The following is a 144,179-nucleotide window of genomic DNA, read 5'->3' on the forward strand; positions in this document are numbered from 1 at the left end:
TTAAAGCTAATGCTGCTAATATGTGTTTAGAGTCAAACTTTAAATGCTGTGTTCCAATCTGTCCATGTCCTTTGGAATTTCTTCTCTCTTTTATGTAATTTATTTTTCTTATAGCTGCTCTTATCATTCATTTTATATCACTGTGTACTCTGTCCAACAGAGCAGAATATTTCCATCCCTATTATTTTCTCAAACCTTTGTAAATGTAATCTTTAGTAGATTAAATGTCCCTTAAAGGAATGACACCCTTACGTATAAAAGTCTGAACAAACACAGAACAAATCCAACCACCTGTGTAATTGTTTTAATTAGATAAAATCCTTTAAGGATTACTCGAACTTCACATTTATCTGAAGTTAAAGTTTTTAGCAAACCTAAACTTACCTTCATAAGACGGTTAATTCCTGCAGAATGTTCTGGTCTCTCCATCGGGTAACAGCGTTTACCAGGTTCTTATGGTTTATATGGACAAAAGAATGTTAAACTTAAGGTCATTTATTCGTGTTTTATGTGCAGTAGGTTTATGGGACATCAGTATTAATCATATTTAGGATGCAGGATAGGTATGGACAAAACCTATTAGATATATATATATATAATGTATATTTGCAAGTGTTTTTACTCTTTTATATTCATCAGTGGGCATCAACATTATATATCTATACATTTACATGAATATATTGTCTTCTCTACTGCTGTTGTAGGACCCCCTGTTCCATAACAATGACTCTAATATGGGTCTCCGGTTGTGTTTGATGTTACATTGCTGACATTTGGTGCCTCCACTTTATCCTAATCTGCATATGGGGTCTCATGATTGTTTATATTGAAAAATAAATATCTCTTGTCACTTTAGTTTTGTTTTTTATTCTTTCTCAATGAAATATTTCTGAACGGTATTCTTAAAAGGACACAACCTGTTTAAAAATTAAAAGCTCCTTTCAAATGATAACTTGATGCATTAGGAGAGAAAAGGTTCTAAATCTACTGGGTGGTTTATGAGAAAGCAACTTTCCCCCTCCACCAATGATAGTAGCAACAGCTTCCATCAAGCATGGTGGGATAATTATGGGCCAATCTTTGCAGCAATGGTAAGTTTTTGATAATTAAGTTTAACTAGAGCGCATAAAAACAAAAATATAAGGGAATTAATTTTAAATTCTGTAACTCAATGCTATTTTTCTCAACCTCTTGATATTTTTAGATTCAGCAGAACTAAATCTACAATTTCTTTGGGCAAATACAACGATAACAAAAACAGGTCATTAGAGTTTAATTTAGGAGCTGATATTTAGCCTCTTTCCATGTTTCTTTCTTGATAATGACCTAAATAGGTCCTTGCGTAAATAGCCACTGCATTGTTCTACAAACTGTTAGTTTGAGTTAGAATTCGGAGATTGCCCAGACCTGTTTAACATGCTTGTTTCTAATTTTCTTTCTAACTCCTGAGACAACTCTTTTCTTTGCTTCCTCTGGTCCATGTTGAGTGTGGTACACACCATCTAACCAAACAGCAGAGAGACTACATGTGGCCCTCTATAGTATAGGCCCACCAACTGTGTAGGATAAATTTTATTTATTTCTCTGTATCTCTGTCCATCAGGGGTTGCATTTCTTTTTGTGCATTTATTATGTTGGAATGGAAGGCGGTTATTTAAGGTTAAGTGTCATTCTGTTCAGGTGCTGCTAAATGAGAAGGAGCATTTTGCTTAGTTTGAAGTTATGGTGGTTTATTTTCTACTAAATTGAAATTTTAAGACAGCGGAACTCAGAAATAAATAGCTTTAGGAATAAGTCCAAATGAAGACCTGCATGGCAATTCTTGATTGAGGCACCTAAGACCAAAGCTAAACAGGAGCATTAGAAACCTGTACCATGAAATATAGATTTTAGCCGCTAAAGACTGATTGCAATATGTAAAGACCAGAGACACTAATTATTAGAGACACTGTGATTTAATATGTCCCTTTAGTCACTTTATTTTCAGCCTTTTCAAGGGATAACAATGTTTTTGTACAGGCCTGTTTATGTCCAAGTTACTGACAGTGTCTATCCTCAGCAGTTAATGGGTGACATACATGGTAAATGGTAAATTACCTGTATTTATAAAGCCCCTTTTTTCAAGTTAGGGGACTTTCAAATGCTCTTTTCATTCGCCCATTCACGCAAAAACAAACGGTGGAGCTAAATAAGAGCCACTGCTTCACTGACAGATGTGAGGCAGTATACTGCTGTACACAAGCACTGTGAGCCCTCTGACCATCAATCAGCAATGCCGATGAAGTGTCTTGCTGAAGGACACGCCAACGGAGATGGAGTTTGCTGAGATTTGAATTGGCAATCAGTTGGTTGCAGGATGAACTCCTATATCCCACGTCAACCTGGAGAATTCACAAATCTATTGCAATGCAACACAAAGACAACCATACTGTACAAGCCAGAACACCTGGAGAGACCATGAATGCAGGGAGATCACATCCAAACTCCAGGCATGCAGAAAGGCCCTGGGATGGAAGTCGATACCTTCTTGATACAAGAGAACAGTGGTTAAAAACTATCACCTGGCAGTCTTCTGGCAAGCATGCTTAGAATCAGGATCTCCCAATCTCTCTTTGATTGAGGAACTGTTAGAATAGAATAGAATAGAATAGAATAGAATAGAATAGAACAGAAAATCCCTTATTTTCCTACAAAGGGGAGATTTTGGTGTTTACAGCATCAAAAAGATTATAGAAAAAAATGGTAACACCTTAGAAAAATGTGTAAGAATAAGATACTAGTGAAGAGTTAGAAGATGAACAATAAAATTGTAAAATGTCAGCTGACATAATATATATTTAATAGGTTTTGTCCATACCTGTCCTACATCCTAAACATGATTGTTAAAACTGTACTCTAAAGTGTTTTAACAATATAAATTTCCACTATGTTATGAACACTATGAGTGTGATTAAAAGTAAAGTCCAAATTCAGTTTATTTTCAAAAAAAACTATTTACCACTGTGCAATTTAAAGTATATTGGATTTGATTTGATCTCCTTTAGCTCTGCAATTAAAAGTTTAGATGCTCCAATTGTTTTCTATATGTTTTACTAATGAGTTACTTTAACTGTCTGTATACTTAGACTGTTATATGGATCATGTCGTGCCTTTTCAAACTTAGCTCCAAGTGAGTCTGACAGCTGTGGTTGAAAGACAGTCAGAATGAAAGCCAATGGTGGACAGATCAAGATAAAAAGGACTTAAAGTCTCTAAGTAGACAGCAAATCATTCATGGAAAATGACAAAAGCTTAACCAAAACTTCTTCATGCTGCAGATTAACTGTAGACATAAAAAGCAAATCAGTATAGAAAATCTCTTTTTCGTATCTAATATAAAAAGAACTAGAACTTGTGGTTCATCATTCCCTCAATCAGATTCATGTCAGCTGACATTTGATGGAGAAACTGTAAATCCAGACTTCAGCCAAGAAGACGACTCATGTGGAGGAAGCTCACTTTAACAGTTAAAGTAATATACTGTGGACCCATATCTGGTTTTATACAGTTATCATATTTAAATTATTTCTTATGGTCTTTATTAGGGTTATACAACAGTGCCCTGAATGGCATGAAGAGCCGTTTTACATTCCATGAGAGAAATTCTACATGAGTGCTTACAAGAAATTGAAAAGAGGTTACACAACTGCATTATCAAAAATGGAGGATTTGCTATATTTAAGCCTAATCCAACCAAACATCTAAAAGTAACAATAACCCAGATTCTATGGCTTAATAATCTCTCGATGTGCGTACATCCATATCAGTATGAAGATGCAAGCTTGCTTGGTGTGAGGGATTGCCTTTGAGTCAATGAGCAGTCAGCGGGTTTTCCTTTGAAGCAATCTGAACATGATAATGATCTGGGTGAATGGTCTCTGTAAAGTGCCTTGAGATGACATGTGTTGTGAATTGATGCTATATAAATAAACTGAGCTGAATTGAATTGAGGGTAACGGACGGCTTTCTTCTCTCTTTTTTTTTATAACCGTCACAACATCTTGCAAACGTGGAGGGTGAGGTTGCTTGAGAACCCAAATGCAGAGATGAGTTCTTGTAGGTTTAATGAAAAACTGAGGCAAACATCCAAAAACGCAAAAATACTAATAACCAAGAAAACATTATACATCAGGGAAAACCCACATGGGGAGCCAGAAGCAAGGAAGCAACTAACAACAAGAACCCAGCACTGAAGAACTGCACAGGGAGAGTATATATGGGAGACGGAACAAAGACTGGAGTAATCAGCTGATATGGAGCAGGCGTGGATGGAAGTGACTGCAGGGGGAAACAGAGAGTAACTAAAGTTAGACTGCAACTGCTTCTACAGGTGCTGGTCATAAAATTAGAATATCATGAAAAAGTAGATTGATTTCAGTAATTCCATTTAAAAAGTGAAACTTGTATATTATATTCATACATTACATACAAACTCATATATTTCAGATGTTTATTTTGTTTAATTTTGATGATTACAAATGACAACAAATGAAAATCTCAAATTTATCATATCAGAAAATTAGAATATTACTGAAGACCAATAAAAACAAAGGATTTATAGAAATGTTGGCCAACTGAAAAGTATGAACATGAAAAGTTTGAGCATGTACAGCACTCAGTATTTAGTTGGGCCTCCTTTGGCCTGTATTACTGCAGCAATGCGGCGTGGCATGGAGTCGATCAGTCTGTGGCACTGCTCAGGTGTTATGATAGCCCAGGTTGCTCTAATAGTGGCTTTTAGCTCTTCTGAATTGTTGGGTCTGGTGTATTGCATCTTCTTCTTCACAATACCCCATAGATTTTCTATGGGGTTAAGGTCAGGAGAGTTTGCTGGCCAATTAAGAACAGGGATACCATGGTCCTTCAACCAGGTACTGGTAGCTTTGGCACTGTGTGCAGGTGCCAAGTCCTGTTGGAAAATGAAATCTGCATCTCCAAAAAGTTGGTCAGCTGCAGGAAGCATGAAGTGCTCTAAAACTTCCTGGTATGTGGCTGCGTTGACCCTGGACCTCAGAAAACACAATGGACCAACACCAGCAGATGACATGGCACCCCAAACCATCACTGACTGTGGAAACTTTACACTGGACTTCAAGCAACGTGGATGAAGTGCCTCTCTTCTTTTCCTCCAGACTCTGGGACCTTGATTTCCAAAGGAAATGCAAAATTTACTTTCATCAGAGAACATGACTTTGGACCACTCACCAGCAGTCCAGTCCTGTTTCTCTTTAGCCCAGGCAAGACGCTTCTGACGCTGTCTGTGGTTCAAGAGTGGCTTGACACAAGGAATGCGACAGCAGAAACCCATGTCTTTCATACGTCTGTGTGTGGTGGTTCTTGAAGCACTCACTCCAGCTGCAGTCCACTCTTTGTGAATCTCCCCCACATTTTTGAAGGGGTTTTGTTTCACAATCCTCTCCAGGGTGCGGTTATCTCTCTTGCTTGTACACTTTTTTCGACCACATCTTTTCCTTCCCTTCGCCTCTCTATTAATGTGCTTGGACACTGAGCTCTGTGAACAGCCAGCCTCTTTAGCGATGACCTTTTGTGTCTTGCCCTCCTTGTGCAAGGTGTCGATGGTCGTCTTTTGGACAACTGTCAAGTCAGCAGTCTTCCCCATGATTGTGTAGCCTATAGAACTAGACTGAAAGACCATTTAAAGGCTTTTGCAGGTGGTTTGAGTTAATTAGCTGATTAGAGTGTGGCACCAGGGGCCATCAATTTTGAACCTTTTCACAATATTCTAATTTTCTGATATGATGAATTTGAGATTTTCATTTGTTGTCATTTGTAATCATCAAAATTAAACAAAATAAACATCTGAAATATATGAGTTTGTATGTAATGTATGAATATAATATACAAGTTTCACTTTTTAAATGGAATTACTGAAATCAATCTACTTTTTCATGATATTCTAATTTTATGACCAGCACCTGTATTTTAAATATAACACAAAATGGAAAATAAACCACAGATCAAGAAAACAATTACTTAGATACTGCAAACTGAAAACTAGAAACTCAAAGTCCTATGTGCTCCCATGTCATCCTCTGACCTGGGAGCTGGCTCGGAGCTCGTCTGCCTGGCTGTGTGTTTCCTGGACGGGGCCGCCTGTGGAGCTGGTTGACAGTTGCCTTTTGTATCTATGCTTCTTTTTCTATGTCTGCTTCTGCTTCTTGAACCCCAGTGGGCCTCAGCAGATGGCCGCTCACACTGAGCCTGGTTCTGCTGGAGATTTCTTCCTGTTCAAAGGGAGTTTTTCCTCTCCACTGTCGCTACAAGCATGCTTAGTGTGAGGGATTGCTGAAGAGTCAATGAGTCGATGCAATCAGCTGGTTGTCCTTAGATAGAAAACTTTGAATCAATCTGACTGGATGATCTGGTGAACTGGAAAGTGACCTGAGATGGTTTTGAATTTGTGATATAGAAATAAAATGAATAGAATTTTAAGGAAGAATGGACTTGTGTTCTTATCATCCATCCATCAATTTTCTGACTCGCTTAATCCCAAGTGGGGTCATGAGGGGTGCTGGTGCCTATCTCCAGCTGTCTATGGGCGAGAGGCGGGGTCCACCCTGGACAGGTCCCCAGTCCATCGCATGGCAACACAGAGACAAACAACAAACCAACCATTCACTCACACCTAAGTAGAATGTAGAGAAGTTAATTAAACTAACAGTCATGCTTTTGGACTGTGGGAGGAAGCCGGAGTACCCGGAGAGAACCCACGCATGCTCAGGGAGAACATGCAGACTCCATGCAGAAAGAACCCGGGACGGAAATCGAACCCAGAACCTTCTTGCTGCAAGGCAGCAGTGCTACTCACTGTGCAACCTGTCACGAGAGCTGCTGGCTCCTATCTCCAGCTGTTGTTCTTATACATAATAATGCATGAATTTTATTAATATGCATTAGTAATGCATCTTATCATAATGCATTAAGATGAGGTCTAATTAATTAACAATAAGGTCATTTGTGTTGCTGTAGATTTCTTTGCTTATCTGGGATTTTTTTATTTTATTTTTGTCTTGCAAGCTATATTACATAAAAGATTAAAACTATAACTGAAACTACCTAAACTAACTAAATTGAAATAAAAAAGTATTTTATTTTTTTTATTAAAAAAATAAAAATTAGACTAGCTAACAACTACTATAAGCGAAATTAAAAAAAAACAAAATACAAAACCAATGAATTTTTCAAAACTATTTAAACCTTGATCTCAAGAGGCTGAATGTGGTGGAATATTTTCAATAATGTTTCATTTCCTTTTATTTTTTTTTATAAGAAAGCAAAAGTGACAGCTATTTTGAAAGAGATTTGCAAAAAAAATAAAAAATAAAACCGTAGGTCTAAAAATAAACAGTTAAATTTTGAAGCAGTTAATTTCTCTACAACCGATCTACAGGCCATTTCCACCCTTTCCTCAGTATTAAGACTCCTTACTGTCTTGTGTTTAGTGCTGGATTCTTCTAATATAGCCGTGCAAGTCCCGAGTCTAGTTCTATTCATGCCATGTATATTATTGTTATTAACATTAGCTTATTTTTTTAAATTGCATTCCGGTTTTATTTTGTTTTCAAAGCACAATAACAAAAACAAGACATATGGGTGTAAACTATAAATTCACTTTATTTGCAGTTTTTTTCTGAAAGGGTCAAACATAAATAGATAAATATTTCATATGGTACAAAAAATCATGTTTTTCTGTAACACAAATAAATGCTTGTTTACTTCAGACATTTGACTGGGAAATTATAAAGGCAAAAAATACAACCATGCTAAGATAACAAAACAGAAATAATAGAAAAGTATAAAATTATATGCAAATTTACAATTTTACAAACCTTACAGCAAAGGAAAGAAGCAGAGATTGTTTAGTTGTTAATGAAAATTTTTTTCAAACTGTAGCTGAATTGTTTTTTAACCTCTTTGATTCAGATCAGCATCAAATGGAGGTTTAGAGCAGAGCATCTTTATGTATGTAGGCATCAAAGGAAGAGAGACACATATTTTACCTCTAATGAATGGTTGTATGTCTTAGTTTTTGTTTTGTTTTTCTTGTGCGATCTAAAAGGGAACTGATGCAGTATCCAGTCCAAAAGGTGCTTCCAAACAAGTTTTAATGGTTTGTTTTGAATCCTGGTCGGCCAAATCCCATCCGATGTACAGATCAGGTGATGTCATCATCTCTAATATGACTTTTCTCCTGAGGTGTGGGTTCACCTGCAGGTAATGGAGAGATGACCTACAGTAGTTCTGGTCCTCTGTTACTGTAGTTCATCCTTTAATCAGTTATTCTTTTCTCCTTTAATGACTTCCTCATCAGTCATTCCAAAAAAGGTTCAAAAACAATCCACTGGACTTTGTTTCCAAGTTTGAAGATGTTTTGCTCCCTATCCAGTAAGCTTTTTCAAAGTAAAATGTCAGGAATAACGTTGAGTTTTGTTTTGGAATCATGGTAATTAAAACAGACAAACAGCGTGTTTTCAAAACAAAAACAAGGTTCGGATGGGCTACTGTATAAAACCTCAAACTCAACGCTATTTATGAAATTTTGAATTGAAAAAACTTCCGGGATGGAAAGCAAAACTTTTTTTTTTGGAATGACTATGACCTGGATGACTGAGAATCTTCATCAGCATATTCCTCATCAGTCATTCTCATCCCTTTTTCTTCCTGTCTCTCTCTTGTCTCGGGTCCAGGACTTGGCGGCAGCAGCTCCACATCCTTGGAACTGCTCACGCTGGCAGCTCTGGCAATCCTGGTGAGGGTCTGCTCATAGGGCGAGGGCAGGTACACCATGAAGAACACCCCATCGGATGCATCCTGCTCAGAGCTGACACTGGGAAGCTGCCCCCTGCTGCGGCGGATGGAGGAGAGCAGCTCGCAGTTCCTCTCTGGGTCCTGCAGGTCTTCCAGGGCGATCACGTTGGCCAAGTCCAGTTTCCCATCCAGGTGAAAGCCCCGCCGACGTCGACAAATCAGGAAGCCAAGGATGCAGGCAAATAGGAGGAGGAAGGAGGCGGTTGCTACGGCGATGTAGGTGCTGGATCCAGAGCTGCCTATGGCCTCACCTGAACCTTTGGCCTAAGAGTCAGACACAGTTAAGACCATGAATGAATCGCATTTCACTCACACACGTATAAATGTCTATGCATTCACACCTATGCTTTTACCTGACATGCAATTAGTACTGAACTCTGACACTCAGTGAAAATTTGATTCGTATTTTTTTTTGGATTGAACCAACAAGTTTGCTTCTGACAGGAACTGAGACGGTTTATATAATATCTATACATGTCTTTATATTTTTTTCTTTATCTCTCTTTACTATATTTAAATAATCTTTCTAAGTTGATGTTTTTGGGGGATTTTGGGGCGTTGCAGTGCCGATCTACAAAGATGTAATTGTGCATTTTAGCCTGATGTGTTATTGTAGGTATTTATATGTTCACTTACATCTATGTATGGAGATGTATATATTTACAAATATATATATATGTTATTTTTTTGTGTGTATGTGCATATTGGGTGTGAATATTGGAAAAAAAAATGTTTACCAGGAAGATTTCTCTAAGTTAATTTAAGTGCAATTAGAGGGTGAGGGGGTATAAAAAATAAGCTTTACTTCTTCATACCCCTTTCCAGACAATTTCCATAAATCAATGTCATTTCTCCAGCTGTATATACCAACAGGTTTATGTGGTGGAGGTTAGGGTTTCTGTTTATGTTCAGTTGAATTCAGTGAATTCTGTCTTCATTAAAACCACTAAGCAGACAGTCAACATTGGGGATGCTGTAAGTAAAACTGGAGTAAATGAAAGCACCGCAGTGTTCTATGTGATTCACTCATTGATGCAAACTCTAATAATGTCTTAATAAAAGCTGATGTTCAGTAAAAAAAAAAAAAACTTTTTTAAATTAGTTTAATATTTAATTTAATAAAATTTAATTGTAAAGTGCCTTGAGATTACATGTGTTGTGAATTGGTGCTATATAAATATACTGAATTGAGTTGAATTTGAGTTAAACTAAATTAAACAGTGTGTAAAATACATGGTAAAATCATTTGCTAAAATTGTGTTGAAATTGAATAAATTTTAGATAAACGTACAAATCAACATGTTTTGTTTTAATTTATCTGGTGTAGCAATGGAGTCGATTAGAGACACTTAAATATAAAACTAAAATAGATATAATAGATATTTATATCCTAGCGTAATGTACACTCGAAACATTATGAGGCACTTCTAAATGTGTTTGAGTTTGACATGTTATGTGTAAATATGAATAAAACAAGTTTGGTTGAAATATTTGATGCCTTTGCTTTTTTAAACAAGAACCAAACAGCTCAGTAATTTATCTTTGACTTCCTCATCACTTCAATTGTTCTTTAGGATCCTAAATGGAACCTAAAAAAGGTCATGATCTTTTTTATCAGCAGCATCCATAAGAAGTAATACTAACACTTTGGATTTAATAAGGAGAATATTTTGTACTCCTAATTTAACCTGACAAGCTTATCCAGGAAAGTTTATGTTTAATTTACAGATTTTTTTTTTCTTTGTCATTAAAATAATAGTGCATCTTTGAAAATGCCTGGACTTACCGCAGCCTGTCTGTCAGTGGAAGGCAGCGGTGATGGAACCGTGGACCAGTCCAGAGAGTCCCAACCAGCAGGTCCAAACCTCATCCAGCTGCCCTCCAGCAGAGATCGCATGGTGGACTGGAGGAAGAGCCAAAGTCCTGGGAAAACCTGGAGCCACAGAGGCTGAAAACTCTCACAAAGCGACGAGGAGGAGGTGTCAGCTCAGCGCCGTTAGGGTTTCAATGACAGCAGAGCTGAAGAGATCAGGCTGAAATAACAGCTGAGAGAGGAGGAGGTGGGAGAAATGAGGATGAGCATCCAGCAGAGGAGAGAAACACAGACGTCACTGGCTCTGATGGGCAGATTATCAGCAGAACATCACAGATGGGTATGAGGAGCCCTGCATCAGGACTCACATGTGTCTCAGTTTAATATCTGCAAACAGTTTTACCAGTTTTTCTAATTGATAAATTGAAATGGTCCTGTCCAAAAACTGGTGCTTTATTCAAGTTCTGAAAGTGATGAATAAATAATGCCCTGATAAAATAAAGCTCAAAAACTTCCGAACCTGTAAACAGAACTAGTTCTGAGAATGATCTGGAAAAACTGTTTGATCCTATTTATTTAGCTAAAAAGTAGGCAAAGAGAAAATAAAATGAATAAAGATGTTCTTCTTAAAGAGATGCTGTTCTTCTGCTGCTCTGAGTTCAGAGGAGTTGAAGTACTTTGATCTCTTTTTTTTATTACAGTTCATGAAGAACCACTAAAATTATTTTCAGGTGACACATAAATAGATGTGGGAAAATGAAGTAATTCAAGGTTAGGACTCTTTCAGTGATATAAAAACTACTGGGCCTACTGGTAGGTAGGAGGCCCAATCTGAAGCCAGTCTATGGGACTGATAGCCGCTAATAACGAGCATTTATTGGAATGATCCGGAGGAGGAACTCATGACATGATGAACAGGTTCTATCTATTGGAACGTTTTTAGTTTCATCTTCAACTGCTGCCAAATTATGTCACCTAAATAATTGCATTATATTTATTTCATTGCTCTGATCTTCCATATCAATACGCTTTTTTTGCACCGTGTTTTTTTCTCCCACACTGTTTACATTTGATCACTGATGCACTTTAAAATGGAAATGCCATGAAAGCTGTACAAAACAAAATTTCATTTTATGTACACCCTGTGTTCACAAAATGACAATAAAAGTTGTCTAAGTTTAAGTCTAAGTCTAATAGATAAATTGATCCACTACTATTCAAGAAATAAACCCGTAAAGTTATCATTGCCACAACAACCTATGGCAAGCCATTTTGATATGTTATAGTTTGACTGAATATGAGTTGATTAAACTCACAACAGCTTTTATAAAACTGAAAACTCAGAGTTTCCAAAGTCAGGGTAGATCAATTCAGAGTTCTGCTCTTTAAAATGAACCTCAGGTCTTTCCTGGGAAAGAAGCTAAACTATCTTCTCCATTCTGCTTCATTTTTTCCAACCCTTACCCTTGGTCATCAGATATGCATCATCACTAACAGAAAATATCCTGCATATACAGTAAGCTGTTAAAATGATGTTCTTAGAAGAAGAAAGCTGTGGTAGTTAATCAAGATTATGTCTTTATTAAGATACTTTTAAAGAAAGAAGGAACCAGAGCTCAGAAGAACATATATGAGGAGCCATTTACTCCTTCCAACGCAGAGGGGAGCATTTTGAAATCCTCCAGGAGAAGGGAGTGTCGCTGGAGAAGGAAAAAAACATCCAGAGTTTCTCTCCTGGACATGTCGTCTCTGTGACCTGAATTAATTTGCAGCCAGTTGGATTATAAAATATTTTCCAACCTTCACTCTTACAGTAGGTGATTTCAAAGAATCTTGTTTAAATATCTCAACTTATGTTTGATCATGCAAAGTAAAATGAAGACGGAAAATTCTCAATGCTTTCCGTACCTCATAAATCTTTTTATTTACAGTTCTGCACACACCTCTAAAAGTGTGGCTATGATCTGTAAGAGTAAAGAAGATAAATCTACTTTCACCTGTGTCTGTGCTGGGTGTTACTAATAAAACCAAGTATCTTGGGCACATCATCTGAGAATTTGTCAGATGATGATACTGATAGACAATGTAAAATGTTGTATGCACAAGCTAATATCCCTGCTCGTCATGATCTGCGGCTACTTTTGAAATGGCAAAGATGGACGAGTGCGAGTGAGATGTTTGAAAAAGCAAAAGTCAATACCTTACATGCTGTTTTAATTTAATTCAATTCAATTCAGTTTATTTATATAGTGCATATTCACAAATGTTTTCAAAACCAAAACAAGGCTTTGTTTGGCTACTGTATAAAACCTCAAACTCAACATTATTCCTGACATTTTGAATATAAAAAGCTTCTTGGATGGAAAGTGAAACATCTGCAAACTTGGAAACAAAGTCCAGTGGATTGTTGTTTTTTTAAAACCTTTTTTGGAATCTGGCAATGATATTATTTTGTCATTTACTGACAACAAACAATCGATTTCAGTCTCAGTTGTGGAGATATTGGCATTCCTATCTCCTTAAGTCTCCTATTTAATTATAACATGTACGTGTATTGTACTTTTCTACCTGTATTGTTGGACCATGTATCTATCTATCTATCTATCTATCTATCTATCTATCTATCTATCTATCTATCTATCTATCTATCTATCTATCTATCTATCTATCTATCTATCTATCTATCTATCTATCTATCCAGTTTTAAATAATTTTGTATCTTTTTACTTTTAATACAAGCTTGAAAAATTACAAACATACTTTATATTAGAAAAAATAAACATTATTTTTGATTGTTAATGTTATTTGACCCGTCTGTACCGAAACTGTCCACTTCAGAAACTGTGCCACATGTCTGGGTCACTTAATACTTTCTGTGGCCATGTCAGATACCAGGTCAGCTCGGTCAAAGCTTTTTTTTTTTTTTTTCCACAGCTCAGCACATTGAATGATAGACACACAGCTTCCCTTTGTGCAATCAGAACTGTCATTAATCCAGTCAACAACAAAGACCACCAGGAAACAGTCAGTCAGCTCTCATCCAGCCTGTCTGTGTGTGCACACTTACGCACATGCTGAAAATCTGTCTGATCTCCAGCAAGCGAAAGACTTGGACATGTTTTTTTAGCTCCCCAATAATCCTTTACTGAAGATAAAAACTATTGATTGCTCGCTTTATTATAGAACAATTAGAATGAGGCTTTGCAGAAGAGCAGCAGAATCAAAAGGTCTTTCAAGGCAGAATTTTACAAAGAAAGAATCAAAAAAGAACAGAGGTCTTTAATCTTCAGCATTCCCATGATCTTAGGACAAAAATATCCAGTTAAATGTGTTTTTGGAAATAATAGGACTCAAGACCAATGGACCTAAAACTGGGATTATATCTGGAGAAGACAAACTTTGAACATCATATTCAGACTGATAAAAATCAGGGAAATCAGAGTGAAAGAGGAAAAAGTAGAACAGTTTGTGGTGAATGCTAGCATGACAGTGACACATTAGTTAACAGCTTTTTTTAGTCATAGACTTAACACCAACTAAATCCTTTCTGTTCGCAGCTGATCACACTGATGGCTGACAACATCTGTCCACTCGATGCTCACCCTCAAACGGCTAGAATTAGGACAAGTCAGGGACACTGGGAGGGGTCTGAGGACACGGCACAGATAAAATGAGACAGAAGAGCAGGGAAAAACATTAGACTGATAACATCCTGCTGTCTGCCATCAGCCAGAGAGTCTATATTCACCACTAAAGAAAGAGAAAATCTTTAAGTTGGATTTTCTGGATAAAATACGGGACGTTACATCCTTTGTGTCCAGAAAGACAGAAGGCTCATTGGTTCAACCAGTCAGTAATTTATGTATTTATTTATGTACAAATATCGATTTCTGAGAGCTAATTTTGCATTTACTTACTTCATAAACATGTTCTCTCAAGTCTGTGCACCTGTAAGGCCACACAGTGTCTGAGAGGAGTTGTTTATTTACTATTAGGGATTTTTTTGGGGGAAAGTATAATTTCAGTAGCAACCCAGACTCTTTCTCAAGGTTTGTTCATAATATTTGATTATTTCCTCACTGTCTGTAAGTTGTTTTTATGAACCGTATGTCAGAATCAGAATCAGACATACTTTAATAATCCCAGAGGGAAATTACTTAAATATGTGTACTTAAGTATGTGGTAACCTTCACAGTTTTTCCACAGTCTCTAAGTTAGTAGACTAGTCAGCATGAAGCATCAGGCCGTGTGTTATGATCTTTCTTTTCTGTCATTAATAAAGTGCAGAATGAATTAATTACCATCCACTTGTTTTATTTATCTGGATTGCATAGTTGAATACTTTTTTCCTACAACACAGCCTTTAATTATCAGTTTTTCAAACAGTCTGCAGGAAAGTGACTTTACTTCTTCACTGATGTATTCTATTGGGTACAAAGACACGAAATGTAAAAGTTTCCAGCTGCAGAATGCATGATTTTGTGTAAAACAAGTTAACAATGCAATATTAACTAACATTGTAGATCCGAATTTCAAGTTTGTGAACAGAAACCCCACAGTCTAGTGCACTTAAATTTAAGTGTAAGTTTTATTGAAAGAGTTTGATAAACATTTGAACTGATCTGATCTCTTCGTCACAACATCAAACATGGTGGGTAGTTTCAGTGCAGTGAAGCTTCATTTAATTTAAAATAACTTGTAGCTTAACTCACTAATTTTTATAAGTAGCTTGCCCAACACTGGCCTTTAGATATCTGGGGTCTCTGGTCTCCTCTGTGTCAGGCCTGGGCTCTACAGTTTGGGTCTGGGGCCACTCACGCCTAGTATTGAGCATATTCTCCTTCTGAAGAAGACTCATTAACCCTTTAAACACAAGCAAATGCATGCATACACCTTTCATAGGTTTCCATTAAGCTACTGATAAACATTTGTACTAAAGCCATTCTGTATGTATATATATATATATATATATATATATATATATATATATACATATATATATATATATACATACCTCCTTTTTTGTGGTAAGTTGTGTTTTGGTTTGGTTCTCATCTCAATTCTGAAAAATTGAATACTGTACATAAGTGATGTTAGACGCCAGGGCTGTGAGATTCTGAAAGTCTACCAAGGACTTTTACAACAGGACTAATACCAAATGTTTCTCACTGTTGGGTGAAGCAAATTTAACATTGTTTCTGGTGTTCTTCGTCTTGCAGTCATTTCAATGAACACTATTATAATTTGATATTACTCTTAAAGCACCATCAGAAGATAACTTTTGGCCTTCAATGCAAGTCTAAATTCTGACATATAGAGGTTTATTGTTTAAGATAGGTATCTAATGAAAACATAAGTGATATTAGTTTAAGAGACTACATGTATCTGTTTTTAATTTTATAAATCTGTGTTGTAGATTTGACCTCAAACTAAGAATGACGAAGCGAGACGGTACCTTTCACTTAGTCGAACTTTAGTGAATAACAGAAGGAAACATACAGCATTTGCCTGTTTGGCTAGGTTCCACCATGTTACATCAGTCATGTAACAAGCTAACATTTTTTTCTCTTGCTCCCAGAGCATCATGGGCAATGAAGTCCACATCAATATAGCCCCAAATCAAATATATTGCTGTCTCACATTTAACCATGTTTAACATATGAACTGTGTTAGCAATATTTATTTTAACCTACATTTTAACTCAATATCTTTTAATTTGTTATGAAACAAAAAAAATCTCAACAATCTGTTGCAGTTCAGATATTAAAAGGAGTCAAAATCAAAGGCAGACTGAAACATTTTGTTTAATCTGGATTTTGAGACTTGTCAACTGCAATGAAACATAACGCCTTATACCATTTGAGTCTGAGTCTTGTCAGAGAAATCTAGCATGAAAGGAATGAATGTAGCTGCAGTAAAGAATTAGACAATACTGAGTGGAAACAAATGGGATCAATTGTCAACTGATAAAGTGGGTGAGGAGTAAATCTTCTGAGGAGATTCGGAAACTGACCGACCTTCCTGTCCTCAATATTGTCCAAGCTGTCCATACAAGCCAACACTCCAGTCTCATAATCCACCACAAAGTGGACTCTGGTGTTAATGGAGGTCAGAGCAGCTTTAGCAAATAGCCGTTTTCTTTGTAGTATTATTTTTTTAAACTGTTCTGTACATGCTGTTGGAATGATTTGATGCAAATAAGTTAAGATCACAATTCAATTTGGGTTATTTACATCTCACCAATGTATGTCATCTCAACGCACTTCACAGAGACAATACAGTCAGATTGGTTAAAAGTTCCTCTTAAAGAAACCCAGCTGACTGCATCAGGTCTTTGACTTGCAAGACATGCTCCTCCTGTGTGACCTTGCACCATGATTTTTCACTTGCATTTTGTCATTGACTTATCAGCAATTCCCCACACAAAGCACAGATGCAGCCACAGTGGAGATAGAGGGAAAAAATCCTTTTAAGAGGAAGAAATAACTGTTTCGGATGAGGTATAAGAAAGTTATGAGAAAGGCAGAGCTACAGTTTTTCCTTTTATGCCAGCTTGTTTTCTTGTGCCAGAGTAGAGGGTACACTACAAAAGGTCCAGTAAACAAACAGTTTTGTTGCTGAATGTCTCAAATGGCAACTGAGTTGGCCTAGTGGTTAATAGCATTGCGCTTGTGCTCTAAGAAGGTTGCAAGTACCTGGTTTGATCCCCACAGCCTCCACTCTGGGTTCCTGAGCAAAACCCTTAACCTCACACTGCTCCCCGGGTGGCACATGATGGCAGCCCACTGCTTTCCAAACCATCCCAAAGGGATGGTTTAAATGCAGAGAATGAACTTCCTCATTGTGGGACGATAAAGGGGTTTCACATACATGTTGGTAAGAACCTTTCAAACTGTATTAAAATCTGTCATCTCATTGTGGTGGGATCACAGCAAGTTTGCAAAATTTTATTATCCTGTAAATGCACTGAACGCTGCAGCGGTCTTCACTATTCACCAAATTGTGCACTGCTTTGTTCTCATCCTAACCACTGGTTCACGCCTGGTACCCTTTATTTAATAAAGAAACACCCAAAATGGTCACAGAATTCAATTCAATTCAATTCAGTTTATTTATATAGCGCTAAATTCACAACACATGTCATCTCAAGGCACTTTACAGTTCAACCAGATCATACAGTCAAATTGATACAAAGTTTTTGTATCACAGAAAAAATTTCAATCTGACAAATAGTGAGAGGGGAGAGACAGGTCTTCTTTTGAGCAAGTATTTTTGCATTGGTTATAGCTGACAACATTTTGCATAAGACAGGCTTCTCAGTGGTGTAGTGGAAAGCACTGCTGCCTTACAGCAAGAAGGTTCCACGTTCAATTCCCAGTCCCAGGTCTTTCTTTATGGAGTTTGCATGTTCTCCCTGAGCATGTGTGGGTTCTCTCTGGGTACTCTGGCTTCCTCCCACAGTCCAAAACCATTACCTGTTAGGTTAATTGGGGTCTCTAGATTCTCCTTAGGTGCTAATGAATGATTGTTTTTCCTCTCACCTGTAGACAGCTGGAGATGGGCACCAGCACCCCTCGCTACCCCAGCAGGTATAAGCGTGAAAAGCACAACCTTTGGTGCCTTCCTTGGTACTTGGTTACCTCGATACACACCGACTGAGGCACGTGGGAGGAACGCTGGTGATGGGTAAAATAATTTGGATAAAGTGGCATATATAATATATCACAGAAGAAGAAAATGAGCTTATTGCAATCTTAAAATGGAATTATCACTTCTTTATGTTTTGGAAGATCTTTTATTTATATTCTAAATTTGTTTAAGTATTTTGCTATGTACATGTTAAAACATTGAGGCCTGAAGTTAAAAAACGTGGATTCACGACACTGTGATTTTGGTACAAAATGGATTTTAAATTTAGCACCGGTGTTCTGTTAGATGAGCATACCCGGTCAGACCAGCATACCCATAGTAAATACCCACTTATCCCTTTAATTTTGTATGAAAAATAAACTTTAAACTACCTCAAGTCATGTACAAAAAAACTATTTATTACATACTTTTGGGTGTTTTTGAAGCATATGGCGATCTGACCCTAAATACAGGTGCTGGTCATAAAATTAGAATATCATGAAAAAGTAGATTGATTTCAGTAATTCCATTTAAAAAGTGAAACTTGTATATTATATTCATACATTACATACAAACTCATATATTTCAGATGTTTATTTTGTTTAATTTTGATGATTACAAATGACAACAAATGAAAATCTCAAATTCATCATATCAGAAAATTAGAATATTGTGAAAAGGTTCAAAATTGATGGCCCCTGGTGCCACACTCTAATCAGCTAATTAACTCAAACCACCTGCAAAAGCCTTTAAATGGTCTTTCAGTCTAGTTCTATAGGCTACACAATCATGGGGAAGACTGCTGACTTGACAGTTGTCCAAAAGACGACCATCGACACCTTGCACAAGGAGGGCAAGACACAAAAGGTCATCGCTAAAGAGGCTGGCTGTTCACAGAGCTCAGTGTCCAAGCACATTAATAGAGAGGCGAAGGGAAGGAAAAGATGTGGTCGAAAAAAGTGTACAAGCAAGAGAGATAACCGCACCCTGGAGAGGATTGTGAAACAAAACCCATTCAAAAATGTGGGGGAGATTCACAAAGAGTGGACTGCAGCTGGAGTGAGTGCTTCAAGAACCACCACACACAGACGTATGAAAGACATGGGTTTCTGCTGTCGCATTCCTTGTGTCAAGCCACTCTTGAACCACAGACAGCGTCAGAAGCGTCTTGCCTGGGCTAAAGAGAAACAGGACTGGACTGCTGGTGAGTGGTCCAAAGTCATGTTCTCTGATGAAAGTAAATTTTGCATTTCCTTTGGAAATCAAGGTCCCAGAGTCTGGAGGAAAAGAAGAGAGGCACTTCATCCACGTTGCTTGAAGTCCAGTGTAAAGTTTCCACAGTCAGTGATGGTTTGGGGTGCCATGTCATCTGCTGGTGTTGGTCCATTGTGTTTTCTGAGGTCCAGGGTCAACGCAGCCACATACCAGGAAGTTTTAGAGCACTTCATGCTTCCTGCAGCTGACCAACTTTTTGGAGATGCAGATTTCATTTTCCAACAGGACTTGGCACCTGCACACAGTGCCAAAGCTACCAGTACCTGGTTGAAGGACCATGGTATCCCTGTTCTTAATTGGCCAGCAAACTCTCCTGACCTTAACCCCATAGAAAATCTATGGGGTATTGTGAAGAAGAAGATGCAATACACCAGACCCAACAATTCAGAAGAGCTAAAAGCCACTATTAGAGCAACCTGGGCTATCATAACACCTGAGCAGTGCCACAGACTGATCGACTCCATGCCACGCCGCATTGCTGCAGTAATACAGGCCAAAGGAGGCCCAACTAAATACTGAGTGCTGTACATGCTCATACTTTTCATGTTCATACTTTTCAGTTGGCCAACATTTCTATAAATCCTTTGTTTTTATTGGTCTTCAGTAATATTCTAATTTTCTGATATGATGAATTTGAGATTTTCATTTGTTGTCATTTGTAATCATCAAAATTAAACAAAATAAACATCTGAAATATATGAGTTTGTATGTAATGTATGAATATAATATACAAGTTTCACTTTTTAAATGGAATTACTGAAATCAATCTACTTTTTCATGATATTCTAATTTTATGACCAGCACCTGTATTTTTGTACATGCCTAAAGGGATACACGCCTGTCAAGGTAGTTTAAAGTCTATTTTTCGTACAAAACTAAAGGGATAAACACAAATCTGACGTCTTGCGCATGCGTGGCTATGGGTATGCTGATCCGACAGATTATCAGTTTTGTTCTTTTTGTCTTGAGAATTTCTGCAGAATAAGACTATTGATCTATAGATCAACACATATATATGTTTAAAATACTAACCATGTTTTCGTTGCATATTTGTATGGCATCAAAAGGAGAACCAGAATGTATTTTTTTTACTTAAACACGATATTTTAAAAAAACTGATGAGCCTCTGCTTCTAACCGTTCCTTCACTTTTCTAATATTCTGAAGACCTTGTCTGTAAAATGTCACATCTTATTATGGTCTTCCAGAACAACCAACCCATGGTGCAATTTGGAAGTTCAGACATGAGTTTTGTTGTTGGAGTCCAATTCCAGCAGAGAGTTCCTCACATAACAGAGAATGTCTTGGGATCATTAGAAGGAACATCTGCTTTTAATGAACCTTATCTGAAAATAGCCCCAGCAGAAATCCAACTTAGACATTTAAATGTGCACAGAATGGTGTGCTATTCAGGTCAGTACAGAGTCAGTTACAAGCTAACTTATGCTTATTCCAAACTCTTGAAGATAAACAATTCTCAAAATCAATCCCGAACTGTGATATCATTGCATTTTTTATTGATCATGGTTTTGAACCATTTTTCATTTCTTCTAAATTTTGTACATATTAGTTCAGTTTATTTGTTGTGTTAAATCACAGTTAGTCGGGCGTGTGTCCACGGAGCAATAAATGACATTACCGATCCCTTGATATCAAGGAATTTTCAGGACTCTGGCCTCCTATGTGTCTGCCCTGGGCTGTTTGGGGTGGGTCTGGGCCCCCCCACACCTGCAATTGAACACATATTAGTCTTTTAAACCTTAAATTATAACCCACAGTTATGCAAATACGCCCCAGTTGTTTGGATCATAGTGTCCAGGGATACACAGTTACACTGCAAAAAATGGAAATCTAAATAACAAATTTTTTTTTTTAAATAAGTCATTTGTTCTTGAATGCAGGAGGTAAAGTGAGGCACTTTTCAAATGGAACAAGATAATTTACATAAAAAAAAATTGCATTGTTTGTTTTATTTCAAGTGCATATTATCTAATCTTTTTTAGAGTAAAAATAGTAATTCCAACAGCAAATCATCTTATATACCTGCTCAAATTAAGGGGAGATTTAACTTGAAATGTTTACTTATTTCTAGATTTTTTTTGCAGTGTATGTTTAATATTTAGCTGTAGCCTGAACAATATATAACTCTGAAGGCCAGGGTGTAATTTTCTTCATAGGTCTTGCTTATTTTTTTTTTACACATGTATTTATTGGAAAAATCCTTCCTTCATAGTATTTGGTGTGTTTTCTTCCTCTTTTCCTACTTTTTTTTCTGGTGAGGAAACAGACTTTAGGATTCATTCTGTACCTTCTGTTTTAGATCCTTCTTTTTTTTCTTCTCTCTCCTTTACCCTCTCACTCTTCCCTCAATTCTTATAACCTTTTTCTTCTGTCTCCTCTATTTCCATCTCTATGTCCATTGCATATATTTTGGTATTTTTTTTTTTCATTTTTCCCAAAAGCCATCTATTATGAGATGAAATACAAGTGGAACTTTATGAAAACCACAATAATGGTCTGTTATCAGGCACTGGGAAATCAATTGTCAGTGCTATATTTGTGTTTATAGAACAAATGTGGTGTTTCCCATTAAAATTAGCTAAATCTGAATCTGTCAGCTGAATGCCACATACTTAACCATTTCATAAAGAAGGGAGGAACCCAATTGGATCGTCCAGCTGTATTTTGGTTCTATTTTAAATAAAGAGATTCAGTAACAGAAGGCAGACATGTTTTTAAGAGCTTGCATAAACCTGAAGCTCTCTTTCAGTGTCCAGACTGGATGAAATTAACACAGAGGAGTCCAACTATGCAGATACAGATGAAGCATCAGTAAAACATTCATGAATCAAACAGAGACAGCAGTAACACAATCAGCAGGTCCATGTTTCTCAAAGATCAAACTGAAAGCAAGAGAAGATGCATAAAAACATCACAGCAGGAAGAAGCCATAGAAATCCAGATACATGTTCTATGTTTTTGGTTAAAATAAATATCTCATAGCCAAATTCAGTGATACAGAGAAACAAGAAGAGGCTGCAGGAGATAAAAAAAAAAAAGCTAAAGCTAGAAAAGAGAAATTATGGCATCATTGAATTGAATCCACGTGTTTGATTATCCAGAAGTTAAGTGTTTGTGCTCCAAAAAGTAAAAGACCGTGATGACTAAGAATCTTCAGCATATATCCAAAACAAACTATGTCAGGATCATAGCTCTTTCAAAGTTTCTGATAACTGTGGAGAAGAAAAAAGTATCAGATAATAAGCATCACTTTATTCAACCCTCCCTAAAGGCACCCTGTGGAAATGTAACTATTTTTTTTAGCAAATTAGCATTTTTCTGTTTGTGTTACAAACTGAGCAGCAAAAGCGCGATGCACATGCACAAGGGCAATAAAATACACACTTCTGTTGACTGTAGGAGCTTTAAAGAAAACTATTGAGGACACAAGAAAGGTGGGAAAAGTCTTATTTCATTCTTAACACAGAGGGATGCACGATGCACAAAAAAACCCATAATGTACCAATAAATATGAAATAATTGCACTGCAACGCAACACAGACACAACCAGAATGAGAAAAAATAATTCATCAGCCAAAACAGAACGAATCTGATCATTGTGAGATGAACAAGAGTAATTCAGAATATCTGCTTTTGGCTGTATGACTGGGCTCCACAGATAAGAATGTTTAAATCAGGAGTCAAAGCATAAATGGCACATTTATCTTCAAACGCTTGGTTGATTTGTTTAATCGGCTGCTCATTCACTCTAAAGTCTGTCTCTGAGCGCCGCATTAGATCATAGTTAGTAGAAGAACTTCATTCAGTCAGTCTTCACCCGCTGTTCCGATGTGATGTCACATGATGATGTCATAGAGTCTGCCGACCCGGCCGAGCCAGTCGCGCAGTGACTGCCGGACCCGTGCATCTGTCACGTGACAGGAGAGCTGGCTGAGGCAGGGGTAGAGCGCCGGCTGAAGAGCCAGGAAGGTGGAGTCTGAGAGCAGGAGGACCTGATTGAGGACAGTTAAGACCATGTTGGTCCACGCCTGCAGAGGGAGAAGGTTTCAAGGTCAGAACAGGATCTAAATCTAACAACACGACTTCTGGCAAAGAGCTGAAGAAAACAAACATCCATCTGGGAAACATATAAGCCTTTAGGAGGAAATATTGTTTGGCAACAACAATGAGATCTATGAACATAACTTTCAATTTCTGATCAAGAACATTTGAAATAGATAAAATAACTTTAGCTGGATCCCAAATATTTGCTCCATCCTCTCTTATCCTGAAGATGATCCAACTATTCATTTCCTAATATACCTCAAGTAGAAATATATTAATGATTTCATTAAGCTGGACTTTAAGCTAATGCTTAATGAATAAAAAATAAAATTTGTAAGTTACTGTAGAAGCAGTTTTATTGTCTTATATCAGATCAGAATCAGAATATATCCTTAGACGTGGCCCTATACTTACTTAGCAAAAAACAGTACATGCTGAAGGTCAAGTATGAGTCTTAGCAATAATAAAGTCCCTAATGCCTTATTCATACGCAATTAGATGATGTATGAGAAGGTTTGGCATAAACAGAGAACATCTGTATAAATATTCCTCCGAGTGTCAAATTGACCGCTGGCGTCGACCAGCATACGTGAATTCCAGTAAGCTTTCGACATGATATTCCTGTACATGTGCAATTACGTAATGCAATGTGGAAACTATAAATGCCGCCTAGAATGGACTGAAGGTTAGGGGATAACAGAATTGTGACAATGCAGTGCTGAATGTATGAAGTGTTTTAAGACAGCTGTATGAATTCGGTTTGTAATTAAATGTGTCCTCCTCCGGATGATAAAATGGTGTGAATCGTGGCCTTCTTTCTGTCATAAGGGAATTCTACCAATGAGCTTCCATATTACCAAATGTGCATTTTAGTTTTTCCATTTCAAGGACTAAGTATTCAGAGATCAAAGAGGGGGGAGTTATGTAGGAAGTTTGATGTCACAGAGAATAAAGATGAGTTCGCTTCTGCTTAGTAGCTCAGAGGAGATTTTTTTAGAGCAAACAAATTAAATATTCTTCAATGGCTGATCTCATCCCTAAAGCCGATAGAGTTAGAGTGGCTCAGGTTATCCTGAGCTATCTCTATAGTTCTGCTGCTATAGGCTTAGACTGCTGGAGGACATAGGGACCCCTTTTTCATCATTCTGCTTCATTCTCTCTCTATTCTCCCACTCTGCAGAATCTGTTAGTTCAATCTCTAACGTTCTGCTCTCTCTGCTTTTTCTCATAGTAGCTTCATCTGGTCTGTTCCTGTTTGGCTGTGACTCCATCCTGGAGAGAAATATCAGCTGTGCTGCTGCCATCAACACCTTTGTTTCTAGATGTTGGAGCTTGGCCTGTTTTCCAGTGTAGTCCTGTTTCTCTGACTGTGACTAACTGGATGTGCTCTCTTCATCCTCTGACATGGGAGCTGGCTCAGAGCTCGTCTGCCTGGCTGTGTGTTTCCTGGACGGGGCCGCCTGTGGAGCTGGTTGACAGTTGCCTTTTGTATCTATGCTTCTCTTTCTATGTCTGCTTCTGTCTCCTTGAACCCCAGTTGGCCTCAGCAGATGGCCGCTCACACTGAGCCTGGTTCTGCTGGAGGTTTCTTCCTGTTCAAAGGGAGTTTTTCCTCTCCACTGTCGCTACAAGCATGCTTAGTGTGAGGGATTGCTGAAGAGTCAATGAGTCGATGCAATCAGCTGGTTTTCCTTAGATAGAAAACTTTGAATCAATCTGACTGGATGATCTGGTGAACTGGAAAGTGACCTGAGATGACATGATGTGAAGTGGAGCTATAGAAATAAACCAAATAGAATATTTAGTGTTGGTCTTCATTCACCTCACATGCTCCATTATGAACCACTTTAGTAAGAAAGACACAAAACAAGCATCAACTGAGGACAGCTGCAGTAAAAGCCCAAAGTCCATGAGCTCCAGACTTCAGGCTTTCATTGTCTGCAAATGATTCTCAGCAGAATATTGCAAAGTAACATTTTACTTGGGATCATGTTTATTTCTTTGTTCACTTTTGAGTCCCTGAAACAAGGAGTATTTATATAAAAATAGCTATAATTCTGGCCTGTTTAATATAAATATATATAGCTATATTTTTTTAACCCCTTTAATTAACAGCTTGCTCTGTAATTCCATTGTAGTTGTTTCATCTTAAATGCATTGCAGAGGCACACAGAGCTTATATCATGACCCTTGCATTACTTTCCAAATGCTTAAGGGCTTAACTGCATGTTCAGCATTGATTTATGCCACACTGTTGAAGGAGTCAATTAAAACTCTGATAAAAGCAATGCAATATTAAACAGAACATTTGGATAATTGGTATTTTAGTTTTTATACATCCGGCTGATATTAGACATGAAGGGGCATAAAACCCAGAAAGCAGACTGACTTTGTTATCATCTAATGATCTATCATCTAATGATCTATCATCTAATGATCTGCATTAAAACTCTGTAATAAATTCATCCTAATGAAAGTCTGTATGAAGGTAAATATCAGGCCAGTGGATCATTTCTTTATATAATTACTGTAGTTTTTAAGGGCCGTCTTTCCTTCCCACCTCTTCCCGTCAAAAGGGAGTTTTTGCTCTCCACTGTCGCTACAAGCATGCTTACGTCTTTCCTCCCCACCTGTATCTGGGCCTCGGAGTCCCTCAGGGAGATGCTGTGGGAGCTGATGGTGGATCCTGAACGAGGTCTCTTCTCCTGCCTTAGCACTTCGGGCCCTGCACTGACAGAGTGCCTGAGCGGGGGCCCCTGCTGGTCAACCAGCTGCTGGGGTCTCTGCAGCTCCACCGGGCCTCTCCTGTCTCCTCCCGCAGCTCCTCCCGTTGCCGCTCGGCTCTGCTCCTTCATGAACAGGTTGATGTGGGTTTGCTGCACCTGCTGCTGCGGCTGCTTCCTGCGTTTGTACTCCATCATGAGTTTGTTGATGGTTTTGTCTGTTGCGATGGTGTACAGTTTGTTTCCTGCATTTTCCCACCATTCCTTCCTCCTACCAGGCGCGGTGCTGCTGGGAATTCCTCCTACGGAGCTTCCTGTGATGCCAGAGTCTCTCCTTTCTGCTGCGGTCTGGAAGTGGTGCGGCAGGCTGCCTGTGAAGCTGTGAGAAGCAGAGATAACTGAGAGTTTGAATGATAGCTAGTCTGAAGAAGGATCAACGATCTTTGTCATTAAGGCAGAATAAAGAACAGACCTGAATCTGGGACTGGGTGTTGGCGTTTCTCCAGGTGAAGCTGCACTGGGATCTACTCCCTGACACCGAACACTCCCCTCCTCTGAGGGCGTCCCCCTGGCTGAGAACCCCCCAGCTGACGTCGGTGTGGAGGTCTCCGATTGGAACAGAGGCAGGAAGAAAACATGGTCGCCTCCTCCTGCTCCTCTCAGCAGGGGTGTTTCCTCCAGTGTGCTCTCCAGGTCCCGGTGCATCTGGATGTAACTGTTGCAAAGATCCATGCAAACTTTGTAGAGACGTCGAACCAGCCAGGCCCAGTCGGCTCCCCCTACAGGCTGGATGCTGAGTGACGGGACGGGAGCCTGCCACTGGTGGCGCTTCTCACGGCCGCGAGGCGGACTCACCTGCCAGAAATAATACAACAGCTCCAAATAAACATTTTTTTTAGGTTTTGCACATGTGGCGACAGCTGTCAATGTTTTTTTTTTTTTTGCTTGTCAAACCCTGGATTCTAACGTTTTAGTTTAACTTCGATGTCCCTAACAAGACAGGCATTGTTTGTGACCTCCCTGTGTGTGAACTGGTGAATTGCAAATCACAGTAATCATGTTGGCGTGCAATGCAATGCCTGGAACATCATCATTTCAGGAGGTTTGGCTTGTTAAGTGTGGTGTTCAAAGGATCTCTAAAATCATCATCATTATTGTTATCATCATCTTTATTTGTATAATTCTAAAGTAAAGTGCTGAACGTAGCTAGAAAATAATACAAATAAAATATGGCATTAAAATATGAAATAAGGCAATAATATGAATTTGTTTAAGCTAAATAAACTAAATAAGCTTTCCCATCTGCTACCGGCCTTATCAACAAGGCCAAGACACTGGACAATGTTTCTCTCCCCCATTCAGGATTTCTGTGTTACATTAACGCACAGTCTACTGTGTGTATATAGCTTCTGTGTATATATATATATATATATATATATATATATATATATATATATATATATATATATATATATATATATATATATATATATATATATATATATATATATACGACTCTGTTTCCATGTATGGTTAATAAAACTATTCCTTATTTGTGCACATTAATTATGTTTCTGATAAAAATCCTTTCTTTAAAATGCCATCAGAACGCTGATAATATTAAGTGTGTCTCAGCCCCCCCCTTCAGTGTCCACCATATTGGATCAGTCCATTTGCTGCACATGTTCAGAAAGGTCCAAACAGACAGCAGCAAACCATTTGAAAACAAACCATGCAAAGAGCAGTGTTGCCAACTTAGCGCTTTAGTCGCTATATTTAGCCACTTTTCAGACCCCTCTAGCACTTTGATTTCTAAAAAGCTCCTAGCGCCAAATCTAGAGACTTTTTTCTGCTACTGGAGACTTTGCAACAATAAACGGGTCCTTCTCAAAATATTAGCACATTGCGATAAAGTTCATTATTTTCCATAATGTAGTGATAAAACATTAACATTCATATATTTTAGATTCATTGCACACTAACTGAAATATTTCAGGTCTTAATATGGATCATTCTGGCATACAGCTCATGAAAACCCAAGATTCCTGTCTGACAAATTTAGCATATTTCATCCAACCAATAAAAGAAAATTGTTCTTAATACAAAAAAGTCCCCCTCAAATAATTATGTACAGTTATGCACTCAATACTTGATAGGAAATTTGGGTTTGCATGATTGTTAATCCTGATATAAAAAGACATAAAAAGAAAAGGTTCACTCAAATTTAATGCCAGACAGTAAAGAAAAAGTTTAGAAAGATAAGGTTTTAGAGTTCTGCTAAAGAGGCTCCAGATTTTCTACTTATTCTGCCTCTATTATTTTCCCACATTTGTGAAATAATGTTATCCAAACCCTTCATCCACTCATTCATCCTTTTTAATTTGTTTAATATCCCTGCCTGCACGAAATGTCTGATCTTTCATAACTATAGCATTTCATATACGAACACATTAGGAGCAGATTTTATTCATTTTATCCTACAGTAGCAGCCGTTCAGCTGAATCCCCTCCAACTTCCAGCCACAAGCCCTCTCCTGTGCCTGTATTTTTTTTTTACTTTGACTCCACTGAATTACAGGGTCTGACCAAGAGAAGCTGCTTCTCTTTAGACCTAAATGTCCACAAATCAACACAGAAAGACTATTTTAGATGTTTAAAAAGGAAAGTGGGGAAATTTCCAATGGCTACAACTTTTAATCGAAATGTTCATAATGACTGAAACATTTTTGATCATTTATATCAAAGTGAGCACATTTGTTTTTTATGTTAAACATCGATGTGGAACATCTAAAATTATGTGAGGCGCCCATTTGAACTACATTTGAACTTCTCTTAATGAGTCAGAAACTTTAAAAAGTTGAAGAAACTACAGCAGGGATGGGATGAAAAAAGGCTGCAGGTCATTAAGAGCAAACTGGACCCACTGAATGATCAATATTGGAAAATGGCAGCAGTGTTTAAGGGGGGTTTTCTTCTCCATTGTCGCTACAAGCATGCTTAGTGTGAGGGATTGCTGAAGAGTCAATGAAATTTGAAACAATTTAACTGGATGATCTGGTGAACTGGAAAGTGCCCTGAGATGACTTGTGTTGCTAATTGGCGCTATAGAAATAAACTGAGTTTAATCTAATTTAAGGCAGCAATCAGTGGATGATCTAATTAAGCCAGGGGAGCCAATCAGGATTCATGTCTGCATCACCTGTGCTGTTTCTTCAAAGATATCTTCATCCTCTGAGGAAGCAGATCCAGGGTGGGAGGAGTCAGAGCTGCCCTCCTCTTCTTCATACAGAATCCTCTTCACCTGGAAATCAAACATTTTTTTAAGTACAATATTAAATTTTTGTTTTCTTTTTTATTACATCCTTGTTAGTAGATGTTTAGGATAAAAACTAGAGTTAAACATCAATAGGAAGTTATTATGGTGTTAATATGTGACGTAGAAATGAACACAAAGCTGTTTGGATTATTAATATCTTAATGTATTTGTGTTAATCTGTTATTTTACCATCCAAACAAAGGAAATACCTTCATGTCTTTCATTAAACCTACCAAACACAAGGAGAAACATCTGTCATACTGCTGATCAATAAATATATCTGTGTGGTTTATTATTTAAAATCTGCAGGAAAAATATGCGCTTATAGAAAGAAATGCATGAAAAACGTGGAGAACATTGTTATTTTCTATTCTTTAATGAAAGAAAAAGTCACAATGACCACAGAAATAACTTAAATCTGATGATATCTGATAGTTTTTATTTATTATTATTTTTTTTTAGTTATTGCTGTGAAACTTGTGGGTTTTCCTTTCATCAAAAGAGGGTCCCAACAATTTTGTCCACATGATTTTAACATTTTACCCAAACAATGCATTCATATGGTCTATAAAACATTAAGTAAATATGATCACTGAACCATCTTCTAAATAGAGGAATGGTGAGAATTCAACAAATCAAAGTTGCCACTCATCAGATTACTTCCCCACATTGACAGAAATGACTCCAATAGTCCAAATCCTTTGGTTACATAACATTATAAGGTGAATGTCTGCCATGTGGCTCATTAGGCTGAGCTGCAGTATGTTCCTATAATCTGCAGTAAAGAGCCATAGATCTCTAAAAGACCTTTCTAGAATAAACACTTATTCTAAACACAGGAAGTATGATGATGGACCAATTTATTACATCATTTTATTCAGTCTCAAAAAACAATGTGTACAAAAATCTAGCCAAAAGAAAAAAATTAAATAATATTTTTATCCATCCATCCATTTTCCGCAACGCTTTATCCCTGCTGGGGTTGGGAGGGGTGCTGGTGTCTGTCTCCAGCTGTCTATGGACGAGAGGCGGGACACCTGGACATGTCTCCAGTCCATCACAGGGCAACACAGAGACAAACAGGACAAACAACTATTCACCAACATACTCACACCTGACAAGAATTTAGAGAAGCCAATTAACCCAACAGTCATGTTTTTGGACTGTGGGGAAGAGGCTGGAGTACCCGGAGAGAACCCATGCATGCTCAGGGAGAACATGCAAACTCCATGCAGAAAGACCCCTGACCGGGAATCGAACCTGAAACTTTATTGCTGCAAGACAGCAGCAGTGCTACCCACTTCTCCACTGTGCAACACATTATATAACATTTTTAATTGTCTTTATTTCAGTTTGATTTGACTTGCATCACAATTAATTACAGGGTTTATACATGAATGAGTAACTGTTATTTAATGCTTTTTAATGCTCTTAGAAATAATCTTAATCTCATCAAGAAATACCCATGACTTATGTATATATATATCTCTATACACACATCTTCACCATGGACAGGCTGTTCCTCATTTTCCTGCCACTTTGGTTCAAATTAGCATTTCCCCCCCAATTCTATGGCCTTTTCTCCTCCTCAAGCTTCTTTTCCGGAGCATTTTAATGCCACGATTATCAAATTTAATGAATTTTAATGCCAATTAAGGCCTTAATTTTAAAAATAATAATTTAATGACTTTTAATTATTTATAATGACCCACAGAAACCCTGAATTAATGAAGAGTTTAATTCAGTTTACAGTTGTTGTTTTTTTTTGTCTTGACTATTTAGAACACAAAATATTAAAACCCACCTAGCTGACCTGGTCAGGCTCAAACCTGTAGTGCTGGTGGGATTAAAATCTTTAAATTTACTACAAATTAATAAAAGAATAAATAAATAAAAGGCAGAAAACGTCTTAATAACAGCTATTTTCCAATAGCGGCTTCAGCTAAGCAGGGACCATAAAACAGATTACACTAAAATATTAGACCAAATGTTAAAATGAAACAGTTATCATCGGCGTATTGGTGTGGATACATTTCCAAATAAATCAACGCTGAGACCGCGGGCTGATTTCGCTGACTGGTTCCCACCTGCTGCGGCGTCATGGTCTCCGCTTGGCTCAGTGTGGCGCACAGCAGAGCCTGGAAGTACAAGTTAAAGCTCATCGCTGACTGACGGTAAAGGTTTGCTGCTCCACAAACACCCGACACCTTCATCAGCAGGTACTTCAGCCCCGGCCGGGTGTCAAAGTCCCGAGAAGTCCTGTGAAACGGACATTAAGACACATTAAGCAGATGCTGTCACAGAACGGCAGGATACTTTCTGCCTGACGGACCTGTAAGAGTCCAGCAGCAGGTCCAGGATGATGGCTAAATTCGTCATGGAAATGTAGCGCAGGAAGCCAGCGGTGGGTCTGCTGGGGTCGGAGGTCACAGGTGTCACCCGCTCGTTGCCTTCGGGCTGCTTGACGAACTCCTCAAGCAGGATGTCGTAGAGGTTCTGGAGCAGGACCTGGTGGGAAAGGAGGCTCACCACGATGGTCCGAAACGGGATCCTAGATGTGGCGAGATACATTTGCATTACAAGCATTATTTTAAGTATGACAAATATGCTAATGAAGATTCTCAGTCCTCCAGGTCATAGTCAAAAAAGTCCAAAAATAGTAGTGTTGCACCGATACTGATACCAGTATCGGGAGGGGCCCCGATCCAGCACTAAAATGGGGTTATCGGTATCGAGGAGTACCAACAAATAGGGCATTGTTACCATTCTGAGAGCCAAAGGTTTCTTCAACTATTGTCACCCATTCCAGGTAGGCAATAAAAAGTTCTACTGGATTCACTTTGTTTTAGTCTTTTTCCTGCTTCACAAAGGAAGGCAGCAGCTTGACATGAAGCCATGATGGCGATTATTTTACATCCAGGTAAGATGCAGTTCTTCATATATACACACACATCAATTTCAAACAGATGGTATCGATATGGTTCAGTATCGGCCAATAATGCACAGCCAGGTATCAGGCCAAAAATTGGCATTGGCGCAACAGTAAAAAAATAGTCCAAAAAATATTTGCATCCGCAACCCCTTTACAGGGGAAAAGCCAGGCCAACAATTCCCTTTAATGACCCCCCCACTTTCAGATGCATAGACAGTTATTGGGCATTGCAGGCTAACTTTCCAAAGGGGTGCACAAGTTCGGCCGTTTCAATTTGCATGTTTTTGAAACATAAAATAAGACTTTGTTGGGCTATAAAGCAACTCAATGCTTTTTCTGGCATTTTTTTATTTAAAAAGCTTGCTGGATGGAAAGTGAAACGTCTTCAAACTATGAAACAAATCCATTGGATTGTGTTTTTTTTACTTTCTTTGGAAAACTATGAAGTACACATTTTTCATACCGTCCCATGACACAGACGCATCTAATCTATTGAAGCCTGTTGGATTTCTAAGCGTTGTGCAGCTTTATTGGTGACGGACGGAGTGTCATTGTGAACGTGCTACAGATGGCTGCTACATGTGAACATCTGTCACTCTAATAAATCTGACAGATAGAGAGACAGAGATGTCAGAAAACAGACTTACCCAATTTTCCTGCAGCACGGCGGCAGAAACAGAAGCATAAAGTTCATGAGATTCATTTAGCAACACAGCCTGGAAAATACTGGGATTTGGATTTAAGAAGAGAAACTCGGAGAGAAAGTCTGAGTCAGAGAGAATCTTAGTGAGGAGCAGAAAAGAACTTGAGTTTGGAGATTAAAAACATGCATCTGTCAGTGTGTTTGTGGTCCACCTCTTCTGTGCATGTCCGTTAGACTGCTGGTCAGCCGGCAGCTCGATGATGAGCACACAGGACTGAGCGTGCTCGAAGCCGTCCTTGTTGTTGGGCGTCTTTGGAGAGCACTGAGTGTCTAACATGAAGACCTGCAGCAAACAGAGAGCACTGAGTGCCTAACATGAAGACCTGCAGCAAACGGAGAGCACTGAGTGTCTAACATGAAGACCTGCAGCAAACGGAGAGCACTGAGTGTCTAACATGAAGACCTGCAGCAAACAGAGAGCACTGAGTGTCTAACATGAAGACCTGCAGCAAACAGAGAGCACTGAGTGTCTAACATGAAGACCTGCAGCAAACAGAGAGAACTGAGTGCCTAACATGAAGACCTGCAGCAAACAGAGAGCACTGAGTGTCTAACATGAAGACCTGCAGCAAACAGAGAGAACTGAGTGCCTAACATGAAGACCTGCAGCAAACAGAGAGAACTGAGTGCCTAACATGAAGACCTGCAGCAAACAGAGAGCACTGAGTGTCTAACATGAAGACCTGCAGCAAACAGAGAGAACTGAGTGCCTAACATGAAGACCTGCAGCAAACAGAGAGAACTGAGTGTCTAACATGAAGACCTGCAGCAAACAGAGAGCACTGAGTGTCTAACATGAAGACCTGCAGCAAACAGAGAGCATTGAGTGTCTAACATGAAGACCTGCAGCAAACAGAGAGCACTGAGTGTCTAACATGAAGACCTGCAGCAAACAGAGAGCACTGAGTGTCTAACATGAAGACCTGCAGCAAACAGAGAGCACTGAGTGTCTAACATGAAGACCTGCAGCAAACAGAGATAACTGAGTGTCTAACATGAAGACCTGCAGCAAACAGAGAGAACTGAGTGTCTAACATGAAGACCTGCAGCAAACAGAGAGCACTGAGTGTCTAACATGAAGACCTGCAGCAAACAGAGAGCACTGAGTGCCTAACATGAAGACCTGCAGCAAACGGAGAGCACTGAGTGCCTAACATGAAGACCTGCAGCAAACAGAGAGCACTGAGTGTCTAACATGAAGACCTGCAGCAAGCAGAGAGCACTGAGTGCCTAACATGAAGACCTGCAGCAAACAGAGAGCACTGAGTGTCTAACATGAAGACCTGCAGCAAGCAGAGAGCACTGAGTGCCTAACATGAAGACCTGCAGCAAACAGAGAGCACTGAGTGTCTAACATGAAGACCTGCAGCAAACAGAGAGCACTGAGTGTCTAACATGAAGACCTGCAGCAAACGGAGAGCACTGAGTGTCTAACATGAAGACCTGCAGCAAACAGAGAGCACTGAGTGTCTAACATGAAGACCTGCAGCAAACAGAGAGCACTGAGTGTCTAACATGAAGACCTGCAGCAAACAGAGAGCACTGAGTGCCTAACATGAAGACCTGCAGCAAGCAGAGAGCACTGAGTGCCTAACATGAAGACCTGCAGCAAACAGAGAGCACTGAGTGTCTAACATGAAGACCTGCAGCAAACAGAGAGCACTGAGTGTCTAACATGAAGACCTGCAGCAAACGGAGAGCACTGAGTGTCTAACATGAAGACCTGCAGCAAACAGAGAGCACTGAGTGTCTAACATGAAGACCTGCAGCAAACAGAGAGCACTGAGTGCCTAACATGAAGACCTGCAGCAAACGGAGAGCACTGAGTGTCTAACATGAAGACCTGCAGCAAACAGAGAGCACTGAGTGTCTAACATGAAGACCTGCAGCAAACAGAGAGCACTGAGTGTCTAACATGAAGACCTGCAGCAAACAGAGAGCACTGAGTGTCTAACATGAAGACCTGCAGCAAACAGAGAGCACTGAGTGCCTAACATGAAGACCTGCAGCAAACAGAGAGCACTGAGTGTCTAACATGAAGACCTGCAGCAAACGGAGGAAACTCACTGATCTACAGTGACGATAAAGGCCGCACTAATCTCTATAATAGAGACTGATGTTACAGTAGCAGCCATTCAAAATGGCTTTTCCCAGTCAAACACCAGCCAAATAACAGCCCACTTCCCTGCAACTCCACCCTTTTACTGGATTACAGGTTCTGACCAGCATAGGGCCAGCCAAGGGCCAACTAAGGGCCAGCCAAGGGCCAACTAAGGGCCGATCAGAGAAAGTGGAAAATTTGGAATGGCTACTACTGTATTCCAGCTTCTATTTCGGCTTATTTCGTGTTATATTTAAGGATTTCAGTCCCTTAAATATAAGAATTCTTTAACCGACCTGCTGAGCCATAGCTTTGATCCTCCAGTACTCGGCCTCGGCTGATGGAGAGTGAGACGGAGCCGCGACCTTCACCTCGCAGGCGTCTCCAGAGAAGCTGTCCGAGCCGCTATGAAAGCATGCTAGAAGGTTCTACAGGGAGGGAGAAAAACAGAGCTATCCTGGTCAGATATCTGCTAAAGTCACACATTTAGGGTCTGCAGATGAGCTGAACTATGAATAATGATTTATATGAATAAAAATATCTTACATCTCTTTAATTCATGGTTGCCCGGTCGCATTTAATAATAAGTAATTGAACTTTATTGATCTCTCATTGGAGAAATTTACCTCAGCATTGAACCAGAGGCATTGCTGAAATTGGATAGGCGTCAGAACCTCAGGGTCAATCTCCACTGTTCCAACAGGAAAATGAACGAGGAAAACATCCATATTTTCTAAATAAAGACAAACTATCCTTTCCTACATCCTATGGTAACAAATAGATGCATATATTGAAACATCTGTGCTTTCTAGATAAAAGGTATAATAAATACAATTCTTTCAGGTTTGAGTTCTGGGCTGAACATCTTTTCCATTGTCATTACTTACCTACTTTTTTCAATAATCATTCTACATATAAGTTTTTATTAAAATAGTTATTTATCTATGAATTCACTAGAATTCATAGATAAATTCATAGATTCATAGATACTAGATGAATTGCAAAGACACATAATTTTCTCTTTACCCAATAAAACACAAAATCTAGTTCTGAAAAGAGCAGGAATTCAGTACTTGTCATCTTTAATGTTAGCATATTAATGTGCAGAATTAACTACAGTGTGTTTGTTGTAATTTTTAATGTATGAAAAATGTAAATGTTTTGAATTTTCCACTTATTACTGCTGCCACAATCTGTAATAGAGGGAAAAAATGGCAGGGGTGGCCACAAGTGTGGCCAATGATTGGCTAATGGTAGCCATGGCCACCTCTGCCCCCCTATTTAGCTCCGCCCCTACAGTTAGCCCATCCCCTTGGGGAGCAGTGGGCTACCATTTTGCGGCGCCTGGGGAGCAATCAGGGGTTAAGGGTCTTGCTCAGGAACCCAGAGTGGAGGCAGCGGGATTTGAACCAGTTACTTGCAACCTTCTCAGAGCACAAGCACTCTGCCATTACCACTAGACCAACACCCCCCATACATAGTATACTTTAGCCCTTCATATACCTGTGAAAAACATCTTGGGACCCCTAATGCTGTGTCCCGTACCTCGCTGGGGGGTCCTGACCCCCATTTTGTGAATGCCCTGTTCTACATCAATCTCAGCAGGCACCTTTCAGTGCAGCGGAGCAGCAGCTCTACTCTGAGCTGCCCGGGATCTCAGCTACCAGCCTCCCTGCAGGGGGAGCTCCTCTCAGCTGATTGCATCCAGGATCAACATCTTTTAAATCATTATCAATACCACACAACCGTATGTTAGGGATGGAAATCAGATCATTAAATCAAGAGATTCACTAAAAAGATTTGCTCCTTCAACATGACTGACGGACTAGTTAAAAAAAATCTATCCCATTTAAGGGGAATTAGGTTTAGTAGGTAAGAATTCCAGCAGGGCTCCCTGTGGAACTCCAGGCTGTTCCCTATCCTGGTGAGGAACATATATTCCATTTATTGTGCATCATAAATGATTTAAAGGAATTGTTTCTAGACATTCAGTGCATCGATCAGCCAGCAGACCCAGACAGCTTTAGTGAGCCGCACCCAGGATTGTAGATAAATGTTGAACCGTGGATCAAATGTGACCTGAATGTTTCGGAGACAAAAGCAGCTTTTCCATAAGCCTCATCAAATGTCACATGTTCAGATGTCTGAAGCTACTTATTAGAGATTTAAGCTGCTGGTGAAGCAGAAATCGAAGAGTTTTTTTTTTGTTTTTTTGTCGGGTTTTTTGTTTAAAGGAGTAAGAAGTGATTAAACATGATGAACGGGATTAAGAACTTGCTCTTTAGCATCATGGGACCGATATATATTGCTGGTCAATGAATCCTCCGTTTATGAACTCAATTTCCCATTATTTGTTTTCTAAATGATCTTTAGAAACCTAGAAATATACTGTATAATTATTATTTCACATAACCCCAATGGGTTAGTTTGCAGCAAATAAAAAAACACAAGATTTGGGCCAAAAATGGTCAACAAAAAGGATGCAGTGATCCACAGACCAACAGTGGCAGAGCATTATCAGTTATCATCATCATTATTAATGACACAACTTCCATGTAGGGTTGGAAAAAATAATATCCATCTCAACTGGTGCACTTTAGCAAAGTCTCCCTACTCTTAAACATTTCCACATGGAGTAAAATCACAGCCAGACATTTTTAATTACCTTTTTTTATTAGATAAAATAAACTGACACCAAGCAGAACACTTTGGCTAAGTTACTAAAACAATATTCCAAGCAGTGGCCAGTAGTGGGCGCAGCACCGCTTACACAACGACCTTGATTAAGAAATAAAAAACGAATAAAAATTTATTATGAAATTAAAATATTTCCAAAAACATCAATTTAACTTTTAATGTGCATTATAAATGTTTAATCTTTAAGGACAGGTAAATCTGTTTCCCTTGCTAAAGGTTGTACATGTGCAGTAGCTCCTCTGCAATGCAACAGGATAGGGCCATCCGGGGCCCCAACCACTCGCCGTAGAAAGAGCTCACTCACTCTTGCTTGGCAGCTGTTAACATATAAATGAGGAGCAGAGCGCGCCACATTTTAAACAGACGAGGAAGTTCTTTATCACAACGGATCGCAGCTGAGTGTGTTAATCGGTTCATCTGGTTTGAATTGGGCTCATCATTGTGATAAGTGTTTGCTTCATGCCCAGGTTAATAGAAAAATATGTTTTTTTTTTACTAAAGATGAGGAACAGAAATATAACATAAACCAAGCTACTCAACAAAAAGTAGGTCTATTGGCTGCAGCTCAAAGAGGAAATAGACTCAGATAAATTAAACAGAATGATTGAAAACTCCTTATAAGGAGCTAATCTGGTTGAGTGGTTCTCCAGGGATCAAAAAGGGTTCATCTAAAGATGGTTTTAGAACTGATTGGTGACCTTTACTTACAATAACTAACTATCTAAAGATAAAAACTAGAGTTATAAGTTTATCTTCTGTTTAATTATTGTGATTTGAGCTTCCAGGCTTAGGTCTACTTTTCTACCACTCAGTTTGGATATATGAATGATCCTCATTATAAATAATGAGAGGCAGGAAAAGGAAAACTGAATGAGACAAGATCTGCATGATCTGAGAATGATGGAGGAAGAGATAACCGCCTGTTTAATGTTCATTTATTAGCTTGTTTTTACTTGCGGCTCCAAATATTGTGGTGATCAGTCTTTTTAGTAATTAATCAGGTGAGAAAACAACAATAACAATAATAATATTAATCACCATATCATAATAATTATAACATGCATGAGATTATGTGTGTTTGGGAGGGATTTTGATTGTATTTTGTGTCTGTTTTAGATTAGTTTAAGATTGATGGAAGAGGCGAGGAAGAAGATTAGAAGACTGATAGAAGGAAGCAGAGGATGACATTTTCACAAAACTCAAAACCCCAATAAAGATCAAGTTTAAAGTCCAGTTTCTATAAGAAAATTACATAAACATTACATGACTGATGGATACATGTCGTTTTCAGACCATCCCAGCTGCTTGATATGGATGATAAAATCAATAAGATCTCCTATTATATGGCAGATAATCCATTTTTAAATAATTTCATTTTCCTGATTAGTTTATTAGTTTCATATCTTTTATCTTTTTACAAAGATTTTAATAATCGAGTTTATTAGTTTCTTGTCCTGTTGAAAATCCTGAAAATAAAGAAATAGTTTTCTCTCTGCAGGCGTCCAATCGTTGGTTATCAACGTCTACATTTCTCAACCTCACACACAAATGAATAAATACTGGAGGTTTAATCAGCAAAGCTGCTTAGCTGCAGTCAGGCAGACTGCTGCCTCTGAGCTGCAGGAATATTCTGGAGTCGGCTTCCCGATGAGCTCCCGTCCATGTTAGCTGGAGCCAGGGATGAGAGGCTGAAATGGATCAGCAGGGGTTTAAGTCACACTGAGGATGTTCTCTGCAAATCCACAGAGACACACAGCAGGTGCCGTCATCAACAAATTAACACAAGTCCTCACAAAGCAGATCCTGCTGGGATTTAATCAAATGAAACAGGCACGAGGGTCCGGCACCGTCACAAGTCTCAGTTCTGGGTCATATGAAGCCTTTCTAACATGTTTATCAGAGGAAATCAAAGCGGCCGATAGTTTTAGGCTAAGATCACAGATTTCTAAGGTAAAGAAAGAGGAAAATGATTGGCTGTGGACAAACAAAAGGGTCCTTTAGTTTAAAATGGAAATAACTCATGCATGATAGTATGTAATACTGATGTTTGCATGAAACAGAATAATATTGGTGGATGTGGAAGTTTGGAGTCTTATAAATAAACCTGAACTTTAAAAAAAAACATGTTACAACATGCAGGTTGTAGAGCGCAGCAAACAGGCTAGATTTATGGATGGATGGATGGATGGATGGATGGATGGATGGATGGATGGATGGATGGATGGATGGATGGATGGATGGATGGATGGATGGATGGATGGATGGATGGATGGATGGATGGATGGTTGTTTACACTTCAGTTCAGTTTATTTCTATAGCACCAATTCAATGAGCATTTTATTTTTAGTCATTTAAAAGCTTTACAGAGATAATTCAACCAGATCATCCAGTCAGATTGGTTCAAAGTTTTCTATCTAACCAAAAGCAGCTCTGTTCACACAGAGTAGGGAGTGATAAGACGTTCCTGGTATTTCCTTCGTTGATCTTTATTCCTTTTTTTTTCTTTTTTTTTTTTACAAATGACCATTTTAAATCCACAAACCTGCAATAAAAAAGTAAATAACCATTCAGTCTATGTGCTAAGATTTTTCACATCAGTGGGGTTTCAGCTCCATGCAGCTAAATCTCCTATTTGATGATGAGGTCCATGGTGTAAACACGGCATCTGAAATGCAGAGCGGTGAACTACCTGCGGAAATCACCGCGGGCGCCGCCTTCGGTCTGAACGCACCATAAAACTGAATGTTTTAGTCTCTGACTTTAATCTGCTAAAATAAAAGTGGAGAAACTAAAGATTGTTTAAAAAAGAGCCTCAGGACTCAGAATGTTTGTGTGAGGGAGAGTGTAGCTTCAGAGAAAGATTTTAGATTAATTCTGCTCACCTCCAGGGCAAATTTCAGGGCATTCAGATCACCCCTAGATTTTTTTCCCCCTAACTTTAAAATCCTATTTTATCCAGTTGTTGCTTTTTTAAATCTGATCTTTGGCAGGGGATGATCTGTGTGAGTTGTCGTACCTTTACAGGCTCTAATGTTGCAGAAAAAGCGTCCTGCAGGGCGCAGCAGGCCAGCCTCCACATTTCCTCCGTAAACACCGGACCCACCGTCACCAACACGTACCTGCAGAGTCAAACAGATACGGAGCAAACAAGCAGGAGTTTATTTCTAACACTTTCCTTAGCCATCATCCCAGCAATAAAAAATACTTATTTATAAGAACTTATTTTAAATAAACCTGTGCAGCCTAAAATCCAGAACCTGGATGGTTTTTGCAGGTTAATATGAGGAAAGCAGTGAGCAAAGACACACAGAGAAGCTCTGCAGAGATTTGAGAAGCATCAGTTTAACGTGGTTTTTAGGTTTTAACAGGTCATGCAGTAAAACTATAAAGTGAATCATATCAACTTGGTCGTTTCTCCATATGTGTACTTGTGCGTTCTAATATGCTCGTGTACTCGTGAAACGTCATCAGCATCAGCCCTAGTACTGTACTTCTCGGCCCTCCCTCTTTACCCAGCATGCATCAGAGCAGACTTGTCAATTTTTGAGATTGACAGCTTTCCCAGCATGCACTACAACAGCAGCTTCCAGCTTAGCGCTCACAGAGCTCATAGTATTAAGTTAAAAGTTCTCGTTTCTGTTTCTATTGTTCAATAAAAGTACGTTTTAAGATCATTTGAGGTGAGAACATTTTACTTTTAAGCATCAATTTATGGTCCATTTACCTATTTCATGCATAATGTAAAAAAAAATGTCCAAAGTTGAGAGGACCGCGGCAACCAGCAGAGCTCCGAGGGTAACATGTCTATATTGGAAAAAAAAATAATTTTCCTGCATTCTGAGTTGTAAATGCTATAAACAGGTTTTGAGGGGTTATCAAAGGTCAAGATTTGAAAACATTTTTTTGTAATTAGAACCATATAAATAGTTCTACAGCTGCTATAGCTTCTAATCTAACAAGTGGAACATGTTGGTGTTTGATTCAAACTGTGTTACGGGTAAAGATGAGGTGACCTGATGCAGGAGCAGCCCACTCTGGAGATGGTCTCTGCAGGTTCAGACACGCACGCCACCAGCAGCTTGAACAGATCCTTCAGCATCAGGTTGATCAGAGACTCGTAACCAATGTCTACAGGAAGGGAGGGGCCAAAACACACAAACAAGCTGTAAACATGCTGAGACACTGCAGAGGACAACATGGCATCAGTCATGCTCCAATTCTTCCTGAACACATCATGCACGAGGCGATCAGTAAGCCTTAATCAGATCTGTGACGGCAGACGATCCGTTTGATGGCAACACACCTGCAGCGAGGAAATCATTCAGGCAGATAAAAACCTGCCCTGCAGCTTTCTGAGAGAGCCGCTGCAGACATAGCTCACCTGAGTGGATGAAGCTGTTGACGTGCTCCACAACCAGCTCGCATGACAGGCCGATGGCGTGCTTGAAATTCGCCGCCGCCACGTCCCAGTAAGAGTGGTCTCCATGGCTACGCTGCAGCCACAGCGACATCACAGGAAGGAGCAGCTGAATGACGGCGAAGATGGCGAAGCCTGGGCCTGCGGCATGGAGAATGTTCAGATTATTGATTAATTAGTTGGTCTGTATGTTCAGGATCAAATAGAAATGTTGGTGCCGCGTTTTAAAGCATCTTTCTGAAACTATGCCTCCCAGGAGGTTGTTACTGTTCAACCTTTTTCCACTTTTTAGGCTGCTTTTTTTTCTCTGCTTTGCATGTTTTTACAAACACAGTTCACGCAGCGTTGTCGTGGTCAGGTAAAAACGGGACAAAGGGCCCTGCTGCAGGTGTCCCTGTACATCACCTGGTACAGCTGTGACCTCTCTGAGCAAGGTGAAGAGCAGCTCCAGGGTGGGAGGCTGATGCTGTCGGGGGCAGTTGGACACGGCTGCTGTGAGCTGCTCTAACAGTAAGATCCACACCTGGATTAAACCTGGAAAGAGAGATTCAACTTTATAAATAACCTTATATAAGGATCCTACTATTAAACAAAAGCTGTCATATGTGAACGCACTATATAAACCGTATATATCCCATGAAACTTTACACGTTTTGACTATTTGAGCTGATGTAACGAGTGAATTTATCCAGTGTTAGATCGATAATGTCAATTAATTAATACTGTAAAAACAATCTGGAAATAAGTAAACATTTCTTTACCCTTAATTTGAATAGTTTAATAAGATCTGCCAATAGAATTTGTATTTTTACTCTTAAAATAAGATAATTAGATCATTTGCACTAGAAATAAAACAATGCAGTTGTTTTTTCTTATTTTAAAGGTAAATCGTCTTGTTCCATTGGTAAAGTGTTTCACTTACCTCCTCAATTCAAGAAAAAAGCACTTATTTTAAGAAAAAATGACTTTTTTAGATTTAGATTTTATGCAGAGCAGCTGGATCCCAATAGGGAAAAGATCAGCTCTGACATAAAAAAAAAAAGTCTGTTTCCTTCACCTGTGTCATCATCGAACTCCTGGAGGACACAGTCCATCCCGTCCTCACTGCTGATGGAACGCTCCTGCGATCTCATCGGCAGGCCGGCAAGCCGAGCTCCCAGAAACACCGGCTTGGACGGCATCTTATAGATCTTCGCCAGCAGCTGGAACCGTAAAACCCAACAAAGCATGTGAGAATCTTCCAACGCTGGAAAACAGGTGATCCTATACAGATGACCTCTGACCTGTGAACATTTGTGCAGGTAGTCAAGAGCAGGAACGCAGAGTTCGGTGGAGCTGAACCCGGAAGCATGAACGCAGTCTCCAATCTCTTTGTAGTCCACCTCTCCTGCAGACCAATAACCATAAAAAACATAAATACAACAATAACACCTAAAGAAAAGCGACGACATTCAAGTTCTTAGAAGCTGAGACACAGAACAAGGTTTATTTGCATCCCATGTGTGATTTATTCTAAAAGCGACATTCTTCGAGAAAAAAATCCTCCAAGGCTGGAAAAAAAAATGTATAAACAGGGCTGAAACAATCAATCGGATTAATCGTGATTAATCCATTATTGAAATAACCGTCAACTAATTTAGTAACCGATTAATCAGTAACTGGAGTATAGAGACTCTAAAACAAACCTTCGGCTGACAGAATAACCAGCTTAGAGCAGCAATTATACCAAGATTTTGCACTTAAGAAAAAAAGTTTTCATCTGTCAGTATGATCTATCCAGAAGCCATCAAGTGAAAAAAAAACTGGTTAAATTTCATTAAAAAATCTTCTTTAAGGCTATCCGATTATTAATCGATTATTTAGCAAATCAATTAATCTGTAGATTATTATTTTTTACGATTAATCGTTAGTTACAGCCCTAATATAAAGTAATTATATATTGCAGAAAAGGCCTTAAATGGCCAAGCTCCATCTGATATCAGAGATCTGATTGTTCCTTATGTTCCTAACAGAGCACTTCGCTCTCAATCTGCAGGTTTACTAGTGGTTCCTAGAATTTCTAAAAGTAGAATGGGAGGCAGATCTTTTAGTTATCAGGCTCCTCTCCTGTGGAACCAACTACCAGTTTTAGTCCGTGAGGCAGACACCCTGTCTACTTTTAAGGCTAGGCTTAAAACTTTCCTTTTTGATAAAGCTTCTAGTTAGAGTGGCTCAGGTTATCCTGATCTATCTCTATAGTTCTGCTGCTATAGGCTTAGACTGCTGGAGGACATAGGGACCCCTATTTCATCATTCTGCTTCAGTCTATCTCTATAGTTCTGCTGCTATAGGCTTAGACTGCTGAGGACATAGGGACCCCTATTTCATCATTCTGCTTCAGTCTATCTCTATAGTTCTGCTGCTATAGGCTTAGACTGCTGGAGGACATAGGGACCCCTTTTTCATCATTCTGCTTCATTCTATCTCTATTCTCCCGCTCTGCAGAATCTGTTAGTTCAATCTCTAACGTTCTGCTCTCTCTGCTTTTTCTCATAGTAGCTTCATCTGGTCTGTTCCTGTTTGGCTGTGACTCCATCCTGGAGAGAAATATCAGCTGTGCTGCTGCCATCAACACCTTTGTTTCTAGATGTTGGAGCTTGGCCTGTTTTCCAGTGTAGTCCTGTTTCTCTGACTGTGACTAACTGGATGTGCTCTCTTCATCCTCTGACATGGGAGCTGGCTCGGAGCTCGTCTGCCTGGCTGTGTGTTTCCTGGACGGGGCCGCCTGTGGAGCTGGTTGACAGTTGCCTTTTGTATCTATGCTTCTTTTTCTATGTCTGCTTCTGTCTCCTTGAACCCCAGTGGGCCTCAGCAGATGGCCGCTCACACTGAGCCTGGTTCTGCTGGAGGTTTCTTCCTCTTAAAAGGGAGTTTTTCCTCTCCACTGTCGCTAAATCTTGCTCGGCGTGAGGGACTACCTTCAAGTCAATGAGTCGATGCAATCAACTAGTTAGATAAAATTAGATAAAATACTATGAATCAATTTGACTGGGTGATCTGGTTGACTTGTCTCTGTAAAGAGCCTTGAGATGACGTGTTTTGTGAATTGGCGCAATAGAAATAAACTAAATTGAATAGAACTGCAGAAGTGACACCCACCCAGCCCTTTTACAAACTTCATGAGGCACATGATGTAGTCTGTGGCGGCGTTAGCGAAGACCTGGATGTTGTCTGTGTTGATGAAAGCCTCAAACACATCGAACACTGGAGCATGGGACTTGCCTACATGGAGACAGAAAGTCATGGAAACGCTTTATTAAACTATCAGCTGACACCGATTCTGTCCGACGAACAGAAGCTTCTATTTACCCATGGAGTATTCTCCCAGCAGGTAGTCTTTGGTGTCGGCCTTGCTGCTGTGAACAGTCCTCAGAGCGCTGAACAGAGGCCTCCACCCGGACAGGATCTGAGGGGAACACATCTCCACCAGCTCTCCGATGGATGTCACCACCTGAGGGGAGAGCACCTGGTTGGTGCTGGCAGGTAGAAGCTTTGCTGCGCCGCAGCAGACCGGCCCTCACCTGGTCCTGCACGTCCTCGTCGCAGAGCTCAAGCTGCATGATGTGCTCAAACGGTCTGAAGAGCGCCTCATTGAAGTGGAAGTGTGGAAGCTCCGCCCAGCTCGTCAGCACCTCGGTCAGAACGTCATGGATGAAGGACACAGCCTTCTGGGAGACGTGGCGCTCCTTGTGGCAAGCCGCCTGGGATAAATGCGACAGAGTGATTTAGGGGAAACCTGACAGAGCAGTCGGTGAACCTGTCTGTCTGCAGGTCCCTACCTCCACCAGATGGGGCGCCACCACGCTCCAGGCCCTCATCATGTGCAGCAGTGGCCGGTTCTTGTTCCTGACGACCCTAAGCATAGCTTCTCCTAGGCGGAAAAGATGCAGAGCGCTGCGACGCTCCAGCGTGGATTTGGCTTCTCCTGAAAACAATTGGGAAAAAAATTTGCTGCACTCGCTTTCATTGATTAGGATCATGTCATTCACAATTATTTTATGGAAAAAGACAATCTCTACATCAAATACTGTCTTTTTTGTCTTAAATATTTTGTTGCAGAAGCTTTTCCAGATGTAAATCATTATTATTAGAGAAGACACTTTCTCCTTCTTCCCTGCTTGATCTGCTGCCTTAACATGGAGGAGGCATTTCAGGGTGTTTGCTTTGTTTAGGGGGCTTCAATTAGGTTCTCCCAAGCAAATTTGGCTGATGGGTCAAACAAAGAGTGCTTCTAAAAACCTTATGAAGACTTTAAAGTCTGGCCTTTTGATGTAACCTGGTACGGTGGAACCACGACCCCACCCTGAAGCCAGGCCTGGGGTTGGGGTTAGTCGGCAAGTGCCTGGGGGGTCAGGTTCCTCCTTACCATACCCATCTGGGCCTAGTCCGAAGGAGTGACACAAGGCCACTCCCCATTGGGCCCACCACCTGCAGGAGAAACCATGAGGGACGATGCTAGGAGGATTGGGTAGCAGTCAGAGGTGGAGGTCTTGATGACCCGATCCATGGATGCTAAAACTACCTCTTAGCTGTGTTTGTAACGCCTGATTTAACTGCAGTGGGGGCAATCCCCATATTGGTGGTGAAGACCACCAGCAGTAAGAGACGTTGTCAAGTTTACGAAAGGACTCCTATGGAGCCTGGCAGGCTTGTGGGACTCCTGAAGCGTGGCAGTGTCTGGCAGAGACAAAAAAACTCAGGCCTGGGAGGAGATTGGAGAGACCATAGAGAAAGACGATTGGTTGGACTCAAAGGGATGCTGGCAAACCGACCGGTACATCCTTAGTTAGCTTTGCCAACAATACTTTCAGTGGAGTGAGGATCTGTTGACCCGGAATGAGGACATCATTGGACGGTGGAGGAAAACTCTGAGCATCTCCTTAATGCGCCTTACGTGGTGGAAGAAGACGTGGGGGTGCTCCAGGCTGGATTCATTCACCACTCAGCCTGAAGGCCCTGAGGTGGTCATAAAAACTCGCTGCAGGTGTGGAGGTCAGGGACAGTTCCCTTGGATTAGCAGACTGGGGTGGTGGTTCCCCTACATAAGAAGGGGGGACCAGAGGGTGTTTTCCAACTATAGGGGTTTACTATTCTCAGCACAAGCCAGGGTTCTGGAGAGGAGTGTGCGGCTGATTGTGGAACCTCGGCTTCAGGAGAAGTGTGGTTTTCCTCCCGGCCGTAGAACATCAAACCATCTCTACACTTTCTGCGGGAGTTTGCCCAACCGGTTCACATGTTTGACCTGGAAAAGTAATTTCTCATGTCCCTCTAACTGACCTCGTTTCAAGAATTTATCCAACTTATAACAAGTTAAACACAAAAAAAAAACAACTGCTCAATAAAGACAACAGGACAGGAATCTCACGGCTGCCCCCTTCTGGTCATTACCTCTTAATGCTTGCAGCTGCATATGATGGAGACTTCTTAGAGCAGCGGTCCCCAACCACCGGGTCGGTCATTTGGTACCGGGCCGCACAGAAAAAATATATATGTCTATATAGTTTATCGACGATCAGAGTCTAAGTGATGTTTTATTTTGAAAAATATAAAAAGTTGGGTATTCCCTCCCAATTACGTCACTCGGTGCATCTGTGTCTCTTGACACAGGTTAATTCAGGTCAAAACGCATCCTATCTATAACATCTTATCTTTGTGAAGCGGGATTTTCTGCGGTTACAGCGACCAAAACAAAGCTATGGAGCAGACTGGACATCAGGAGCACACTTCATGTCTCATAGTCTCCGATTACGCCACGATGGGACCGGCTTGTTTCAGAGAAACAAGCTCAGAGCTCCCACTAATTCAACATAATGGAGAGTTTTATTTGTATGCTGTTTTTATTTAGTCGTATCATTTTATTTGATCGTATTTACCCCCCTACTCTTTAAAGGCCGGTCCGTGAAAATATTTTCTGACATATAGCCGGTCCGTGGCGCAAAAAAGGTTGGGGACGGCTGTCTTAGAGGACCTCTGGGGCTCCACCCACATATATACCTTTATAGGTTTAACCCTTTATAGGGCACTCAGTTAAATACTTTGAAATTAAGAATTTCAACCTGTAAGTGTTATTGGAATCCAGGACAAGACCTTATTACCTTTGTAACGTTCAAAAAATACGGATATTTTGATGGCAAAAATTAATGTCAATTTAATAACGCCAACTTGACGAATATATTAAGAAAAATAACAAAAGTGCTTCAATAAGAAATACATGAAAAACACTGAGAGTGAAAGAAACACATTTTCTTGGTCCAAACCTTTGAGGCATTAATGCTGATACTGGCACACCTAAATATAATTGTTAAACTAGGCTTATTAACTTTTTTACTTTTCAATTAGCTTTTTACCTTTTTTTTTTAACTTGTTAACTTTTTTTTTTCCAGTAGTAGTGCCCTGTGAGGGGTATGGGGCTGGGGCCCTTTACTAGGGGCCTTCCAGTCTATGTACTAGCGGAGTGTGGTCTGCATCATGCGTGTGCCTACCTGGCATTGCCAGGGAATAATCTCCAGTCTCTGTAACCGAGTTGAAGAGCTGAGACTGAGAAGCTTTCCTGAGCTGCTGCAGAAAACCAACCAGACCAACCAGGTTCAGCTTGGTAGCTGCTTCTTCAAACAACCTGGAACACATAGAAACAGAAGCACACCATTACCAGCTAAAATATGTTTGATTCAAAATGAAATAAAAAAAACTAATTATTAAATGTACCAGAAAGTTCTTAAACTTCTTACAAAAATATACATAAAAAAAACAAATTTTTAGCTCATTTAAGCTTTAATTCATTCACTTCGATATATATTTTTTTACATTTACTCAGAAATGTATTTTTAGGTAGGTTTTATTGAATTACTTCAAGATGTTTTATTCCATTTTATGAAATATCTATTTCAAGATTTATTTATTTAATTGATTCCACATTTAAAGCTGGAACAACCGACTCCTCTGCAGGTTTTTCATTAAAATAAACTGGAAATTAGAATCTGAATATTACTGAATAAAGAAATGCAAAGTGATGAAAACAGGAGGTAAATAAAGTTTAAACAAAAATGTTCTAATTTTCCCTGAGAACAAACAGAAGAAATGTTCCCGGGTGTCAATGAAGCGGGGTAATTAGAGACAGGTCTGTGGACTGTTCCCCATTGTTTGGCAGCACCTTTTAGATCCTAAACATGTTCCGTCCATCTGGTCCAAAAGATCAGGAGGAATATTCTTTATTCCCTCCAAAAGCAGCTTGGATAAATGTTTACATAAGAGATTATCCTTGAGCAGAAACAAACACATGCAGAGCTTGTTTTCACTTCTCTGTGTGTGCGTGTTGCATGTTCACGCATATTAAGAACAATATTTCTATTTGAACATGTGACTGAAGGACTTTACTGGCTCAAATCTTGACTCTATTTCTCAGAAAGCTTAGAGAGGAATGAAATGTCCCTCTAACTGACCTCATTTCAAGAATTTATCCAACTATTAATAAGTTAAACACACAAAAAAAACAACTGTTCAATAAAGACAACCAGGCAGTAATCTCACTGCTGCCTCCTTCTGGTCATTACCTCTTAATGCTTGCAGCTGCTTATGATGGACACTTCTTAAAGGACCACTGGGGCTCCACCCTGGTAAATACCTTTATAGGTCATCATCCTACAAACTCTACATCCACTTAGATTCCATTTTATTAGTTAACCTATTACATTGATTTTCTAACACGAATAATATAACCCCAAATTGTTGGCTGTAAGCAGCCAATTGCAGGGCAGCAGCGGAGACGTAATTAAGAAAACTCAATGACATTCAAACCAAGCAGCAAGAAAAGGACGAAAAGCATTGATGTGACTTTAATATCTCATGGTTGTTAAGGACACATGGGCTGGTAAAGGTTTTCAGAACCTGCTGACGATTTGACCAGAAATTTGGACCCAAAACCTTCGTTGAGGTGGACAACGAGGATGCCCTAAACAAGAGAAAATGTCCAGGGAGGGGCAGCTTTATGGATGAGGATGACTAATTTCAGAGGCCAAAGGGGAACAAGCAGTCTGTGTCATGATCTGGCCTGTTTGCTCCTCCTTAATTAGTAATTCCTTTCAGCTGTCGTTTTCCCTCCCTGCCTCAATTATAAATTATTCCTGTCACCTGTTTCTTCTGGGTTAAATTCTGTTCAGCCTGAGCATTTGGGGCCAGATCATTATGTGTTTTCAGTTAGTCGTTCTGTTCAGTCTGTTTTATTACAAGGTTCATGTCCTGGATCCTGGCGGCCAGTGGAAAGAGGGTTTTTGTGTTTGTCTCGTCTCCTGATCGTCCACGGTTCCTCCCCCACAGAGTCCTCTGGGTTTTTGGCTCTATATGTGGGGAGGTTCAGTTTTTATCTCCGTAAGCCCGGCTCTAGGTAAGAGACCAGTTTAAAGTCCTGCATCAAGTTCTGGTTCCACGTCCTGTCTTGGTTACCCTCTTCCACTGGGCCTGCTCATCTGCACCTGATGAGGTTATGTATGGAAACATACATAACCTAATTAATATAGTCTATTAACCTAAAGCAGTATGCATGGTATGGTAGTTACATGTCAGGTACGCCGGTCATTGACCTCGACCGAGGCACCTTACAGTAGAACTTCAGTCAGTCCCTGGACTGGCATGGCTATCACTGCCCCTACATAGTTAGCATGGCTATCACTGCTCCTACATAGTTAGCATGGCTATCACTGCCCCTACATAGTTAGCATGGCTATCACTGCCCCTGCATAGTTAGCATGGCTATCACTGCCCCTACATGGTTAGCATGGCTATCACTGCCCCTACATAGTTAGCATGGCTATCACTGCCCCTACATAGTTAGCATGGCTATCACTGCCCCTGCATAGTTAGCATGGCTATCACTGCCCCTACATGGTTAGCATGGCTATCACTGCCCCTACATAGTTAGCATGGCTATCACTGCCCCTACATAGTTAGCATGGCTATCACTGCTCCTACATAGTTAGCATGGCTATCACTGCCCCTACATAGTTAGCATGGCTATCACTGCCCCTACATAGTTAGCATGGCTATCACTTCCCCTGCATGGTTAGCATGGCTATCACTGCCCCTACATGGTTAGCATGGCTATCACTGCCCCTACATAGTTAGCATGGCTATCACTGTCCCTACATAGTTAGCATGGCTATCACTGCCCCTACATAGTTAGCATGGCTATCACTGTCCCTACATAGTTAGCATGGCTATCACTGCCCCTACATAGTTAGCATGGCTATCACTGTCCCTACATAGTTAGCATGGCTATCACTGTCCCTACATAGTTAGCATGGCTATCACTGCCCCTACATAGTTAGCATGGCTATCACTGCCCCTGCATAGTTAGCATGGCTATCACTGCCCCTGCATAGTTAGCATGGCTATCACTGCCCCTGCATAGTTAGCATGGCTATCACTGTCCCTGCATAGTTAGCATGGCTATCACTGTCCCTACATAGTTAGCATGGCTATCACTGTCCCTACATAGTTAGCATGGCTATCACTGCCCCTACATAGTTAGCATGGCTATCACTGCCCCTACATAGTTAGCATGGCTATCACTGTCCCTACATAGTTAGCATGGCTATCACTGCCCCTACAGAGTTAGCATGGCTATCACTGCCCCTACATAGTTAGCATGGCTATCACTGCCCCTGCATAGTTAGCATGGCTATCACTGCCCCTGCATAGTTAGCATGGCTATCACTGTCCCTGCATAGTTAGCATGGCTATCACTGTCCCTACATAGTTAGCATGGCTATCACTGTCCCTACATAGTTAGCATGGCTATCACTGCCCCTACATAGTTAGCATGGCTATCACTGCCCCTACATAGTTAGCATGGCTATCACTGCCCCTGCATAGTTAGCATGGCTATCACTGCCCCTGCATAGTTAGCATGGCTATCACTGTCCCTACATAGTTAGCATGGCTATCACTGCCCCTACATAGTTAGCATGGCTATCACTGTCCCTACATAGTTAGCATGGCTATCACTGCCTCTACATAGTTAGCATGGCTATCACTGTCCCTACATAGTTAGCATGGCTATCACTGTCCCTACATAGTTAGCATGGCTATCACTGCCCCTACATAGTTAGCATGGCTATCACTGCCCCTGCATAGTTAGCATGGCTATCACTGCCCCTGCATAGTTAGCATGGCTATCACTGTCCCTGCATAGTTAGCATGGCTATCACTGTCCCTACATAGTTAGCATTGCTATCACTGTCCCTACATAGTTAGCATGGCTATCACTGCCCCTACATAGTTAGCATGGCTATCACTGCCCCTACATAGTTAGCATGGCTATCACTTTTATGTGGTCCTGATTTGCTTATTGTGACGTAACTGAGAGGAAAAATTCTCAGATCTGAAGCAAACATGGAAGCATAGGGTTAATAAATGATGGCACGTGTCCTACCTGTCAGCCTGAGTGGACAGAATGCAGACAGCCTTGGCAGCGCCGATCCCGGTCAACAGGCTGCCGCTCCTCAGGTCCAGGCCCCGCCCTCCTCTGCTGCTCTCTTTCAGCAGCTCCTGGATGGACAGCGGCTGGATGACCGGCTGGCTCAGACTCAGCTCTGTAGCCTCCGGGCTGGGCTCACAGCTCAGCTCCAGACCCAGGTCCACGCCGGACGGCTGCTGGTTCTGCTGGGTGATGGTGGTAAGGGTGGATGGCTGTAAGGAGCCGTCGCTGAAGTGGGTGTGCTCTAGAGAGCTGATGTACTCCGTCACTCTGAGACAGAATTAAAAGTAGGGGGTTTTAAAGGCCATTTGACTATTTTATTCCCACAGATGAGGCAGATGTGGCTCTTTATACCTGAAAACATGCGGCCAGCAGTCATGGTTGTGGCTGCCCATCTCTAACCCCACGTTCAGGATGGCATCCATACACAACACATGAGCCGTGTGGAGCCGGACTCCCTGAGGACGGCCCATCTGCTCCAGACGCTGCTCAACACGCTGCTTCACTACCAAAAGACAAGATCAGCAGAGTTTGAGCAATGGGGCAAAGCAGGGGGCTGCAGAGAGCAAAGAAGCAGACCTCTCATAAGTTCCTGGCACCTGGGGCAAACTTTTAACCACATCACTATTTTAGCTGATGACAAAACAAAAAAACACCAGGATGGAGGCTCTGTGGCCTGTAAAGAGGGGCAGTCATTCATTGGGGACCTTTGATATCAGCTACAGATTTGGTCTTCAAGGCTCTTGGCCTGCTGACATGATGTTAATAAGATGATTGTTGTCAGTATTATTTTTAAAATATGACTTTCATTATGCATCCCTGCACCATTATATTACGAATAAAACAAAATTTTAAATAATTAATTACTCATCCCTTTTTTTCCTCTATGGACATTTTTCCTTTCAAATAATCATCTAGCAATTAAATAAATAAATATACACGTATATATATATATATATATATATATATATATATATATATATATATATATATATATATATACATACACACACATACATAAATACACACAGAGTATTTATATTGTAAAAACACTGTACAGTACAATTCTCTATTTGTTTTATTTTACTATAACCTTTGCTGCTGTAATACAACAATTTCCCTATTGTGGGACAATAAAGGGATTTTCTATTCTATCTATCTATCTATCTATCTATCTATCTATCTATCTATCTATCTATCTAGGGAGTCAGTCATTCTGTTTACTTTAAAGGATAGACTAAAAACTTTCTTTTTTTGATAAATATTATAGTTAAGAGATCCTGTAGGTAATTCTGAGCTATCACTATAGTCGTGCTTCTATTCTTCTATTGGCCACATTTATTAGTCCTCCAAAACCCTGACCACCCAGGGTGCAGACCAGGAAGCAGAGTTGTAGTTTAACACACATCTCTGCAGCTTCTCTACTGTTACCCACTCTTTACTCCATCCAGACAGTGTCTTGCCCACGACCAAAATCTAATAAATTAGCAAAGATTCCCAAAGGAGTAAATCATGATAATCTAATTAAAATCAAAATAACTCCAATTGGGGAAAAAGTTAAAACAATTAAATGCGGTCTGTTTAACATAAGATCGCTTTCCTCTAAAAGTCTGCTAGTTAATGACTTGATTTGTGATCATCACATTGACTTGTTTTGCCTTACAGAAACCTGGCTGCAGCAAGAGGATTATGTGAGCATAAATGAGGCGACTCCTTCAAGCTATTTAAATTTTCACATCCCCAGAAGTTCTGGGCGAGGAGGAGGAGTAGCAACAATCTTCCAGTCTGACTTACTGATTACTCCCAAAACAGTTAATACCTACAACTCTTTTGAACATTTAACCCTTAATTTCCCTGATCCAAATTTCAAGGCAAGAAAACCTCTTCTTTTTGTAACTTTGTATCGTCCACCAGGTCCTTACTCTGAATTTTTAGATGAGTTTTCAGAGTTCCTTTCTGATTTGGTATTAAATACTGACAGGGTCATCATAGTGGGAGATTTTAACATCCATGCTGACATTGAAGGCGATAGCTTAAGAGCAGCCTTTAATGCTGTCTTAGACACTATTGGCTTTGTTCAAAATGTGAATAGTCCCACGCATTCTCATCTTCATACTTTGGTTCTTGTGCTGACATACGGCATAGAATGTGAAGAAATAACAGTATTTCCTCACAACCCTGTCCTCTCTGACCACTTTCTAATAACCTTCAGGATTACTTTAACAGAGTTCTCCTCCCCCAAAAGAAGGTTCAATTTTAGTAGATCTTTATCAGATAGTGCAGTTATAAATTTTAAAGAATCTGCTTCACTTTCTCTCTCATCTGTGTCACTGAGCAGTGCTGCAGAGTGCAAAAGCTTAGCTTATTCCCCTTCACAGGTTGATGATTTTGTTGATGGGGTTGCTAGTTCTCTGCGTATTGCCTTAGACAACGCAGCTCCTTTGAAAATGAAAACCGTTAAAAATAGAAAGCTTGCTCCTTGGTTTAATGCAGAGCTGCGTACTTTGAAGCAAAATGCTAGGAAACTGGAGAGAAAATATCGCTCCACAGGCCTGCGAGAGTCCTTCCTAGTCTGGAAAAATGGTTTACTGCTGTATAAGAGGACCCTTTGTAAAGCAAGAGCAGCATACTTCTCCTCATTAATAGAGGAGAATAAGAATAATCCTAGATTTCTTTTTAATACAGTTGCCAAACTCACCCAGAGCCATAGCTCTGTTGAACTGTCCATTCCACCTGCTCTTAGCAGCAATGATTTTATGGGATTCTTTATAAATAAGATTGATCTTATTAAAAATAAGATCATAAGCACTCCTCTATCCGCGATTGTACCTGAGGTAGTCATGGAATCTGAACCGGGTTTAGACTGCTTTGATCCAGTTGAACTCTCTGAATTAGCAAAATTATTGTCTTCATCTAAGCCTTCAACTTGTATGTTAGATCCAGTTCCAACCAGGTTATTTAAGGAGGTATTCCCTTTGATCTCCTCCTCCATTTTAGATGTGATTAATCTATCTCTGTTACAGGGATATGTACCTAAAGCTTTTAAGATTGCTGTAATTAAACCTCTGCTTAAAGCTACAGTGTGTAATTTTCAGCGACATCTAACGTCCAGACTGCAGACCGCAGCAACATGAACATCTCCCCCCCACCGCTTCTCCCCCCCAACAGTACGGCGAGCGTTACGGGACAAAATGTCTTCCACGACGTCGGAATCACCTACCTTCTCAAGTGATAAGGTTTGTTTACATAGATAATTTTACAGATAGTATTTCATTAGTCTGTGTAGGGTATAGATTTCAGGTAGACTTTAGATAATAAATATACCCGTTATTTTTTCTACGTCGTTGTGACGTTTTGGTGAGCTGCTTTGCATGGTGATATAAACAGACGAAGGAATTGTAGTCATTAGTTTAACAGCGAGATTGTGTTCGCTAGAAGAATATATATTCCCCGTTTACAGAGTCCAAGTCTTGTTTGTGGCACGGGGGTTACAAGGCGAGGAAGAGGGAGAGGAAGAGGGCGAGGGCGTGCAGCTAGGGCCAGGCGAGAGAGGGGAGCAAGCGGGGTGACTAGAGCAGAGGAGGAAAGGCTTGAAGATCTCCAAAGGAGCCGGAGAGAAGTAACCGAGGTATATATCCAGAAAATTATTTTACAGAAAATTACTGAATCATTACCTGTGAAACGTCAGGGACGTTGCTGAATAAGTATACTGGAGAGTAACAGCATCATCACGCAGCATGTTATTGTTTTAGACAGGTCTGAGCATCCTGTACTCCAAAAACTGCAGTGATATTAGACAATTGTGTGTGTAGGATTAATTACCTGTCCAAGAGAAAACTGGCAACTTGAGCGTCACTTTGAAAACCTTTTTCCTCCATCAGTGACTTCCATCGTGGAAATGCCGTGCCAATGTTGATCCGTGTTTTTTGCCGTTTCTTGTCACGCTTGAGTTTATTCTCGTCGTGTTTCCGCTTCTTAGATGACGGGGGTTCGGTGTCCGCCGCTTTTCGTTGTGATACAGAGTAGGCATGATCCTCCATTCGTCTGATGTTTGGCCACACAGTGCCAAACAGTTTGCCAAGTCACTCACGCCTGCCGCCTTGTTCACCTTTGTTGTTACTGAAGCGCCGTATACCTGCTTCTTCTTCTTCTTTGGTTTCAGGCAGACTAAACGCTTCTCAGGCATAATACTGCCATCTACTGTTCAGTACCATCTCAGTTCATCTCTCTCAACTTGCCGTAGTTATTTACGAGCGTAATGGGAGATCTCGCAATCGCTAGTTTATTGCCTCTGCGCTTGCCGTAGCGCAAAGATGTCAGCCCCCATGGCTGCGCGACCCGCTCCTATGAAATTATAAATAACGAATTCTAAGGCAACGCAAATATTATGGTTAAAAGGCTGAGCTCAAAGGTGATGATAAATAACATAGTTATGTATAATATATTACATTTCTGACTTTATATTCCTGTAAAAATTACACACTGTAGCTTTAAGAAACCGTCTCTTGACCCAGATGACTTGGTCAATTATAGACCTATATCCAATCTTCCCTTCTTATCCAAAATTCTTGAGAAAGTAGTTGCCAAACAAGTTTGCGATCACTTCCACCATAATGAACTTTTTGAAGAGTTTCAGTCTGGCTTTAGAGCTCATCATAGCACTGAAACAGCTCTGGTGAAAGTCACTAATGATATTCTCATGGCCTCAGATAATGGACTTGTATCTGTGCTCATCCTGTTGGATCTTAGTGCTGCATTTGATACAGTTGACCATAATATTCTTTTAGAAAGACTTGAATATTTTGTTGGAATTAAAGGAACAGCACTAGACTGGTTTAAATCTTATCTATCTGATCGAATTCAGTTTGTTCATGTTAATGATAGATCTTCAACACGCTCAAAGGTTACCTGTGGAGTACCACAGGGATCAGTGCTAGGACCAATTCTCTTTACTTTATACATGCTCCCAATTGGTAGAATTATTAGACAGCATGGGATTAATTTCCACTGTTATGCTGATGATACCCAGCTATATCTGTCTATAAATCCAGATGAAGCTAACCCATTACATAGATTACAGGCATGTCTTGAAGACATAAAAACCTGGATGACTCTTAACTTTCTGCTTCTGAATGCAGACAAAACAGAAGTTATAGTCTTTGGACCAGAGTCTCTGAAAAAGAAACTGATTAGCCAGTCACTTCATTTGGATGGGATTAAACTGATTTCAGATAATAAAGTAAAAAATCTTGGTGTTATTTTTGATCAGGACCTGTCATTTAAATCCCATATCAAAGAGGTTTCTAGAATTTCCTTCTTTCATCTGAGGAACATTGCAAAAATTAGAAATATCCTGTCCAGGGGTGATGCTGAGAAACTAGTCCATGCATTTGTTACTTCAAGGCTGGACTATTGTAATTCTTTACTATCAGGAAGTCCACAAACTGTAGTTAAAAGCCTTCAGCTGATCCAAAATGCTGCAGCCAGAGTTCTAATGAAAATGAAAAAGAGAGATCATATCTCTCCTATCCTGGCTTCTCTTCATTGGCTTCCTGTTAAATCAAGAATAGAATTTAAAATCCTCCTTCTCACATATAAAGCCTTAAATGGCCAAGCTCCATCTGATATCAGAGATCTGATTGTTCCTGATGTTCCTAACAGAGCACTTCGCTCTCAATCTGCAGGTTTACTAGTGGTTCCTAGAATTTCTAAAAGTAGAATGGGAGGCAGATCTTTTAGTTATCAGGCTCCTCTCCTGTGGAACCAACTACCAGTTTTAGTCCGTGAGGCAGACACCCTGTCTACTTTTAAGGCTAGGCTTAAAACTTTCATTTTTGATAAAGCTTATAGTTAGGGTGGCTCAGGTTATCCTGAGCTATCTCTATAGTTATGCTGCTATAGGCTTAGACTGCTGGAGGACATAGGGACCCCCATTTCATCATTCTGCTTCATTCTCTCTCTGTTCTCCTATTCTGCAGAATCTGTTAGTTCAATCTCTAACCTTCTGCTCTCTCTGCTTTTCCTCAGAGTAGCTTTGCCTCGTCTGTTCCTGTTTGGCTGTGACGTCATCCTGGAAAAAAACATCAGCTGTGCTGCTTCTATCAACACCCTTGTTAATAGATGTTGGAGATCGGCCTGTTTTCCAGTGTGGTCCTGTTTCTCTGACCGTGACTGAGTGGATGTGCTCTCTTCGTCCTCTGGCATGGGAGCTGCCTTGGAGCTCGTCTGCCTGGCTGTGTGTTTCCTGGACGGGGCCGCCTTTTACAGCTGCTTTTTGTATCTCTGCTTCTGTCTCCTTGAACCCCAGTCGGCCTCGGCAGATGGCCGCTCACACTGAGCCTGGTTCTGCTGGAGGTTTCTTCCTGTTAAAAGGGAGTTTTTCCTCTCCACTGTCGCTACAAGCATGCTTAGTGTGGGGGATTGTATTTGAGTCAATGAGTCAATGCAATCAACTGGTTTTCCTTAGATAGAAAACTTTGTATCAATTTGACTGTATGATCTGGTTGATCTGTAAAGTGCCTTGAGATGACATGTGTTGTGAATTTGGCGCTATATAAATAAACTGAATTGAAAATTGAATTGAATTCTATAGGCTTAGGCTGCTGGAGGACATTTCCTTCACCCTGCTACTATTCTTAGATTTTCTAATATTTGCTTTTATTTCAGTTTTTTTTATTTATACTCTCAGCCTTTTTCTTTGTAGCTGAATCTGACCTGGGGGTGTGTTTTGCTGTAGAACCATCCTGGAAGACAATACAAGATGACCTGCTGCTTCTAATGATTTCAATTTCTCATATAAATTATAGACCTGACTCTGTTTTACAGTGGTTACTCTGTCTGTCTCCTGGACAGCTTTTACTGCCACAAATTGAACGTGCTTTCTTTCCTGTTCTAGAACTAGCTTGGCGTTTATCTGTTTAGCTGTGTTTCCTGCCTAGATAAGGCCACCAAAGAAGCTACTAATGAGAATATTTTCCTAATTTTCTCTTCCAAAGGAAGCATTCCTTTATCAGCCTACTTGCTTGTTCCTTTCGTGTTTTTATCTGGTCGTTCCAGGTCTTTCAAATGGTACCTGGAGCTTGTACTACTTTAGGATTGCTTTTTAAGCTAATTTTTTCTTGTTTCCCAGAGGGATTGCTGGGTAGTCAACCACACAATGAACACAGCAGTCAACTGTAACTGCATGCATCCAGGATGAGGGATTACTGTAGAGTCAAGAATCTATGCAATCAGAAGGGTCGCCTTAGACAAATTACACTTTAACCAATCTGCCGCTTCTCGCTTGATGTGTGAAGTGAATTAATTAAGGATAAATATATAGATAAACTTTACTAGGATTAGCATTCCATTGTAGTGTTTGTAAATTAGGTATTTCTGTCTTAGATATTAGTGCAAAGATGACACAATGACTGCAGTCTGTGCACAGATGTAGGTCTAGTTGGATCTGTTGAGCTCTCAGTACCTTGTGTTATAGCGTCTCCCATCTCTGCGTCCTCCTTCTCCTCTTGCACACAGGAAGCTGCAGCCATTTGGGCTAGAGCCGATGCACAGTTAGCCGCCACACCTAAAGGATAGCAGGAAACAGCAAACAAACATGATCAGATCAACTCCTGATCAATTTTAGAAGAGGCAAAGAACAACAACACATTTTCTAAACTTCAAATTCTTTCTATGACTGCAAGAACCATGAGGGGAAAAAGGAATGACAGATTAAAACAGCTGAGGTTTGGCGCTATGCGTTCATTCACATTCATTAGTCCATGTTAATAATCAGTGCAGAGTTCAGGCCAGGACTAAACTCTGCACTGATTATAGTTTACTTTTCATCAAAATACTCAATGAAATTTATTGTTTTTTAAGAACCCATCCTTGTTTCTAATGGTTTAACCTCTTAAAATTTGAAAGCAGATTATTCTGGACGGAGGTAAGTTAGATTTAAATGGCAGAAAAAAAAAAACTATTGATGTCTACATGCAAATCTTCTTATTTATCCTGTAACAAAATAAATACAATAAAATGTAACTACAGAATCTTGGTTCCCATAGACCTGCCACCTCCAGAAGTTCTCTGACATCTCTGCCATAGTTGGCCTCATCACAGGTGGAGACGACGCAGAGTTCAGACAGTGGACCCAGAACTTTGTGTTGAGTGGTGCCAGCAGAACCACCTTCTGATTAATGCAGGGAACGGCGAGGAGCTTGGTTTGGACTTTTGCAGAAGCAGATCCACCCCACTGACACAGACGAACATCCAGGGGACGGACAGTGAGATAGTCGACTCTTATAAGTACCTTGGAATTCACCGGAACAACAAACTGGACTGGACTCCCAACACTCAGGCTCTCTACAAGAAAGGTCAGAGCAAGGTCAGACTCTTCCTGCTGAGGAGACTGAGGTCTTTTCGAATGTAGGGGGTCCTCCTAAAGACCTTCTATGACTCTGCTGTGGCATCAGCCATCTTCTATGGAGCTGTCTGTTGGAGCAGTGGCTCATCTGTAGCTGAGAGGAAGCGGATGGATCAGCTGATCAGGAAGGCCAGCTCTGATTGGATGCCCTCTGGACTCAGTGCAGGAGGTGGAAAACAAAACGATCCTCACTAAATGAACATCTGTTGGATAATATCTCCCACCACATGCATGAAGCTGGTGCTGAACTGGACAGCTCCTTCAGTGACAGACTGCTGCTCCTTAAATGCACCAGGGAGCGTTATCACAGATCCTTCCTCCCAACGACCTCAACCAGTTCTTCCATTCATGCCCATTTTGCACAGTTTCTACCTTAGTCAGTTAAATAACCTGCTGCTGTCATTTTGTACATCTCTGATGTTGCTGCTCAGTGGCGGTTCTAGACCAAATGTACCAGGGGGCCAGGAGGGGGCCAGAAGGGGGCCCTGCATGTTTTCATGGGGGCACAGAAAAGCATGAAATAAAAAACAAGGCAATGAGTTTAAATATATTAAGGAAGCTGCATGAAGTGAAATGTCTTTTCAAATAGGTTTAATTAAAATTATATTTCTTATTAGGTCAATATCCTTTCATAATTTATTAATTTTACATATTTTTGACTTAATTTAAGTTAAAATGACCGTTGTCTATAAGATCAGAATAAGAAATCTGTCAAACTCACCCATCAAAGTTAGGGGGCGGGGTTAACGCGAATCGAGTCTCTGTAATCGATTTGCTTCGCCTTAATGTGCAGGGTGACCAATCAGGTGTTAGAGAACCGCCCCCTAACTTTGATGGGTGAGTTTGACAGATTTTTACAATGGTTTCGCTGCACTGCGACACAGGACCATGAAATAATTAAATCCACATTGAAATAATTATATATATTTTTTTAATAAAATGAAGACGTATTTTATTAAATTAATGACATATTTATATATTTAATTCCTTATTTATTTAATGAATTACACATTTAATTAATTGTTTATCACTGCATTTATTTATTTAATTGTGGCACTTTATATTAGTGACGTGGTTTTAATTAATGAATGACACATTTATTTATTTAATTCCACATTTAATTAATTATTGACACATTTAATTATTTATTTAATGCTGTATTTATTTATTTAATTTTGGCACTTTTATCCTCCATATAAAAATTTCCACAGCTGTTTGTTAATTAATTACGCTGCAGCTACACAGTATTTATATTTTACAACACTGTAAACTATTCTATTTGTTTATTCTCTTAACAATGTTACTTATTGAGTTATTTTAATACACTTTTCTAAGGTCCACATTTATGTGAACATGTTTGTTATAATCTTTTTGCAGCTGTGACACAACAATTTCCCCATTATGGGACAATAATGGGATTTTCTATCCTATGTTATTCTATTGGTTACATATGTAGCAACATTGCCGTCCATTCAACAGGCAACTGAGATGTTATAGATGCTTTGGTAAACTCCTTCTGGGCCATTATTGACACAATATCTGAAATTTAGAATTTTCTTCTTGAAAATTCAAATTTTTAATGCCATTATATATTATGAAAAGACAATTTTCATCCCAAATTATTTTTTTTAATCAGTCTTTACAGTAACTACAACCTATATATGTATATATTATATATATGCTTCATGGTTGTTTTAGCGCCGTAATACAGAGAGAATAAGTAACTTTTAGCTAAATAACAACAAATCGGTTAATATTGTCCAGAAACTGACAATTTTTTGATAAAAGCAGATTTGATTTGTGTGTCATGTGTTACGGTTGCTAGGCGACGGGTGATGAAAGCCGAAGGCGGCTAGACCTGTTTGAATCCATAGCCAAACTCTTCCAGCCTCCTTATTTTAACAGACCTTGAACGACCCAGTCCAGGTAGACCGGGTCCTTGGAGGACTGCATCATTCAGCGCTGCTACCTGTGTTGTTGAAACGAGGCCCTCCAAAACACAAACGTGGTCATATATTACATTTTGGCAATCTGAGCACTTTTGGACACGGTGTGGGAGCCATTAGAATGAACTAAATAGTCTTGTAGATGAGTTTCAGATTAAGATCTAAACATATGATAAGCGGGTGTCAGTCTTAAAGTTAGTGAGTTACAATCTTAATATCATAAAAGCTGCAGCACTGTGAAAGGCAAATGCTGAGAGAGAGAAGCCAAAATAATCAAAATGTTTAGGCTTTACATCGTCTGAAAGTTTATCAGCATTTATTGGGTTAAAATGGCGCCTGAAGCTTTTCCTTGAGAAGTTAAACCTCCCTTAGTTAATCCCTTCTGACTTATTATCCCTCTGCCCGGATGGAAGACATGCTTGGAAACTCCCATTAGTGACACCAATGAAAACTGTCTCCAGAGGACATACACTATATTGCCAAAAGTATTTGCTCACCTGCCTTGACTCACATATGAGCTTAAGTGACATCCCGTTCCTAATCCATAGGGTTCAATATGACGTCGGTCCACCCTTTGCAGCTAGAACAGCTTCAACTCTTCTGGGAAGGCTGTCCACAAGGTTTAGGAGTGTGTTTATGGGAATTTTTGACCATTCTTCCAGAAGCGCATTTGTGAGGTCGCACACTGATGTTGGACGAGAAGGCCTGGCTCTCAGTCTCCGCTCTAATTCATCCCAAAGGTGTTCTATCGGGTTGAGGTCAGGACTCTGTGCAGGCCAGTCAAGTTCATCCACACCAGACTCTGTCATCCATGTCTTTATGGACCTTGCTTTGTGCACTGGTGCACAGTCATGTTGGAAGAGGAAGGGGCCAGCTCCAAACTGTTCCCACAAAGTTGGGAGCATGGAATTGTCCAAAATGTCTTGGTATGCTGAAGCATTCAGAGTTCCTTTCCTTGGAACTAAGGGGCCAAGCCCAGCTCCTGAAAAACAACCCCACACCATAATCCCCCCTCCACCAAACTTTACACTTGGCACAATGCAGTCAGACAAGTACCGTTCTCCTGGCAACCGCCAAACCCAGACCCGTCCATCAGATTGCCAGATGGAGAAGCGCGATTCGTCACTCCAGAGAACGCGTCTCCACTGCTCTAGAGTCCAGTGGCGGCGTGCTTTACACCACCGCATCCGACGCTTTGCATTGCACTTGGTGATGTATGGCTTGGATGCAGCTGCTCGACCATGGAAACCCATTCCATGAAGCTCTCTGCGCACTGTTCTTGAGCTAATCTGAAGGCCACATGAAGTTTGGAGGTCTGTAGTGATTGACTCTGCAGAAAGTTGGTGACCTCTTCGCACTATGCGCTTCAGCATCCGCTGACCCCGCTCCGTCAGTTTACGTGGCCTACCACTTCGTGGCTGAGTTGCTGTCGTTCCCAAACACTTCCATTTTCTTATAATACAGCTGACAGTTGACTGTGGAATATTTAGGAGCGAGGATATTTCACGACTGGATTTGTTGCACAGGTGGCATCCTATCACAGTTCCACGCTGGAATTCACTGAGCTCCTGAGAGCGACCCATTCTTTCACAAATGTTTGTAAAAACAGTCTGCATGCCTAGGTGCTTGAATTTATACACCTGTGGCCATGGAAGTGATTGGAACACCTGATTCCAATAATTTGGATGGGTGAGCAAATACTTTTGGCAATATAGTGTAACTGCTCTTGCATGAATGAGACCAATTTACTGCAGATATTCCAAATAAAAACCTGTTAAAATGTAAAAGCTGCTGCTCTATAAATCCATTCATAATATTATTATATTATAATATTATATCTAATAACTGCTGCAGATGGATGATAATTATCGATAATAATAGAAAAGCAGTGGATGTAAATATTCTAAAAGGATGGATGAAATAAATTGGTGTTTTTGACGGATCAAACAATAATGAAAACGTTTTCGAGTGTGATCAAAACCTCTAAAACCCACTGCCACATTAAATCCTTCACATCCATCACAGAATCCTCCATCTTTGGTGTTTTTCTATGAGACCTCTCTCTGTTTCATTAGTCTCTGCCCTCTGGCCTGCAGAGTTTCCCCTGACAGAACTGTCCCCTTCGTTCTGCTCACTGCTTCGCCATTTCTATGGTTTTCTTCTAACATGATGCATTACATCTATCTGTGCTTGGGTTGAAAGACGGGACACAGGTCAAAGGTTTCACCTACCGAGGGAGCAGCTGAGCGCAGCAGCCTTTCGAAGGCCGTCCAAACTCAGACAGATGGCATCTCTCTCCCGCTGGCTCTGCTCTTTGAGCCCCTCGGCCCCCAGGATAAAGGCGAGGCCCTTGGAGCTGCCCGCCATGCGTCCCGTCAGGGGAGCGGACAGCACGTCAATCAGGTTCTTCCACACGCCGGTGAGAATGAATCGGGAGAACACAGCACCTGATCAAAAAGACAGGAGGGTTCTGATCTCGAAGAGGGAAAATGTTGACGTCATCAGGTGATACTCGGCTGCAGCTCTCCTGGTTTATGTGATAAAGGCTTCTTTCTACAGTGGATAGCAGAGAAACTCAGGTGGTCACTCCTTCCTTCCAGATCAGTTCTCCTCTACATCTCTATCATTTCCCTTTATCCTTTCTTCTTCTTTTGTTTTTTGTTTTCTTTAACTGTGAAGATTCTCAGTCATCCACATAATGGTCAAGCTTGAAAAGTTCATTTTAGGCAACTGGACATGAAGTTTTCTTAAAACGTTTCTCTTTTCATCTAAGATGCTTTTTCAGTTCGACAGCAGCAGCCATTCAAAATGGCCCTTCCCATTCAAACGCCAGCCGAATGGCAGACCACTTCCCTGCAACTCCCAGCAAAATTACCTCCAACTTCCAGCCACTGGCCTTCTGGGCGTGCATTTTCTTTACTCTGACTCCACCCTTTCACTGAATTACAGGGTCTGACCAGGAGATGGCGCTTCTCATTAGGTCTTAATATCCACAAATCAAGACAGAAAGAATATTTTAGTACAAAGATTGATGTTTGTAGAGGACCAGCCATAGAAAGTGGGCATTTTGAATGGCTACTACTGTAAGTCGAGGTGAGGAGCACTGAGATTAATATACTGTAGGTGGAAGAAAATGTGGCTATGATCCCTCCTACTGGATTGGCCATGGAGCTCACCTGGGGGGTGTTTATGGTCATTGGGGGGGGGCTCGTGGGTCATTACCTCCCTCGTCAGAGTGGTCTCATGCCTCATTGACATTCAATTCTATTCAGTTTATTTCTATAGCTCCAATTCACATAATGTCATCTCAGGTCACTTTCCAGTTCACCAGATCATCCAGTCAGATTGATTCAAAGTTTTCTATGTAAGGAAACCAGCTGATTGCATCAACTCATTGACTCTTCAAGCAATCCCTCACACTAAGCATGCTTGTAGCGACAGTGGAGAGGAAAAACTCCCTTTGAACAGGAAGAAACCTCCAGCAGAACCAGGCTCAGTGTGAGCGGCCATCTGCTGAGGCCCACTGGGGTTCAAGGAGACAGAAGCAGACATAGAAAAAGAAGCATAGATACAAAAGGCAACTGTCAACCAGCTCCACAGGCGGCCCCGTCCAGGGAACACACAGCCAGGCAGACGAGCTCCGAGCCAGCTCCCATGTCAGAGGATGAAGAGACCACATCCAGTTAGTCACAGTCAGAGAAACAGGACTACACTGGAAAACAGGCCAAGCTCCAGCATCTAGAAACAAAGGTGTTGATGGCAGCAGCACAGCTGATATTTCTCTCCAGGATGGAGTCACAGCCAAACAGGAACAGACCAGATGAAGCTACTATGAGAAAAAGCAGAGAGAGCAGAACGTTGAGTGTGATTCAGATGAGGGCAGGTGAGACCTCAATCTTCTGGGTATCGTCCTAAAAGTGCTTCGTAAGTTGGTGAAAAGTCTAAAACCACATCCTCTGATGAGAGATGCCTTTTCCAGGTTAAGAAAGATGGCTGCCTTAACCCCTCTTTTAAAACGATCATTCTTCCTAGGCCAGAATATGGACGTTGTTGTCCTTAAGCAAGTGTCCTGTAGCCTTCAGGTGTAGGTGACCCCCCAGGTGACCCCCATGTCCATCCAGTAGGAGGGATCAGATCCACCTTTGGTTCCCCCTAATTCTTTGTTCCACCTACAGTATATTAAAATCAGTGCTTCCCCACCACTAGTTAGAATTGAAGAAGCCTCTTTGATAAGATGAGACACGTCTTTCTCACAGTCCTGGTTCTGTTAAGTTTTCTGTGAGTTTTCAGTTTCACGTGTATCAATGTTTTTCTTTGTTTTCTATCTTTATTGGTGTTTTCTGGATGGATTTGAGTTCTTAGGTTTTTCTTTGCTTGCCCTCTGTCGCCATCTTGTGTTGGTCTCCTTTTCCCTAGTTCCTTCTAGAAGCCTCTGTTCACACCTGCTCCCAATCAGCTCATTAGTCCTGTCTTTGTTCAGTCAGTAAATACTCTCCCTGTGCAGTTCCTCAGCTGGTCACTCGTCTTTCCCCCTCCTTCCTTCGCTGCTCATGCATGTTTTCCCTGATGACTCCACGGTACAACGTGAACTAAAAAAAAAAAAAAAAAAACACCCATCCATCGTTTGGCGATGTGTAAAACCGACCTGCAGTCACCGTGTCGATACCAGCCTTTTCAGAGGCCAGCGCTGATTGGCTGGAAGGCCTCCGCACCATTTGTCCTCCAATCGCACTGCTGCCCAGGCCATCTATATCTGAGAGGAAAAAAATAAATAACAAGGAAGTATGACTAGAGATTGAATGTCCATTTTATATTTATTGAAACAATGAAGGAATTTAAGGTTTAAGGCAATTGATTCACATTCTATGAACCTAAAGATTAAATGTAAAAGCTGTGTAAGTGTTTTTAGTCAAAAGTTTGACTCTTTAAGTACTGAAAGTTATATAAAACTCAGAGCAGGGATTCCATCATTTGGAGGCACGACTGAATCCTGTCTCAATCCAGCAGGATGTCTGGAGGCCGAAGAGTTGGGAAAATATCCTAAAATCGTTGCTTTCATTTACTTTTTTGCAGAAAATAACCGGCTTAATTTCTTCTATTCATTTCAGCTTAATTATTTATTTCCCCAGAGTGGCAGTCCGTGGAAGTGGGGCTTGAACTCAGAACCTCAGGATTCCAAGGTCGTCCTCATCAAAGCAGCCATTAGATGGAGGGTATTGCCTTAAGACCCACACTGGAAGCTTGTTCCCCCCAGCTGGGATATAAACCCAGGCTTTCAGTTAGCAGGACGGGTGGGCTGCCACTGTGCGGCGCCTGGGCAGCAATCAGGGGTTAAGGGTCTTAATCAGAGAGTCAGCGTGGCAGTTTGTGGGAGTGGCGCCTGAACTCATGACCTCAGGATTCCAAGCCCTATGCCCTGACCGCTAGGCTACCACTGCCATCTTATTTACCCGCTCAAATTAAGGATAAATACATTTTATTATATAATACATATTATAATCATATATTTATTTAGTGGATGTATGTTTAGATCCAGGACTCTGGCACATCTTTACCTTTAAAACTCACCTCTGTGATTGACTTTGGTTTTATATTTGTTTTAGTGTCGCAGCTTTTTGTTTTAGATTTTCTTCGCTTTGAGAAGCACTTTGGATAATAATAAGATCTACATTGGAAAAGTCTACGTTCAATAACCACCTGTCAGCATGGTGATCAGCGGCAAAATGCGGTCTTCTGCTGAGCCCCAGTAGCCAGCATCAGCCAGCAGGTTGCGCTCTAACACCTGGTGGTGAAGCTCCTCGATCCAGGGCTGAGACAGAACCACCAGGACTCCGCTGCTCTGGATCAGACGGACAAACTCCTTCTGCAGAACAGGAAGAGAAACACTGAGCGCTGCTGAGACTCCACAGAGGATCCCGCCGTGACTCTGCTCACCAGGCTGAGGGCGGGGGGGAGCTCCCTCCGTCTGTAGTAGTCGCAGCAGCAGAGTTTGAGGTTGAGCAGCAGAGCGTAGTACGACACTAGGTAGAGGCCGTCGGCGTTCATCAGAGCCTGGCAGCTCAGAGAGTCGCCAGCTTCAAAGCCTGGAGAGTGAATTCCACCTGGAGAAACATCAACATACGACTTCAAGAAACTCCTAAAACAGTCACACTTTGGGCTAAATGTGATATTCCTGATCCGTCTCAGAGGATTCAGACTTCCTGCAGAATTAAGTGAGGAAGTAAACTAGAGAGCTTTACCTGAAACCGAAAACACTAGGAAGGTGCTTAGGGCCCCAAGTTCCTGGGGGCCCCATAAAACTCTGTTTACATGTATGGTTAATACAACTATTCCTTAAGTTTGCAAAAATGCCGTCAAAAGGCTTATAAGTGTGTCTCAGCCCCCCCCCCCCCCCCTTCAGTGTCCACCATATTGGATCAGTCCATCTGCTGCACATGTTCAGAAAGGTCCAAACAGACAGCAGCAAACCATTTGAAAACAAACCATGCAAAGAGCAGTGTTGCCAACTTAGCGCTTTAGTCGCTATATTTAGCCACTTTTCAGACCCCTCTAGCACTTTGATTTCTAAAAAGCTCCTAGCGCCAAATCTAGAGACTTTTTTCTGCTACTGGAGACTTTGGAGACAACATCTAAAAGCAGCGAACTCTGCTCTCCAGAGCGAGTAGATTGGTAACCCCGCCTCCTGCTCTCCTCTATCTTGTCTGCTGTCATGATTCATGCAGCTATTATTTCATCCAAATGAAAAATGGAGAACAGATAAGCAGATCATGGCTTGTCTACAGTGAAAAGAAGGACTGGGTTATTTACTTTGGCCTTTTTGGAAACACAGGAAGGAGCAATCAGCTAAGTGAGCTTAGTGCTTGGAGAAAATCTTTCATTCCTTTAGAGACAGCATGAAAAGTCAGCTGAGTACAAAACATAGAGAGGAAAACAAGAAGAAAAGGGACAAGAAGAGAGGGACACAACCTAGAACAGATAATGGATGTCTATTCTATTAACATTTCTCTATCTGGAGAATGGGACTGTTTGATGTGTTTTCTAGATTCAGAGTCTTTGCCTAGGGCCGGCCAGGTCGGAGATTCTGGTTCTCTTTCATATAAAATGACTAAAATAAGCTGACATACATTTAATCTAATTAAGGCTTTCTGAAGATTTCTAAAGGTTTTATTTTAGGAGAGTCAACAGGTTGATGAAGGATTGGGGGGGACTAAGCAGTGAGGACACTTCTTGAACTTTGAGTAACAGAACTTTTATAGTTTCTTTGGGCGATTCAATAGTTTCGAAGAACTGCTGTTGTGTGTCTGGCATCATTGGGAAGCACACTGGAAAATCATCCGTCTCCATGTTTAAACACATACAGGTTTCGATTACAGGGAAATCCTAAAATTGAAAGATTTTTTTCACAGCCTCAGTCATCATCATATTCCGGCCAAAAATATCTTGGAATAAACATTGTTAAACTTAAATTGTCACTGGTGGAAAAAAAAAAACTTAAAAAGTTTAAAAAATGAGAAAGAAAACTCCGGAATATCAGAGTGTCTGAGGGAAGCAGTGCACTGCAAAAACGATCCAGAAATAAGTAAAAACTCCTTAGATCAAGTGTACTTACCCTTAATTTGAGTAGGTGAATAATCTTATTTGCCAATGGAATGAGTATTTTTAACCTCAAAATAAGATAATATGCACTTGAAATAAATAAGACAATGCAGTTGCTTTTTTCTTATTTTAAAGGTCAATTGTCTTGTTCCATTGGGAAAGTTTTTCACCTCCTCAATTCAAGAAAAAATGCACTTATTTTAAGAAAAAATGATTGAGATTTACATTTTTTGCAGTGTGGAAGCACAAAAAGCTCCCTTCACCAAAAACATTTGTTACCAAACAAAAAGAGTCGGATCTGTTCCAGCCTTCAAACACAAACTCACTCATCAACCCTGATTTCCTCCTGATCTCCCTTCCTTCGCCTTACCGGCCTGCAGTCCGGAGCAAAAGGTGGAGGAGAAGTTCTGCAGCGACAGGTCAACCTCCTTGGCACCGGCCAGGCCCAGCAGGCGGGGCAGCAGCGCAGCTAGCGATTGGACGAACAGCCTGGCGCTCTGCTGATCGGCCTCCTGGTGACGCAGCAGCTTCAGGGACAGGGCAGCGGTCCGCAGGGAGCGGTGGCCCGGACAGTCCCGAGGCGTCTGCTGCTCCTCATCCACCAGAGACACGTTGTCGGAACCGATGTCGGACACGTCAGAGCGCCCCGAGTCTTTCTCCGCCGCCATGGAGTACTGATCGCAGGAGTCAAACTCAGTCCGAGACAAGTCCTGCTCTTCCATGCTGGAGGACAACAGGAGGCAGGATCAAAAACAGCAATAATATCTACATGTTTGCCCACTGCCCCCCAAGGGGACGATTAAAGGAGAAGTCCGGTCAGCAAGGAATGATCAATGGATCATTATTTATAACTAAGACTAATTCATTTGCTGTGATTTAATTAATTTATCAGTAAAATAATAAAAACAAATTTCGTCGCCATCACCAAGTCTGGGAGCGGCCATTTTTGCCCAGATATAGAAGCCCCTCCCTCCTGCCATCTTCCAGCAGTGACGTCACGGTGCGGTAAGCCTAGCGCCATTCTCCCCGCTTTCCAAGCTAAATCAATGGGAACTACTAGACACATCTGCAATCAACAACAATTATTGAAGATTTCCAGAGGACTTCACCATTGAAATTCACCAGAGCTATAGTGAAACTGACAATGCCCACGTGCATGGCAGCTGGATGCTGGAATACATCGGGTAAAAGTGGAAAAAACCCGTAATATGTAGCCAACATTTGGAAGAAGAATGTTTTCAAGATGACTTGGATAATAGCGCGTTGTGACAAACGAAAGTTACTACCGTAACTACGGTTCTATGAATCCCGGATGACCGCCAGAGGAGGTGCTTCAAGCACTGAATGATCATTCATGCGCATGCGCAGGTCGAGTATTAATGACAACAAAGTCAGCTGTGACTTGCCGGGGACCCACGTGACTCTATATAGTCACGTGGCACCCGGCAATCAATCCCTCAATCTTCTCGCGAAAGCAGAGATTCCGAGGGACCAAGCACTCTGGCGGTCATCCGGGATTCATAGAACCGTAGTTACGGTAGTAACTTTCGTTGTATTTCATCCCTACTGACCGCCAGAGGAGGTGCTTCAAGCACTGGATGACTCATATCAACAAGGTCACGAGGAATCAGCAACATTCAAGGAACAACGACTACACCACCCACCTAATGTGATGTAGAGGCATGCTGCTCGAGGATTCCCTGAAGCGGATGGGGCGCAGCCACATTCACCCTGTAGAACCGAGTAAAGGTACTAGGTGATTTCCAGGAGGCCGCACGGCATTTAACATCCAATGGCACCCCAGTCATAGCAGCAAACGATGTCGACATGCCCCTTGTAGAGTGGCATTTCACTCCCGCCGGCAGTGGCCGGTCCTGCAAGGCATAAGCCTTGGAGATCAAATCCACAACCCAGTGTGCAAGTCGCTGCTTAGAAAGTGCCTGACCCTTCCGTGAGCCAGCGTAGCAAACAAAAAGGCTATTTGTCTTTCGGAAGGATGCCGTGGCATTGATGTATGTCTCAAGGGCACGAACAGGACACAGTGGTTCAGAGGGACTTCCGGAGTCAAACCGGGCAAGATGGAGAGGCTGGGTGCTGCCTGCTGGCAGTGATACCTTAGGAATAAATGCTACGTCAGCCCACAGTGTAACGCCTGAGCCATCAGGATTCCACCGGCAGCAGGGTTCGGCTATCGAGAGAGCCTGTAACTCCCCTACACGTTTTGCGGAAACCATAGCTAAAAGGAACGCAGTCTTCAGTGAGAGCCATTTGAGGTCCGCCGACGCCAGGGGCTCAAATGGGAGGGACCGAAGAGCCTCAAGCACAAGAGAAAGGTCCCACGCCGGTGCCACAGGGCGGTTGGGTGGGTGCAAACGCCGAGCACCTCTTAAAAACAGTACAACATCCTTGTCTCGGCCCACAGAACAACCATTCAGCCCAACATGCCAACAGGAAATGGCAGCCACATACACCTTTAAGGTAGATGGAGACCGTCCTTGATTCAGCAATGCCTGCAGGAAGGTCAGTATGTCAGAAACTGAACACTGCACCGGGTCCTGCCCTCTATCACGGCACCAGGTGGCAAAGACCGTCCACTTGTTGGCATAGACAGCTCGCATGGACGGCGCGCATGCATTAGCCATTGTATGCCCTATGGACCCAGTGTATCTTGAGAAGGTGGACCCCGGCCTTGCAGGGGCCAAATCCAGAGCTGGTGCCGGTCCGGTTCGGGGTGCAAGATCTGACCCCCCATCTGGGAAAGAAGATCTCTCCTGGAGGGGAGACGCATTGGCGAGCCGGAGCTGAGCTCGCACAGTAGAGGAAACCAAGTCCTCGCTGGCCAGTAGGGGGCCACCAGCAGGACCCTGTGCCCCTCCTGACGTACCCTGAGGAGAGTCTGAAAAAGTAGGCTGAATGGCGGAAAGGCATAAAGGAGGGTCCAGGGCCAGTCGTGTGCCAGAGCATCGTGGCCCAGAGGGCTGCTGTTGTCCAACGAGAACCAAAGGGGACAGTGAAATGCGTCCCTTGAGGCAAAGAGGTACACGTCCGCCCTGCCAAAGACCTTCCAGATGCACTCCACCACCTCTTGGTGAAGCTTCCACTCCCCTGGAAGCGGCTTCTGACGGGATAGAAAATCTGCTGGCACGTTCTCCGGCCCTGGGATGTAGGCTGCTCTGAGGCTGGCTATGCGTGGAGCTGCCCAGGTCAGAAGCCGTCGAGTCAAGCACAACAGTTTCCTTGACCTCGTTCCCCCCTGGTGGTTGATGTGAAAGACCACTGTGGTGTTGTCTGACCTCACCAGCACGTGCTTCCCCCGCAAGCCTGGAAGAAAGCTCTGAAGAGCCAGAAGTACAGCCTGTAACTCCAGGACATTGATGTGTTCCCTGCCCTGCCACTGGGACCATGTCCCCTGTGCCATTTGACCCCGCCAGGTTGCACCCCAGCCCGTGGAGGATGCATCTGTAAACACAACTTCCCGACGACACGGGAGGGAACCGAGCGCGACCCCTGTGGTCATAAACAACCTCACCCTCCATTGGGACAGAGACTGAAGACACTGAGGCCCCACCCGAAGTCTTCGGAGACGATGAGTGTTCCGTGTGGGATCCAGATTCAAGCTGTTCAACCACATCTGGAGGGGCCGCAATGACAGCAGCCCCAAGGGCACTACGGCGGACGCAGCTGTAAGCATGCCCAAGAGTCGAAGATACCGCACAAGAGGCAGCGCCATGCCGCGCCTGAATTCCGGGAGCACGCCCAATATACTGTCCACCCGCTGGGGTGACGGGCAAGCAGTCATTGAGATGGAATCCATGGCAATGCCCAGGAAGACAGTCTCCTGTGAGGGAGTCAGACTGCTTTTCTCCATGTTCACCTGCAAGCCCAAGCATCCCACATGATGGAGCACTAACCGAGTATCTCGAACCGCCTGGTCCCACGTCGCAGCACAAATGAGCCAGTCGTCCAGATATGGGAGGATCCTCAATCCCTGTGCCTGCAGAGGAGAGAGAGCCGCTGCAACACATCGGGTGAACACCCTGGGGGACAGTGAAAGTCCGAACGGGAGGACCCTGAACTGGAAATGTCTCCCTTGAAAAGCAAAACGAAGAAAACGCCAATGGGGCGGAGCGATCGGAACGTGAAAATAAGCATCCCTGAGATCTATGGAAGTGAACCAATCGCCCGGGGAAATCGCCTGCAACACTTCCCTGGTGGTCAGCATATGAAAGGGCATGGCCTTCAAGTACACATTCAGGCCTCTGAGGTCCAAGACTGGACACAAGCCCCCGGTCTTCTTCGGAACCAGAAAATACGTGGAATAAAAGCCCCCTGGATCCAGCAGGGGGTCCACAGGCACTATAGCACCCTTGGCCAGCAAGGTGCAGATTTCTTGGTTCAGTGCCTGTGCCTTCACCGGGTCGTGGATCACAGTCATCCTGACCCGGCCAGGGATAGGTGGCCGGTGGCGGAATTGAAGACGGTACCCCCGGGACAGGGTGGACAACACCCACAAGTCCGGGGTGTGGGCAGCCCAGAAGCTGAGCTGTCCCGGGGAAAAATAACCGACCGCCGGCCCTAAGGCATCATCTGCGGGTCCCCCGGCCCTTCGAAGGCCCGGGAGGGCGCCGGCCAGACTGCGTGGCTCGAAAGGGATGAAAGGACCTTGTCCCAGCCTGGTCTCGAGCTCTGTTCCTCCGATCTAGAGCAGGTCTCTGGACCGATCTCTGACCTGGTAACAGACCCTGGGGCTCAGTGGGAGAAGGAGAAGGCACTAAGGACCTCCGTGAAGGACCCGCAGCTGCCCAGGTGCTTACTGGCTGGCGATCACGTCTGTGAAGCCCTGCCAGCTGTTGCCTCGTTCTCGAGGCCTGAGCCGTACGGTCCAAGGCGTCCAGTGCCGCAGAACCAAAAAGCTCCCCCGGGACCACAGGCAGGGCCCGGAGGGTCCTCCTACAAGGCTCAGTTAGTGGTGACTGCGCCAACCAGACCTGGCGGCGAGCATGAACCAGTGTGGAGAGTGTGCGTCCAAGTTCCCTCGTCATAAGAGCAAAGGCCTGCAGAGATGCATCAACCAGGCCTTGCGTGGCATGATCCAGCGGAACAGATTCCAAGGAGGAGAGTTCCCAATCCGGCCCATGCGGGCCCCAGAGTCATAGGCCTTGCAGAGAAGGTAGTCGGTAATACGGCACTGAGGACGCGGACAACGGGCATTGGGCCGCAAGGCCTCATCAGGCGGGATTATAAGAGAGGCAATGCCCGGTTCCACCGCTGGCATCTGCCCCAAGCCAACCTTGGGTGCCTCCTGCATAGCTGCCAGGACCCTGCCATCCGTCGTCAGACGTGAAAACGCCTCGGTGTCTGACCAGCAAGCATGCAGTTCCCGCACATACTCCGCCGAGGGAGGAACCACAAAGGCAGTCTCTGACCTACTGCGCCTAAAGAAGGCGCTGGAAGCCGCAGGCTGGGCCTGAGGAACACTAATTTGTAAACGGGCAAGAGCCGTTCGAATAGCGGATGTCACAGACTCCCCCGTATCCTCCTGGGAGGCAATGGAGTCCGACCCAGAGGCCCCGGAGCCCAGCTCCGGAAGGTCCTCACAGAAATGGGTGCCAGAGGCCGCCACAGAAACAGCATCGTCGTCATTGACTGACGTTTCATCCTGCTCGGTAGGGAGAGCCGTGCCACGATCACCAGCAGTCTGAAAGGACTGAAGGAGGGCTTTCATTTGGGCCAGCTCAGTAGTGAGATGATCCACTCTCGTGGACAACCTCCCTGCATCGGTCTGTCTAGCACGCTTTGTCGGTACCGAAGGTGCAGCCACAGTAGATCGTTTGCACAACGCTTTCTCCATCGGCAAACGAGCACGCGGCGAAGCGCCCGCCCAGTCGGTAGGCTGCTCCAGTGCAGCCAACCGATCCAGTCTGACCGACCGGGGCATGACGCGACAGTTGGGGCAAGCGTCATCTGACAGCACCTCCCGGAGATGTTCCACACCGAGGCAGGAGGGACACAAGTCATGCCCGTCATCGGGCTGAAGTGGAGCCAGATAGGTCGAGCAACATAAACTATCCAGCATCATACTGCTGAAAGGCGTGATCAGCCCGCTACCAAGGACAAGTCAACACGAGCAGGGAACGCTACTGGCGACTCGATTATTAACTAAAGATGAACTCAGCACGAGCAGAGACGCCACTGGTGAGTGTAGATAAACAAACTATAGAAGAACCCAACGCGAGCAGAAACGCTACTGGTGGGCTTAGGCAAACAAACTGAAAACAACTCAGCGCGAGCAGAAACGCCACTGGTGAGTGTAGATAAACAAACTATAGAAGAACCCAACGCGAGCAGAAACGCTACTGGTGGGCTTAGGCAAACAAACTGAAAACAACTCAGCGCGAGCAGAAACGCCACTGGTGAGTGTAGATAAACAAACTATAGAAGAACCCAACGCGAGCAGAAACGCTACTGGTGGGCTTAGGCAAACAAACTGAAAACAACTCAGCGCGAGCAGAAACGCTACCGTGAGTCAAAAGAGCCACAAAATGAACGTGGAAAATCAAAGCGAACAGTAAACTACTGCTGAGAAAAGAACGAAAACTTACCAGTCACCGCAGATCTGGTAAGGTGAAAGCAGCTTGTGCAGCCCCTGGAGGGCGAGACTTACCTGCAGCTCCGACCAAACCCGGTCACGGGGCTACCAGCAACAAGCAGCCAGGAAACTAGTGGTATACACAGAAGCAACCAGCTTCACACGACCACACTCCTGTACTCAACACACCTGCGCGCGAGAAGAACAAAAGGGATTGATTGCTATATATAGTCACGTGGGTCCCCGGCAGGTCACAGCTGACTTTGTTGTCATTAATACTCGACCTGCGCATGCGCATGAATGATCATTCAGTGCTTGAAGCACCGCCTCTGGCGGTCAGTAGGGATGAAATAGAACACCAGATACAGCACTGGGACTTGATCAACAGCCGATACCGCACCGTGACAATGTCACTAACCAGTAGGTGGCAGTAGTCTTCTTTGACAAACATGGATGCCTCCAGTAAAGCACATTCACATGAAAATTACTCTGAATTAAAAACACTGATCATTTATTGAACAGGATGGAATCATTTCACATTTAAAGAACTTTCAGAAGTTTGAATTCTGAATATGAGCGACTTTTCCTTTAAATGCAGAGGTAAATTTCTCCAGTCTGAGAACAATAAAGTTCAATTATTATGGAAAATGTGGTTTTTGATATGCTGTTGAAAAAACTAATCTTGATAGGTCAGTTCCAGCACCTCTGTCATTCAGTTAGTTTAAAATCATTGTTTAAAAAACTTCCACCAGATGTCGCTAAAGAGAATATTTACCTTGATAATCCAAAAAAGAGCTGAGGATTAAAAGCAGGTGTTGACAGATCAAAATTGATGCAGATGTACCTGAAGTTGCTCTCGCTGTACCGGGACCCTGCTCCGTGGTGCGACCTCGTCCTGGACTCCACCGACAGGAAGTTGGTGATATCAGGGAAGACGAGAGCGTGACTCCTCTGCACCACGTCAGGAGGGACAACACCGCCTCTGTCCTCCGCCTCCACTGCACCGCCGCCTCCCTCCTCCCTCTGAACAGCCCCTCCTACCCGACCCACTTGGGTTCTCTCTGGGGCTCCGAAGGAGTAGGTGTGGGGGAAACGAGCGTCCTCGCCACCCTCCTCAGGAGTGTTGTGTCCCTGACCCAGGCCCAGGTCCCCCATTTCCAAGTCCTCCAATGTAGTTTGTCCCGTTTCCGTGGTGATGCTGATGCTGATGTCAGGGCTGCGCTCGGTGCCGCCGGCCGTGGCCATGTTGGGGGAAGAAGAGCTGGGGTCCCAGTGAGGCTGCTCCGAGGACAGGATGTGTCTCTGCCACCTGAAGTCGGCCTCGTTGATCTCCATGGATTCTCGACTGGACTCTGATCCGTCCTTCAGGTCGTCAAGTCGTCTGAGGAGAAACCGAGCCTTCAGGACAAAACACAGCCGACGTTACCTTTTTATCAAATCCATTATTATTCATCCTTATATCCACCTATTTTATATTAACCAGCTTTATTCTCGCTAAAGATGGAAATGGAGAATGTCATTCTGCATTCTGTAGGGCAGCAGTACTGCGAATACCATGCATCCCTATTAACAGCCAATTATCAATTGTTCAATAAATCATTTGTTTTTTTATTCTAAAGGATTCAATTTATTGATAATTTAATTTAAATGACAATAATTTCACTCTATTCAGTTTATTTCTATAGCTCCAATTCACATCATGTCATCTCAGGTCACTTTCCAGTTCACCAGATCATCCAGTCAGATTGATTCAAAGTTTTCTATCTAAGGAAAACCAGCTGATTGCATCGACTCATTGACTCTTCAGCAATCCCTCACACTAAGCATGCTTGTAGCGACAGTGGAGAGGAAAAACTCCAGCAGAACCAGGCTCAGCGTGAGCGGCCATCTGCTGAGGCCCACTGGGGTTAATAAACAATTATTGATTCCATGATTTATGCTTGTTTTTACTTTCATGCATTGCTAGCAGCAAACATCTATTCATGTATTCTACATTTATACTGAACCAGAAAATATTAAAAGCAGAAATTAGTTTCTTTTCACTTCTTTGACTTTTATGAACAGTAATGATTATCATTTTTAAAATGTGATAATAGCATTAATTAATTTATTTATTCACCTCTGGATATCTCAGGCTGGTGTCGCCTCTATTTCTATCCGGGGCCTGTAGGGTAAGTCTGGGGTCGCCCACACCTGCTATTAAGCCTCTTTTCCTTCTGAAGAAGTTTTGTGAATCCTTTATACACGAGCATGGCCATGCACAGATACCATGGGAGTTTGATTCCAGGCGTTCATAGATACACTGATACTAAACACTAAGCTGCAGCTATAGATATATACCACACTTATTAATACTGTTCAATCAACATAGGTTTGGCCTTCAACACAAATGGGTAACTAAGGGATACCTGCTGCTCTGGGAGCTTTTTTTTATGTTTACTTTGGTTGATATTTGTTTTGTTTTTTCTGTTATATGTATTTTTTTTCCATCTTGTCTCATACAGATGTGGAAGCAGATTTCTAGGAGTTACTGTACATCTTCTGTTGTTTATTTGTGCTGTTTTGTTTTATTTTCTATTTTTCATGCACCCTTTCCTGTTTCTCTCAACTTAGTTCCGTCTCTCTGTCCATGGTATACGATTTTACTTCCTAAATAATTTTCAGCAAAGTTTCATATAAAAGTATAAAGCAGAACCTTATGGCAACAGTCATACTGTTGTGCTTGTGAAAGCAAAGCTGTTGGGCTATTATACGGCTCTGGGACGTCTATCCATGGAGCCATAATGGCAAACACACAGAATAAAGAAAAAAAAGAGAAATTATGTAATAATTTCCAGTTATTAAGAGTTATTAACGATCATTTCTTCATATAAAATGTCATGTACAGACTGAAAGCTGTTAGCATAAGTTTTTTTGAAGGTTTTCTGCTGGTCCAGACTGAGTGTTGTGGTTCTGAGATCCCTTTACCTGCTCAGGTAGGAGGCCGCGGCCCTGTGACAGTTCATCTAAGGCAGCTAGAAGAGCGAAGGCGCAGGAAACGGCGGCGTAACATGCCTCGATGCCCCCCTTTATACACGCCTCGGTCATCCCATCCATCACTCTGAAAACAAATACAGAACCTCAGACCCAAACTGAGACAGGATTTAGAGTATATACTGTATATAATCCTATTTCCTCCATTAACCAAGACAGAGATAAAGACCAAGCCTACAGTTTGAGCAGATCCAGGTGGGACTTCCTCTTTGAGAAGGAGCGCTTCCTGGTTTCAGGTTCTGCCACACATGGCCCAGCCAGGTCGTAGAGGCGCTGAGGGCTGCCTAGAATCTGACCGAGACAGAAAGTTGGTCACATTCATTCCATCAGTGACCAAAGTATGAATGGATGCAGAGAGAAACACCTCTTTCATGATGCGGATGGCCTCGGTTCGGTGCTGGGGGGGTGGGTACAGAAGGATCCTGTGGTACAGGGACTGTAGCACCGGCTTCATCGACTCCACGCAGCTCACCAGGCGAACCAGCTCTGCTGCTATGTAGCACACTGTCCGCACCACAGGCGCGATCCTGGCGGGGGCGCTGGAGGAGCAGCCGGACCCCCTGCCTTGATCGGATACCCCGCCAGAGCACTCCAACTCCTGACTGATTCCTGGGAGAGGAGACAGGGAGGAGGCTGTGATTGGGACGGATGGACGGACGGATTGATGGATTCATTATTCTTTACATGCTACCTTGACTGATTCTCTCTGGCGCCCCCGTGTAGCTGTGGTGAGATGTGATGGTTTTATCATTAACTGGATTTCCCATAATGGCCACCAGGGATGGACACAGCTGCTTCCTGTCATAATGAAAAGTCTGTTTTTATAAAGAACAAAGTGAAAAATAAAACCATTCCCAACATTTTTCCCTCCTCAAACTTTCATTCCAAACTAATTAATAATAACTAATAAACAGCTTTAGGAAGTCATACCACACAAGGTCTGTGAAACTTCTGGACAAGTGCATTGTGGGAGGACAGCTGCTGAGCATGGACAGGATGCACTCCAGGAAGAGGAGCTGCAGCAGCTGATTGTCACTGAAGGAGCAGAGAAGCAGATATCAGGACTGCTGGTTGAATCGCAGAGGAAAAGCTTTTTTTATTAACTTACCCGTCCACCGACTCCAGTTTCTCACAGAAAACAGTCAGAACCATCACCACGTCCTCACACAGAGCCTGGCTGGTGGGAGAAACGTCTGCAAACACACACAGTCAATCCCCAGCTACTAATTTATTCAACTTTTACAATAGGGGATAAAAAACTCATTATTTCTCAACGTCTGCCTCTAATCTGTTAGCTCCTTTCATTAGAATATTTAAGAAATGAACATTCGTGTGAGAGTAGAATGGCTCTCTGCCTTCATAGACATCCATGCAATCAATTTCTAATTGATCATTTTCTACTTTGTGCATTTGGTAGATGCTTTTATCCGGAGAAACTTAAACAGGAGGGCAAAACAATGCAGCTAATATCAAAGCAATAAGGCCTGATAGATGTGAAAATGCAGAAAGAGAGCAGGAGCTGGACGAGGAAACGTCTTCAAAGCTTTTCTGAAGATATACTGGGCTGGGTTATTGAGGTGAGTGCACCTAATTGCTTTGCTTCTTATATTTATTAAATTACTGTCCCTTATTGAGCTTTAAATTGTAAAGATTTGCACTTAGATGGACAAAAAAAGCACAAATACTTATCTTTCCTTGAATTTAAAATACAAAAACTGATCAATTGTACAGCAGAAGTGGAGCCAAAGTAAAGCTTAATACATTTTAGTAATAAAAAAAAATAAGTAATTTGCCAAACCAGTGGATCCTTTTGTCCCTTACAGGCAGCCATACAAGAGAAGCACAATAACTTTGGGCTCCCAGAGAACATTTAGGATGAAACCAAAGAAACTTGAAGACTGAACCTCCTCTAAGGAACAGAGATTATGTTTTAACATGGAAGTTTGTGACATCTGAGGTGCAGATGTACCTTTTCTCTGCAGAGGCAGTGATGTCACCTCATCTCCTTCAGCTCCCTGCAGACAAACACACAGATTCTTTTATTTTAATCATTTTTAACAGATCATGTACAGAAAATATATAATCAGTGAATTGCTCCTTGTTGCCGTTTGTGTTTGTGGGGAAAGGAGGAGGGGGTGTTGGTCACATGACAGTGATGGGGACACCGTGTCAGAGGTAAGCTCATGTTTTTATGGGTTGGTATAGAAAATAAGCTTTATACAGGAGCAGCCATTTAAAATGGCCCTTCCTGTTCAAACACCAGCAAAATTGCAGCCTATTAAAGCCTTTTAAAGGGAGTTTTTCCTCTCCACTGTCGCTACAAGCATGCTTAGTGTGAGGGATTGCTGAAGAGTCAATGAGTCAATGCAATCAGCTGGTTTTCCTTAGATAGAAAACTTTGAATCAATTTGACTGTATGATCTGGTTGAACAGTAAAGTGCTTTTAGATGACATGTGTTGTGAATTTGGCGCTATATAAATAAACTGAATTGAATTGAATATCCCTGCCACTCCCAGCAAAATCCCCTCCAACTTGCAGCCATTGGAGAAACCCCCCTCGTTGCATATTTTTTTACTCTGACCCCTCCCTTTCATTGAATTACAGGGTCTCACCAGGAAATGGAAAGTATGAACAGAAAGAATATTTTAGTCCAAAGATTGATGTTTAAAAAGGATTTCTAGGGGACCAGCCAAGAAGCAGCCAAGAAGTAGCCAAGGGCCCATAAAGGAAAAGGGGAAAAATTCTAATGGCTACTATTGTATCATCACCAAGAATGATCTCAGGGAACCTGCTGCCCCTTCAGTGTGATAAAGTTCATAAAAGGACCGTTAAAATAACTGAACGAGTCAAACAAGACTGTTTAGAGCCTGTGTGGAAAAAGTACTCTTCTCCAAAAAAAAAAAAAAAAAAAAAAAAACAATATGGCAGTTGAAGACGCACCCATCTGATACCTGGATCAGATATCGGCTCCAATATCTACTAAACAGCAGGTCCAGATATCAGCGACTTAATATCAGAGATCCAATCCAGCGCATTGAACTGTTTGAATGAACTGTTTCTTTTTGCATCTTATTTGTTTATAAATAATATAAAGTAGGTTTATATTGGTGTTAATTTTTTTCACTTTTTTAACTATATACATATATCCAGGCTAAAAAAAAAAAAATCACCTACAGGGGAAGATATTTGGTTCATGCATTCAACACTTGAATCTGACTGGCTTCAGATATCGGCCAAAATGCTCAGCCGAGGTATCGGATTGGAAAAAAACTGGATCGGTGCATCTCTAAGGGACGCAGGACTAAAGTTTGTATGCAATGAAGACTCAAGCTTCTGGATCATATTTGTCTATAATGCTGGAGAAAACCAGCATATCAGCAGCAATGCCTCATACTACTGCTCTGCATGGTGATGGAGGATCCTTTGAGTCGTCGAGCTGACCATGACCTCTTCTGTAAACGGCAGTATTCTAATTATTTCTGCACTTATATGACAGCTGTAACTGAGTCCAAACTGGCAGCAATTATTAGCTTAAAATAAACGACTGCTGGGAGGACATCAGTTTATCCCTTGATTGTGCATTTCTGTTGCTTTACATGATTAACGACAGACCTGATGAGCAATAAATAGTTTTCATTGAGCTGCCGGATGTAGAACCTTGGAGCTGAGAGATGATCTAGTTTCACTAAAGATCAAAGAACTGGATGTAAACCTGAATCTTTGCTGCTCACTGTAGACGTGTCTTTGTAAAGGTAAGGTGTGCGTTTGTGCGTGGGGGTTTCTGACCTCCTGTCTGTGGCGCAGCTGCAGCGTCAGGTCTCCCAGTATCTGGCTGAGGGTGGCCCTCACCGCTGTGTTGATGCTGCGCTGGTGGCAGCTGGACACGTAGGTCTCAATACACACCTGAACAGAACACACAGGATGAAACCCGTCAGTGGCTTAACGTCACAACAACATGGAGATCAATGGGAAGTTTCCATGGCGTCACTAGTTGCTATGGTGATCAGACACCACAGGGATGCGTTTTCCATCTGTAAAACATCCTGCAGTAGGAATAAAAGGTCACCGTGTGGATACCGAGCAGTAATGGAGCAGACAGGAACACAAAGCCGATATCCGGCTGGATGTTTGCAGCGTCATCAGTTCGGATTTATGCAGCGGCTGCGTCACTGAAGATGATAACATGACACGTCTTTATACAGACCTAATGATTCTGGAAGGAACAGGAAGGAAGAAAATGAGATGCGCTTAAAGCCACTCCAAAAACATTTTATTTTATTGAAGGTGAAGCCCAAACAGAAAAGGGACAAGCATGAAAAATTGTTAAAATTGAATAAATCATTCATGAAAAATCAGAAACCAGATGAAATTTTAATTCCTCTTTTTTATACAGACTGAGATGTTTTCTTTACCCGTTTTCTGTTCCACCAACACCTAAACCGTTCTCAATGTGGAACAGCAGCGTGTTTCTATTCAATTCATCTAATTATCTTTTACATTTTATTCATTTTATATGAAATAGAACCCCTATCTCCTACTATTTTGTTTAAGTTGAATCTATCATTAAGTGCATAAAGACAAAGACAAAAACACGTTACTGGAGATGCATGTCTTTTTTATTGGACTGTTTTAAAACATGAACCAGATCCAGACCTGAAATAATTTTCTGCAGGAATTTCAGAAGCTTTACTTTAAACTAAGAGCAACATTTGCCAATAGACCCCTTCATGTTCCAATCTAAGAGATAATTTCTACTTTAGAGAGCTTCTTGGAAGCTGAAGGTTTGCAGAACCCAGAGCCAGCAGAGGTTTAGAGGTAGTAGATGATCTATCTGAACGGATGCAGCAGAAACCACCTGCTGAGTCACAGAGAGCAAACGACTCATTGGTGCTGAGCTCAACAAAGACTGGAAATTGCTAATTAGTCTCAGATTTAATGCTTCTGCAGCTGCCGGGTTATTTTACAACCGATCAATGAACCTCACAGCTCCACTAAGTCTGGATTTCTGCAGGGCAGGTATAAAAAAAGAGCTTTGCCACAAAGTCTGACTGTGACACAGGACTCTTCAACCCCGGTTCATCAGGACCCACTTTATTACACGTTTCTTTCTTTTAATGCATCTCAGCATCGAGACACCTGAATCAAATTATTACATAACCTCAGCAGCCATCAGAGGCCTATTAGTCGAATCGAATAGAAAAGAAAATCACTTTATTGTCCCATAATGGGGAATTTCTGCTGTTTACAGCAGCAAAAATATTATAGAAAAAAAAAATGGTCACACAAATGTGGGCCATAAAAATATATAAGAAAAACATAATAGCGAAGAGTTAAAAGATAGAAGATAAAATACTGTAAAGTGTTTTAACAATATAAATACTGTGAACCTGGAGAATAAATAACCAATATGCAGTTATGGACATTTTTACAGTTATGGATATTTGAAAATAGCAGCAACATCAGAGATGTTTCTACCAAGGTAGAAACTGAGCAGAATCAGCATGAATGGAAGAACTGGTTGAGGTTACTGGGAACAGTGGTGGTTCTAGAGTCTTCCAGCTGCTGGGAGGAAGGATCTGTGATAACGCTCCCTGGTGCATTTAAGGTGCAGCTGTCTGTCACTGAAGGAGCTGTCCAGTTCAGCACTAGCTTCGTGCATGGGGGGGGAAACATTATCCACCAGAGATGATCATTTAGTTAAGATCCTTTTGTTTCCCACCTCCTGCACTGAGTCCAGAGGGCAGCCAATCAGAGCTGGCCTTCCTGATCAGCTGATCCAGCACGCTTCCTCTCAGCTACAGATGAGCCACTGCTCCAACAGACGGCTCCATAGAAGATGGCTGATGCCACAACAGAGTCGTAGAAGCTCTTTAGGAGGACCCAGTCTATCATTAACCATTAAGGCTACGTTCACACAGCAGCCTGAAGCGATTTTTTTGCTCATATGCGACCTGGATCTGATCTTTTCATGACTGAACAACACAGATATAATCTTTGCCAATGCAGCTCAGGCCACTTCGCCATGTGGTCCTGAATCCGATACAGTTTCAGATGCAGCCTGTCTGAACAGCCAGGTCGCACTCATCTGACCTGAATGTCATTAATATCTAACAAAGGTCCCTCAGATTTGACAAAAAAATCTGAACTGAGCATCAAGTCTTGCCATGTGAACATAGTCTTAGGTTTATGTTTGAAAGCAAAGAAACATCTAAAAATGCAGGAAATGTTCCCTCAAGGCCACCAGAGAAAGGTGGACTCCCCTCTTCAGGTCGGTGGACAGTCCTTGTCCCAAGAGGAGGAGTTGAAGAATCTCAGATACTTGTTCACGTGCGAGGGAGGGATGGATGGATGGATGAATGATGAATGATGGATGGATGGATGGATGGAGCGTGTGATCGATAGAAGGATCGGTGCGGCATCAGCAGTGAGGCGGTCGCTGTATCTGACTGTCGTGGTGAAGAGGGAACTGAGTCGGGGGACAAAGTTCTCAATTTGCCAATTGATCTACGTTCCCACCCTCACCTATGGTCATGAGATCTGGGTAATGACCGAAAGGACAAGATCGGAAATACGAGCGGCCGGAAGGAGTTTCCTTCCCAGGGTGGCAGGGCGCAGCTTTCGAGATCAGGTGAGGAGCTTAGTTACCCGGGAGGAGCTCAGAGTAGAGTCATTACCCCTTCACGTCGAAAGGAGCCAGCTGAGGAGGCTCAGGCATCTGTTCCAGATGCCTCCTGGTCGCCTCCCTCTGGAGGTGTTCCAGGCATTATAGGGAGGAGGCCTGGTGGAAGGCCCAGGACACGCTGGAGGGACCATGTCTCTGAGCTGCCCTGGTGTCGCCTCGGGGGGCCCCCCAGAGCAGCTGGAGGAAGTGTGCATGGATCAGGAAGTCTGGGCATCTTGGCTTAGACTGCTGATGGATGGATGGATGGATGGATGGATGGATGGATGGATGGATGGATGGATGGATGGATGGATGGATGGATGGATGGATGGATGGATGGATGGATGGATGGATGCTCCCTTAAGACTAGGACTGAAGATCTCATCTCTAGCAGGTTTTTCTGCCCATTCAGGGTCACCTTGTGTGTTTCAGGTCACGATTTCCCCTTTTTCTCAGTTTGGAGTGGAGGTTGTAATATTTCTGAATGGACGGATGGACGAGCAGAGTACCATGAACCCAGGAAAGGTGTCTGAGGAGCATTTCACACATTATTTCTACCCAGTCAACCTTGCATGGTCACAGGGCAGCTGTTAGCCATCTCTATCTCCAGTCAGATCAGTCCTTCGCAGCCCCGAACACTGAGCAAACAGCCATGCACACACACACCTCAGGCAATATAAAGATAAAGCAAATAAGCCAACACTTCACTGGACTGTGGGAGGAAAAACCTGACTCACACATGGAGAGATAATGCAACTCAGGCACCGTATAAGCATATGTCATAGTATTTGATCTGTTTCATTCACATAAACTCTAATCAGTTAATAAAGCTAAGATGTAAAAATGTCTTGATGGTTAATGAATGGCTCAATCATGGCTGCTTTCTTCTGTTGGGTTTAATGGAGATCTGCTGATAGCATTCACCGGCGCTCTGAGTTATGACCAAACAGAACCAGATACCGCGTCTCCCAGCAGATGGCCGGGCCCGGTGGCTCTGAATGCATTAACACATCAGCATGAAAAGGTTTTATGAGGCGATAATGGCAGCAAACATCTCCTGGTTCCTGCAGCTGCTGCAGAATGAAGGGACGTCAGACAGAAACACTCCCAGACAAACACAGAGGAGCATTCATCAGGATCACTAACAATGAGTCACACAATATTTAGCATCTGAACAAGAAACAGGCAGAGATTAAGATTATAAATTAGGAACAGTTTGATTAATACGTAAGAATTTGGTAACATCTGAGGTCCAACAGCTGCAGGTCTGAAGACCTGAAGATTTCCATGTATAAAAACATGTTTGAACTTTATAGCACGGTTAAAGCTAAAGGCCGAGAATAACCTTAACCCACCCACCTACCAACCAGGTACAAATGACAAGTTCCTCTAGGTTTTATTGTTAATATTTAACTGTTTTAGGGGGGTCACGTGGGAGCACCGAACAAGATGGTCGCCTGAATTGGAGCTGCTCATCAAAGCCCTCAATTTGATCTAAATCCGGCATTTAAATCCGGTCTCTTCTGACAAATACTCAGTCTTTAGGTACAATAGGTGTTTCGGTGCCGGACAGTCAGCCGTTTTGAGGCAATGACGACTAGAACATCGTCTGCCAAGCATGGTGCTAATGCTACAACTAGCGGGGCTAATGCTAAACCAGCTAGCCAAACCACAGAGGCAAGTGTGCTGCTTGAAATGCAACAATCTCTCAAGAAAGCCACGGAGGAAATGGGAAAAGTTGGGCAGCTGTTGACAACTCTGCAAGAAGAGGTGAATGAGGTAAAAGAAGCTAACAAAGAGCTACGAAATGACGTTGACCAGATTATGCTACGTCTGGATGAAGCGGAAAGCCGCATCTCGCAGCTAGAAGACGAGAATGTCAAGTTATGCACGTCTGCAGAAAAAAGTGCTAAAAAGTGCGAGGAGCTTCACCAGGCTATTGAAGACGCCGCTAATCGTGACAGGAGACAGAACCTGCGCTTAATTGGCCTGAAGGAGAAGTCTGAGGGCGGAAAACTGGACGAATGTGTGAGACAGATCATCTCTGAGGCGCTCGGTGTTGAGCTTGACCGCACACAGCTACAACGGGTCCACCGCACCGCTGGACCAGTCCCTGACGAGGACAGACCGCCCAGACCCATCGTGATGCGGTTTTTAAGTTTCCTTGAACGTGAACGGGTGTTGGACGCGGCAAGGGAGAAGTACAAAAAGAAAGAGGTCATCGTGTGGAGAGGCTGCAGGCTGTCGTTCTTCCCTGACATGACGAGAGAGACAGCGGAGAAGCGAAAGAAGTTTACAGACGCACGGAGGAGACTACACGAGCTGGATGTGCGCTTCACGCTGGCGTATCCGGCTGAGCTACGCTTCACGTGGGAAGGCAAGAGGATGAGATTCACCGATCACCGTAAAGCCTTGGCCTTTCTAAGCAACACTCAAAATGAAGAGGAGGAGCACCAAGAATGATGTGGTTTATGGACTAAATGACAGACAGTGAGTAAAAACCGGTTAAAATGTAGATTTTGTTGGTGATTGCTTCAAATACGGTTCTGTATTGAAAGAAAGAATTTAAGTTATTAGTTTTGCCAGTAATTTACTATTTCGTTAGGATTATGATTATATTGTTTGGGTAACACACATATTGGATATTTTATTTGTCATGGTACCAGTTGTGTTGTTTAGAAGAGACAAAAGGGGAGGATGGGGGCCAATTGGGCGATCATTCGTGTGTCTCATGGGCCGTGTTTATGGGAGGGATTTCTCTTATGTGAGAGGGAGGGGGAGGGAGGGTTTTTTTGTGTTCAGGTGTTTATTTCAGTTCATTTTTCCTGATGTGGGTTTTACATCAGAGGATGTTTTTGTTTTGGCACAGTTGTTTCATTTAACAGCAGAACTTTCACCAAGTCACAGAGGTAGACATGGCTAACTGTTTAAGAATAATATCCTGGAACGTGAATGGGCTGCAAAACCCAATAAAGCTTAAGAAATGTTTGACATATATTAAATCCCAACAAGCTCAATTAGCATTTATACAAGAAACACATTTATTAGACTCAGAAGTAAGTAGATTAAAAAGGGACTGGGTGGGGCAGGTGTTTCATAGCTCCTACGCTAATAAAAAACACGGAGTTGCTATTTTAGTGCATAAAAAACTAAATCTTACTGTTTCAAAAGAGCACAAAGACTCTGATGGCAGAGTAATATGCTTAGAAGCTGTAATCAATGGTGTGAAGGTTAACCTATGCAACATTTATGGACCAAATCAAGAGGATGCAGATTTTTTCCATTACATAAACAAAATGATTGGGGACATATCTACAAGCAAATCAATAATTGCGGGAGATTATAACCAGGTCGTGGATGGGGTCTTGGATAAAACTACGTATTCTAGGGTCGAGCCCAAGGACAGAATGGCTATTGAGTTAATGATGAAAGATCTCAACTTGGTAGATATTTGGCGGGTGATTAACCCTAAAGAACGAGAGTATACATTTTATTCTCATAGGCATAAATCTCATTCCAGAATTGATTACTTCCTAATCAGCAATAACTTGGTGCAAGATGTTTCAGACTGTTCAATAGGACCAATTGCACTGACAGATCATGCCACCGTACACTTGGGTTTGATTTTGGAACCAGATTTGATCAAAAAGAGTAGGTGGAGACTTAATGTGTCTTTATTACATGATACTGAACTATGTAAGTACTTGGAACAGGAGCTTGATAATTTCTTTGAGTTGAATATGGGTTCAACAGAAAGGGTGGGTACTGTTTGGGAGGCATCAAAGGCCTATATACGAGGGAAATTGATTGCATATGCATCAAAAAAAAAGAAAGAACAAATGCAAAGAATAAATACAATAGAAACTGAGCTAAAGACTTTGGAAAAAAGGCTATCAGAATGTTATGATGAGATACTGTTAAGACAAATTTGTGATCTAAAACTACAGATAAACGACATATATAACAAAAAAGTCGAATATGCTTTATTTAGATTAAACACCAACTTTTATGAGAGTGGCGAGAAAGCTGGAAAACTCTTGGCAAGACAGCTTAAAAGGAAAGAGGCTAATTTTACAATACCAGCCATAAAAGATGAATCAGGAATTCCAAAGACCAGTACTGGTGATATTAATGATGTTTTCTTTAAATTCTATAACAAACTTTATGAATCACAGGTAAAACATGATCTTGAAGAGTGTGACAGGTTTTTTTCAAAATTTGACTTGCCTAAACTGACAATTGATCAACAAACATATTTGGATAGCCCTATAACAGTAGAGGAAGTAAAAAAGGCAATTTCTCTCATGAGACCATCGAAGTCGCCAGGAGTGGATGGGTTCCCATCGGAGTATTATAAAAAATTTGCAGACAAACTGGCTCCAATTTTGACGGAGGTCTTCAAAGAATCACTTGATTTGGGGAAAATGCCGGACACTTTTAATGAAGCCCTAATTTCCTTAATACATAAAAAAGATAAGGATCCTATGGATCCCGGCAGTTTTAGACCGGTGAGTCTTATAAATGTAGACTGTAAAATTCTGACAAAAGTCATTGCAATTAGAATGGAAAATATATTGCCACACCTAATTCATATGGACCAGGTGGGATTTGTGAAGGGAAGGACATCATCAGATAATGTCCGAAGACTCCTGCACCTCATGTGGCAAAATCGCAATAATGACACTCCAGTAGTGGCCCTGTCGTTGGATGCCCATAAGGCCTTTGACAGGGTAGAATGGAGCTTCCTCCAATACACTCTGAAAGCATTTGGATTTGGGGAAGGCTTAATCAAATGGGTTAGTGTGATCTATGCAGACCCTAGAGCCGCTGTGTCAACAAATGGGTTAGTTTCACCTTTTTTCAAACTACAACGCGGGACAAAACAAGGAGACCCATTGAGTCCCCTTCTGTTCACCCTCTTTTTGGAGCCCTTAGCTGCGGCAATCAGAAATAATGAAAATATCAAAGGTGTGGTGCAGGACTCAGAAGAACATAAAATGTTCCTGTATGCTGATGATATTCTACTTCTTATTAGGGATCCTTCCACTTCAGTCCCAGAGGTTTTGTCAACAATTGAACATTTTTCAAGGTTATCAGGGTACTTAATCAACTGGCAGAAGTCTGAGGCCATGCCAGTCTCAAAGAACTGTTTCCAAACTCACCTCTCACAGTTCCAATTTAGATGGACCCCTGTTGGTATGAAATACCTTGGCATTAAATTAAGCCCGGAGTTGAATAATATAATCTCAATCAATATAGAACCACTGCTCCATAACTTAAAAAATAATATAGATAAATGGAAACTATTAAATATTACTTTGTGGGGTAAAGTTAATACCATTAAGATGCTGGTTGCCCCACAATTGAATTATATTTCAATGATGGTACCCCTGATTATTAGTAACACCTGGTATAAGAAATATAATGAGCTAATCAAAACATTTTTATGGAATGGGAAGAAACCGAGAATTGGTCTTAAAAAACTTTCGGCTCTGAGAGGGACAGGAGGGATGGCACTCCCAGATTTAGAATTATACAATATTGCATTTGAATTGAATAAATTATCCAGGCATTGGAAAAAGCAAGACTTGGATAAGGGATGGGTTAAAGTTGAAAGGGCATTAACAACTCCTTTTGAAGTCATCCAGCTGCTTTCTCATAAGCCTGAAGGTGAACTACAATATAACCCAATTATACAACATTCTAAATGGGCATGGAATAAGGCTCACAAAATATTGGGCATCTCCTCATATAAACAGACTTACTCCTCAGTTTGGAACAACCCAGTAGTGCGTATTGGGGAATCTCCTGTTTATTGGAAGAAATGGTTAATAGGAGGGGTCCAGAAGATTGAGGATTTGTACAGAGATAACAATTTCATGTCATTTGCAATGCTGAGAGACACCTTTAATCTTACAGATAAAGGGGATTTCTGGAAATATTTACAAATAAGAAGTAGTGTAGGTTCAGTTTTTGAGTTGAGCAATATACAGGGAGAAAACCCATTACAGGCCTGGCTAAACTTACCAAAAAATTTCCAAACTGCATCAATGTATTACAAGAAGCTTTTAGGTGACCAAGGTGCAATATGTGAAGGTTTAAGACTGAGCTGGCAAAAAGATCTTAATATTAATATTATGCAAGATATGTGGGAAAATGTTGTTTCTAATGTAGGATGGGCCACCAGGGATGCAAGAAGCAAATTTATTCACTACAAAATTATTCATAGATTTTATTTTACACCATCCAGATTATTTAAAATGGGTTTATTACAGAAGAACACCTGTTGGAAATGCAATGGTGATATTGGCACATACATTCATGTATTCTGGGAGTGCCCCCTGGTGGCTCCATTTTGGACAGAGGTTGTAAAATATCTGGAAAGATGTATTGGTTTACCTATCCCAGCATCACCACAAATGTGTTTGCTTGGCAGTAAATGTTTTATACCTCCTGGGTTCACTATGGACACTTACAAGTTTGCTGTGACTGGTTTTCTTGTTGCTGCACGTCTAATTTTACGAATATGGAAAAGCCCCCACAAGCCACAAACATCAGACTGGATTAAAATGATGACAGAAACTGCTTCATATGAGAGACTGTTATCAAAAATTCACGACAATCAGGATAAAACAAGCCGGATTTGGACATATTTTTTTGAATTTGTAAAAGGATCTAACTCTGCTGAACTTACTGTAATCTAATTACAATGTGCCACTTTTATATTTTTGTTGTATTGTTCCTGAAAAAAAAAAAATAACAATATTTAACTGTTTTAGTAGTGTAGCATTTTGACACACTCAAATGCTAATTCTAAATAATATTTATAATATTCTACTATAAATAATATTTCAGATGATAATTGTTGTTTATTGTTAATAACTTGTTATTTTTGCATCATGGCTTAGAACTTCATCTTTTTTTAAGGCCCACCCTAATGCACTGAATGGCCAGTAGCATACATACATTCCTCACAGATGTGGGGTGTTTTAAACCAATTTTGCATCTGTAATCCATTGCCCATTCACTTTTCTTTTTATATATATATATATATATATATATATATATATATATATATATATATATATATATATATATATATATATATATATATACAAGCAACAGATCACTTCTAGAAGCTTAGCTAACCAGGACATTAGAGTCTGTAAAACAATTAGCTTTTATAGCTCTAAAGCTGAACTGAGGAGGATATAAGTAACATATCTGAGCAGCCTGACCCAGCAGGGTCGTGACCTGGTGCCAGGCCCGGCATTAAAGGAAAACATTAGATGCCCATTAATCAGATTTTATTTTCCAAAAGCAAAACCAATTATAAAAATTATAAAACACAAATAGTCCTGAAAGCATTTTATTTTATAAATTGCATCTTAGTGTTCCTCAGTAAAGATTTAGTATTCTTGTGGCTGATGAGTTACATCTAGTGTTGCAGCGATGCCATCTTTTGGTTCCTAGATACCTGGCTGTGCAGTATCAGCCAATACCATCTGTTTGAAATTAATGTGTGTATCTATGAAGAACTGCAGACTACTTGGATGTAAAATAATCACCATCGTTGCTTCATGTCAAGCTGCTGCCTTCCTTTGTGAAGCAGGAAAAAGACTAAAACAAAGTGAATCCAGTAGAACCTTTTATTGCCGACCTGGAATGGGTGACAATAGTTGAAGAAACTTTTGGCTCTCAGAATGGTAACAATGCCCTACTGGTTGGTACTCGCCGAGACTGATAACACTATTTTAGTGCTGGATCGGAGCCCTGCATGATACTGGTATCAGTATCGGTGCAACACTAATTAAATCTCAATTTTGTGTTTGTTTGTTTTTTATAATGCATCTAGCTTCACAGTTTGTCTTTGCAAAAACAATGTGATACGCTAGGCTAGCTTCTGATCCAACTCTGTCTGGTTATGTGACGTAAAGCTTGGCCTTGGCCTGCACCGAGCAAACGGTGGATGTTATCCTTTTGTTTGAGAATGTTGGGTTTTTAAAAAAGGGTTAAAAGATGGAAAAGTACAGAATTTATAATTTCATTTTTTTTTTCATTTTGGGGGGTGGTGCTACCCCTCCGTGCGCTCTGGGCCCACTTGGGGCAAACAGTGAAGGACTAAAATTTCCTCAAAATATCATCCAGTCAAAAAACTAGAGATGCATGTTTCACCTGAGCGATCTTCAGGATGGAGTCTCCATTGATGTCAAAGTTGGGAGAGTAGGTGATGCAGAGCAGGACCTGCAAACAGAGATAAACGCTTCAGATGCTCTGCAGGAGAAGGTCAGAGGTCAATGCTTCTTCTTCTGCCTTTTAGCAGAATTGAGCCGTTCGTTACTCCTCACCTTCATGACCTCCACCTGCAGGTCCTCATGCAGAGACGGAGTCACTCTGATGGCCTCCAACATCTGGCTGAGCAGCTGTTTCTCCAGAACCTCCACCTCCGAGCCGACACTGCCCACAAACCTGTCGTCACACAGGAACCTCTGATGGCGGACGGGAGCAGAATTCACTTATTAGGCCGAATCAGACAGAGTCAGGTGGTGAAGATCAAACATGTTTATCTCCAGCTACCTGCATGCCAGAGAGCGCCGTCTGTCCCAGTTTGGTGTTTTTGGACTCCAGAGCCATCTGCAGCGGCAGCAGGCAGCGCTCTCTGCATTCAGGAACAGAAAAAATGAATATTAATGAAGCACAGATGCACCGATACACAAGTATCTAACAGGAAAGAGTCCAAGCAGGGAAGATGATGCGACAAATACAATTCTGGATCCGTCTGAAGCTGCTGCTTTTTATCTCCATGAGAAATTAGATTCCAGCTTTACAGGTGCTGGTCATAAAATTAGAATATCATGAAAAAGTAGATTGATTTCAGTAATTCCATTTAAAAAGTGAAACTTGTATATTATATTCATACATTACATACAAACTCATATATTTCAGATGTTTATTTTGTTTAATTTTGATGATTACAAATGACAACAAATGAAAATCTCAAATTCATCATATCAGAAAATTAGAATATTGTGAAAAGGTTCAAAATTGATGGCCCCTGGTGCCACACTCTAATCAGCTAATTAACTCAAACCACCTGCAAAAGCCTTTAAATGGTCTTTCAGTCTAGTTCTATAGGCTACACAATCATGGGGAAGACTGCTGACATGACAGTTGTCCAAAAGACGACCATCGACACCTTGCACAAGGAGGGCAAGACACAAAAGGTCATCGCTAAAGAGGCTGGCTGTTCACAGAGCTCAGTGTCCAAGCACATTAATAGAGAGGCGAAGGGAAGGAAAAGATGTGGTCGAAAAAAGTGTACAAGCAAGAGAGATAACCGCACCCTGGAGAGGATTGTGAAACAAAACCCCTTCAAAAATGTGGGGGAGATTCACAAAGAGTGGACTGCAGCTGGAGTGAGTGCTTCAAGAACCACCACACACAGACGTATGAAAGACATGGGTTTCTGCTGTCGCATTCCTTGTGTCAAGCCACTCTTGAACCACAGACAGCGTCAGAAGCGTCTTGCCTGGGCTAAAGAGAAACAGGACTGGACTGCTGGTGAGTGGTCCAAAGTCATGTTCTCTGATGAAAGTAAATTTTGCATTTCCTTTGGAAATCAAGGTCCCAGAGTCTGGAGGAAAAGAAGAGAGGCACTTCATCCACGTTGCTTGAAGTCCAGTGTAAAGTTTCCACAGTCAGTGATGGTTTGGGGTGCCATGTCATCTGCTGGTGTTGGTCCATTGTGTTTTCTGAGGTCCAGGGTCAACGCAGCCACATACCAGGAAGTTTTAGAGCACTTCATGCTTCCTGCAGCTGACCAACTTTTTGGAGATGCAGATTTCATTTTCCAACAGGACTTGGCACCTGCACACAGTGCCAAAGCTACCAGTACCTGGTTGAAGGACCATGGTATCCCTGTTCTTAATTGGCCAGCAAACTCTCCTGACCTTAACCCCATAGAAAATCTATGGGGTATTGTGAAGAAGAAGATGCAATACACCAGACCCAACAATTCAGAAGAGCTAAAAGCCACTATTAGAGCAACCTGGGCTATCATAACACCTGAGCAGTGCCACAGACTGATCGACTCCATGCCACGCCGCATTGCTGCAGTAATACAGGCCAAAGGAGGCCCAACTAAATACTGAGTGCTGTACATGCTCATACTTTTCATGTTCATACTTTTCAGTTGGCCAACATTTCTATAAATCCTTTGTTTTTATTGGTCTTCAGTAATATTCTAATTTTCTGATATGATGAATTTGAGATTTTCATTTGTTGTCATTTGTAATCATCAAAATTAAACAAAATAAACATCTGAAATATATGAGTTTGTATGTAATGTATGAATATAATATACAAGTTTCACTTTTTAAATGGAATTACTGAAATCAATCTACTTTTTCATGATATTCTAATTTTATGACCAGCACCTGTATTTGACCTTTGATTTTTCCCATTTAACTGTCTGCTGAGTCACAGGAAGCTTCATGGTGGGATGAGGTAAGAGGAGGAAAAAAATCAATCAGTTTATTTCTGTCATCGGATTTAATTTCTACTGAATGTCGACATAAATGAACCATTTAAATCTCCTCCCAACCTCTGCCTCAAATAAAATAAAAATGTGCCTAATATTATTAGAATAAGTCATGGTAAACACATTTAAATGTGTAATCTAAATAAAATCAAACAAAAAAATAAAAAAATATATATATTCTTCATTTCTTCTTGGAGAACATCAGATTTTTCCTGTTGACCAATATAAGGCTCCAAAGAATATTAGTAAAGATTTATTTTTTTATTCTTTATAAGAAATTGTATATTTTTTCATGGGACAGAAGAGAATCATAACTTCACTAAAAAAAACATTATCTACCAAAAGGAGGCCAGAATGATAAACCAATAAAAACAGAAAAAGAAAATAGAAAATATCTCCTGAAAAAGGTGGAAGCTGTGATTCCAAAAAAGTAAAAATAAAAATCAATCCACTGGACTTTGTTTCCAACTTTGAAGACGTTTCTCTTCCATCCAGGAAGATTTTTAATTCCAAATGTCAGAAATAGCGTTTAGTTCCAGGTTTTATCCAGCAGCCCAACAAAGCCTGGTTTTAGTTTAGAAAACATGCAAATAGAAACGGATGAAAGGGTCCCCCCCTTTGGAATGGGGGTCGTTTGGCTTCTTTGTTAGCCTGCAATGCCCCATACCTGTCTATGTCTCTGAAAGGGGGTCGTTAGGTGAACCAGTTTGCCTGTTTAAATGTCCATGTTTTCTGCTTTGTTGGGCCTTCCAAAATTTAAACCACCATTTATTCTTTCACAGTTTTATCCCCCTAAATCATAAACTGAGTAATCATTATTTATCTTAAACAAACTCAGTGGCCAGAACGTCTCCCAGCTCCACATTTTAACAAAATGAAATCAACAAAAACCTTTTCTATAGGTTTATGTAGTTCATCACTGGGTGAGTGATGTAAGAATGTGTCTAAAACAAAAAACTGCCTCCTCTTCATCTTCAGTGACTCTTCGTCTCTCTGCATTTGTTCCAGTTTCTTAAACTGCGTCTTTCTTTGTGGTTGATTGAGTCTGTTTGCTGCTGATGGATTCTGGGCTTTCAGTCGCCTCTGAACCACCTCAGCTCCACGCCTTCAAATGGGCTGCAGGGAGCCTCAGAGTGCAGAACGCTTCAATCACTTCACAGTCTATTTATGAGCCTGAAGAAAGAGAAAACTGAGCCACGGGAAAATGAGAAGGAGAGGCGACGCATAGAGAGAAAGACATCACAGATAAAACTGGCAGAAACGTCTAGAAAACAAAGAATCGTCACAATTAGATGAATCAGATGATCAAGCTGCTTCAATGTCGGCATCCAGAACTACATCAAAATGAAAATGAATATTTTATCTAATTTTGATAAAACAAGAAAAGCTAAAATGAATGATTCAGATTAGTGAATCTTCCATCACCTAGATGTGTTATCAGGCTCCTCTCCTGTGGAACCAACTACCAGTTTTAGTCCGTGAGGCAGACACCCTGTCTACTTTTAAGGCTAGGCTTAAAACTTTCCTTTTTGATAAAGCTTCTAGTTAGAGTGGCTCAGGTTATCCTGAGCTATCTCTATAGTTATGCTGCTATAGGCTTAGACTGCTGGAGGACATAGGGACCCCTTTTTCATCATTCTGCTTCATTCTATCTCTATTCTCCCACTCTGCAGAATCTGTTAGTTCAATCTCTAACGTTCTGCTCTCTCTGCTTTTTCTCATAGTAGCTTCATCTGGTCTGTTCCTGTTTGGCTGTGACTCCATCCTGGAGAGAAATATCAGCTGTGCTGCTGCCATCAACACCTTTGTTTCTAGATGTTGGAGCTTGGCCTGTTTTCCAGTGTAGTCCTGTTTCTCTGACTGTGACTAACTGGATGTGCTCTCTTCATCCTCTGACATGGGAGCTGGCTCGGAGCTCGTCTGCCTGGCTGTGTGTTTCCTGGACGGGGCCGCCTGTGGAGCTGGTTGACAGTTGCCTTTTGTATCTATGCTTCTTTTTCTATGTCTGCTTCTGTCTCCTTGAACCCCAGTGGGCCTCAGCAGATGGCCGCTCACACTGAGCCTGGTTCTGCTGGAGGTTTCTTCCTGTTCAAAGGGAGTTTTTCCTCTCCACTGTCGCTACAAGCATGCTTAGTGTGAGGGATTGCTGAAGAGTCAATGAGTCGATGCAATCAGCTGGTTTTCCTTAGATAGAAAACTTTGAATCAATCTGACTGGATGATCTGATGAACTGGAAAGTGACCTGAGATGACATGATGTGAATTGGAGCTATAGAAATAAACTGAATAGAACCACAGCAGATCTCCAGCTTCCTCCTCTCCCACACACCCGTTCTCCTAAGCTCACTCATCCTGGCAGCAGGATGCTTCCTAGCATTAATTCAGTTACTGTAGCATAAAGAGCTCTGAACGTTCCTAGCTGGCATGAGGAGCCATACGGCATCCCACAATCCTTTGCATGACAGAACGTATGGCTCCAGATTGGCTCACAGCAGAGCTTTTTAAACTCTTAAACTTCTAGCAAATGATGCGTTTTCTCAGCTTTTGTGTTGAGTTTGTAAATGACTGCACATCCTCTAAAACACTGAGCTTCATATTGTTGAATTAAAAATATCATACCTCCAAACACTGTCTTTGTTAAGATCTAAAACATTCAAACAGAAAACTGGCAGTTATGTTTTCACTGTTCTTTTTTTCAATATCCAGATGGTGGAAATATTTCCCCATTAATCTACCTGTGGTAAAGGTGCATCCATGAAGTAAAGGAGGAAGTTATAAAGCAGTTTTGGACGGACGAGTTAGCATCATCTACTAAAAATATTCTTTTTTATATATATTCAGTCACTATACAGATATCTAAACTGATTCCTGTTTGCAAAATTTCCTCTAATGTTTGGGAGGAGATCAGAAAACCGTCTCTGGTTTTATTTCACTGCTATGTTCAATATTTGCATCAGCAGCTGATTAACACCTGGATCATTTAAATCCATTCAAATCAGACCAGAACAGTTGAAAGATGCAGGAGACCCAGAGCTCTGCTAACCTGACTCCGCCAGATGGATTTGCTCCACATAACCATCTGGAAACCTTCCTTTGAAGTAATTTTGGGAAGGGGCGAAAATACTGGTTAGCTGATTGGCCTATGTTGGTGATAGACGGGCCAAATAAACCAATCAGATCAACGAAGCATATGAAGTACTAACAGAGCGACGACGAAAACACAACCACAAGCCAGGCTACTCTTGCTGAAACCAGTCTGGAGAAGAGCAGAAACCTCTTTTCCTCTGAGAAAAGCCTCCAGAGCAGTGTTTTGCTCTTCTTTCAGTGAAGAAATACTCTGTAATTCCCATAAAACTTGCTCGATAGCCACGCTAACGCTAGTTTCATCGGCTGAAGCCGCCATGTTCTTTAGACTGAACTGTCGCGCTTCTCGTTGCGTCACACCTCAACCCGCCTCAAAGCCAACGCTGATTGGACGTTCGTTTGGTGAACAGCTCCAAATTTTCTTTAACGGAGAGTCTCCAGACTGATCTGCGAGTGAAACCTTGAAAGCTCGCGAGATCAGGATGGTCTCACGAGGCTAGAGCTCTGCAAGCTGTGACCCAGAGGAACCCGTCAAAGAAATGTTTCTGGAATACTGAGACTCTTCCCAGTAGACTCTAAGAGAACGGAGGCAATAAACCATGTGATGACGCTGGTGAAGATTCTCAGTCATCCAGGTCATAGTCATTCCAAAAAAAAAAAAACAATCCACTGGACTTGGTTTCCAAGTGTGAAGATATTTCTCTTCCCATCCAGGACTAACGGGTCCAACATCTAGGTATGGGCAGTCGTTTGGGTTCTTAGTTAGCCTGCAATGCCCCATACCTGTCAGAAACATAGACAGGTATGGGGCATTGCAGGCTAACTAAGAACCCAAACGACCCCCATTCCCAGAGGTTAGACCCGTTTTTCCCGGTTCAATCGCATGTTTTCTGAGCCAAAACAAGGTTGTTGTTTTTTTGTCCACTCTATGAAGCCTCAAACTCAACGCTATTTCTGACATTTTGAATTGAAAAGGCTTCCTGGATGGGAAGCGAAGCGTCTTCAAACTTGGAAACAAAGTTCAGTGGATTGTTTGTGAACTTCTTTTAGAGTGACCACGTGACGATGGAACATTTAGACCTTCTTTAGATGTTCATGTCACCAATGAACTAACTCATGGTTAAAGTTAGTTCCTTTTTCACCTTTTACACAATCGATGCACCAATAGTTTCCCAGATAATCTAGTTTTCACTTCTCCCCCTGCTTTACCAGAACTCAGACCCATCATGTTTCTGTTTCACAGAGCTTTACAGACATTTGTGCATCGGAGTGATAAGATCTTTCTCACCTTTAACACTAGAAAACAAAGGAGGTGGTGTTTGGCCCCCGGCTGGTCGGGGATAATACCATACTGTTAATCCACAGTACCTGGTAGTCTTCCCCGTGACCACCTTTAAGCTGATGTCATCATGACTCATCATTTTTTATGCAGACTGATGGTTTTTGCTGTCAGAAGGAAGATCTTCTTTTTATTTATCACGGCAGCGATTCAGGGTGTCATAACGGAAGGGTTGGTGCCGTTCTTTGCCAGTCTTTTCTCATTGTCGGCAAGATCTTGGTGCAGAGTGCGATGAGGGCAAGGGTGAAACTTTGTGATGAAAGTTGGTGGGGACACTCTAAGGGTGGGGGCCTACTGTTACTCGACCCGATGCATTCATCAGGTTTTTGTATTTTCCAAAAATGAGCTCAAACATATATTTATTGAATGTTTTCCTATTGTTGAATAGGAAAGCAATCCTTTTATTGCATTATATATATATAGAGCCCAAAAAGCTTAATGTACAAAAAAATAACGACTAACAGCCATTTCTGATGCCAAAAATCGATAATGCATCCCTAGAAGTACAATTTCAATTCCATCCATCCATAAAAATATGGATATGCTGCATTTTAAATTTAGCATAGCAGATTTTTTTCTTGTAAACTTTTTGGTAAACTTGGATATATGTTTTATTACATGTTGCATATCCCAGTAAATCTGTTTCACCTTCAAATCTGCAGCTCTCCCTACTTCTCTCTGTGCTCTGTTTAAAAAGATTTATGAATCTTTTTACTATAATGATGCCAGAAACTAAATGTCCAGATATGTAGAAGCTCTGCAGTCTGTTTCTGTCTGAAGAAAAAATGCACGTATTTAGATTTGAATCTTTTGCAGTGATGATGTTGTCTCTAAACAGACAGAATTATTATTTTATTGGCAGATGTTGGTTGGATGCAGCAGAGAAGAATCAAAATGAACCAACAATACTGAGCCGAATGCATGAAGAATGAATGAATAAACTTACCGAAGCTGCGAAGGAGAAACTTTGGCTGATCCTCTCTGAGACTCCAGAGTTTCTGTGAAAAAAAACAAAACCAAGAACGATTATTTATGTGACTAAAAACTGTAACAGATAAACAGCACTACTTAAATATTTAGACTTTTTTTTTTTTAGACAGAAGAAAAAAGTTTAAGACAGGAAAATATGAAGAATGTTTTATTATTATTTGGCTAAAGCTGCAGAAACTCTGAACTGCTTAAAACTGATAACTGGAAATAAAATTACTAAAACAAATGAAAACCTGGGAATGCAAAGTAAAGCAGCTTTATGTTTGAAAACACATGCAAAATATTTCTTTTTAACAATCAAGCTGTAGCTGTTTCCACTAAGCTATGCCGTCTGATTTATTAATCTGCAGGTTTCCTCAGATACTTTTAAAGTAAAGTGAAGAAGTCCAACAACCTCCTGAGCAGAAACATAAAAATGCGAGGATGTGACTGCAGGTCGTCATGTTACAGGAACCTGCAGGTGTCCTCGTCCTCCTCATCTGTATCCTGATCTCTGTGTGTTAAAGGTGTTTGCAGCAGAACACTGAAACATTCCTGAGTGCGTCTGAGTATGAGCCACAGAGGAAGATGTTAGGGCTGAGCAAAATTACAATTATTTTTAACCAAAATTGCGATTTATTTCGATTTTCTTTTACACTAACGCCAATCACTGCAAAATATGGAAATGAGTCATTTTTTCTTAAACTAAGTGCATTTTTTTCTTGAATTGAGGAGGTAAGTGAGACACTTTGCCAATGGAACAAGACAATTTACACTTAAAACAAGAAAAAGTAACTAAATGTCTTATTACAGGTGCATAATATCTAATTATCTTATTTTAAGAGTAAAAATACTCATTCCATCGGCAATTTTACCGACTAAAATTAAGGGTAAATGCTCTTGATTTAAGAAATTTTTACTTATTTCTAGATCATTTTTGCAGTAAGCTTATACACTGAAAAAATGATCTAGAAATAAGTAAAAATGTCTTAAATGAAGTGTGTTTATCCTTAATCTGAGTAGGTAAATGAGATAGTTTGCCAATGGAATCAGTATTTTCCCTCTTAAAATAGGATAATTAAATAATATGCACTTGAAATAAGACAAAGCAATTGTGTTTTCTTATTTTAAGTGTAAATTGTCTTGTTCCATTGGCAAAATGTCTCTTTTATCTCCTCAATCTAAGAACAAATGCACTTATTTTAAGAAAAAATAACATCTAGATTTCAATCTCTTCCAGTGTAGATGTTTCACCCCAGGATTTCACTTTTTGCTTGTCCAGACTCCATTGTTACATGACTTTACCTTAACCATTGTGTAAAAATAGTGTTAATTTCAACTTGCATGCATTGATCTGCTGCTAGTTGCAACTCCAGCTACCTTTCTGAGTGGCAGCAAACCAACTTCCAGCACTTTACCACCATCTACACGGGAAAAACGATCTAGAAATAAGTGAAAAATTCCTTAAATCAAGTGTATTTATCTTTAATTTGATCGGTACAATAAGATAATTAGATAATATGCACTTGAAATAAGACAATGCAATTGAGTTTTCTTATTTTAAGTGTAAATTGGCATTTATACTTTAAAATTGTTCCATTGGCAAGATGCATCTTTTACCTCCTCAATCCAAGAACAAATTCACTTATTTTAAGAAAAACTGACTTATCTAGAGTTTGATTTTTTCCAGTGTAACGGGCCGGAAGGAGAAATTTAGTGTCTTACACTTTTAAATCTAGTCCAAATAAAAAAATCAGTGTCTCTGAAATTTAAAAATTGAATTTAGTTAAATTGCACTTATATTGCAAATGCAATTAATTGCCCAGCGCTAGAAGATGTAAGGAAAAACTCAGTACCTAACTTATCTGACCTTCTCCTCATCACGACCCAACCGAAGTACAACCAATAGACTCCAACCTCTGGTCTTTTAGCAGCATCAGCAGTGATGTTCTGTCTGATTTTTTCAGTCTTTCACATCACAGAGGACATGTTTTTGTCCAACCTATCTTTCCAGTGTGGCTTCAGCTTATTAATATTTGCAGAACTTTGTCTTTATACTGATCTCTTAGGGTCCCACTAAAGCAGCAGCGGGCATTTCCAGTTCCTGAGGCCCGGTATGCTGCTGCCTTTAGATGTGCCTTTGTTTCAACACACCTGAATCAAATGATTAGATTAGGGCTAACCAATAAAAAATCTGCGGGGTCCGGATAAAGAAAATCATCAACCAGTAAAGGTCCGGAGACGGTTTTAATTATAATCCATTACTTTAAACAAACTAAAATAAGATGAGGTATTTATGCGTGCATGTAGAGAACAACAGTCGTTCAGTTTGGTATCTAGATAATTTCATGATTCATATTTTATAAAATACCTGAACTGGTATTTTTTATGGCTTAGACAGACTTTATCATCATCTGTCATTTTGTACACAGAGTGTTTACAGAAAGAAGTTTTGTTCAGTGTAGCTCTCAAGACATTTGCATTTTTAAAATGCAGCAGTGATAAAATGTAAACGTAAGACTGGTCTTAATGTTGGCAGTGGGCTTTAGGCTGCCCTGCAAGGCTTTAAACCTGGGTTTAACCGGAGACTAAGCCATTCTGGATCCAGATTTATTTTTGCACTAAAGCGATCCAAGCTGTACCTCTGCATCATTCGGAGTCTGTAGCAGCCGCTTCGTTGTGACTTTTCCTGCAGAGGACCCAGAATAGATCCAAGTTTAACTCCCAGATATCTTGTTTAACTCAATAATTCTCAAATGGCGTTTGGTCTCTTGTAGACGGCCTCAATTTTTCTAAGTTTTGTCTGAGAAAGAGGATTTTAAATTCTTTTGAAGTGACATTAAAACATTTCTCAGAGTGATTGACTCTTATTGGTTTTTCTGAGATTTCATCGCTGATGTATTTCCTTCTTTTTACTAATTTTACAACCTGCTGCCTAAAAAGCTTTCACAGGGAGCAGATGTCTGCTAACCTAGCCAGCATTTCTTGGAAACAGTTGGAAGTGATGTCCTTTGGCATGGAGTCATGGGTTATGGTCCTGCTGAGGTTTCACCAAGGCTGTTTTCACAAACCCCTTTGAGTAAGCCCTTCCAGCCGCGTCCAGTTTAGACAGGCTCAGTAGGCGCCTTGATTCTGTTACACAGCATTTCTGTGATATTGCATAAAGTGGAAGGGAACATGATTCTCCCTCCATCAGCACAACCTGAACCTGTGCCGTCTCAGTGAACTCGTCACCCACCTTTCTCCTGCTATGCTGTCAATGCTAACAGTTTCTGCCCTTCCTCTTCACAGTTAGATTTCTCACAGAAATAAACCAGAGACCTTTGGTCTCATGGGGGGAATCATTTTGTTTCTAAAGTCTCCAAATAAGCAGATTTTTGAGTATTTATTGCTGATATTGGAACTTGTGTTGCAGAACAGATAAAAGCAGGTATCCCCAGAGTCGGTCCTTGAGGGGTGCTGTCCTGCAGGTTTCACTTGCCCCTCTTCTCCTGTTAATACGGTAAAGCCCTGGGGAGCGCCCGGCTCCAGGCTGCACGTGATCCAAATGAGCCAATGAGCTGTCAGTCTGGGTTGCTGCTGCTGCTACTTTTAGACACAGCAGGCAAACCTGTGGCAAGCCGGGCGATGGGAAAGAAGGAGAAGACCATGAGAAAAAGAGAGCAGAGAAAGTGTGGACTGCTGGAAGAACTGCGGTGAACTGGTGAAAGAAAAGTGAAATGGCGTGCTCAAAGATGACCCTGCACATTTAGAGGATGTTTGGCTCAACCTGCTGCTGTGAAGCAGGATTCTCCACCATGAACAGAATCAACATCAAAATGAGCTCCTTGATATGTGCTTGAGAATGGCTTAGTCTCCGGTTAAACCCAGGTTTAAAGCCTTGCAGGGCAGCCTAAAGCCCACTGCCAACATTAAGACAGAAAAAAGAAAGAAAATAACAAACCATCAGTTCAGGGGTTTGAGAAAATATGGGAATCAGGAAATTATCTATAAACCAAACTGAACGATTGTTCTCGACTTCAAAATGGAAACATTTTTTTTTTTACATTTTTTTTCTAATTTAAAAATTCAATGTATAACATGAATGCATAAACATCTAATTTTATTTCAGTGTTAAATTCAGTTTAAAGTAAAAGCTTATTATTTTTATTTGCTCTCAGAGACCAAATGGAATAAATCTAAAAATACATGGAAACTATTTAAAGAAAAGTGTTTTATTAAACAAAGCTGACATTTAGGGTTGGTTCTAATTTATCTAAATGAGATTTAAATAAGAAAAACGCTGGTTTAAGCAAATTTTTCTGATTTTTAATAGAACTTGTTTAACTTATTTGCACAGTGCCACCCAGAGGACTGTTTTTATAACTTGGAACAATAAATGTCGCCTGAATATCTTTCTGCTATTGGTAGAATGGCAGAGAAGCAAACAGCTTTGCTCCTTAGAGGAAATATTCATGCATGAGTTGGAGCGTTCAGCACCACGTCATCAGGAAGCTGTTCTCTCTGGACTCAGGTTCGCTTCCAGAGTTCATCTCTCAGTGAAACAATAGTGAACCCAGCCTGTGATGATGAAGGCACGGCCTCTCCACGGTGTGCCACCTGCTAATCCCTGGATCTCCATCTGATTGTCCTACAGATCCCTCTTTAAAGCTCGGAGGCACAGATTAAGGTGGAGGAGCTGCAGGACGCAGTTTAAACCTCACGCAAACTCACCGCAGGCGCACACGCACGCATCCCGCAGGGCTTTGTGTTTGTGTCCAGACGCGTCTTTTTGGAGCTTCCTCAGGATTTCCTCCATGCTGAATCCACGGCCGTGAGCAGTCAGTGGCTGGGTGGGTCTGTGCGTGTTTTCTTTTTATTTTTTTAAGGGCGCAGTGATAGCATCACTGAGGCCGCTGCGGCTGATGATGATGATGATGATGATTCATTCCCATCCAGCAGCCACTGATGTCCGATCCAGACAGGAATGATCAGGAAGCATCGATCACCTTATAATGAACATTTCTGTCAAACATCCTCCGGTTTGAACAGGTGCTGATAAATAAACCTTCCTCCTTCCTGTTCGCGACGCGTTTTTAAGATCCGGTCCAGCTGATCCTCTTCATGGAACCAGATCCGGATCCAGGATCCTGCAAACTAAACCGTCATCGCAGCTTCCGACCAAAAGGAGGATTCCTTCCCAACCTGGCAACCCACTGTTTACCGTGGACGCCTTCTTCCGCTGGTAGGACCCAAAGTGCGGCGCGCGGACCGCTCTGACGCGGCTTTGCAGGGAATGAGTGAACAGACAGGTGCCGGAAGCTGATCCCAACGTCTGTCGCTTCACAATAAAAGTAGTCAGGAAGCAGCGGCATCGTGCGTCATTACGCATGTGGCGCGCAGTGGGCAGACTCAGATACATTGAAACGATTCTCCAATTACTCAAAGGTCATTTTAAAAGCCAAGAGGCAGAGAAAGTGGACCTCACCCTCTTTATTAATGGTGTAAACTTTATAAGTCATCAATGTAATAATAAATATATAAGGAACTTTTTTTTAGGAAAAGGGAAATTACTCCGATAGGGAAATATGTATGGTCCTCCTCTTTCCCTGACATTAACTGGAAAATAACACGGCTCCTTCCACACAAATTTGTTATTTCTAACAAAATAAAAGAAATCCAATACAAAATGATACATAACATTTACCCTACTAACGTGTTTTAGCCAAATTTGTCAATATTACTGTCAACTGTGTATTCTGTAATACTGAGGAAGAAACAATCATCTATTTTTTGAATGTAAATTTTTACAGATATTCTGGAAAGAAGTTGAGGTTTACATCATATCACTCCAACAGACCAATTAAACTACAAGCCAAACCAAATTTTCCGAAGGTCGACCTTTCTTCCCTGTGTTTGAAAATAATTTAAAAAATTACTTCAATTGTATCCAGAGAATCAACAATAAAAAAGTATTCACACTGTTAACGTAATTCTTGAAATATTTGGAGAAATGTAAAATATCTGGGCCCTTTTTTATTTTTTTAATTTCTGTCTTTTATTTTTTGTCTTTGTTTAAATCTCTTTTGTTATTTATTTAAGTTAAAGTATGTCATATCTTAACTTAATTTGCACTCCATCATATTCTGGAGATATTGTTCTATTTCTTGAGATATGTTATGTTAATATTTTGTAATTTGCAATGTTTCAATAAAAAAAAAACAAAAAAAAAAAAAACAAGACATTAACGTATTGTGCACTTTTTGTTCTCTGAGTGTTGAAACAGTAACCCATTTGTTTTGGCATTGCACTTTTGTCCAAAATCTCTGATCTGACATTTGTAAGTTTACTGCAGAAAAAATTGAGAAAGACTTTAAGTTATTTTGGAAGGATGTCCTATTTGGACTTTATGACCTCAGCATAACATATGACTTTATTAATCGGATTATTCTCTTGGCAAAATTCAACATACTAAATGTAAGTTTTCACATTCCAAAATATCATTAATTAACAATGTGGTCAAGCAATATGTCAACGCGATTAAGTATTCTCTTAATCAAAGGCAACAAAAACTGTAAATGTGTTTAAACAATTAAATATATTTTTGTAAATTTGTACTTTCCCTGGAAAAATGTGATGATTTTATGTTAAAACACCAGCAATGTTAAATACTGCACAGTGTAATATTTTCTCAATGGAGACGAATGTTCATGTATTCATGTAAACTGTGCAATTGTTGAATAAAAAAAAAAAAAGATACATCGGAACGCCAGTTCAGCTTTATGTCGCTGATGGTCCAATGCATCCCGGCCAGTTATGTGACCTGGGTTCTGCAGCTGCAACCAAGCAGAAACTCCAAACCCATCATGCGCGCAGATCTTTCCCAGAAGTTGACGTGACGTCAAAAACGCGTTTAAGAAAGCTAAAAAGCACCAATATCTTCTTGTCTACTCACACAAACACATACAGTAATAACAATGGGAATGTGATGTCCACTGGGGCTCTGCGCTGATTGGTGCCAGAGAATGACCGCGCGTAATTGCGCATAATGAGGAACTATTCTGCTGATTGTGTTTGAGAATCCAAGTGGGCCTCCTGACAAAACCCAGAGAATATTTAGTTAGAGATTTTATTAGGCAAATTATAAGCTCATAGTAGATGAACTAAACGTTAGAAATTGAACTAATAGATTCTGCAGAGTGGGAAACACTCCAGTCAGGCTCTTAGCTGCTCAAAGTAAAGTCCCAGTTGCTCCCAGTAACAGTATTTTTCCTGACTCATCCTTAGAGGATTAAAATGAGTAATTCATAACGCTGATAAGTGACAGCAGAGGAAACATTCCCTATTCTAGTAACAAAATAGAAGCTTATGTAATTTTTACTCATGAATAATCAGTGGACTTGTGTATAATTAGGTAACGGTACAATAACTGTTCTCATCAGAGCACCTCTAGGATCACTGCAACAAAGGATGACCTCAGCCTGTACTTCCTAATGAGCCCATGAACTGTCTGGAGGGCTGCTACTGGGGGGGGGGGGGGGGGTTCCATTCTGCATCCATTCAATCTTTCACCCACTTATTTCTGTGTTGGATCAGCTGAGCTGCCAACCAGTGGAAAAGTCCTCAGAACTCTTCTTAATAAAACAAAATGAAAACTGAACAGTGATTAATGAAAAAAAAATGTAGGGAAAATAATGGCTGAATGTTGGAAAAACTGTAAATCATCTCAGCCTCATGTTTACATTTGATCACTGCTGCATCTTAAGAACTGGAAATGTCTTGAGAGCTGAACTGAATGAAATTTTGTTTTTTATGCACCCTGTGGGAACAAAATGACAATTACGTTTGTCTAAGTCTAATTGATTGAATGAATGCCTCTAAAAGTCAGAGTCTGCAAACAGATCAGACTGTGAGCCTGTTAAGGCCTCATGGTCCAAGCAGGACTTTAATCATCAAAAATAAGACTTAGAATAAGAGAACATACAGTTCTGATCAATATACTGCTGAGGAGAGTTAGCAGTACAAGAATTAGCCTGAATAAGAGCAACACATTCTGTGCAACTTCATTATTTAAGTTTTTATATTTAGGTTTATGCATCGATGTCTTAATGTTTGTTTTTCTTACACATTATTCCTTTTTGACAACTTCCTGTGCCCATTTTGTGTGATAATAACAGCTGCTGCGATTTTCTCCATTCTGATAATAAAATATATATTTTTTTATTATTTCAAACAGACAGCCACCTTGCCTGTAAGGACATTTTATATCTCAGCTTAGCAGCTGATAAAGAACAAAAACCAAACTAATCATTTAAAACTTTTAATAATAAGAATATTTTATATCAAGCTATAAATGCATCGTTGTTGATTTGAGACAATGAGCTAAAGATCTCCAGGATTCAGCATGCAGTGCCAACAAGTGACCACTTGAGGGTGCTAACATCTAAAGTTAGAGGCAGCTTGTCATCAGTAAAAGGTTCCCTCAAGTTGTTTTTTTTTTTTTTTTTTTCTAAACTCTAAAAGCATCCTTAAATTGGAGGCAAACTGACTTTTGTGAAAATGTTTCAACACCTTTCCAGTAGTCTTTGTCTGTTGGCTCCATCAGAGCAAACTAGTTGGAGCGCTGATGTATTTAAGCAGCATGGAGGTCCTGCCTCCTGCACACATTCCATGTCAGAAACTAATCCGCCACCATTTGTTCTACAGGGGCAGATTTAGGACATTTGGGGCCCTAAGCAAAGACAGGCAGGGGGCCCTGTGTTAATAGAATAGACATCCATTATCTGTTCTAGGTTGTGTCCCTCTCTTCTTGTCCCTTTTCTTCTTGTTTTCCTCTCTATGTTTTGTACTCAGCTGACTTTTCATGCTGTCTCTAAAGGAATGAAAGATTTTTTCCAAGCACTAAGCTCACTTAGCTGATTGCTCCTTCCTGTGTTTCCAAAAAGGCCAAAGTAAATAACCCAGTCCTTCTTTTCACTGTAGACAAGCCATGATCTGCTTATCTGTTCTCCATTTTTCATTTGGATGAAATAATAGCTGCATGAATCATGACAGCAGACAAGATAGAGGAGAGCAGGAGGCGGGGTTACCAATCTACTCGCTCTGGAGAGCAGAGTTCGCTGCTTTTAGATGTTGTCTCCAAAGTCTCCAGTAGCAGAAAAAAGTCTCTAGATTTGGCGCTAGGAGCTTTTTAGAAATCAAAGTGCTAGAGGGGTCTGAAAAGTGGCTAAATATAGCGACTAAAGCGCTAAGTTGGCAACACTGCTCTTTGCATGGTTTGTTTTCAAATGGTTTGCTGCTGTCTGTTTGGACCTTTCTGAACATGTGCAGCAAATGGACTGATCCAATATGGTGGACACTGAAGGGGGGGGGGGGCTGAGACACGCTTAATATTATCAGCGTTCTGATGGCATTTTAGAGAAAGGATTTTTTTATTAAATAACATAATTAATGTGCACAAATAAGGAATAGTTGTATTAACCCTACATGTAAATAGAGTTTTATTGGGCCCCAAGTTAATGGGGGCCCTAGGCAACTGCCTAGTCTTGCCTAATGGTAAATCTCCCCCCTGGTTCTACTGGATTGTTGGAGCCTTTTGTTGTTGTTTCTGTGATTCTTTTAACTCCAGCGTCAAAATGTGAGCGAAGTGATGAAGTCAGACTGGAGCTCATGATGGAGGCAGAATCCTGCATCTGAACTGGAAATAATTAAATGTCTGAAAGTTGGAGGAGTTGATATGAAAAGAGACTCACAGATTCAGAAAAACACAAAAACATACCGAGTTTAAAGTTAATACTTTTAATCAGTACTATTAATGTGTCTTGAGACCTTAAATATATTAAATCCTTTTCTGTTTATTCAAATGAACTGTGCTTCATCTTCAAATCTCTAACTAAATATTCTCTGGGTTTTGTCAGGAGGCCCACTTGGATTCTCAAACACAATCAGCAGAATATTTCCTCATTATGCGCAATTACGCGCGGTCATTCTCTGGCACCAATCAGCGCAGAGCCCCAGTGGACATCACATTCTCATTGTTATTACTGTATGTGTTTGTGTGAGTAGACAAGAAGATATTGGTGCTTCCAAGGTTTCTTAAACGCCTTTTGACGTCACGTCAACTTCTGGGAAAGATCTGCGGGCATGATGGGTTTGGAGTTTCTGCTTGGTTGCAGCTGCAGAACCCAGGTCACATAACTGGCCCGGATGCATTGGACCATCAGCGACATAAAGCAGAACTGGCGTTCGATGTATGTGAGTCTGCCCACTGCGCGCCACATGCGTAATAACGCACGATGCCCCTGAGTTGTAACAGTTTTCATGTGAATCTGTTGGCGGAGAGAGAACATCACACGTTCTTCACACCAACGCTGCCACATCTGCGCGTCTGTGTCCCCGCTGGACAGCTCTCAACACGTCCATGGATAAAAAGCACCACCAGGCACCAGGATGGTTGTTGTTGGAGCGAGTAACGGAACTTTTTCAGCTGACAACTTGAGGTCTGCGTTCATGATCGAGGATAAGGTCGGCGGAGGGGACCCGGGCTTCTCCACCAGCATGATGATCTCTGAAGCTCTGGCGCCTAAGCTGCTAAAAATTGCACAGGACGCCGCAGAGGCTGCGGCAGCAGCGGCGGCAGCGGCCACTTCTCCGTCCTCCTCCAGTCAGCCGCAGGTCATGGAGACGAACGGGACGCGCTGTGGGGAGCAGATCCTGAGCTACGGGCGGGTGGAGAAGGTCCTGATCGGCGGGGTGCTCACCATGCTGACGCTGTCCACCATCTGCGGGAACCTGCTGGTGGTCATCTCGGTGTGCTTCGTGAAGAAGCTGCGCCAGCCTTCCAACTACCTGATCGTGTCTCTGGCCCTGGCGGACCTGTCCGTGGCGCTGGCCGTGATGCCGTTCGTCAGCATCACGGACCTGATCGGCGGTCAGTGGATCTTTGGGCAGTTTTTCTGCAACGTTTTTATCGCCATGGATGTGATGTGCTGCACCGCGTCCATCATGACTCTGTGCGTAATCAGCATCGACAGGTAAGAGAAACTTCAAAGTGCCTGAAACTAAACGCCCCAAAAAGTGGGATTTGCAGAGAGAACAGCTGCATGGGAAACTTTCCCAGCTTTGATCTGCAGACTTCACCAAACTGAGACTGTCAGCTGCAGATCACTTTTATCCTTTAATCCCACATTTCAAACAATTGAATCATAAAATCAGGTCTGTGTCTCCAGCTGGCCATTAAATCATGGATTTTATTTTTTTCTCTCTGCCCAGCTGTTTGCTCACTAAGAGACATATTTTCTTTCCCAATGTTTTAGTTAAATCTGCATTTTAGAACTGCATACATTTTGATTTTTCATGAAAAATTTTCCCAGATTGATGCTTCTTATCCCCCTCCTCCATTTTTTTTTTTTTTTTTGCTCTGTGGTCTAACTATAACCTCAGAAATACTATTTCTTGCAACATCTGTCTGCCTTTCATTCATAAAATCACACAGTTCCCATCTGCGGCTGCATATGGCTCAGAGAGATTGTGGTTAAGCTGTTTGTTCAAGGGCACCTTGTTGAGGGTGGGTGAGTGGGTGGGGGTGAACTAGTCATTTTTCCCATTAGGCAGAATTTATGTGATTCTTCCAAAACAGTAAAATCCTCCGTTTTCCTTCTTGGCAGGTACCTTGGCATCACTAAACCTCTGACGTATCCTGTTCGCCAGAACGGCTGCTGCATGGCCAAGATGATCCTATCAGTGTGGCTCCTCTCTGCCTCCATCACCCTGCCCCCACTCTTCGGCTGGGCACAGAATGTCAACGATGGCAGAGTTTGCCTCATCAGCCAAGACTTTGGCTACACCGTCTACTCTACGGCCGTGGCCTTCTACATCCCCATGTCGGTCATGTTGATCATGTACTACAGGATCTACAGAGCGGCTAAACTCAGCGCAGCCAAACACACCATCACCGGCTTCCCCAGGGAAGGAGAGCACCGCGCAGGGGCGGCCCACCGAGGGGGGAGAGGGGTGCACGAGCCCCGGCAGCCCTCAGAGTCAGGAGAAACGGGAAGCGTTGAGGCAACGGAGACGGAGCTTTGTGAGGAGGAGGAGGAGGCGGAGGAGAGCCTGGACTGTGTGGCAGCAGCGTTGAAGCTGCAGCGGGAGGTGGAGGAGGAGTGCAGCAGCCGCGTCTCCCGCCTTCTCAAGAGCACCGAGCATCACCAGCGGCGGAAAAGGAAGAACCAGTCCATCTTTAAGCGGGAGCAGAAAGCGGCGGCCACTCTGGGCATCGTGGTCGGCGCGTTCACCTTCTGCTGGCTGCCGTTCTTCCTGGTGTCCACGGCCAGACCGTTTGTCTGCGGCGTGGAGTGCAGCTGCGTGCCGCTCTGGTTGGAGAGGACTCTGCTTTGGCTCGGGTATGCCAACTCGCTCATCAATCCCTTCATTTACGCCTTTTTCAACCGCGACCTAAGGACCACCTACAGCAACCTGCTGCGCTGCCGCTACAGGAATATCAACCGGAAGCTGTCAGCGGCTGGCATGCATGAGGCTTTAAAGCTGGTGGAGAAGCCAGACACTGACGCCTGAAGCGGCGCCGCTGCCAATTAGCAGAGCTGCAAAAACATCCAGAGGGCCTCTTAGGATAGGACAAAACCAAGCCTGCCACACTGATTATTTTCTCCATATGTGTGATGGTTGCTGAAGCGAGAGGAGAAGGGAAAATGATGGATGCAAGTGATGGTGCACTTAGGAAATTAAGATATTTTCCTTAAAAATAAAGGATAATTAAGGATGTTTGTAAAGATAAATAGTACAGCTGACTGGATTTTGTTACTTTGGCCGCTGTCTGCACAAAGCTGGCTTCATACTCCTCTGTCTGGATGGATGAAAATCCACCAACTCATTTCCTGCTGCCTTTTATTTTCAGTTTGAGCCACGGAGAACAAAACAAGGCAGCAACGCCAAGTCTGTTCACCTGTCGGGTTTTCGGTTCTCACAGTGAATTCTCTCTTCGTCTTTTCAGAGCACAACCAATGCCAGGATGTAAACAGTAAATATGTAAAGAGTATAAATAATGTACAGATTCATGTTCCTGCTGTTTCTGTTCTGATCCGGTAATCAAGACTGGAGCTGCTCATTTGTCGCTGTGCTTATCATATATTCCTGTACGGTTTGTTGAAAGGTTCTGCATATATAAGACTGATGATCTTTGTGACTGGCAGCTCTCTTATGTACAATGACCTACTTATTTATTGTGAATTATTAACACAGCCCTATAAAGTCAGTGTTAATATATGAAACAGAAATGTGATGTTTTCAGAAACCTTCTGAACGTGACTGTGCCTTTTCCTGCTTTGTTCCACATATTTTGGTTGCAGAGCACAACAAGCTCATTTGAGCTGGCTGTGTTTGCTGAGCTTTACGGTAGAAGAAAACATTTAGTTGTTGCGGGATTGTTTATGTGTTTCTCCTCCTAAAGTATTTAAAAACGGACTAAAGCCTGGTTAATGCTCAGAAACCAGGTCATCAGGTCTGTGTCGCAGTTAACTCAGACAGTGGTACAGACATGGAGGCCTCTGATTGGTCAAATCTACATCCGCTCTACTCAATGCGTATTTCCTGTTTGGTACCTAATGGCAGAAACTCTGGCTGTAGTGCCGTCCACAACGCCTGGCACACCTTGGACATTAACCCAGACACTGTGCAGGACGCTAGTTTGTAGTCTGTTGGTTTGCATCTGAGGCCAAAACACGCAGCGCCACGGCCAGTCTTTGGGGAACACTCACGGGTGAACTGTGTGTCCGGCATTGGTTGAGGGGTTGTAGACGACGAAAAAGCTTGTCAAACCAAAAACCAGACACCCTCAATCCTAGCTAGACACTCAGCTAGTTCCTGATTGTCCCTCTTGCGTTGTCGCGTGGAATAGCAAAATGGAGACCACGCTTCAATATTGGGCATAAATCAAAAATACCTCCATCGTACCTTCGGCAAGCTAACTGCGACACACTGCTGTGAGAGCATAACCAGCCCTTGAGGAATTGTGTTTGTTAATGCATCATAAAAGACTTATAAACATTTAGAAACAATCAGGAGCTTTTTTCCATGAATAAAAGTAGTATTTTGGTTAAAATGCAGATATAATCTGTTCAAAGCTCCATAGTTTACACTAACCTGACTCCGCCAGATGGATTTGCTCCGCATATCCATCTGGAAACCTTCCGTTGAAGTAATTTTTGGGAAGGGGCAAAAATACTGGTTAGCTGATTGGCCTATGTTGGTGATAGACGAAGCATATGACGTACTAACAGAGCGACGACGAAGAGGAGCCAATTGATAGATCAAACTCTTGCGGAAACCAGTCGGGAGAAGAGCAAAAACATCTTTTCCTCTGAGAAAAGCCTCCAGAGCAGTGTTTTGCTCTTCTTTCAGTGAAGAAATACTCTGTAATTCCCATAAAACTTGCTCGATAGCCACGCTAACGCTAGTTTCATCGGCTGAAGCCGCCATGTTCTTTAGACTGAACTGTCGCGCTTCTCGTTGCGTCACACCTCAACCCGCCTCAAAGCCAACGCTGATTGGACGTTCGTTTGGTGAACGGCTCCAAATTTTCTTTAGCAGAGAGTCTCCAGACTGATCTGCGAGTGAAACCTTGAAAGCTCGCGAGATCAGGATGGTCTCACGAGGCTAAGTTCACACTAGAAACACATTTCAGAGTTGAAATGTCCAGGAGTTGGATATGAAAACATGAAAATCTGATTTTAATACAACCCACACAATGTTAAGTGATTATATTTGACTTTTGTCGTCTCAACATGTACAGTTTAAATATATCTATTGATGGATATTATGGTCTATTTTTAACCCCTGCCATCTTTTACTGATTTCTATCAGAGAGAAAAAAACTCTCAGAGCCAAACTCTAGTTTCCATGGCTCATGTTTCCAGTCTGGAACAGAAGCCTCCATACATCCAACATAAAACATCATCCACACTGAAGCTCACATTGTGAGCCATGTTTTACTTTCAGGTTATTTCAGATTAAACAAAGAGTTTCCTCACAATTACTTATTTTCTTTGATGCATAATGCAACCCAGCGAGCCAAAACTGGTTAAAAACACATTGAAAAGACGACATGATTTACATCCCTGACGTCTACATTTGATGGAAAAGTGAAAATCCGTAATTCGGATTTTTGAAAAACCAGTTTTCAATGTCTATCATTGGAGTAGAGTGGGACAAAGTCAGACCGATCAAACACAGCCCAATATTTAACAACTATTTCTGGAGTAAGTCGAGACTATGACAGACTGAGCAGATTTAGTCTAGAAACCAACGTTTAAAGAGCGTCTGGTGTTTGGGGGGAAAGGGTGATGTAGGGGGGATCACCATAGCGACCGATAACAGGGGCCTCCAATTCCCCGGTTCTGGTTGGTGCTTGGAGGCTCTGATCACTGCAAGTTTCCCTCATTGCTGCCCCATAGATCCACAATGATGGGAGCTGGAAATCCCAAAAAAGAATCTCCAATAAGTTCAGTTTTAGGTCTCAAAACCTGAAGAAAATACAGGAAGAAGGTTTAAACTGGAGCTCCTGTAAAGCATTTTGAGCCGATCTGAGAAACCAGTTGGTTTCTGATCTACTGTTGGTTTTCTATATAATCTAAGTCTAAGGCAACAGGAATTTAGATTGTCTTCAAAAGACAAAGCCAGAAACAGATTAAGCAGCAAATTACTGCATGTTTTAAATTTCAGATTGAGGTTAAAAAAACTCATATTTTTCTACCAATTATACGGAAGACAATCAACTGAATTAGCTGCTATGTAAAAACTGTTACACAGCAATATAAAAAGCAAGATTTTAAGTAGATTTTAATGGATTACTGTTCTATAAAACCTGACATTTTGTTTACACTTAAAAAAAGAAATCTAAATACGTTATTTCTTCTTAAAATAAGTGAATTGAGGGAGCTAAGTGAGACACTTTGCCAATGGAACAAGACAATTTACATTTAAAATAAAAAAAAAACTATTGCATTGCCTTATTCCAATGGCAAATCATCTTATTTACCTACTTAATTTAAGGGTAAATACCATTAAACATAGACATTTTTACTTATTTCTAGAATGTTTTTGCAGTGAAGATGCAAAACCAAACAGCAAAAAATTTAAACGTCCTTTTTTCTTACAATAAGTGCATTTTGTCTTACATTTAGGAGCTAAGTGAGACACTTTACCAATAGATTAAGACAAGTTACATTAAAATAAGAAATATTTTATTTTAATGGAATATTATCTAATTATCTTATATTAGGAATAAAACGACTCCTTCCTTTGGTAAATCCTCTTACTTACCTGCTCAAATTAAGGTTAAATACACTTAATTCAAGAAATCTTTACTTATTTCTAGATCGTATTTGCATTCAGTGTTTCATGCAAACATATTTTCTGTTTTTGGATGTGAAGAACAATCATCAGCTGTGAGATTAAAGGAACGTTTCTGCTGCAGTTTTAGAAAACTGTTGTTCTTTGAGTGAAATAATCGAAGAGGCTGAAGTTTTACCCTCCTGCTGTCTGAGCGGCTGAAAATTCCTCCTCATTAAAGGGACTTTCTCTGCAGCGGGAGATGGAATATAACTGGGTGGAAAAAATGTCTTTTCTGAGGAAGTGAATCTCTATAACTGCCTCCTTCACTCGTCCGTTAATCATTAATTAAAGCTGCTTTGTGCAGGAATTGAAAAACATAGAAAAACCAATGAGGCTTTCAGGCTTTAATCATTAAATGGGACAGAATCAGATGCTGCCACTCGCTGAAATCTTCCTCACATTCAAACTCAGGAACAGTCAAAGATTTCTGCTTTAGCGTCTTCATTTCTGCAGGAATCAGTGTCCGCAGTAAGAGCTGGTTGTCTGGAGTTTCATGCTCTGCTAAATGTTCCCGGATCTGTGCGGTCATGCATCAGAATCTCTGAACTGGACTCTCTCTGGGCTCAGAGCCATAGTGGCTGCGGTCCATGAGCTGCCAGAGCAGATAAGGAGAGCGGCGGCCAGTGGGCTCACATGGTCTGCATGTTTCTGACAGGAGTTTTCTAAATCTCTTCACAGTTTGAAACACATTCATCAACCTCAATGCTTTGAAGAGCTGCGATGGCGTGGAGACGCAACAGATACAGATCTGGGTTCTTTTGTAGAAGATCAGACCTTTGAAGAAAAAATAATAAACTTTCTGCTTAGAGATCATCTGACTGCTTCCTGCTCAGCTTGTCCTCTGAACAAACTGTTTATTTATTGTTCTTTCACATTTATGGACCATTTCTGTGGTCTTTCTCCTTTCTCAGCCCAAACCATCTTAGCCTTAAGAAAGAAGCTGCAACCAGTGTAGCAAACATTTGAAACAAATGAGCTAATTTGAGTGTTTTTATGTATTTATGCCATGTAGACTTTCTCCCATTTCATTCAAACATGTTTTTTTTTTCTCAGCTTCCAGAATATCCTCCAGAATTAAAGAGCTCAAAGTTTAATCCTGAAAATGTGCATTAATAAAACCAATTAAGCAAGATGTCAGACCCTAAACTCTTGATTTTTTTGTTTTAACAACATCATGGAGGCTGTAATGACAAATGCAGATTTTGTAACTTTGCACCGCAGCCTTTCCATAAAGCAAAGCCAGAGATGAGCCTTCTGTCATGGGATGATGCAGACGCCATGAAATCATTAACTTTTTCTGAGGCGTGGAATAAACGAGAAATCTTTACTATGTTTTTATCAAACTTTAAATACCGAGATTCTTCATGAAGCACCGAAAATCCTCTGAAAACTACATGTGAGATGCAAACGTATTTTATTTTGTGTATTGTATAAAAAATTATCATATTTCATCATCTGCACTGAAATTGAAATGGTTTAGAAGAAGAAGAAATTTCTGGTTATGTTTAAATTTCTCTGCTGTGACATCAGCTGGTTTCAATAATCAAATACATAAAACATGTTGAAGTTTAAAGGAAAAGTCGCTCATATTCAGAATCCAAACTTCTGAAAGTTCTTTAAATCTGAAATGATTCCATCCTGTTCAATAAATGATCAGTGTTTTTAATTCAGAGTAATTTTCATGTGAATGTGCTTTACTGGAGGCATCCATGTTTGTCAAAGAACACTACTGCCACCTACTGGTTAGTGACGTCACGGTGCGGTATCGGCTGTTGATCAAGTCCCAGTTCTGTATCTGGTGTTTGTCACAACGCGCTATTATCCAAGTCATCTTGAAAACATTCTTCTTCCAAATGTTGGCTACATATTACGGGTTTTTTCTCTGGCCAGAAGTTCGATGGCAAATCCTCCCTCTTCAAGTTGGCGATCCAACGACCAACCCGTCCGTGGAGGATCAGGAATCAGAAAGGTGGAATAACTCTTTTTTTCACTTTTCCCCGATGTATTCCAGCATCCAGCTGCCATGCACGTGGGCATTGTCAGTTTCACTATAGCTCTGGTGAATTTCAATGGTGAAGTCCTCTGGAAATCTTCAATAATTGTTGTTGATTGCAGATGTGTCTAGTAGTTCCCATTGATTTAGCTTGGAAAGCGGGGAGAATGGCGCTAGGCAAAAATGGCCGCTCCCAGACTCTGATCGCATCGAAAATGATTTTTAGTTTTTTACTCATTGACGCTAATCACCACAAATGTATTAGTTTTAGGCACGGATAGAGATCCATTGATTATTCCTTTCCTACCGGACTTTACCTTTTCTTATCTAAGGAACCAAGCCAGTTGGTTTTTATATGTTAATAGACCCCTTCTTAAAAACCTAAACTTGATCACAATTTCATCTAATTTTAGACCGATTTCTAATTCATCTTTTGTCTGGTTCACTCATTATTTGACAGAACTTTTTCTGTTATGATTGATAAATCTTCCACTTCCAGTGCTCCTTTTCTATGTGGAGTCCTAACCTGACTCCACCAGATGGTTTTGCTCCGCATATCCATCTGGAAACCTTCCTTTGAAGTAATTTTGGGAAGGGGCGAAAATACTGGTTAGCTGATTGGCCTATGTTGGTGATAGACGGGCCAAATAAACCAATCAGATCAACGGAGCATATGACGTACTAACAGAGCGACAACGAAGAGGAGCCGATTGATAGATCAAACTCTTGCTGAAACCAGTCGGGAGAAGAGCAAAAACATCTTTTCCTCTGAGAAAAGCCTCCAGAGCAGTGTTTTGCTCTTCTTTCAGTGAAGAAATACTCTGTAATTCCCATAAAACTTGCTCGATAGCCACGCTAACGCTAGTTTCATCGGCTGAAGCCGCCATGTTCTTTAGACTGAACTGTCGCGCTTCTCGTTGCGTCACACCTCAACCCGCCTCAAAGCCAACGCTGATTGGACGTTCGTTTGGTGAACGGCTCCAAATTTTCTTTAACGGAGAGTCTCCAGACTGATTAACGAGTGAAACCTTGAAAGCTCGCGAGATCAGGATGGTCTCACGAGGCTAGTGGAGTCCCACATGGCTCTACTCTTAGCCTCCAACACAATTTACCCTTCCATTGCTTTACATAAGACTGTTGAAACCGCTTACTGCACCGTGACGTCACGCCAGAAGATGTCAGGAGTGAGATGTTACTATATTTGGGCAAAAATGGCTGCTCCCAGACCCAGACGAAAATTATAATTTTTTATTTTTTTACTGATTATAGTTTTAGGTATAAATAATGAGCCATTGATTACTCCTTACTGACTGGACTTTTCCTTTAAAACAGATGTTTTATCTGCAGGCATCAAGAAGCTCCTGAAATCATCCTGATTGGCTGTTTGACCAGCCGTCAACTGAGCTGATTGGTTGGTTTCTGAGCAACAGCCCTGCTGTCCGTCACCCACTGATTTTTAACCAGGTTTAGATCGAAGCTGTTGTGACCAAAGCAGAAGCTTCATTTGAGCCAAAACACTTTTGGCTCAAATTGTTTCTTTGGTGAAACATCCAGTTGAGCTTCAACCAACAAACTGTTAACATTAATTTGAACTTGAAGATTTTACCTGCTATCCTAAGATTTTTTTTTTTTTGACAACTTAGTCATAGGATTATTAATGGGCACCACAAAGACTTCTCTAATTGTTTCCTCCTTTTGCTCTGAGTTCTGTTCAGTTGAGTGAATGACGTAGAAAAATGGATAATAAAGCTGAATTCAGTCATGATCACTAACTTCTCATTTTCTAATCACCTCCCCTGGAGAACGAACGGCTCAAATGACCCACAGCTTCAAACTAGAGAGATTCTTTTCATTGATGACTTTATTTAGCCAAAACTGTATTAAGAATCATTTAATGACAATAAAATATGTTTTTTAAATGTTGCTAGAGAGCCGGTGTTATTTTAAGGTGAAGAGGAGGAGAATCTCCCTTCAGCTGCTGGTTAGTTTATTTTAGCTCACACATTCTCTGTGATTCAGAGTTGCACCTTCATGCACCCCAATATGATTAAAATAAAAATTTTTTGATGCACATAGGGTACAGACTTTCTAAATATGATTGGAAAGTGCTTTGATTGCCTCCCTTACGCTGTGCACAGACTGATGCAACCTTCACCCCATCTGAACTGTGCTACTCCAAAAATAAAAGCCTTTTAAGAAGAGCAGCACTTTGAATGGAATATGCGGCCGATGTTCTGCAGGTTATTTTCTGCTGCAGATCTCTGCGTTTTCAGCACCTCGTTCCAGGAAGGAAAAGGTTAGAGGTTGGCAGTTGGTTTAAAAAAAAAAAAAAAAACCTAAATCTAATTTATTTTCTGCTCTTCAGAAAGATAAGAGGTGCAGCGATTCTTCGTCACACAACCAGAAACTCTGTGTTCCTGTTTAATGACTGGGACTGTGCTCTTTCATGTGGACAGAGTGAATAGCCTGGAACCATGACGCATATTTAAACATCCATGATATGTTTGCAAGGAGGCAGAGAACGAGAGAAACATATGAAAATCTGGTTGACTTGTTTTAAAATTATTATTCTGTTAGAAACCCCCTCAAGACCACTAAGGGTACACTGCAAAAAATGGAAGTCAGTCAGTAATTTCTTCTTAAAATAAGTAAATTTTTTCTCGAATTGAGGACGAAAGTGCGACACTTTGCCAATGGAACAAGACAATTTACATTTGAAGTAAGAAAAAACTATTGCATTGTCTTATTTCAAGTTCCTATTATCTAATTATCTTAGTTACAGTAAAGATAATAATTTCATTGGCAAATCATCTGATTTAATCACTCAAATTAAGGGTAAATACACTTAATTTAAGAAATTTTTACTTATTTCTTGATCGTTTTTGCAGTGTAAATTCTGGCACTAGGTGTGACACAGAAGTCAGTAACCTAAACAGATATCAGTAATAAAATTATTTTACAATTAGCAGGAGTTCAATTAGAAGAGATAACTCAGGGAAGCTTTGAGCCTCAGGGTCTCTAAAGCCAAAACAATAAAACACCTGATTTTTGTTATGGAGGAAGTTCAACTGAATAAACTGATTTCTCCCCTTCCTCCACCTACGACGCAGACAATGAGCTTAGAACCACGCCTCCACTACAGCCAATCAGCATCCAAAGCTCATCTTAAAAGGCCTCCGATCCGCAGCTCGTCTGCTAACTAGTGCGCAGGCGGTGGTTTCGCTGTGTGACGTCATCCAGATGACATCGTTTCAAACCCCCCTCCAGCCCCTCCTCCTCTATCTTAGCTAAACTTCATCAGTTTCATTCCTCCCGGACTTTTACTGCGTTCCACGTCTCATTTCAACCGGTCCAGCAGAAGACCGCCATGTTGAGCCTGGTTCTACCAGAGGTTTCTTCCTAATGGGGAGTTTTTCCTCTCCACTGTCGCTTCATGCTTGCTCTTGTTCTCTCAACCTGTGTTATCCAAACTGAGCTTCCATATTCCAGGTCCCTGAGTGAAGCTCTAGTATCAGCTCACGCAGTCCACTAGATCTCCCCATAGCATCAACACCAGCAGACCAACAGTCTACAGACTGACCAACTCCATCTATCTCCACTCCACCAGTTTCAGGTCTGGGGGGGAAAACAGCCTTATTCTTTGCTCCTGTTCATGCATATCTATCAAAATGCAGCGCTATGTTTCCTGCCAAAGTCGGAGCACCAAAGACTAATTAATTGTGTCAATAAATTTCTTCTAATTGCCTTTTCTCTCCATGTTGGTTTTTCAGATTGAAATACAATAAAGCAAATTCTAAAGGAGAACTGACCACAAAACAAGGAGAAAACAGTTAAAAAATGGAAGAGAACCCCTACCAGCTTCCGCTGTGAACAGAAAACACTTTAGTTAGACAATTATTCAATATAGATCATTAACAATATAATCACAGCAAAATCATTAAAGTCCCCATAAACGGTCAGCTCACACACAAGATCACTTCAGAACAAGGCCCAGGAAATAAGACAAAGACAACGGGACAAGGGTGTTGCTAGGCACAAAGCTTTACTGGGGCACTGGACCCCTGGACCCTACAAACAAGCACACTGCCCCACCCTGATACATTCCTACCAAATTTACCAGTTGAGATATTAATGAGTGTAAGAGCATATTTGTTTTAACAAACATGAACATTTTCAACATTGCAGCTATAAAGAATAAGACATCAACAACTTTGACAAATAAAAAGTTTCCTCATACACATTCTGAAGTAATCATTAATTCCTAGGTTTCAGAGTTTTAGTTCAGGGGAAAGTTTAACTCAACCTGAACTAAGTTTTCCTTTTATTTTTTGAGCATTAAAGTGTACCTCCTATTTTTCATTTTTGCAAAGCGGTCAATCACTAGACTGTGACTCAGCTTAGAAAGTTCTTCCTTTTCAACTGATGAAATAGCAAGATGATGGAGCCTGTCTTGTCCCATTGTGCACCTCAGCCAAGTGTGGATCCTTCTCATCTCACTGAATGACCTTTCACACCTCCAGCTGTAGACTGGGATGGTGAGGGAGATCTGGATGACCTGCGTTAGTGTGGGGAACATGATGTTATCAAGCAAGTTGAAAACACTGCATATCCTTGATGACAAGGATTTCTTTTTCAACCAGGAAAAGTTTTCAAACCATTTTGAATTAAATTAAGGTTTTTTTTACTCCAAATTTGTCCTGGGGATAGTGGGACAACTTGTCTAGGACCAACACATTGCACCTGTACCAGCCAGGTAGACCTGAAGCACTAAGAAGAGAGCCCCTAGAGGTCGGTGACCGGAACATATTCTGCTGTGTTTTACCCTTTTAAATGATCAGAAGCCAACCAAACCATAAAATCAAAAAATATTTAAAAGCTTATAAAATATCTGTTTACCTGAAGGTTCAGAAATAAATATTTAACAAAAAAAAAATTATTATTTTTTTGTGCCCCATGTTTGATTACATCCATAATTTCTATGTATGAACTTTAGATCAGAGCTTTAAACTATGCAGGATCTTCATTTTTGTTTTTACACATTTTAAAAAAAGTTAATTCAGTTTGTTTCACCGTCACTGAACAGACTCAGAGAATATATTGTCGGATTGCACAATCATCACTCTGTTTAAACCAGAACTGCTCGTTATACACTAAAATGAAATCCTCTGGTGTCACATGATGTTTAGAAAAACATAGAGTGTCACAAGTTGTTGCTCCTCCTGTCACTCAGAGACCCGTCTGCCACAGACCTTTGGATAATAGTGAGCCTGGATTCAGGGAATGCTGCTTAGTAAGACAAAAATAAAAAATGCTAGTTTGCAACTGTGAGGTTGTTGTACGGCAAAGTGACCAAAGCCTCAATCTAAAGTAAGAAGACAGAAAATACATTTATACTGAGTAAAAACAAGCATCCATCTGACCCTGTCTGACTGAACATCATCAATGTAATGCTGCTGAAATCTACACGTGGAAAAACAGAAAAACTAGACGTTACTGAGAGCAGGCGCCAAAATAAACTATTAGAAAGAAGCAGATTTAGGTCGGAAATCACTGCAAATGACATAAACCTACAAGATTTTATTGATCTGCAGGAGAGAAAGGAATGAATCATTTATTTTCTGACCCAACAGAATAGATCATCCTCAGATTTCACTGAGCTTCTCTGTGCTGAAAATGTTTTCAACAAGAGGATCAATTTCAACAGTAAAACAATAAACGGTCTGTGGATCCATCCAGGCGGGACCCCCCCCCCCCCCCCCCCCCCTCCTAAAATGGCCCCTGGTCAATGTCCAGGCTTCAGTCCATCTTGGACAATGTCTCACACCCACTCCATGACACACCCGCCCAGCAGAGGAGTTCCTCCTATCCGGATGCTCCACAGAGCGCCACAGGAAATCAATTCCCCGCCTGGAAATCAATTCCCCGCCTTAGGTCATCAATCTCTGCAACGCCTCCCTCAGAGTTAAACACCGCCCCTCTGTAATTCTGATCTATAGAATTATTGACAATTTTGACTAGGGTTGTCACGATACTTAACTTTTCAACTCAATAACGATACTAAGTAAAACATTCGATACTCGATGTCATTTCCGATACCACAAGGATAAAAACAAAGACTCCAAAATAAACAAAATACAATAATTAGATAAATAAATACAATAAACAATATTTTGAGGTTGTATGCTGCGCACAATATTAAGCAAGCTTGATAAAAAACTTACAAAATTAAAATGAACAAACATAACAATGACACTAGCCAAACAGAAATAATTCTCAGCAGCTGCACCTGTTACAGAAAAAAGTCTGAAACTGAAAAGTGCACAAAATTATTCAATCACTCAGTGTTCAGAAAGTGCATTGTCCTCTAATCTGCACTTTAGATGAATGACTGTTTCGGGGCCACTGGTGGTAGCACTGTATCGATTATTTTGAAAACGAGTATTGTATCCGGATACAACTTTTTTTAATATCGATACTTTTGACAACCCTAATATATATAAAAGTATATATATGTATATATATAGTTACATATGTACATATTTATGTTTTTATTTTTAGTGAAGAAAGTTCTATTGTAATTCTTTGTGTTGTATTTTATTTCTTTAGATCAGGAGACTTCAACGTTTTCCAGGCCAAGGGCCCCTAAACTGATGGTGAGATGGAGCAGACCCCTTAATTTTTTATATAGTGTGAAATAGTGTTCTATCAAACTGGTCCTATAGTTACTCTATTACAGATGGAGTAATGTAACTAAAGTAATCCCTCCCTGGGATTATTAAAGTATTCCTGATTCCTGGTTGATGGGACAGGTGTTGTGAATGAAACGGTGCTCAGCTTGAAAGAGCTCCTGTGTGTCGCTGAATGTGAGCATTGATGACTGAAAGACATCTTCTGCCTCCATTTATCTGTTTACTGCAGTCTGTTGGATTCATGTTCATGTGGATTTAGAGACATTTTAATTAGTGGAAAAAATTGAAATAAAAGTCTAATCAACCAAGACTTTAGCGACCCCCATGCAGTGCCTCCGTGGACCCCCTTGGGGTCACGGACCCCCTGTTGAGGACCTCCGCTTTAGATGATGAATGTGTGCAATATGTGGTCTGTATATCTGGAGCATGAAATGAAGATAATTTCCCCTCTGGGATCATTAAAGTATTTCTGATTCTGGTGATATGTAGCCGCCCCGTTCATGATCCTATGATCAGCTGGTAGAGACAATCGGCTGATGGAGAAAAAAAAAAGCAGAAATGCCAACAGGATGCAATCAAGCAAATATTTTATTCTCAGCTTTTAGAAATGTGCTGCCATTCAGATCAATGAAAACTGTATAATAAATAACCATTTCTTGATAATCAGTTGCAATCTATTTTTTTAATCTGTCTATATAATTGGGGCAAACAAACATTTCTGAAAGTTTCCCTGAGGCGACGTGTTGCTGAAAGATGCTTCATTAATAGCTTTTAGCAGGTTGGGTCTCCAAAGCCCCATACAGACAAACTTACTGCATTATGGGATGTTTCATTTGTGAGAAAATGTCCAGGATGTTTGTTTATTTAATAAAACAAACGCTGAATGCAGTATTTGCATCAAAGGAAAAAACAGTAACATCATAGCTGTATTTAGTAGATTTAAGGGGTGGTAAATGTTGTTCAGGAGGCCGTTAAAAACTGCATCTTCTCTAAGCCTTTCAGGGGTTGTTTGAGCTCCACATTTACTGGGAGAACCTGCAGTGGTCCCAGGGGCGGATTTAGGAAATTTTGGGCCCTAGGCAAAGACAGGCACAGGGCCCTCTGAATGGAGAAGACCGCACATAGATTATTTATGTGCATTCTCCAGATGTAGAAATGTTAATAGAATAGACATCCATTATCTGTTCTAGGTTGTGTCCCTCTCTTCTTGTCCCTTTTCTTCTTGTTTTCCTCTCTATGTTTTGTACTCAGCTGACTTTTCATGCTGTCTCTAAAGGAATGACAGATTTTTTCCAAGCACTAAGCTCACTTAGCTGATTGCTCCTTCCTGTGTTTCCAAAAAGGCCAAAGTAAATAACCCAGTGTTATCAGTGTTCTGATGGTATTTTTGCCAAAGGATTTTTATCAAAAACATAATTAATGTGCACAAATAAGGAATAGTTTTATTAACCATACATGTAAACAGAGTTTTATTTGGCCTCCCCAGGAACCTGGGGCCCTAGGAACTGCCCTATATAACCTAATGGTAACCCCCCCCCTGAGTGGTTCCATACCAATACCAACCTTCTGACTCCTTTAAAAGTTGAAATCTTGTCCTTCCTTGACTCCTATGTTTTACTTATTCTTTCTGTGCTGCAGGATGTGAAAAAGAACGAGGGTTGAAAGATGGTGAGTTTTGACTAATGAGTGGCTCAGTTGTTGTGGAAAACGTTTAACCCTCTGCAGAGTTCAAACAGCAACCCTCTGCATACTGAGAGGCTTCTCTCAGCACCTGGGGCTCAAGTGTGTGCAGAGAAATCACAGAGTTCACAGGAGGAGAAGAAGGCAAGAGCTGGCACTTAGTGGAAGGACTGCGGCTGTATCAGCTGCCAGGGTTCCTGTTTGTTTAGGGTTCAGCAATATTTTAAGGCAACATTTTCATGTCTAAAAACAGTCGCAGCTATTTTGTACAATTATCCATGTTTCTACTCTCGTTAGCAGAGCATTCAAGTGCATATTGATTGACTTGCAGAAAGTTGCTTAAAAGGTTCGCTGCATTCAGGTATGATAACAAAAAGCAAACAGCAGGACTGTTCTGATGACAGAGCTGCCAATAATGCAGAGCTTGGTCACATTTGGCAGCAGCTGCTTTTCTGCACACATTAAGAATAAAACCAAACAGCAGCATTTCCCTGGAAAGCAGCGACCCCCATTTCTGCCCAGGAAAAACGATGGACAGCAGAGAACTGATGCAAGCCAAGAGTTCTGCACCCTACGGCTCCAGAGCCTCATATGGCTCTTTGGACTCTATGATGGCTCTTAATAGAGACTAAAAGGAGATAAAGAACTAATTAACATATTTTAATAATAAACACCAGTCTTAGGAGCTTCAGTGTTTTTTATAAAGAATATTTGAACTCAATCCTCACAAAAAAATGACATAAAAAGAATCTGAAATAAGTTCTTAGAGCCATTTTTCTTTTAATTAGCTTGGAAATTATGTGCTTGATCACTTTTAAAAGCTAAAAACACCAATAAACTTTTGATTATTTAAGATGGCAACAGATTCCCTCCGACAACTATTTGATAAAAATAACAGGGTGTGTTTGATTATAAATTCATGTAATATTTTGCAGCTCTAAATGACTTTTACCTAGTCGGACTCGAGGAAAATGGCTCTTTGGATATGAAAGGTTGCAGATCCCTGCGGTAAAGGAACCAGATATAATCCATGGCAGACGGTTCATTTAAAAGGTTAAAGTCAGCTAGTGATTAAAAGATTAGAAGGATGATCTCTAATCAATAAGCTTGTAAACCCTGGAAATCTGTTAATTCTCAAAAAGTGGAATTACAAGCAGAAGCTACTAAACTTGGTTTAAGTCCAAGTACAAGAGGACAAGCAGGGGTTTTAGTCGGTGTTTAGTAAGGCTGGTGTCCATCTGAGAAGAAGGCAGATCACCACTTAGAAAAACACCTTTTAAGACTCAGAAATGTTTAAAATCTTTTATTCCCAGTCAAAAAGCTTTATGCTTTTATTAAAACCAAATGCTAAAAGAAATAACTGGATCATAAACGTCTTTAAAAAGATCCCAGAACAGTAGAACATGCAGGAGAGTCATGAAAAGCACAGAGTTGCACTAAAAGAACAGCTTAGCCTCGTGACTGAGAGCTGAGTGGATTTTGTTATCGATCTAAGTGAGCTGTGATTTATGTCCACGCTCATGGAGTTTTGTTGTGTCCCATTCATGCGCTTGCCCTGACAGCGCATCTGAATGGCTGCTATTGATCCATCCTTCCCACACTTATGCTCCCAAACATAGAGAGTAAAATGCCCCATCTTCAAAAGCGGACGGCAGGAGAAAAGCTGCAGATAACTCACACCGACTGCTGCGTCTTCCTGCACAGAAGAAGTTGACTTTTTAACTTTATAATACTTTGTTTTCCTCACAAAGTTCTGCTTTGTGCACTGCAAAAAATGATCTAGAAATAAGTAAAAAAAATTCTTAAATTTGGTGTTTTTATCCTTAATTTGAGCAGGTAAATAAGATGCTTTTCCAATGGACTCAGTATTTCTACTCTTAAAATGAGATAATTAAATAATATACACCTGAAATAAGAAAATAAAATAGTTTTTTCTTATTTTAAATGTAAATTGTCTTGTTTCATTAGTAAAGCCTTTCACTTACTTCCTCAATTCAAGAAAGAGTGCACTTATTTTAGAAAAAATTACTTATTTAGATTTTTCTGCAGAGTGGAAAACAAAAAATGAGAAGTCTGAAGTCAAAGAGAGACGGTGCTCCATCCTCTGCGAGATGGAGCTGAGGAGGAGTGAGAAAGAGTGAAGGGGGAGAGACAGAGAAAAAGAATCAGAGATTAATGAAGAGAAGTGCCAGAGAGAGTGGGAGGAAGAGGAGACGGACCAAAGAGATGGAGGATGGGAAGATGAGCTTGGAAAGCAAAACCAAGAGACATAAATGATGCTGTGGAGGATGAGGAGAAATCCTTGGTCAAATACTAATAAACTGAATCATCCAGTCCTAGTGTTGCTCTTCTGACGTGAGCGGACCGGCCATGCTGATACGATGAGTCAAAGACGTGTGGACGACGATGAGTCAGCGTCGAAGGAGGCGTCTGAGAAGTAGTGCTGTCTTCAGCTGGACCACCATGACAACAAAGATGTCCTGCAAAAGTCAGGACATTGGAGCAAAGTGGAACCTTTACAGAACTACAATAGCAATAACTTGTTTAATGTATAATGTGCAATTACTATTTGATACCTTGTGCAATAACTGTATAGATAAATATAAATATATATAAATATTAATGTTAATACCCTAAACAATAACCCTGTATAATGATCCTACTAAAAAATAAAGCTGTCATATGTGGACGCCCTGTATATACTGTATATATATCATGCACCTTTTTCTTGCTTTGGCTCCTTCTTCTTCTCCTTTGACTGTTTGAGTTGATGTAACGAGTACATTTCTCCACTGTGAGATCCATCAAGTAATTCAATCAATCAACATGGCCTCAACAAGCTACTCCAAACACTAGGGTTAGGGTTAGTCGTTGCACACAGCTGCAGTTCACAGATGCAGCTCATGATGTATGTTCTCACACTGTGTGGTCCAACGCTCTGATGCAATCTACCTGCACTGGAAAACTAGAGTCTAAATCTAGAAATAAGTGAAAAATTCCTTAAGTTAAGTGTATTGACCCTTAATTTGAGTAGGTAAATGAGATAGTTTGCCAATGGAATTAATATTTTCACTCTTAAAATAAGATAATTAGATAATATGCACTTGAATTAAGACAATGCATTTTTTTTTCTTATTTTAAGTGTAAATTGTCTTGTTCCATTGGCGAAATGTCTCCCTTACCTCCTCAATCCAAGAACAAATGCACTGATTTTAAGAAAAAAAATGACTTATCTAGATGTAGATTTTTTCCAGTGCAGCAGTGAGATGGCGCTACTCGGACTCGTCTATCCAGAAGCCAAACGAGTAGAAGACGAATAGGAAGCTCACTAGAGAGAAAAGCGATGCCGTGGCTATTTGTGCAAATTTGTGTGTTAATTTCACAGAAAGATCACCTTTTCACTCGCACCCTCGTCATGCTTCTGTGTTTTCGTCTGAGAGGAAGAAGAAGAATCCTTGCACTGAGCGATTTTCCCACGACGACCTTACGACGGCCGACTGATTTTCTAACATGTTTGATTTTCCTTAATGTTTCTGATAGGGAGGTGGTCGTGAGAGGCCGATCACCCCTCGTTACCCCCTGTACACTACATGACTTACGATCAGGCTGAAAGTCGGCTGAAAAATTCTTGCATGACTGGACAATCGGCCCTAAAAAGGGTAAAAAAGCCTACAATGTATGCCCGGCCTAAAGTAAGGTTACTGTATTTCAATCATAAAAAACAAACTGAAAAAAAAAAACACTAAAGAGGTTTCTGTTAATTAAGTAAACCTATTTTATTGCAAGTACTTTGCTATAATCTGTTCTACGTGTGATGCTAGTTCAGACTGAGTGCAACCTTTAAATCTATGGTAGCTCAACAAGGAGGTGACGCGACCAAAGTGGCTTTTATCACCTAAAAGCTGCACATTATCAGCTATAAGACACCTGCTATAAGGAAGAGGAAGCACAGCCTGAAGCCATTCTATCAGACTAATAACAGCTGATAACGGCCATTTACTGGTTGATCACATCCAAACAGATGCATAATAAAAGGCATCATTAATAAACATTGGACCGTTAGCAGATGAAATCTTGACTGTTATGGTTAAAGAAAACCTCTGCTGCTTTATGGGTAACTCCATCACACGGGTACCGTCCTGCTTCCTGATTGGTTTGGTCTATTATAGACCTACAGAGTCTGAGCCTTACCAGACCTACTGTGTGGTCAGGCTACCAAACCCAGGTCAGATGACGCCATATTCCTGCTTTTTCTGACGTTGCTCCCCTTATAAGCTGTTTGTTTGTTCCGCTCTAATTCCTTGCTACTCCTCTGGGGCATTAGGCCATTGGGGACCAAACACCCCCACAGCAGACCCCCAGGAGGACTATAATGGTGCTCAAAGCCCAAGAGGTAGCCTTTTTATTCTGCCCTGTTTTTTAGACATGTGGTTGAAATGAACCAAAAAGAGGCTTGGTGAAGGTTTGGCTCTAGTTGTTTTAGTTTCTTTTCAGTCACAGCTGCATCTACAGCAATGCTATGGTCTTAGAAAAGTTTAGCATCAACTGGTTAAACTGTGCTTCATTTTTTAGCCTATGGATCCGTAGGTCATGACCCCAGAAAAAAAATGTCAGTCCAAAAGGAACATTTAGCTTCTTCCAGCCTCTATAGGCGTAAGTATGTCATCGTTTAGAGGATCTAAAGGTGCTCTGCATCCCCTCTAATCTCTGGATATCATGGTGAGAGACATGTGGGTTTCCTTCTTCAACATGAAGATCCTCAGAGTGACTTAAGACGAGCAGAAACAATAAACCCGTGGGCAGATGAATGCAAAGTAACAAATCTTTTATTCATTGAGAAACAGCTTCACAGAATAAAGCTGGAGATCAAGTTCTCTCCAACATAGAACCACACAGATATTTGCTTAATGTTCTAAGAGCCTTTTACTCAAGTGTCACTTTTTCCCTCAGCCTCACAAACACACACCCAACTGTTTCAGTAGAAATTCACAGCAAATGCATATTTATATTTTCCTTCTCAATGTCAGGATTAGTGGAAACTTGTTGAGGACCCAAAGCAGAGCTGAAGAGGCAAAGATGATTTTTTTGCTAAATCTAATGAAGAAATTAAAATAGAGAAGCCATAAACCAGAACCGATTCCACAAGAATCTGAGACACCAAAAACTAGGAGTGACCAGGGAGGAATAAACCGAAGGAATAATGGAACTAAGGCTACGTTCACACCGCAGCCTGAAGTGACCCAATTCCGATTTTTTTGCCCATATGTGACCTGTATCTGATCTTTTTATGACAGTCTGAACGACACAGATCGGATTTTTTCAAATGCGACCCAGGCCACTTGGATATGTGGTCCTGAATCCGATACGTATCTGATCTTTTCAAATGCGACCTGTGTCTGTACGGCCAGGTCGCATTCATCCGACCTACACGTCATTGATACTTGACAAATATTACTAAACGTTACTAATCTGCGTCCTACTAAGCGGAGGCGGGAAAAACTAACAACCATGGCGGAAGATAACACAGAGAGCAGTCAATGGAGAGAAAGTGAGGTTGCTGACTTAATTCATATTTAGAAAGCTCGATTCAGACCAAACTCGAAGGGTCTTACCGGAACCGGGGGAGGGTCTTTCTTTTTGATCTTCTTAAAAAGATTTCGTTCGTAATGTGCCTGCTCCTGTTGGAGAAGAACTTAAAGAACGCAATATACGCTGCGGTATTACGAGTCATGTTTACTTCCGCAAACACTGAGGACGCTTGCTACGTGTGACGTCATCGCGTCCTCGAGTGCGCATGCGGGACACTTCGGTTGGACGCATTCAGTTCACACAGTAGATCACATACAAGTCGCATATACTTGGAAGTGTGAACGGACACGCAAAAAAATCCGATTTCACAAAAAAATCGGAATTGAGCATTAAGGCCTGCAGTGTGAACGTAGCCTAAGAGAACCCAGCAACCAGTAAGGAGGAGTATATCTGCCAAACAGAAAAATGAATGGAGTAATCAGCTAATTGGGAGCAGGTGTGGACAGAAGGATCTAGAAGGGAGCTAAGGTAAAGCAGACTGGCACAACAGAGAGTAAATGGAAGTGAAACTAATGACACAGAAAGAAATAAATCAAGGTGTAACTAAAAACCCAAAAAGAAAAATTTATCAGAACCAAAAAGTCCAGAAAAGTCAGAATCATGACATTTAAGAAAATTACTTTTCTTCATTAAGAAGTGGAACTAAAATCAAATCCCTTGTTTGTGTGCAAAAACCTGAAGTTTATTCTGTATGTGGAAAAAATAAGAATAATAAGACACGTTTCATTCCCTCGATCTTAAAGGAAAAGTTTGGTCATATTCAGAATTCAGACTTCTGAAAATACTTTAGATATAAAATTATAACATCCTGTTCAATAAATGATCAGTGTTTTAATTCAGAGTAATTTTCATTTGAATGTGTTTTACTCAGATTTAGACCTCTTTTGAGTTTCAATCAGCAACAAATATAATCTTTTTGTAAAAAAACATTTTTATTCACTGTCATTTTCCTTTTTCACATTTCTTTCCTCTTCTTTCTGATTGTAGTCAATCATGTCTTTCACTGTTTTCCATTCATAAGATCTCTTTCCAGTCTTGATCTGTATCACTCAGTCGCTCCTTCATTCACAAATTTATCTCATCCTTCAGCACCAGTCTGTATTCTTTTTCTGTCTGGCGCAAACTGCAGTATTCATCTCTGATTCAAATCCTTCCCTTTGTTTCATTGTCTCGATTTTTCATAGATAAGTTTGCCAGATTTCAGTCATGCTTTGCTTTTTATTCTTTTCTGGGACTCATTTCCTCCATCGTATGGAGCCGTCATGGTAACCAGGCCATAACACATCCCATAAGCTACAGTAAATAATAAGAAAAAATGCCTTTAATCCGTATCAAGGAGCAAATAAATCTGACTCTATAAAGCAGCGAGGTTAGTTCTTTTCTTTAAGAGCTTTACATGCAGCAGTGTGTCCCTAAGTAAATAGGTCATTTTCAAAGCTTGGAGAAATATTACTGTGAAAAACTGCTTACGAAGCAGCATGAGACTTCAAAGTAATAACAAACCCCAACATTTCCAATTAACAACGAAATTCCTGGTAAGGTCTTTTTTTTGTGCTTCATGCAGAGCTCTTTGTAGTGATGCGAAGCTGTGAGAGCGGCTTTCTATTTGGGCTGATAATCAGTGACAAGGTGAAGGATCCCTCAGGAATTACTCGCCCCAAATAAGACCAGACAAAAAGGAGCAGAAACATGAGGCTGGTGGGAAGAAAAGGCCAAATTGTTTTAGTAATAGTGGAGGATTTCCAAAAGCTTATGCTCTAACTTCATTATGTCTTATCTTAAAGAGCATGTTTACATTTGTATGCCACAAAACTTACAAACTGTAGTAAAATTTAGACGAATAGTCCATGTTCTGTCATGTTTGTCAGTTAGATTCTGGCACAGATTCAGCCTTGGACTCACAAGGAAGCTTTAAGAGGGTTTTATTGCAAAAAGAGGTTATGATCCTTGGAATTTAGAGAGCCGGTACTCAGGGGGACTCTAACAGTGAAGGAAAAAAGATAAAAAACATGTCTAGAGTTAAAGAATACTCAGACAAGATGCTGTATGAGTGTCGTATGCTGGTGAAGATTCTCAGTCATCCGGGTCATATTCATTACAAAATAAAGTTATAAAACAATCCACAAGATTTTGTTTCCATAGTTTGAAGACGTTTCTCTTCCATCCAGGAAGATTTTTCAATTCAAAATGTCAGAAATAGCGTTTAGTTCCAGGTTTTATCCAGCAGCCCAACAAAGCCTGGTTTTTGCCCAGAAAATATGCAGATAGAAACGGATGAACGGGTCCCCCCCTTTGGAATGGGGGTCGTTTGGCTTCATTGTTAGCCTGCAATGCCCCATACCTGTCAATGTCTCTGAAAGGGGGGTCGTTAGAGGGAATTGTTGGCCTGGCTGAATAGGTGAGGTCTTCGGTTCCCCTGTAAGGAGGTGGGGGTTAGAATGATAGCGGGATGGGATTAACTCAATCGCTGCATTGTAGGTTTTTGAAAGCTGCAATCTGAGTCCTCCTCCTCCGTTTACTGTTGGTTTTTGTATTTTTTCTTTTTTTTTGTATGAGTGTGTGGAATGGTATTTTTCTTTGGCCTGTTTGTCAGTGATGTTAAAGTCTGTTTTTTCTCTTTTCCTCAATAAAAATGATTACTTAGAAGCCTTGCTGAGATGAAAGGAAAGGAAGGACATTTGAAAGGAAGTTTCCCCCTACTGTAGGTTAGATAAGGGGGGAACAAGTCAAGATTCTCACATCCTGGTGTGAACAGAAACCAATTGTCATCTCTGTCCTTTGATGAGCTAATGTGTTTTTCTCTTGGGAAATGTTAATGTGTGGGTAGTCCCCTTTTTATGCAGGGGTTGGCATGCTGCAGCCTCAGAACATCACTGAGCTGCATTTAGGCTGGTTGTATGTTCTCCTTTGCAAAGTGAAATTAAAGCCTTTTCTTCCTATAATATCTACTCTCAGCGCTCATATATATATATATTTTTTTTTTTACTCGACAATTTGGCGTTGCTGGTAGGATCCTTCGCTGATCCGTCCGCTCGGTGGATTCTAGAAGAAGTGCTGATCACCAAAACCATATGGGTTTTTCCTCTACCTCAAATAGGCAATTTCAGAGAAGGAGGACTCTTCTGATGCTCCACCGAGTCGATCGATCTCGACAGGATAAAATCTTTAGGAGACTGAGAGACGAAGAAAACTAACAAATTCCTTTTAAGGTAAAAAACAAAAAACTAAAATAATGTTATAACATTAGGTAGGCAGTCAATAGACTGACCGAGTTAAGCCTTCAAATACTGAGGGTAGGTCGACGGACCACTAAAATATTGTTATAACATTAGGTAGGCAGTCAATGAACTGACCGAGTTAAGCCTTCAAATACTAAGGGTAGGTCGGCGTACCGAGGAAAACAGGGTAGGTCGGCGAACCGAGGAAAACTTTTAGGTCTTTTATAAAATTAATGGACCAAGAATAAAAGTAGGCCTTTAATACTGAGTTTGTAGGTCTTACTAAGGAAAAGTAGACCAAGTGTTGCAACAAAATAAAAAGAGAAAACAACAATCCGGAGTAATTGTGAGCGCTCTAAGAAAAAAGATAAATAAAAATATCTCATAATAGAATATAACATATAATATAATGATAGGAACAACTTAAGAAAATTCACTGTTGTTTTATTTACTAATGCCCATTTTTCTTTTCTTTTTTCTTTTTTTTTTATTCTTCTACTTTGGCTGTTGTGGCCGTGGGTTCGTCTCCAACGGCAACACTGAGAACCTCTAGCCTGTATCCCTGTTTACCACAAGCCTACTGCTCTCTGCTCTACATCCACCTTATCAACTGAAGACTACAAATCCTTGTCTGAAAGAGGACTACTTTTATTACCCTGGATCTCAGAGAGCTGATCCACAGGAGGAAGACGACATCATTTGACACGCAACTAGACTCATAACTGGACTTTAGTATCCCTGGGCCAAACTGTGGGGATCCAATCTATCACTTTTGCTCCACGGTCACTAAATAGGAGTCACTATCCTCAACAGACTGCAAACAGCTCCGTATGGACCAGCTCTTCATTCAAGGAGGGGCCGCCTTAAGAGCAATTTGAGTGACTGTGATAGAAAACCTGTGCAACCGGAACAGAAACTAACAGACTGAGGCACAGCTGACCCTCCTCCAAAACTGCTGCTAAACTGTTCAAACAGTTCTCCATGCAGCCCTCAGACAAGAACAGCTCTCCAAATAATGGTTGCTGCTACATCTGTGGAAAACCTGATCACTGGGCCAGACACTGTCCACACAAAAGACACAGCTCTTCAAATGATGGTTGCTGCTACATCTGTGGAAAACCTGATCACTGGGCCAGACACTGTCCACACAACAGACACAGCTCTTCAAATGATGGTTGCTGCTACATCTGTGGAAAACCTGATCACTGGGCCAGAAACTGTCCACACAAAAAACGTGGGCGCAAAGGAGGATGTAGCAGAAGCTCAGTTCATCATGAGGATCCACCACCCTGCTATGGAGGCCAGAGAGGACAGAGAGGAGGCTACAACCATGGGCAGAAGCCATTCTCAGCAAGGGGGATATCAGGCACCGAAGCGAGGTTACTCTGCTGACTTGTGAGGGAGCCGTTGGAGCGACCCCCGGTTCAAACAGACTGCAAGTAACACACACACACACAAAGTACATTTTAGAGACATATATTAGTTGTCTGATAATTTTTTATGTTTTACTCCGGTGAGTTGCTGGTCTCATGTTTGAATTGATATTCCTTTCTCATCAAATAACGGATATCCAGTAACTAAAACTCTCAATAACAGTTTGGTTAGGTTTAAATTAGCTTTCTCTGATAAACGGTATCTTAGCAAAATTTTCTATCTTTCTCTTATCTATAGATACCTTTCTTTAATGATGTGCTGCATTAGAGATCTCTGAGGATTATCTAATATAAAACAGGCCTGTTTCCTCACCTTATAATATATAACCTCCGGAGAGTTTTTTATTATTAATATATATATATATATATTTTTTTTTTTTTTCACCTAAGGCGTCTAAGAAAATTTGTAATGGTTTCCACTCTGGTGTTTTCCAATCCACTCTGTCTGTTTAACCATGAATGGTGGATGAGCAAGGAGACTGTAGATTTTTGTATTGCTCCAATAATTTGGTAACAAATTGGCAATAGTTACTTTTTCTTCTCCAAATTAAATGCTGTAATAACAGGACTGTCCATATTCTGCGCGTTTGTGATGGTTACTACACTGCTATCCCAGCATTGCTTAAGACACTGTGGGTGATTCTAATCTGACCCCTTTCGTACCCCCACCTTGTCATACCTGAAAATAATTAATTTTATCATTTTGCATTCAGTAAACAACACCTGAGGAAGTCCCACCTCATAACAGTGTTGTAAAAATAAAATAAGGGGCCCCTTTTAAATTTCCCTGGATCTGAAATGCTCTTCCTTTCCAGATCATCACACCCATAGAACACTGTTGTTATTTTGACACATGAGAAAGCATGTGTTAAAGGGGAGATTTATATAACGGTTTATATAATCACATAAAATTTACTAATGATATTTAAATCAATACGATGTTGCTATCATTAAATACTTCAGTTTAGTCATTCAAGCTATCTCAGTCTAGCTTTTTATTATTCCTTCTTTTTTCTTAAATCTTCATCATTCCTTTTCAGCTGATTTATGAGGCTGAACTATTTACTTAGCTGTCTGTCCAAAACCTGTGAACTGCAGGGCTGCTAAAGAGCCTGCTGCATGCCCCCACCTTTTGCTAAAATAAGGTCCTTTGTTATCCGAACTGGACAAATGGAACTTTTAAATTTTACTTTTTTCCTTCTTTTTCTGGTAACCTAAAATATTTTTTCCATCATTTTTGTGTTTTGACCCATGGGGGACCATGCGTCAAAAGGGAGGACTAGGAAATGGATGGATAAAAATAGATTTACAGTAAATTTTTCTCAAATAGCAACAAGGTTTTGTAAAGATTGCTTAATTTGTGCAAGTCACAACATTTCTAAAGTATAGAAAATGATGGGCCAGGGAGCCACAAAAACAGTTGATGCTCCATTTCAACATCTAATGATAGATTTTATTGAACTAACTCCATGTGAAGGAAAGAAATATTGCTTAGTGATTTAGATATATTTTCAAGATGGATTGAAGCCTAACATTTTGTACATGAAATATTACAACACATTTAATGTTAACCTAATGAGGCATTGTGTCTATCATCCACAGAATGGAGGAGCTGCTGAAAGAGAAATTAGATCTGTGAAGAAACGGGTCTGAATTGGGTCTAGGCACTACAAATTGCTTTGATGCGCATGCGCCGCCGTAAAAAAAAACAAAATCTAACCTAAATCATTTTGAAATTCTCTTTGCAGGACTGCCAGAGACTCATACAACATCTACACTTACATATGATGATATAATGCTTAATTACTTAATTTAACTTACAGCCCGGCTAAAGGAAGTGGAGACCAGATACAGAGAGGACTCCCTGCACCAGTTACTAACAAATTCCATGATTTACAGCCAGGAGATTTTGTCTTTATAAGAAATTGCAGGAGGAAGATTGGAGATCCTGGAGGGGGGTGGGTCCATTCCAGTTGTTGCTGACCACCTGCACAGCAGTAAACATCGCAGAGAGAACCACCTGGGTCCACGCCTCCGACTCCAAGAAGTTCATCGGCAGAGTACCAGACCAGGCTAAAGAAGCAGACGAATATAGCTCATCCGAGGAACTAAAGAAACAGACGAATACAGCTCAACTGGGGAGCTACATCAAACACTTCCATCAGGAACCTTCATCAAGCACTTTGGATTTTTCTAAGCAGCCACCTATATCAACCTACTCAGCAGGAGCCATCCTAGCTGAGGCAGCATTAAGAAGCATGCCTGCAAGAAGCCTGCAGATACCACAGTGGCTAAAAGCTGCTATAATGTGCTGGATTTTCCTCCTGGGGTGTTTGCTCCTTACACTCTTCTTCTGATGGCCGTTCTGCACTAGCAGCTATCCAAGATCCACAGGCAGTGAGGCCGGGGAACAGGGTGTTCATCAGTCATCAGAGAGACAAGCTGGGCGAGTCCAATGTGGAAATGACCATTCCAAGTGCTCCTGACCACGCCTACAGCTGTGAAGATTGCAAAAAGACCATCCTGGATTCACCTCAGCCACTGCATGTTACAGAGAGTGTTAAACACCTGAGGCTGGAACAGTGGGGAAGTCCGACTACAAAGGGGTTTGGTTTTTTAGGGCCACTCGTCTCAACGTCAGTGAAGAAATCAACTGATCCCTGTTCTTTAGAAGTCCTGGGTAAAATAAACATCTCTGCCAAAGTAGCAAAGATGGGTTCCTATGGAGATGGGGCTTCTTTTGCGTTGTTGCTGTTGTGTGCAGTATCTGTTTCAGTCCAGAGGTGTACCAGATGAATATAAACTAGATGATCAGGTTGCTACAGGATTTGAATCAACAATTTACTGGTGGTTAATTATTCACGAAAATGAATTACTTATATACATTATAATGTTCAGAAATTAGGTAACTAGACTCAAAGTGGTTTTGAAGCTGTACATGAACAACTGGATGTCTATGTTTGGACAGTATAAAATCCTGGTATCATCTGTCCTTTTATCTAGTGCTGTTTTTGCTGCCATATTGAACCTTGGTGGATGTTGCTGCAATCCCTGCATAATAGTTTTGATCCAAAGACTAATAACTACAACAATAACCCCATTACCGCAAGATGTACACACCCTAATGTACAGTGAAGAATCTGATTCTACCAAACCCCTGTTGGAGGATGAATCTGTTGAAGCACCGATGTTCGTCCTGATCATTCTTATTGTTTTTGCTATTATTTTACTCATTTATATTTCTATGTATTTTATATTATTTACAGTTTTTTACTCTGTTGTATTTTTGTTTAGTAATTGTTCCATTTAAGGAACAAAAGGGAGAATTTGTGGAATGGTATTTTTCTTTAACCTGTTTGTCAGTGATGTTAAAGTCTGTTTTTTCTCTTTTCCTCAATAAAAATGATTACTTAGAAGCCTTGCTGAGATGAAAGGAAAGGAAGGACATTTGAAAGGAAGTTTCCCCCTACTGTAGGTTAGATAAGGGGGGAACAAGTCAAGATTCTCACATCCTGGTGTGAACAGAAACCAATTGTCATCTCTGTCCTTTGATGAGCTAATGTGTTTTTCTCTTGGGAAATGTTAATGTGTGGGTAGTCCCCTTTTTATGCAGGGGTTGGCATGCTGCAGCCTCAGAACATCACTGAGCTGCATTTAGGCTGGTTGTATGTTCTCCTTTGCAAAGTGAAATTAAAGCCTTTTCTTCCTATAATATCTACTCTCAGCGCTCATATATATATATATGAGCTGTTGATCAAGTCCCAGTGCTGTATCTGGTGTTTCTCACAACGCGCTATTATCCAAGTCATCTTGAAAACATTCTTCTTCCAAATGTTGGCTACATATTACGGGTTTTTTCTCTGGCCAGAAGTTCGATGGCAAATCCTCCCTCTTCAAGTTGGCGATCCAACGACCAACCCGTCCGTGGAGGATCAGGAATCAGAAAGGTGGAAGAACTCTTTTTTTCACTTTTACCCGATGTA

The 144,179-nt window shown here is 41.1% G+C and overlaps 2 protein-coding genes across 4 annotated transcripts; one reads left to right on the forward strand and one right to left on the reverse strand.

Annotated features, from left to right (window-relative positions):
• Nucleotides 1-22,249: 22,249 nt before the first annotated feature.
• On the reverse strand, nucleotides 22,250-108,109 carry arfgef3 (ARFGEF family member 3). Of its 3 annotated transcripts, XM_038268601.1 has the most exons (42): nucleotides 107,922-108,006; nucleotides 103,186-103,237; nucleotides 95,855-95,936; nucleotides 95,626-95,766; nucleotides 95,453-95,521; nucleotides 84,403-84,519; nucleotides 82,585-82,630; nucleotides 81,724-81,808; nucleotides 81,546-81,650; nucleotides 81,307-81,413; nucleotides 80,980-81,224; nucleotides 80,794-80,906; nucleotides 80,550-80,682; nucleotides 78,427-78,980; nucleotides 71,364-71,716; nucleotides 69,332-69,498; nucleotides 69,095-69,260; nucleotides 68,043-68,150; nucleotides 65,629-65,844; nucleotides 60,510-60,611; nucleotides 53,402-53,552; nucleotides 53,003-53,317; nucleotides 49,059-49,192; nucleotides 46,356-46,501; nucleotides 46,098-46,277; nucleotides 45,886-46,027; nucleotides 45,676-45,798; nucleotides 43,821-43,924; nucleotides 43,595-43,739; nucleotides 42,943-43,071; nucleotides 42,502-42,678; nucleotides 42,134-42,248; nucleotides 41,137-41,239; nucleotides 35,720-35,851; nucleotides 33,475-33,605; nucleotides 33,267-33,275; nucleotides 32,020-32,238; nucleotides 31,775-31,946; nucleotides 29,571-29,672; nucleotides 26,845-27,227; nucleotides 26,280-26,751; nucleotides 22,250-23,633 (listed from the first exon to the last, which is right to left on the reverse strand). In XM_038268601.1, the coding sequence occupies exons 1-42, from the start codon at nucleotides 108,004-108,006 to the stop codon at nucleotides 23,442-23,444; spliced, it is 6,822 nt and encodes a 2,273-aa protein (XP_038124529.1). In that variant the 3' UTR covers nucleotides 22,250-23,441. The 3 variants fall into 3 exon arrangements, with proteins under 3 accessions (XP_038124529.1, XP_038124530.1, XP_038124531.1); XM_038268602.1 differs by lacking the exon at nucleotides 33,267-33,275 and having other exon boundaries at nucleotides 107,922-108,108; XM_038268603.1 differs by lacking the exons at nucleotides 22,250-23,633; nucleotides 26,280-26,751; nucleotides 26,845-27,227 and adding an exon at nucleotides 29,897-29,916 and having other exon boundaries at nucleotides 107,922-108,109.
• Nucleotides 108,110-113,213: 5,104 nt separating this feature from the next.
• On the forward strand, nucleotides 113,214-116,161 carry LOC119772261 (5-hydroxytryptamine receptor 7-like). Its single transcript, XM_038268600.1, has 2 exons — nucleotides 113,214-114,220; nucleotides 114,854-116,161. Exons 1-2 carry the CDS (start codon nucleotides 113,637-113,639, stop codon nucleotides 115,758-115,760), a joined length of 1,491 nt encoding a protein of 496 aa, XP_038124528.1. The 5' UTR covers nucleotides 113,214-113,636; the 3' UTR covers nucleotides 115,761-116,161.
• Nucleotides 116,162-144,179: the final 28,018 nt, after the last annotated feature.

The sequence above is a fragment of the Cyprinodon tularosa genome, unplaced genomic scaffold (genome assembly GCF_016077235.1).
Source record: "Cyprinodon tularosa strain WSP-4 unplaced genomic scaffold, ASM1607723v1 ctg704, whole genome shotgun sequence".
Classification (NCBI taxonomy): domain Eukaryota; kingdom Metazoa; phylum Chordata; class Actinopteri; order Cyprinodontiformes; family Cyprinodontidae; genus Cyprinodon; species Cyprinodon tularosa.

What these genes read in the sequence shown, in the direction of transcription:
- arfgef3 (XM_038268601.1), bottom strand. Translation starts at nt 108,006, where the DNA reads ATGGAGGAAATCCTGAGGAAGCTCCAAAAAGACGCGTCTGGACACAAA. An exon ending in CGGCGCTCTCTGGCATGCAG is followed by an intron (nt 95,767 to 95,854) that starts GTAGCTGGAGAT and finishes GTCCGCCATCAG; the next exon opens with AGGTTCCTGTGTGACGACAG. An exon ending in GCTGGGAGAATACTCCATGG is followed by an intron (nt 45,799 to 45,885) that starts GTAAATAGAAGC and finishes GTCTCCATGTAG; the next exon opens with GCAAGTCCCATGCTCCAGTG.
- LOC119772261 (XM_038268600.1), top strand. Translation starts at nt 113,637, where the DNA reads ATGGTTGTTGTTGGAGCGAGTAACGGAACTTTTTCAGCTGACAACTTG. An exon ending in TGCGTAATCAGCATCGACAG is followed by an intron (nt 114,221 to 114,853) that starts GTAAGAGAAACT and finishes CCTTCTTGGCAG; the next exon opens with GTACCTTGGCATCACTAAAC.